Source organism: Notolepis coatsorum (genome assembly GCF_963971535.1).
Source record: "Notolepis coatsorum genome assembly, chromosome: 3".
NCBI lineage: Eukaryota > Metazoa > Chordata > Actinopteri > Aulopiformes > Paralepididae > Notolepis > Notolepis coatsorum.
In genome coordinates, this window is record NC_140167.1 from 140,684,509 (window position 1) to 140,806,404 (window position 121,896).

Consider the following 121,896-nt stretch of genomic DNA (forward strand, 5'->3'; position numbering starts at 1 on the left):
ATAGAAACAGCTGGGAGGTGCGCTGTTTTAAATGAGGGTGGACTGAATGGATATGTTGATAGCGTCATAACGACTAAATGGAAAACAATTCTGTCACGGCGAATGTCTTAGTTGCTTAAACAATGTTGGATGGTGTAATTGATGGGTCATGAGTCATTGTGGAACAAAATTAAAATCGTGCGAATTGATTGATTGATTAATTGCAATTTAAAAAAAATGTTTACCTACTTTCAATATAAGCAGCTGGGAGGTGCGCTGTTTTAAGTGAGCATGGCCTATTGAATTGATTGATTGATTGCTAATTTTATTACTGTCCGCCTGGTTTCCAACTGGTTAAGTTTAGGCCCTCTTTTGAAGTTGGTTAAGGTTAGAGTTTGTCTTTAGAGCAGGGCGATAGACCACCAGCCCTGGTTCCAAACTCTAACCTTAACCAACTTCGAAAGAGGGCCTAAACTTAACCAGTTGGAAACAAGGCGGACAGTAATAAAATTAGCAATCAATCAATTCAATAACCCACGCTCACTTAAAACAGTGCACCTCGCAGCTGCTTCTATAGAAAGTAGGTTTAAAAAAAATAAAAAAAAAAATAGGGCGAAGAAAAGCATCTAAGAATGAAGTTCTATAGAAAGTAGGTTAAAAACTAAAGAAAAGTTGGATGTGTTAGTTTGTTGGATGTCTGGGTGAAAGACAGTTGGATGTGTTAGTTTGTTGGATGTCTTAGTTGAAAGACAGTTGGATGTGTTAGTTTGTTGGATGTCTTAGTTGAAAGACGGTTGGATGTGTTAGTTTGTTGGATGTCTTAGTTGAAAGACAGTTGGATGTGTTAGTTTGTTGGATGTCTTAGTTGAGAGACAGTTGGATGTGTTAGTTTGTTGGATGTCCTACTGAGAACAGTTGGATGCACTTCCGAGCTGCTTCCACATGGAGGCAACTTCTCTTTTTTTCTTTTTTGGGAACTACTTTTTCTGACGGATGGTTTTCAATAAATCTTCAAATAATGTTTATTGTATAGCAATAAGGTTGGATGAATGTGCCAGTTGTATAAAAGCATTACACCACTTGTAGTCGTGGATTGTGAAAATTAGACCATGCCTAGGGGGGTCTAACGACCACCCCTAGTGTAACTGAGGGGTACAATTCCTGTATGGTTAGATATGATACTTACTACCACTACCTCTTGTACTTTAGACTCTGGCCACCCAGTACTAGGTATGAATATGTTGAACACTCCCACCTGATAAACGGATCCAACACAAATGTACCAAATCGAAAGTTTGAGTTTTAATACATAGCAAAAGGTATGTACAACGATCACTTAATTACATTTATGATTTGAAATAGTATGCACTTTTATGGCAAATGAGTATTCGTAGGTAGATCAATATCGAATGTCCAATCTCTGATTGCGCAGGAAGCAAATATACAACCTGGAATATTTAGGGAACAATAGCGATGATACTTGAATGATTATATAGCTGGATACACTAGGGGAAGGTTCCGACTGCTTGTAGGACAGCTGGAGGGGGGGGGGGGTTAGAGAGTCACTGGCTGGATCCCGTCTGGCCGAGGGTATCTTGGGAGAGTCCACAGTTGTGCGACACGGTGCCCAACGATCCTCGATCCACAGATGAATGCAGTTGGACCCTCTGTGGCCGGCGTCCTCCGGTCCACGACGGAGAGACGTGAGGCGACCTCACTGTGCAGAGCGCCGTCTCACCTGTCGTCCTCTCCGGGGGGGGTATTTCCAACACACCGCAGTGTTGGCCTTTATCCATAGAATAATCAAAGTACTCAAAGCATAATCCAAGCCTGGGAAGGCTAGCCGTCGTCGGTAGAATAATCCAATATACAGGTCCACTCGCTCTTTGGCCTGGAGCTCCTCGGGTGAAGCTTCACGTGGGGTCAACCACCCTGGATAAGCGTCCAGCTGATGCCCGAAACGATGGGGGTGCTGATTACTATAGAACTCTTACCGCACGAGGCACTATATATGAATAGACTATTATTAGCTTAATAGAATACGTCCAACTCGACGATATAGTGCCAAATATGACTATTCAAATATTAATATACACGATGTCTCAATGCCGATACTGGGCCGAATTGGCCTTACTGCCCACACGTGGTTCGCGGGGAGGCTTTTGCGTCTGTCACTCTGTTGGAGGGTAAGGAACTGGACTAAAAGAAAGTTCTACTTTAATAGCGCAGTATATATACGCACTATGAATAAATAGTACCATTAGTGGTGCGGTAGACATATTCCTACGCGGAACTAGGACTTGTCCATACATGTTGAGCGGTACGATTGAACTTGGTCTGAGGGGTATGGCGACCTGGCACCAAGGTCTCGTCCAATGGTAGAATGGAGACTATTATGGGATGTTCAGTAGACTAGAAGGGATATTCAATGCATATTGTACAAGGAATATACAAGGGATATCAGGGGATATACAAATACAATTAAATATATATATATAAATAAATATATATATTCGGTTTAATCTGATCCTTCAGAACAGCCGCCCCCTAATTGGTCCCAACCTAATTAGTTAAGCAGAGACAGATTAACCGCACTGTCTACCACTCAAGGGTTCGCTGTAAGGGTCAGTCAACTCACAAAGTCATAGGGTCATGGTCATCATCGATTGTGTCTGGGAGTCGGGGCAGTTCTATGAGCCTCGCCACAGGACGGGTGTAAGTGCGCCCTTGGACGAGTACTTCAGCTGCTCGGACCTTGCCATCGGCACCGGTGATCACTTTGCTTACGCGGCCAGCCGGCCACATAGCTCTGGGTAGTGACTGGTCAATAATCATGACGACTGTTCCTTCCGTCAAATTGTCTCTCTCTTTTACCCACTTCTGGCGGGTCTGTAGAGACGGTAGGTAGTGCAGTAGGAAACTGCTCCAAAACTTGTCGGCTAATACTTGGCTGTACCTCCACATTCGTCGGCCGTTCGCTTCTTCAGGCCGGTACATTGTCTGGGGTAACGCGGGATCTAGCCGCCCCATCAGGAGGGTGTTGGGGGTGACTGGGTCGACATCTGCTACATCACTGGAGACGTAACCGAGGGGCTTTGAGTTCAATACTCCCTCAATCTCCGTGAGGACTGTCATTAGGACTTCTTCCGCCACAGTCTGGGCCCCAAGTACTGCGTACAGGGCTGTCTTTATAGAACGTACTTCTCGTTCCCAAGTTCCACCGAAGTGGGGTGCGTTTGGGGGGTTGAATTGGAAGTCAATCTGGGCTGGAGCGAGGTGGGTCTTAAGTTCTGGGCCCATAGCTTGGAAGCTCTCCCTCAGCTCTCTTTCTCCGCCTTTGAAGTTTGTCCCGTGATCGGACAATAATGTAGACGGTTTTCCTTTCCGTGATGTGAATCTTCGGAAGGCCATAAGGAATGAGTCTGTGCTCATGGTCGGAAGGAGCTCGATATGTATCGCTCTGGTGGTCATGCATTTGAATACAATACCCCACCGCTTCTCGGTGCCTCTTCCTTTCTTTATGTGCAGCGGGCCAAAACAGTCCATGCCTGTTGAGTGGAATGGCTTGTCGCCGAGTCGGAGGCGACATGGAGGTAGGTCAGCCATCCGTGGTATGCTGGGCTGCGCGCGCCACTTTCGGCAGTCTAGACAGGTTCGCTGGAAGCGTCGCACCGCTTCTCTTCCTTGAAGTATCCAGTAACGACGTCTGATCTCCGCGAAGACTCTCTCTGCTCCTGCGTGGTGTACATCCTCGTCGTATTTCTTTATAATCAGCTCTGTGACCTTGTGTCGGCTGTTCAATACGATCGGGTACTTAATGTCATCCGGTAAATTGGGGGCTCTCCGCAGGCGACCACCCACTCTGATGAGGGTATGTGTGTCACTCTCGGGGGCCAGATGAATCAATCTGCTGTCTGATGGGACGGGCTTTCCTCCCTGTAGACAGTCTAGTTCATCGGGGAACGAGTCTCTCTGGGCTCGTTGCAGTAGAAGCAGTTCTGCTTCCTCGTAGTCAGCTGCTGACATATCAGCGGGGGACTGAATCTCTGGGTGGTGCCGCAGGAATGTCCGTTGCTGCGCACTCTCTATGGTAATGCAATCGTCTATGTTGGGGTCTGCGGAGACAACAGTGCTCAATCCACAGAACATAGGTTTCTTATTCTCAGCCTCCTCGTCACTTGCTTCCCTCGGGGTGGGCGTGGGCCAATCTCCTTCCGGGAGCTTGAGGAATGCTGGTCCGTCACTGTAGATGTTACGACGGGTTAAGTCATCTAGGGACATTCCCCGGGTGATGACGTCAGCTGGGTTGTGTTTTGTATCAACATAGCGCCAGTTTGCTTCTCCGGTTAACTCTCCGGTTAACTCTTGAATCTCAGTGACTCTGACTCCCACGAAGACTTTGTATTTGCATGAATCCGATTTGATCCAGGCGAGTACTGTCGTGGAATCTGACCACATGATTGTTCTATGCACCGGAATGGTGAGCTCATGTTGGATGAGCGTGGCTAGATGCGCTCCTGCGAGGGCTGCGCAGAGCTCTAGACGTGGGATAGACTGTTGCTTGCGTGGGGCTATTCTCGAGCGGGCGAGGATGAATGCTGTGTAGATCTCTCCCCCCTCTTCTTGGGCCCGCAAGTAGGCTACTGATCCGTAGGCGACCTCGGAGGCGTCACTGAAGACGTGTATATCCATTTTACATGTCTCTGGCCTCACCGTGGGTGGGAAGTAGCTTCGGCGTATATTAACGCCTGGGAGTGAGTGGAGTTCCATCTCCCACTCTCTCCAGGTGGATGCAAGGTGTGCGGGAATGGGGTCGTCCCAGCCCTGGTCCTTGTCCCACAATGCTCGTACAATCATCTTTGCCCTGGTGGTGTACGGTAGTATACATCCTAACGGGTCATATTGTCGGGCGAGTGTTCTGTACACACTCCGTCTGGTGGTCGGTATTGCCGTCGACCTTCCCTGCTCCGTGGTCAGGGGTTTGTGTCTATAGTGGAGCGAATCTGTTTTGAAGCGCCACACTAGTCCTAGTGTCATCTCTTGGGCTTCTCCTGGGATTGTGGCCATCCAGGTCTCGCTGCTCGCTGCCTTGTCCTCGGAGGAGAGGCTGCGCAGTACGTGCGGATCGCTGCTGGCCCACTGCCTGAGATCAAAGCCGCCTTTGATCAGAGAGGCGCGGAGTTTAAGTAGGAGAGCCTCGGCTTCTTCCTGGGTCGAAACGCTTTGTAGACAGTTATCTACGTAGAAGCTGTTCTTCACACTGTGTCGGACCTCTTCGTCCGCTGCTGGGTCCTCTGCGACATGTCTCTGTAGTGCAAATGTAGCACAGCATGGGCTGCATGTAGTTCCGAAAGGGAGGACTTCCCATTGGTAGATGGCTGGGTGCTCATCTCCTGGCCTCTCTCTCCATAGGAACCGCAACAGGGGCTTGTCCTCCTCTACTAATCTCACCTGCAGGAACATCCCTTTGATATCCCCGCTGATAGCCACCTTGTCCTGGCGGAAGCGGAGTAGTACGCCTAGTAGGGAGGGGCCGAGTGTAGGACCGGGCAATAGCTCTTTATTCAGATTTTGGGATCCGATCTGGTAGCTGCAGTTAAACACGATGCGGTCTTTGCCGTTGTGATGAACCTTGTGGTGGGGCACGTACCACGATTCAGTCGTCTGGTCGGCCTCTTTAATGTCAATCTTTGTGACGTGTCCCGCTGTGATGAGCTTCTCAATCTCAGCGCGGTATACACTTTCTTGGGCGGGGTCCTTGGCTAAGCGCCGCTCTGTGTTTAGTAGGTACCGCTCTGTGGCGTCTTTCTTTGCGTGAAAGGTAGGCATCCCTTCCCGCCGCAGGAGTGGCGTGGCGTATCTCAACACGCCGCTGACTGGGACTCTCTTTGTTCCCGTCTCGAGGAGGTTAATGGCGTAGATGTCGTCTTTAGAGCGAATGTCTTTCTTTTCGTTCTTAAAGGGCATTTGTTCTAAGGTCCATAGCCTCTCTACATGCTGCAGGAGTGCGGTGTCTCCCTCTGTGACTCGGGAGTGGAGACAGCTAGTGGCTGTGGTTCGGTTGAGAGATTTGGCGAGTGGGCCTTGGAGAGTCCATCCTAGGCGGGTCTCGACTGCTGCAGGACAGCCTCTGGGTCCGGTATGAACCCGGTCTATCGGGACAATGAGGTCTGCATGGTCGGAGCCTATCAACAGTGTCGGGGTAGCACCGTCTATGAGTGGGATCGGTAGCTTGCGTAGATGTACATATTTCTCCATCAGCTTGGCTACGGGGTATGTGTACCGCGACAGTCCTATTTCTTGGCTGGTGAAAGCGTCTGTAATCCTGTACCGTCGCTCGGGCTGGCCGCTTGCTGCGATAGAGAATGAGACATTCTCGCCCTTTATCGTTTTCAAATCTCTTCTTATTGTCCGAATTGTCATTTGGTTTTCGCTCCCCCGCAGCCCTAGCTGGGCCGCAGCGGACGCGAGCAGAAGGGTCTTCTCTGACCCGTCATCAAGGACGGCGTAAGTGTCCATGACTTTATTCTGGTAGCTCAATGTCACACGGACTACCTTTAAGAGCACTCTGGCTCCGCTGCTGCTGGCGGGGTCGATGTACATGACGCTTGCTTTGCTGCTTGATGGTGCGGGTGGAGGCCGCCGTCTGTTACTGTCGTGGAGTATGTCCAGATGGGCTCCATCGCACCGACTGCACCTTTTCTTTAAGCGGCATTCGGCTGCCATGTGTGATCGCGCACAGCGAAAACAGCGTCTGTTGGACTTTATCCATTGACTCGCTTCCTCCGCATTCATCTTGGGGAATGAGTCACATTGTGACAGCCAGTGTTCTTTCTCACAGTAGGGGCACACTATCTTCCACTTCTCCTTTCTTGAGGGGGTACTGTGGCTCCTACTGCTTGGCACTGACTCCGATTGGTGCATGACAGTCACCGATCTTCTTCCATCATTTAGTCTCCTGGTTCCTTCTCTGGAGCCAGGGGTGCTCCGTCCGAATGTATCTAGCCGTAAGCTGCTGACTTCTCTCGCCAGGAAGTCGGCTAGATCGAGGAGGTTCGGTTCGGGGCCATTAGGGTCTCGGTGGTCTCTCTGCCGCCTAAAGCGCTCCTGTCGGGCGGGCAGTAGCTTCTCCAAGATCCTCTCTACATTTGAGTTGGCGTATAGTTCATGCCTACCCTTTTCCCTCTGCGCTCCCAGCATCCCTACCAGGGACTGCACTCTGATGGACAGGTTGTCCAGTGCTCGATTGTCTGTTGCTGGGGGTAGGCGGTCGATGTGCCTGATCTCCTGGATCACGTAATCCCATATACGTCCATATCTCTGGTCCAACGCTACCAGCGCTGCGGTGTATGGGGTCGTGGAAGTGGCGTAGGCGAGCGCTATGTTGTGCGCGCGGGGTACCTTTAAATGCTTCAGTAGTATCGCGTATTTATGGCGTTCATCAATGACATCCACCAACATTGTCTCCAGACACATGCGGAGCTCCGTATACTGGGCCCGGTTCTCCTGGGTGAAGTCTGGTACCATAGGTGTGCCAATGTATGACGCGGATTGTTGATACATCGGCGAGCGTTGGGGGAGAGGCCTCCTAGGCGAGTCTCCTCCTGCTCCTTGGCGTGGGCTGGTACCGGCTGTGTACCATGGCCCGCTGGTCCAGGTGCTGTTCCTCGGTGCGGGTCGTGCGTCGTGCTCACCCGTGAATAGCGTCGGGGGTCTGTAGCGCAGCTCCGCGGGGGTATAGCCTGGGCTGTACTGGACCTCCTGGTCCGGTAGAGTACTGTGCTGTCGTCGGGCGTGGTTCTCCTCCTCTTCCTCTTCGTCTTCCGTTAGGTCATCCAGGGCTTGTAGTCTCTGATTTAGCCTCTCCGCAGTGTATGCTGCTCCTTCCCGGTGGCTGGGTCTCGCTTGGACCGGTTGGGGAAGGGGGTCTGCGGGGGGTATAGACCTCGTCTGTGGGTCAAGTTCAGGGTCGCTTACTCGGCTAGGGGATGCCGCCCTGGAGTGATGTCTAGACGAGTTCCTGGAGCCTCTGGTGGAGGGAGGGGGTGTTGTCCTTCTGATCAGCTGTTCTATTAGTTGCGCTTGTGCTCTGTCGCGCTCGGCTTCGCGCTTGGTGAGATCCGATTCTCTCTGGGCACCGGTGGCGGCGCGCTGGGCGTCGGCCCGGTCTCTTGCCATATTCTCTTCCATCTGAATGCGTCTTATTTCCAGGCGTATGTGCTCTTCTTCGCTCCGTTGCTGTATCTGCAATCGATCGCGTTCACCCTGGAGTCTAACGCGTTCAGTAGAGGCTTTCAGGCTGACGAGGAATGCCTGCTGTAGTGTCCTCTCTGCCTCGCTGGGAGAAGACGGTTGTATAGGGGAGCCGTCCCTTGGGGTACTCCGTGCGGAGTCTTGGAGCTCTATCTCCACGGTGCTCTCCTCATCTTCTTCCGTGCCGAGTTCTCTCTCGGTAGTGTTGTCTTCCTCCCGGGACTCGTCGGGGACTACTTCTTCGGTATTGGCGGGGTGTAAAGTCATGTCTGGTTCCCCCTGGTCCCCACCGTGAGCTTGGTCAGTTACATTAGAACCCATAGGGGCCTCTATGGTCGGGGTAGCCTGGTCGTTAGGGTTAGACATAATTTTACTTTCTAGTTTTACCGCGTTTACTGTTGGTAGAAGACTAGGTTGTTGACTGACAGCGTAAGCCTCTAGGTACTGAGGGAGCTGTCGTTTGCGCCGCGGGCGTTGTTGGTTAGGAGGATCGTTTCGTGGAGTGTTCATCATAGGCCATTTTAATATTAATAACACTATATTAATATTACACTGATTACCATCCGGCTCGAAGGACCAATTGTAACTGAGGGGTACAATTCCCTGACTGTATGGTTAGATATGATACTTACTACCACTACCTCTTGTACTTTAGACTCTGGCCACCCAGTACTAGGTATGAATATGTTGAACACTCCCACCTGATAAACGGATCCAACACAAATGTACCAAATCGAAAGTTTGAGTTTTAATACATAGCAAAAGGTATGTACAACGATCACTTAATTACATTTATGATTTGAAATAGTATGCACTTTTATGGCAAATGAGTATTCGTAGGTAGATCAATATCGAATGTCCAATCTCTGATTGCGCAGGAAGCAAATATACAACCTGGAATATTTAGGGAACAATAGCGATGATACTTGAATGATTATATAGCTGGATACACTAGGGGAAGGTTCCGACTGCTTGTAGGACAGCTGGAGGGGGGGGGGGTTAGAGAGTCACTGGCTGGATCCCGTCTGGCCGAGGGTATCTTGGGAGAGTCCACAGTTGTGCGACACGGTGCCCAACGATCCTCGATCCACAGATGAATGCAGTTGGACCCTCTGTGGCCGGCGTCCTCCGGTCCACGACGGAGAGACGTGAGGCGACCTCACTGTGCAGAGCGCCGTCTCACCTGTCGTCCTCTCCGGGGGGGGTATTTCCAACACACCGCAGTGTTGGCCTTTATCCATAGAATAATCAAAGTACTCAAAGCATAATCCAAGCCTGGGAAGGCTAGCCGTCGTCGGTAGAATAATCCAATATACAGGTCCACTCGCTCTTTGGCCTGGAGCTCCTCGGGTGCAGCTTCACGTGGGGTCAACCACCCTGGATAAGCGTCCAGCTGATGCCCGAAACGATGGGGGTGCTGATTACTATAGAACTCTTACCGCACGAGGCACTATATATGAATAGACTATTATTAGCTTAATAGAATACGTCCAACTCGACGATATAGTGCCAAATATGACTATTCAAATATTAATATACACGATGTCTCAATGCCGATACTGGGCCGAATTGGCCTTACTGCCCACACGTGGTTCGCGGGGAGGCTTTTGCGTCTGTCACTCTGTTGGAGGGTAAGGAACTGGACTAAAAGAAAGTTCTACTTTAATAGCGCAGTATATATACGCACTATGAATAAATAGTACCATTAGTGGTGCGGTAGACATATTCCTACGCGGAACTAGGACTTGTCCATACATGTTGAGCGGTACGATTGAACTTGGTCTGAGGGGTATGGCGACCTGGCACCAAGGTCTCGTCCAATGGTAGAATGGAGACTATTATGGGATGTTCAGTAGACTAGAAGGGATATTCAATGCATATTGTACAAGGAATATACAAGGGATATCAGGGGATATACAAATACAATTAAATATATATATATAAATAAATATATATATTCGGTTTAATCTGATCCTTCAGAACACCTAGGCATGGTCTAATTTTCACAACCCACGACTGCACGTGGTGTAACGACCACCCCTAGGCATGGTCTAATTCTCACAACCCACTCCTGCGCGTGATGTAATGCTTTACTATAGCACTCAACACTTTGATGAACATTGTTACTCAGCTGATAGAGTTATACCCTTCCTGCTGTCTTGTTGTACAAAACTTGTAAGTCGCTTTGGATAAAAGCGTCAGCTAAATGACAAAATGTAAATGTAATACTGGACTGATGTGGTCTCTCCTCTTGGTTCTAGTTAGTAGCCTAGCTGCCGAGTTTTGAATGAGTTGGAATCGTTCTGTGTTTTCTTTTGGGAGGCCGGTGAGGAGTGCATTACAGTAGTCAAGTCGGCTTGAGATAAACGCATGGATTAGTTTTTCAGCGTCTTTTTGATTTATAAACAGCCGTACCTTAGCTATGTTTCTAAAGGCCGTTGGCCTTGCTGAGTTTGTTATTTGATCCAAAGAGAATGGACTCTGTTTTACCCAGGTGTAATGATAGTTTGTTATCAGTGAGCCAGGTGCAGATTCTGCCAAGTTCAGAGCTGAGGGTTTTTTCAACCTGTAACTTGTTCTTGTCAGAGACCAGCAGGGCTGAGTCGTCCGCGAACAGGAACAAGTTGCAGTCACAAGCTGATGACATGTCATTTGCATGAATTAGGAACAGTAACAGTCCTAGTATGCTTCCTTGTGGTTCCTTTTGGTTAAAAAAAAGTTTAGGTTAAAAAATGATATACATTTTAAATTAAAAATAATTTATGTTCTGGCAACATATTCTGGCTAAATATGCCTCGTTTTATAAATGTGTATTGATAACATAGTGCTGTAATAAAATGTTCTAATAAATATGCATGATCAAGTTCAACGTGTGCTTTTATTTTGATATTCCTTAATTCCACGTTGATATTATGCAATACATTAAGTGTGGGGTCCCAAAAAAAATTCCTAAATAAAATAGGGTTGCGGTATGAAAAAGTTTGCGAACCCCTGCTGTAGATAAAGCTGCAGAAGTCATCAAGTTATCTGGCGTTATCCAGGTCTCTGTAAGAGCGAGGAGCTGAAGGTTTTTACTATGGGTAGTCATGAAGTCTGCATTCCTGATGGCTGAAGCCAGTTCCATAAGCCTCCACATACGGTGACAGGTATATTTGTGGCTGTAGGCAGGGTTGCTTCCAGACTGGCGTGGACGGCCTGAAGGAGGAGACTGAAGTAGGTATTGGTAGAAAGCACATGGTGAGGGGGATAGGGGTAGTAGCAGGAGGAACGGTGAGGTTCTCAGGTGAAAAGAGGAAAGGCAGAGAATAGGGGGAAAAAAGGAAAGGTTCAGGTAGTCATTAATAGGATAAATAATGGGTGATGTTTTAAGTCTGATCCTTCCTCAGAGAAGTCCCGCAGGAAAACGCCCTGGTCTTTGTTTGTCTTCACCGCTCTCAAAGAGCACCTACGGGTGGCTGCAATTAGAAACTGGCCCCGGTAAATGTCAAAATCCCCCCCACCCATCCACCCAACCCCCTCCAATGTACAGTTTCTTCCCCTTTGGATGTATATTTTTTTATGATATCTTTTTCTTACACAGTACTGTATATTTGTATGTCTTGTATGTCATAAATGTCTTAAATGGAGGACCCTTATGTAAACAAGACTAAATAATCTTTCTGGTCTGCATCCTATTAGCAGTTGTTTGTATTGAGCCATACTGTATTGTACCCATTCTGCAATCTGTTAATAAAGTTTTCAATCAATCAATCAATCAATATTCAGTAGGCTAAACCAGTTAAAACACTTTCTCAGAATGTACTCACTTCTTCACTAGCCAGTAGGATGTAAACTTCTAGATGCTTGGTACAGAATGACAGAAAACACAATTCATGTTCACATTTTCACAGTTGAGTTTATTCAGTGTATGTGTGTGTGTTACAGAAGAGGAAGAGGAACAACAGAACAAGTCTTCATACTGCGGAACATCATTGAGCAAGTAAACGAGTGGCAAGCAACACTCCACCTGAACTTTGTGGATTTTGAAAAGGCTTTCGACTCAGTCCACCATGAAAGCCTATGGCTAATTATGAAGAAATATGGAATACCAGAGAAGATTGTCCAGATAGTGAAAATATTCTATGAAGACTTCCAGTGTGCAGTAGAAGACCCAAGGAGAAATATGCGAGTGGTTTAACATCAACAGCGGTGTCAAACAAGGATGCAACATGTCAGGTTTTTTATTCTTAATGATCATGGATTGGATAATGAGAAGAACAGTTGGACAAGGTGAGAATGGAATCAGATGGAAGTTGACATCAAAACTCGACAATCTGGATTTTGCAGATGATGTAGCATTACTCTCCTCTACCAAACACCAAATCCAGGAAAAAACGACAAGAATGGAGAGAGAAGCCAGACGAGTGGGACTCAAGATTAACACCGGAAAGACAAAAACCATGAGAATTAATGCAAGAAACCATGACAAAATCAACATCAACGACGAAGAGATTGAGGATGTAGACCAATTCACATACTTGGGAGCCACCATCTGTAAAGAGGGAGGGGGTATGAAAGACCTAAAGAACAGACTATCCAAAGCAAGAGGTGCATTCATCAAACTCAAAAAGATCTGGCACTCCAACAGCATCTCAAGAAGAACAAAGCTGAGATTGTACAAAACACTGGTTGTGCCAGTCCTACTGTATGGATGTGAAACATGGAAGATGAACAAGGGAGACAACAAATCAGTCGACGTGTTCCATAACAGATGCCTCAGAAGAATCCTCAAAATCCAGTGGCAAGACCGCATCAGCACCGTAGAGCTACTAGAAAGAGCCGACATGAAGCCGTTGAGCAAGGAAGTGAAGTGGCGAAGATGGAAGATAGGACACATACTGAGGCAAGACCACAACAACGACTGCAACATATCAATGACTTGGGCACCAGAAGGGAAAAGAAGAAAAGGAAGACCAAAGACTACCTGGAGACGCACAGTAGAGAAAGAAAGAAAAGAGGCAGGGTGGAGCTCATGGCCTGAAGCAAGAACAATGGCAGCTGACCGAGAGAAGTGGAAAAGCTCTGTGAAGGCCTTATGTGCCACTAGGCACGAAGTGGATAGGTAACAGGTAACAGGTAACATGTGTGTGTGTATTTCTGCTTCACGAATAGTGAAAACCGTGATTGCAGATGTCAAAAATATTGTCCCTTTTCGTCCTCCATCCTACAGTCATCATTCGTCCACTTCCCTGGGAACTCCTTCAAGTCTGCTCATTGTTTAATTTTGGCAACATTGTCTATAGAGCCAACAGGGTCCAGTTTGTACAACATGAAGTGTCCTTGGACCTGGGCTGCACTGAGCTCGACCGGGGCAACCAGTGCGCTCTCCGCAAAGCGGTCCCCCTCGGAGGCAGGTTCGGCCGGGTAGAACCGCCGGAACATCTGGGTGAGTTGCCAGTGAGTGCAGTGTCCCACGTACTGCTTTAGATCCACGCGACCGGGCCTGATCAGTGCCGGGTCCAGCCTGAGGGAGAAGAGAAAGCGGGGGAGAACAAGACATGCAGTTAATCCCACTGTGTGCTTTCAGGCAAACAAAGTATAACGTATGAAATATATCATGCCAGTTAGGGTACCTTGTGTATATTGCAACTGTGTATAATGTTTACTTTACTTATAGTATATATTCAGATTCTAATTATTTATTCATATTACCATATATAAATTATATATATAGAGAGCATCCTGACTGGTAACATCACCTCCTGGTTTGGGAATAGCACCGGACACGACCGCAGCAGACTGCAGATTGGCTCGATCAGCCGAACGCACAATTGGAGGTGGGCTTCCCACTCTCCAGGACATTTACACCAGGCGTTGCAGGGCCAAGGCTAAGAAAATAGTCAAAAACTCGAGCCACCCAAACAAATGCCTCTTTGCACTGCTGTGGTCAGGCAAGTGCTACCGGAGTCTCATGGCCAGTACAGAGAGACTCAAAAGGAGCTTATATCCCCAGGCCATCAGGATGCTCAATGACTCTGAATCACTAACCACTAGGGGTGTAACGGTACACAAAAACCACGGTACGGTACCTCGGTTTTGAAGTCAAGGTTCGGTACGGGTTTTCGGTACAGTGGGGGAACGTTTGGCTTTCCATGTTCCACTCAGGGGTGATGTAGTGTGCAGTAACTAATTGTACTTGTAGGGCTGTCAACGAATATTCTATATTGAAATTAATAATCGACTTGTAAAAAAAATTATAATAATTATATTAGATTGTGAAAAAAACAGTCCCCGGTGGGCGGTCGTTAGTGGTTAACATACCGTTGTATTCGTTCGGTACACTACACCGCCGTTCGGTACGGTACGGTACACACTGAAGCGGTTCGGTTCGGTACGGATACGTGTACCTTTACACCCCTACTAACCACCCATCTACATTCATTACGCACACACACACCTTTAACATTCACTTAGACACTTTGAAACACTTAACACTACACCATATTTAATCTATTTATTACAAAAAGATTTGCACTACATCCATACCTCATCTTTGCATTTTGCACTTTAAAAGTCTGCATTTTGTACCTAATTTTGTACTTTAGGTTGTGTTTTCATTTGTATATTTTGTATAGTGTACTTTGGACTTTATTCTTTTTTACTTTATGAAGCACATTTTGTAATGTACATGTACTTTATATGTGACAAATAAAAAATAAAACTATTGTAACTATTTATTGTAACATATAATATAACCGATAGGGCATACATATTCTTATATTCAGAGTTAATTATCTCTTTATTTTTATTATAATTTGATTGCCTATATTTATGTCTTTCTACTATTACCCTGCCCATACCTGTACCAGTACCCATTACATGTACACTGTCAGTCTGACTGACACAGCACTTTGTAAATAGATCCAGCTGTCCTTAGTCTACAAGACTGGTCTTTGCCATTGGATGACTGCATGAAGATAATAGATACAGTGCTCAGGTTAAAGCACATATCCAGGCAGCAAGAAGCAGTAAAGATTTCCTGAAGATGTTGCTTCTAAAGACCACATGCTCCCAGGGTCCACCCTCTTTTACCACCCGTTTTCTCTCTGGGTGTTCCTGTCTCAGTGAGAGCTCTTTAACAAGATTTGGTCCAGGTGTCTCTGCCTTCGAGTCACATTATTGGCAGATTATGTAATTCTCTCATGCTGCAAATATGCATGCAATGCCGGTGATCCAGAGTGTGTGTGTGTGTGTGTGTGTGTGTGTGTGTGTGTGTGTGTGTGTGTGTGTGTTTAAAAAGTGAGTTAATTTTTTAGCTGCTACTATGTCAGTCTAGAAGACTCTAAAAGACTAACAGGAGCACTCATTCAAGGGTTCTACGACTATGCTTGCACCTCATGGTACCAAAGCACCTGAAAGGCCCTAAAAACAAGGCTACAAACATCACAAAACAAACTGGTCAGACTACTGCTTGGCCTTACTCCTAAAACCCACCTTACCCCTGCCCATTTTGACAATCTAGGATGGCTTAAAGTAGACGACAGAGTACAGCAACTTGCAATGGGCCTGGTCTACAAGATACACTACACCACTAAGATACCCATGTACCTGTCGAAATACTTCCTAAAGGTCAGTGAAGTCCACGACCACAACACCAGAGGGAGTTCCACAAATCACATTCAACCCAGATTCGGCTCAAATAAGGGACTAAACACGTTTCGCAATTATGCCACAATAATGTGGAATGCCCTACTCACAGCCGTAAAGGAATGTGAATCCCTACCCTCCTTCAAAAATGCTCTCAAAGAGCACCTATTGGTGGCTGCAATTAGAAACTGGCCCCGGTAAATGTAAAAAAAAAAAAAAAAAAAAAGAAAAATTCTGGTCTTCATCCTTTTAGCAGTTGTTAGTATTGAGCTGTACTGTTCCCATTCTGCAATCTGTTAATAAAGTTTTCAATCAAGTCAGTCGGCCCTGAAATGTCAAAACACTTTGTTTGCAGGGCGGTTAGGTGGCCGAGCGGAGATTGCGTTCGTCACCAACCCCGGAGCGCATACAGCTCCGGGGTTGTCACCAGCTTGGCTGGCCGTCTGCACTAATACAATTGGCTGTATTAGAGGGTGGGAGAAGCTGGCGGGTGGGTCCGGGTCGTTGTAAACAGCGACTCCTACAGTTCGGTCGGGGCGCCTGCTAAGCGCGGATAGGACTTGAGGGGGATAGTGTGGTCCTCCCACACGCTACGCCCTCTCGATGAGAATCCGCGCTGCCAGGTGAAAAGAAGCGGTGATTGGCTGGACGTGTGTCGGAGGAAGCACGTGGTAGCCTCCACTCTCCCAGATGATCTGACTGTGGGGGGTAAGTGCGCAGCGACCAGGAAGGGACTGGGAATTGGCATACGACTAACATTGGGATGGGAGAAAATCGGAGGAAAATGGAGGGGGAAAAAGATCAAAAAAAAAAAAAAACAAAAAAAAAAACTTTGTTTGCTATGACATAGTACATGATAAGAGACATGGTAACACAACAAATATCACACCAATCGTCATATGATGACACTGTAATCAAAGGTCAAAATGTACAACATTGACACTAAGGGCTCTATACTGTATCATACTATATTTTTGATTATTTTTTTATAAATTTAAAATGTGTCTACCAATTACGGCATGATAAATATGTGAAATTAGGGGCGCCAGGGTGGCGCACCACGTACAGCGCTGCAGTGCAACACGGCCGTCCCAGGTTCGACTCCCGGAACCGGCGACCTTTGCCGAATGTCTTCCCACTAGGGGTGGAACGGTACGCATTCGAATCGTGTACCGAACAATACACACATGCCCCGAAACGTAGAGGTCATACCGAACGGTACTCATTCGGGGCATGCGTGTATTGTTCAGTTATATAACGTTACGTTAGCTACAAGCTAACTAACTTTAGTATATTGATGAGTTAATACTTTGACAAATGTTGCCTATATTTTTCAGTCAGTTCGGTCTTTGTGTGCCAAACATTATTAAAGGTAAACCTTTTTTTTTTTACCAAATAAATGAGAATCATGTTTAAATCAGCAATGCCTCCCCTCTTGCTGTACCAAAATCTCTCCTAGCTCTAACAGTCACTGTCAAAATAATGTGCCTGATGTCAAATGGCCTCATTCTTTCAGTTTTTGCATGACTACGTCCTTGAGAATAACTGAAAAGTTGGATTATTTTTAGGCTATATATCTTATGTCGATGTATGGTATTTTTGGAGTGTTAAATACAACATTTATAAAAAACCACATATACCGAACCGAAAACCGTAACCTAAAACCGTGATACGAACCGAACCGTCGATTTAGTGAACCGTTCCACCCCTACTTCCCACGTCTATCCCATTCTTCCTCTCTCTCTCTACCGGACTGCCCGGTAGCAAAAAAAATACAATAAAAGATCTACAAAAAAAAAAAAAAAAAAAAAAAAAAAAGTAAAATCAAAAATATTTTGTCTTTACATTTGTCTTGTGTAGCCACATGTGTTGACCGTTCTCACAGCAGATGTTGTGTTTCTACCTCTAACAGAATATTCTGTGGGGCTTTTACTTAACATACTAAATATAGTCAAGAAAACCCATACAGGAAAGGACAGATACAGATACACTGTAACCAATTCGAAAGATTTCAACTGTGTGCTCAGCTCGGCTAGTACTTTATGTGCTGTAAAGTAAACTATAAAATTCCACTGTGGACATTAATGGGTTAACAAGTGTACGTTTTGTGGTGACTTCTCAACCCATTATAGGCAGGATTGACTCATGCCAGGTGTGGCGCTGCTGGCTAGAAAATATTTGAATACTTTAATCAAGGCCACCCAATCATCCCTTCCCCTTAATTGGCTGATATCAATCCCTGTCTCCTGAGCCGTTCATCCATTGTGTAGTGTGATGTGTGCCTGGTGCCAGTGTATGGCAGCCATTGAGCCTGCGTAGCCCAAGGTTGGGTGCTACCAGTGGTGGTGAAGGAGGCAATTTCCACCCTACATTGTGGGGAGCACTTTGAGTGTCTAGAAAAGCGCTATATAAATGTAATGAATTCTTATTATTATTATTAATATTAATATAATTCAAACATGCACGTGGAGTGCGAGTGCGATGTTAAATGCTTCCTCAACCTCCTGCCATCTGGGAGGAGATACTGGAGCCTCAGAGCCAGCTCCACCAGACTGAGCAACAGCTTCATCCATCAGGCTGTCAGGATGCTGAAATCTCTCTCCCCGGCCCCCAGAAAGTCAGTACCAAGCACCTTAGAAATAAATAACCAAACCACTCCCCCCTCTACTCCAAAAAGGTCCAGACTGTTATGCACTAAGCACTTTGTAATAATAATAAAAAATAATACAAATTTAATCTCTGATGCTGCACTAAGCACACCCTGCACTAAGCACTTTTGGACAATTAATTTAGATCTTATGGAATATGCTGCTACATTATATTGCACCTCAGGCTGTTAGTGTTTTTCTCAATTGTTTAAAATTTATATATTTTTTTTGTACACCGGAGGTCTGAGAACCAAATTTCAACCCTCAATATGTCCTGTACATATACAATACATACAGTATTGACAATAAAGCTTGAACTTGGCTTGAAATGTCATGTTAAATGTTGTGAGGTTGGGGCGGCCTATCAAATAGTTATCCAACTGCATACTGTCTCCTATCATATTGAAATGGTGGATAATTATTTTGTCTTAAAAAGATACAGTCAGTGTAATAGGTTTGCGTCACACCACGCTTGACATGTTCCATCCACATGGGGTAATATACAGTACACCTATTGAAATGAATCAATTTCATTAATTCAGTTTAGCATAATATTTAATGTCACCCCCCTTATTGTCAACATAGCCTACAAAAAGACCAAAACCAACAATGCTGCATGCATTTCTTCTATTTACAAGTATGGTCCGTCCAGGCAACACTAGATTACAGCTCATATCCAGAAGTCATAGAACTCCATTGTTGTCCAAAAAACGTGAAAACAAGTCACAGAGCCGTACTTTTTGTACAGCTACATATACACATTGGCTGCAGCTCTTGTTACAGCAAGCTACCCTTCTGATCATTTCCGTGTGTGTTCATTAATATTGAATTGGCGTTTGTGTTCTTTATGTTTATTATATGTCCCTGCCATACCGGTCGATGAAATTAGTAGTCATGAAGACGATCCTGGCCTCAGACGATGCCACTCCGTCCAGAGAATTCAGCAGCCCACTGAAGGTCAGCCTGCCCATTCCCTGGTAGGCCACAGGGCCTGGAAGAACAGAGACACAATAACCATATTCATTTCCACATCTACTCAAATGAAATAGCCAGAGAGATGACCAGAAAGAGTGGTGTCATATTAATCCGTGATTGAAAGTGTCTCACAACAATAATAATAAAAAAAAAAAAAAAAACTTCATATTAAAAACTTGAATGATGATGCGGTGATGTTTGAAACTACGGTAATAACCAACAGCACATTTCCTGGTATGACCTACTCTCTGTGCTGCTCCCCTCTCTGCTGACGAAGGCCGCGTCTATGTCCTCCAGTAGTATGATGCTCTGCTGGGGCGCCACGCTCAGCAGGTGGTTGAGGCGGTCGTCCGAAAGGTTGCGGTCGCTTAGACTCATCAGGCAGATACTATAGCCCAGTTCGCCTGCCAGCGCCGTGCTGGAACACACAAGTCACACAGGTGAACACACACACACAGACACACATTTTAATATCTTTATTTGTGTTCACATTTTAGATAAATATTCCTGCCATCTGCAGCCCTTTCACAACTAGTCTATGGACATTACCTACTCTTCCAAATATAAGCACCAGCTATTTACATTTACCCAACCTGTGTAATAGAATCCTTTAGTAGTTGATACTACTTACTGTAAAACCTTGGTAAGAAATGCCTCATCCAGACTGTAATCAAAAGTAGATCCTACTTCTAAAACGGTGACCTCTCTACTGTCCACATCAACAACAGCCACATCTGGTGTATTAGCTGTATTATCATAATATTCAGTATTGAACAGTTTGAACATAGAATAGTGTTTCTAGAACACTGTTAAATTATACGCACAAACCGGGACTCGGGCACCGAGGTCGGCCGGACCATCCGCACACGAGATGCAGGCGTGGAGGTCGCCCGGGCCGGCCAAGATGCGAACACGGAGGCCACACACACCAACCGGGACCCGAGCACCGAGATCAACTGGACCAGCCAGAACTCGAATAACGAAGTCTCACACACCAAGCAGGACTCGAGCACTGAGGTCATACACACCGACCAAGATTCAATACCACATATGCATATAATTAGATAGTGAATGGAGGCAATGATTCAAGACATACTGCAGACAACACACAGACCACTGTGAAGGATTTGGGGTGCTTTTTCAATGTATGTGATGTATAGATTGGGGGGATATGACCACAGCTAAAACGGTGAGATCGAAATGTGCATGGTTTGCTTTAGAAAACGGTGATAGAAGAGGCAGTAGCCAGCAGAATGTTTAGCAGCCAGCCGAATGTTTACATTCCTTGTAAGAACACTGATAGCGAGTGACTGGCCAGATTGATCAGGATCTAACAGTTGGTGCCGTGACCCGGATTATTGCTTGTTTTGAAGTTGCTTGAAAGGAAGAGACTATGTACAGTGCCGAGGCGTGAAGGGGTAGCCATGGACGCAAGCCAAGCCAGCGCCAAGCAAGGCCAGCGCCATGGACCCAGCAAGCGAGCCGAGCAAGGCCGGAGAGATAAACGGCGCCATGGACCAGAACAACTGACGGTGAAAAGATAAAGTGAGTCTCAACAACTTCACAAGCCAATAAGAAAACGAACAATAGTGTATCCGTAAACGTAATTAGTTTGACACAGAGAATGCCAGCTGTAATAGTGTGTTTGAAAACAGCAGAGCGGCACAGTTTTGTTTTGAAAATCGAAGGTGTTATCTGAAAGGGAACCAAAACAGTCATAGATGACGAAAGAAAGCAAAATAGGGCAGAAGGAGCCATAATGAGAGAGATGAGGAGATGGGGGGGTGCTGAACCAGACTGAAATCCGTTATGGCGGGATTGTTATGACAAGACTGTCGCCTGAGACGGCCCACCTTAAACTGGTCGCTGTGGTCTCAAGACGGACGGAATTTGTTTTGACGGGAGGAAAGTCGGTCGGGAATTTACCTTAAACTGTGTATTATGTCCGATAAGGAAGAGTTTAGTCCGGGAGAAGCGTCCCCTGATAGGAAAGAGAGGAAAAACAGCGGTGTTTTTAGGCCTTGGAAGGAAGGGCAGCGTTTGTTTGTTTGAGAGAGTAGCCATTATGAGCGAGACAAGATGGCCGCAAAAGGGGCCACGAGGAGGATGATACAAGATGGCCGTGAGCCACGAGGAGATAACAGATAAGAACCAGGAAGTGACACGTCAACTAAACCACCATAGAGGAGTAGGTTGCCACCTAGTGGCGGAGAGGGGGTTGTGCTGGGGAGTTTTCATTACCCATAGGGGAATATTTAGATATAGGCCTGTACTACCATCTAGTGGTGGAGTGGGGGAGTGATTCAATAGTGAATCTAATGAGCACAGAGAGTGGATTATTATTATAATAATAATATTAGATAGAGTTTAATTATACAATGGATTAAATAAGAATTGCACAGAAAGATGGTGCAGTTATTTGAATGGGTTAATTATGGAATAAAGAGGGAGTTTGAATTCCAGTGGGGCCTTCTCACACCTAATAGATAGGCAGGGTCTTCAGAAGACACGTCACCAGAAGAACTGGCGCGCGCTGGGGGTCAAACTGGGATGAAGAGTTGCGCGGAGTGGGTATCGGAAGCTGCAAGTGTCACGCCGGAAGACAACAAACAGGGAACCGGCTTGTAAGATAGATAATAGGTGTGGAGAAGGTGGTAGACTAATAGCAAAACAAGGGAAGTCGAATGTACAGACGACTGTCGGTGTTGTGTTTCTGCTTTCAACAGTGGGGGAGACACCGACAGTGGTGGAGACGACCAGGAGACAGACTGGAGGAGGAGGAAGCCGCAGGGGCCAGGCACCGCAGCCTGGTACACAGATCATCCACGACGAGAGAGAGGAGATGGCGGCGGTGGAGGAGCAGATGTGGAGAAGACAGCCAGAGACACTGAGCAGTAGCAGACCAGGGGAGACATTTTTGCCTAGGGGACTGCGCCCTGGAGGGGGGACCAGCTCAGGAAAGGAGCAGTCACTGAAAGGGGCCCTTGCCCTAGGAGACGGGACCGGCCCAAGATGGGAGGTGTACTGTAAGAGGGAAGGGAGCGCTCTGATTTGGACGTGGGGTGTACCTAATAGGGGGGCCGAAGGGTTTAGGTGTGTCGTCTGAAAAGTTGCAATCTGTGTTTTTTTCTCTGTCTCTCTCTCTCTCTCTCTCCTCCATGACCGTTGTTTATCCTTTCTGGTTTGGGTGTGATGCGGGTAATGGAAAACAAAAGGCAAAACAGCAGACGGCGGGGCCCTAATTGTTATGAGTCTATTTTTGTGTATAATTAATTGAAAAACCAAGTAGTCTGTTGATTCTGAAGGTTGATTAAGAATCAAAGGGGGGAATGAAGGATTTGGGGTGCTTTTTCAATGTATGTGATGTATAGATTGGGGGGATATGACCACAGCTAAAACGGTGAGATCGAAATGTGCATGGTTTGCTTTAGAAAACGGTGATAGAAGAATAGGCAGTAGCCAGCAGAATGTTTAGCAGCCAGCCGAATGTTTACATTCCTTGTAAGAACACCGATAGTGAGTGTCTCCCAGAGCGAGGGAGAGCGGTGACATCTTTAATGAAACAGTAGAGAAACGTTTTGAAGTGTGTGTAAAGGTTAAACGCGGTTGTCATGACAGCACGGCACATGACAACCAGAAAGGGGTGGGCTATCGTTGCTACGGCGAGGATCTATAAGTCGAACGGTGTTTCCGGGTGTAAGGCAGACTAGAATCTGACCAAGAGCGAGTAGGACTGAGATCACACAGAAGACACACTCTCCTCTCATCACAGAGAGGAGGGGGGGGGGGGAAGAATGCCACATCATCATTAGCTTCGGCTAACACGAGGAGGGTTCAGGCTAACGACCAGGCCTGACCACTATTGGACATAACAGCAAAAGGACGATAATCTGAACACACCGAAAGATCATTAGACAAACTCTTCAAGGACAATACAATCTGTTAACATCTGAGCTGAGGTTTCTGTTTATCAAATAAAACCACGCTTTTCCTTGTAAGGTATTTCACGTTGTCGAAGTGTCGGATTCTTACGGAGGTGGAGAATTATTATGGTTTGCGGATTGTACTAACGGGGAGAGATAAGGATCTTATCTGCCAGTATAGGAGACGTCAGGACCATTAAAATGACACAACGCAGAGGAATTGGATGGAGAGCCAAACAGACGAAGACGAGGTACTGGCCAGATTGATCAGAATCTAACAACTGGGAATACAGACAAGGTGAACACATTAGTTGGGGAAATGGAGACTTGACTCGGGACATATAATACAAATAATACGTACTAGACTAAACTATAGACACTAACACACAGGACACACAGCTAAGAGGACGAGGAACATGGGGAATCACATTTCCTGATCGGGAGCTCTGGAAATGTACTATCATATGAAAGATAAAAATTCAAATAAAATGTTAGACAATAATAGGGACATTGGAGAACCCCCACAGGGGACATCTCCGTCGTTATAGGAGGGGCCCTCTCCAGGAGAGCCTTACCCCTCCAACCCGCCAACAGGGGTCAAACAGGGTTAAAAGGAATTACCTGGGAAGTACCAATTGTCTTTAGTCTTCTTTTATATTATTTCTTCAGAGTTAAGTTAGAATAGCAGTTGCTTTAAATGTGCACATGGACAAATATGAAGGACAAGAATTCAAAATGTTGGACATGAAGAGAGGCTTGGAGAGCCTCCTTCGGGGGGTATCTTCGTCTCTGGGGGGGGGGGGGGGGCTTCTCCAGTGAGAGGGCTGATCCCCCTCCAAACCGCCAACCGGGGAAAGAGTGCGAACCATATAATCATTTATATCCATGTCATTTTTTCTTATTGTGTTGTTAGTTTTAATCTCATAAATGTATGCGGTGATGTCGGTGACATGGGAGGTACAGTGGGTTCAGTGGGGTCGGGGGGAGGGGCCATCGTTCCGGCGGTTCGACCCGGGGGAGGGGGGGCCTTGCGTGTTGTGGGATTGGTGTGGGGGGGGCGGGGTTTCCTGGGGTCCTCGGCCGTCGTGGCCGGGGGGTCTGGTCTCCGGGCCGGGGGGGCACCGGGCTTGGGGTCGCGGGGGGTTGGGGGGCCATTGAGGCGTGATGCTTAGGCCTTCTGCGGACCTGGGCTTGGGGCTCTCGTGGACCGGGGGCCTGGCGGTCGGGCGGGGGCGGGTGGGGGTTCTGGGTGCTCGGCTCCGTGCATGGTGGACCAGGATATGGGGGTGTTCTATCTCTTGAGAGGAGGGCGGGAGGGAGGGGTTTCTCTCCTCTTACGGGGGTCTGGACGGCTGAACATGGCCATATTCAAGGGACCCATATCTGTATGTTGTTATGTTATGGATAAGTCACTGTAAATGTTGTGTTGTATGTCTATAAATGTTAAATAAAAATGTAAGTTTAAAAAAAATATGTATACGCACACAGACACACACACACACTGAACTAGTGTGGATTTAGTGTAAGTCATTATGTAAAATAATTAGGAATAATCTGGTGTATTTATGTTGGGGACTGGGGATCAAAATAGTGTTCAGTACTTCATACAAAGACAGGCGCATAGTGATGGTTATGTTATGTAACACCTTCATGTAAAATTCCAAACACGAATTTCCCCTTAGGAACAATAAAGGAAATCTTCAATTTACATTTACATTTAGTCATTTAGCTGACGCTTTTATCCAAAGTGACTTACAAGTTCTGTATGACAAGTCATCAGGAAGGGCACAACTCAGCTGAGTAACAATGTTCATCAAAGTGTTGAGTGCTACAGTGTAGGTTAGTATATTAGGACAAGTGCATGACAGTAAGGTTAGTTAGGGACCGGGTTAGATTATAATTTTTTTCAGATCATGGTTAATCTTGGCATTCCTCTCAGACCAAGACTCTGGACAACTGGAACGTAGAGATGATTTAGTGTACATGCTGTACATCCACCAACATGGTGACCCTAAACACTTAACCCCACAAACTCCAGCCGCACCTGCTTCGTGGCTGAATGTGCTAGCAGCACCAGCCTGTAACATGTGCCTGTGTGTGTGTGTGGGGTGGACAGTATAAATGGTACACGGTATAAACGGTATGAATTTGCGCTACGGTATGGATTTTGACTATACCTTGTGACCGGTAGAGCAACTCTAAAGTAGCAATGACGTAACCACAGTGTGGAGGGAGGGGGCTGCTAAGAGTGGAGCTAACGTTAGCTTGCTGAAGCAGAGCTCTACAGTGCGACTATTTCACTCGCATTTGCCCCTAAAGATAGATATGTGCGGAAATGTGCTAAAATCTTAAGTAATGTTAACTGTTGATGTAGCCTCAGAAAGCTAACATTAGCTCCACTCCTAGCAGCCTGTTGATGTAGCCTCAGCAAGCTAACATTGGCTCCACTCCTAGCAGCCATCTCTCTCCCCATCCCTCTCTATATCTCTCTCTCTGCTAACAATCCTGATTCGATTCTTGAACCTATTTAATTCCAAAGGAATATATTGATGGACATTAGCTATAGTATATAGGTCAGCAGCTGTAACAGAATACATTTTTTTAAATGATTATTTATGTTTCAAAAACGACAAAAAAAAGCCAGCGGTGGACCGACATAACAAACGCTGTCACTGTTTACTTGTGTAAGGACATGGTTCCTTTTTCAAACAGTCGATATAAAGGGCTTTAAATACATGGTCAAAACACAATCCAAGATATGCGTTACCTGCCAGCAGACACTTGAGAAAAGGTTTTGCATTTTTCTATTGCAGTTTTGCACAATAAATGTTCTTAAAATACCTCTGTACTATGTGAAATATGTCCTAGTAATACAAGAGTACAGTAATAGCTGCCATACCAGTGTTTTACCCCTTCAGAAGAATGTATATAGACATTTTAAGATAAGTTAATATACAGTGATATATACCGTTACCGTCTATGCTTCAAATTATACCGTGATATAAATCTTAGACCATACCGTCCAGCCCTAACTGTGTGTGTGTGTCAGGGTGTAAGTTGGTTAAATCCATGTTCCATGGCAGTGAAGATCTATATTTCTATCTACCGGTACGTAAGATGGATGAGGAGGATTCAACCGTAATATATTCTGCACACTTACATGAAGCTGCTTTTCCCGCAGCCTGGGGGTCCATAGAGGAGATATCCTCGCCGGTAGGGGATCCCTGTGTTCAGGCAGAACACAACAGCAAACACATTCAATGAGACAACAGACACACAGTAAGCTTCTTGTGCTGTGAAGAGGTTTGTCAAGTACATTTTATTTATAACTTTAAAAAGGAGCCATATGTAATCCACATGTAAACAAAATCATCACCTCAACACTGAAAGCCAGATTTGTTTTCATTCTCAAATAGATTGAGTGAGCTCTTGACTGAAGGATAAGACTGTACACACGTACCAACTAAGCCAGTATCAATGCACTTTCATACCATGTCTGTAAAAGATTTGCTGAACATTTATAAAAGTAAATGATTATAGATGATTTCCTCACTCTTGTGTTTGATACACTGCATGGATCTACGTGTTCTGAAATCTCCTTCATTCAGTTATTGATTTCTCCTGCAGCTTAGCAAAGACTGGGCCGGGTGAGTGTTGAGCTTATTTTTGTCTACAAGCCAAACTCTTCATGAATCTATATGCACACAGGCAACATTGATATGGTCAAATAAATCACAGATTGGGCCTTTAAGCACAAAATACGATTGTTCAAGGCAAACCACAGATAGGCCCTCCATGAATAGATTCCCCAAAAACTAAAGTAACATACTAACAGTGCTTCAAGAGTTGCATTATGCAATCCTTCCCATTATTCCACTTAGGGCCCGGCTACATCAATCCAATATGTCTGTCCATCTATGTCTACAGTATGTCTGTGTTTAAATTGTGTTTCAATGAGGAGTGTCCGTTTGCTATACAGGGATGATGATGCGTTTGTCTGCGCCAGATTTGTATCTGTTTTGATGGGCGGAAAGGTTCTGATGGATACGTCACCGTCCGTTCGCGAAGCTCTTGTTTCTGCAAATGCACAACTACGTTATGCTCTCATTTAAAAACAAACCAAGGGACAGCAATACCTTCCACTTGTTTTCGCTCCGTTTTGTGATGGAATAGTGTGGCCTTAGGGCCTTCTCCCCCACCACCACTACAAATAACCTGTCTGACAGTCAGAGCCCTTAGAAACTCTGAATGGTGGAGCCCTCCACTGTGGTGCGATACCTCTGTCTGTGTACCACTTGGGGTTTCCGATGAACTCCTTCACGTCGTCTACAAGCTTCTCTGTCACGCCCGCCTCCAGGACCACTGAGCTGAGGGGTCTGCGTCGTCGTGGAAACCCAAAGGGCCTCCACTCTGCACCCATGGCGGTGTACATCACTGTCCGGCCCTCCTCCTGCTTAAGGGCCAATTCTCTTGCTGCAACACATCAACGGGACAGGTTGATAACCAATCAACAGCCACATGACACCACACAGGCGAGTCAATATATGGTTTAACCCCAAAAAAATTGATACAAAAGGTTTTTCAATGGATTCTGGTAGTATTGGGCGTGCTAAATAACATACTAAAAGTCGACCAAAATCGACCCCTCCGAAAGCCGTCATTTCCAAGATGGCGTCCCAGATGGCGCCGGGGCGATTAAAATGGCTATATCTCAAATTAACAAAATGGTGCAAAGGATTTCTCAACTGATTCTGGTACCTCTGGGCATGCTCACTAACATACTAAAAATCTAGGAAAATACACCTTCCAGAAAGGCTTCATTTTCAAGATGGCGTCCAAAATTGCGGCTGGCCAAGCTTAAAATTGCTATATATATGTCAATATAAAAATTATATAAATGATTGTCATTTGATTCTGGTACCCCAAGTACCCCTAGACATACTTAGGAACATACTAAAGTTTTAGGGAAATACACCTTCCGAAGAGGCTTAATTTTCAAAATGGTGTCCAAAATGACGACTGGGAGCTTAGAATGCCTGTATCTCAAATGGGAAAACATTTCTAAAGGATTTATTAACTGATTCTGGCACCTCTATACATTAATAACGAGCAAAATATCTAGCTAAATATATCTGCTAGGAATGCATCATTTGCATCATCAAAATGGCTGCCTGTAGCTTATTTTGGCTAAAATTAAAATTGGTTATTATATTCAACCTAGAAAGCTGGCTTTGGTGTTGAACACAAAATAAATGACCCACTTATTGTGGTCTTTAGGCCTAATCATCATCTTCAGGATCCTCTGGGAGAAACTTGTTATGTGGATTGTCACATTCATGAAGTTGACATGGTCCACAGACAGTAACAAGGTAGTCCATATTTTCTGCATGAGCAGCGAAGTGTCTTGCAGGCAGTGGTACAGTTACAATGAATGACCTTCAAGAGACTGTCTGGAGCAGCATTCATTGTTGACATGAGTGGGACAAATCTATTGTCCTGCAGGTTCCAGCCCCAGTCTAGAGCATCTATACCATCATCTGTTCCCATCCAGACCATGACCTGGTAGTATGCTCTACGACAGTGGAATTTGGTAGCAGATTCAGTTGGTGGTAGACGTTCAGGCGTTACCGTTGATGAAGCTGAGACAACCTTCTTGCTGAAAATGTTATATCTCATTTTTGCAAGCGAATCTGTGCACTTTCCACCAAAAAAGACAGCCATTGCTTGGCACCCAAGGTCATCGATCACATCTGTTGTCTGGTTTGGTACAGTGAATGCATTGGCACAAGCCTGAAGGACAGGATCCCCTTTTACAAGTTTTTGGAATGCTGTCTTTTTGCCAACTCCGAAGATCCGGGAAGTTGTGTCACAGCCAGTCACAGCATGGATGAACAGCAACTGAGAACACACATCCTGTCCGAGTACTTCTTTCAAATGGTTTATGGCGTACACTTTAAAACTGCCATCAGCTTTCGACTTGTCTGATCTGAAATAAAGGCCCTTGCTATCTCTCTGTGCAGCATAGTAAAGAAGTAAGACGAGGAGATCAGTATCTTCTCCAATCAGCGTCGTGGTGTGAAGAAGAGATGATCCCACTGCGGCCCTTACTATGTCTACATCAGCATATCCAAGTGAATTGACCACAGTGCAATCCCGTTCTTTCAGTTCATCACTTATCATGTGGATCAGTTTCTGTTTATTCAGATCTCTTGACAGGAACTCCTCCTTCTTACCTGAGAACTCTGTCTCAGCAGTGAAGTTGACAATGGGATGAATATTGTTTCCTCTTCTTTGATGTGTGTTGTCTTTAATGGATGGCCCATCCTCATAGCCATCAAACACAATGGTTGTAGCTGAGCCATAATGTTGGATGGTGAAGTCTGCATATGACTGTGCAATTTTACCATAGCTTTGTCCGTGCTTCCATTGTATTCGGTGAAGGAGTGAACCACCATCAAGAACATAATGCTCCGTTTCTGGTACAGAATCTAGGATTGCATCACTTGCATGATCACAGATCGCGTGCGCTAGTTGTGGTTTATCAGCTTTGCGGAAGACGTTTCCGGCTTCAAAGAGGGCAGGAGGGAAAGGACTGAGTTCGTAACGCATAACCTCCTCCAATGACAGCTCTCCAGTTTGGGAGACAATAAGGAAACGTTGAAAAAGAAGTGCAGAATCAATGATTCGATCAGGAGCAACCTTGATAGACGATTTTTGTCCAAGGGTTATGGCTTTATCCTTTCTACAAAATGAAAATGTGAATGCCGGCTGTCCGATCATTTTGTGCATGATGTTGCGTCCAACAGAGTCATAATCATGCACGTTCACTCCATCCTCAGCGACAACACCTGTAACAACATTCCTTAAAGAAGAGTCTGGAGAGAAAGGTGAACATATAGCAAGTTTTGAAGTGATCTTCTCCAGGTCAGCAGCATCCCTTTTCATCCTTGCCTCTGTTGAATCCTTGTGCTGTTCTGATGTTGTGTATGTCTGGTTTGAGAACTCCTGCATTGCAGTGTTATACTCTGATGTTATGCCCTTTGACATTGTCCAAAGGGATCTCTGATTGTCGGTCATTCCACTTCCATGTGTCATCCCTCCTGTAGTCTTCAATGACCTCATCAATGTTGTTTCGATTACAAGATCTGAGCTGAGGCCTGCCCATGATTGGCTGCTGCGACGGATAACATGAAAACCCTTTTCAAATTGTCTGAAGACATCTGGGTGGTTGATGTGAAGCTGACTCATCTCTTGGACATAAAAGTGTGCCGATTTCAAGTCATTGTAATGCCCAGCCGCAGCGAATATCGGCATGCATTCAGAAACAGCGCGTAGGTGCAAAAGCCAGGAACCTGTGCGATCTGCTGTTATCAGTGACTTCTAACATGTGTTGGTAATTTAGCCACAACTGACTAGTTTTGGATCTAGCACACAGTTCCATCTTCCTTTTGCCCAGCTCTTCATTTATTGTAATGAGGGTCTCTGATGTGAACACTGTTTCCAATGGCATTTCACCCTTAACTATTGAGGTATACATTGCTTCAGACTGTTCAACCATTGCTGCAAATTCATGACTATCATCTACCATTTCTGATATGATCATGCGGTTAAGACATTTGTCAACCAGAAGATGGCCACGGAATGCTCTCTGAACTGATTTGCCTGTCATCATATGGGCTACTGAGTTATCCCCATAGACTACCCCTAGAATGTCCTTAAGTCCTGTACCGTCCATCAGTGTACCAATTGCTCCTAGCAAATTCATAAATGTGTGAAATCCTCCTAGGAGCAGGACAAAGGACTTGAGGTGACTGCACTGTGGTGAATCTAGGATTATCTCTGCTGCTTTCCAATATAGGGGTTGGTCAAATGTAACTACTGGGGCAAGGTGGTGTTTGGATGCCAGACCACAAATGAACTCCAGTGTTGACAGAATGCATGTTTTGTCTCCGGAGTACATGTCTATCATTGGTAAGTATCTCACTGAAGACTGCCCTGGATGTTCATCTCCCTTATGAATAATGTGCATCATCCCCTGCCAACCAGGTGCAGGCTGTTTGAAATTGAACGATAACTCCCAAAGCAGATCAACCATCTTGTTACATTCTGTGAGTCTTGGAAGTTGGGTGTGTGGTGTCTCTGCAAAAGTGTTTGGCAAAGTGATAATCTATTATCACAACTTTTGACCTCTGCACAAGATTCAGTTCATTAATTCTGAACCTCGGAATCCTTTGGTCTGTCTTCTGTCCTGGTGTCAAGGCAGCTATCATGCCCATCCCATGAAATGTCCCTTTCCCATCAATTGTTAGAATATTATGATCTACATTGTCTGCAGCAAATAAGACGGTCGTGTTCAACACATCAATATCCTTACCAAGCATGTTTGGTGCAGTACAATTTGCAGCATTCATTTCAAACCTCTGCAGTTCAGAATAGGAAGAGCAGAATCCCATCTTATTCAGCATATCTACAATGAACCGAGACCGGTTTAAGTGGTGCATTTGCACTGCTAGGCCAATTTGCAAAGGGGCAAGGACAGCTCGTGGTCGGACTGCCTGTATGATTGCGTGGCCAATACTAGCAATTTTCTGCTCTGTCTCTTTACCGACAAACAAAGCTTTTAACACAATGTGGAGTGATTGTGGAATATAATCAAGGGCATTCTGTAGTTTTAGTGTCTCTGTAGTCGGGTACTCATTAACAGGTGGAACATTAGTCATTATGTCACTTTTTATGAGTTTTGCAGCTGTTTCAAGTAAGTGTCTCTTCTCAGACTCTTCATCACTGTTTTGTTTTGTGTTGTTATAGTAGGATCTGAGTATGTCTGATGTTTTCTCTCTTATTGTAACAATACAATCCAAGCCATCTCCTTCTGCAATAAATATGCTATTTGCATATCGTTGCATCAGCAATGTTTTTAGGTATTAATTACTATATGGGATGGAATCGGCCTTAGACAAATACTCTTGCATTTTACACCTAAGTGCAGAAACGGTCAGCTGTCCATTCGTTTCAAAGTAAGCACACATTTTTGAGAAGGCTTGTTCTTGGTCCTCATTCTTTGGCCTTCCAGACTTTCTCCGCTTTGGATTACAATCAGGCTGAAATTCCATGGGAACATCACGGTCACACCGGAAATGTGTGCTACAAGCATTATGATACACACAGTCTGCAGCATGTAGATCACTATTATAGTATTCAATTCTACCTTTGACTTTGAATGACCACTCATCATTTCGTTTATCACAGCTTTGCAATATAGACTTTGCAAAGTTGTCTGTTTTCACGTAACTGTAGTCGGCACGTCCTTCATGAACATTTGTGCCGCAGAAAAGGCAATCAGTTTGGCTATTGAATAGAGCTTCAGACTGCCTAGTACTAGTCCTTTTATTAGTGGTACTTGATTCACCGCTGTTTCCTCTGTAAATGTAAATCAATATCTCGGCTATGTATGTACATTTTGCGTCATTCTGAATGTACTTTCATGCCAGCAGTCACATGAAGTCACCTCTTTTAACACTAGCTTTCAGGGCTGTACGCTGCGATGATCTCATCGCAAATTGCCCCTTTAATTGGCCGTTGCGATTGGTAAATAATATTTGGGGGCGGGCTTGCGAGTAGGGATTTCAAGCCTTGCATTCGCATTTTCACTCCTAAATGATCCAAGGCGTGTGATGACGCTGAGCACTCAGGTATGATCAGCGGGGAAAATCAACTGAGCACTCACTCTGATAGACTGGCTGACTGTCTGATTTAGCTATGAAGAAAAGTAAAGTTAGTAGTATGGATGGGAATCGATGGTTCCTAACTGGGTTTTGGCCATATGCTCCCGAAATTCTCCCGCTGTTTGGCTGCTTCTATGTGCAGTGAAAACTACTCGAAATGATGTCATTGATTTAGTTCAGGGTTAGCCGCGGAGCTAACGCTAGCTAACGTGAGCTAATCAAGCTCACAGAGAGAGATAAACAGCTGACAGCAGGTAGTACAGGTACAAATACAATAAAACAAGGGGTGGGGGCTGTTGTGTAAACCTTGTGTCGCGTCAATCTGGTCCACACGTTACTCGTTCATATCTCAGCCTGTGCTGAGATATGCCCATTCCGCGGTCTGTTAATAAAGTTTTCAATCAGACAGATGTATGGAAAGGCTTTTATTATAACATTCGTTGAGGTAAAATCATTATGCCTCATTTAGTCATCCTGCAGAGCACTGGTCTCCTACTCGTGGGCCGCGGGGAGCTAATGTAAGTAGCTTTGTTGATGTCAGCACACGGGGCATTCAGGAAGTCAAAAACGAATGCGCTTGCCGATTGGTGCTAAGAACAGCAGGGCGGGTGCAAGCGTTGTGACGTAATTGGCAGACTCTACTGTCAATCAAAATTATTCTGTTTTTCCGTCAGAATGAATGAATGAGAACTTTATTAACAGATTGCATAATGGGTACAATACAGTACAGGAGGATGAAGACCAGAGAGACTTTCGGCTTTTTTACATAAGGGTCCTCCATTTTCAATTCATCAAAACATTTAGAGACATACAAATATACAGTAGTTTCATAAAAATGCTAAAATGCTATTTATTTATTTATTGATTGATTGGTTTAAAACTTTATTAACATATTGCAGAATGGGTACAGTACAGCTCAATACATACAATTGTTAAGGGGATGCAGACCAGAGAAAGACTTTTGTCTTGTTTACATCAGGGTCCCCCATTTTCAATTCATCATATTTCATATCTAAATCATATAATATCTCATTGCTAAATATATGCAATATATAATCTAATAATCCAATAATCTAAATCTAATATATAATATAAAAATGCTAAATGCATGGGTATTTTATTTTGTCTTTAATGTTAGCTTGCAAACTCATACTGTCTTGGTAAGCCTCATAATGAATTGTTTGGGGTAAAAAAGAAAAACATTGTGAGATGTGTATCGTGTATCGCCGAAAGGTCAGAAAATATCGTGATATCATATTTAGGCCATATCGCCCAGCCCTAGTTGGTTCATTATAAAAGATACAAACCTGACAACAAAAGCACTTAAATGTTAAATAAAAGGACCACAGTAATGAGGCAGGAGGAACATATTTTTTTGCACTATAATGGTAAAATTGTTATTTAAAAATTTGCCCCTAAAACATATTTTTTGCCCCTAAATTTCTAATTTAGGGGCAAGTGTGCCCCTAGTGAAAAAGCTTAGCGTACAGCCCTGGCTTTATTGATCCAATCAGCACCTTTCTGACGAATCTCAACAAAATCACTTCCATCTTCCAATTTACAAATGGGACAGATCTGGGCACTGAATTCACTCATCACTTTAGAAATCAGATAATGGTCAAAAAGAAGGATTCAACTATGCTAGCTTGAGAGCTGGAGAGTGCAAACACCTCTAACTATAACAACTATAATGGTCAAAAAGAAGGCTTCAACTATGCTAGCTTGAGAGCTGGAGAGTGCAAACACCTTTTTTAGTAAGCTATTTGTATTTGTATAGTCATTTTAAGCTCCTGGGCGCCAGTTTGGACGCCATCTTGAAAATGATGCCTTTCCGGAAGGTGTATTTTCCTAGATTTTTAGTATGTTCACAAGCATGTCTAGAGGTACCAGAATCAAGTGCAAAATCATAGTTATATATTTTTTTCTATTGAGATATATAGCCATTTTAAGCTTGGACTGCCGCCATTTTGGACGCCATCTTGAAAATTAAGCCTTTCTGGAAGGTGTATTTTCCTAGATTTTTAGTATGTTAGTGAACATGCCCAGAGGTACCAGAATCAGTTGAGAAATCCTTTGCACCATATTCTCAATTTGAGATATAGCCATTTTAATATCTCCACCGCCATCTGGGACGCCATCTTGGAAATGGCGGCTTTCGGGGGGGTCGATTTTGGTCGACTTTTGGTATGTTATTTAGCACGTCCAATACTATCGGAATCCATCGAAAAACCTTTTGTATCAATTTTTTTTGGGTTAAGTGCTTTTTTTTCATAGATTGACTCGCCTACAAAGCTAGAATGAGAGAATTCAGCAGTCAAGATAACAAGGCTCTACAAAAACAACTGGCATACACAAATTGCTGGGTGTTACCAAAATAATAAAAACATTAATAAGAGGGGTGGGATTTGGGCAGGATGTATGAGGGGATGCCCCCTAGAAGGGTATATAATCTTAACCCGATGATAGACTTCCAGCCAAAAGAAAAGTAATTTCAGATTGTTGGTGAACTTCCAACAAAACATCCGTTTTGTAATACTGCTGGCCTGTAATGATATTAGCTTTGTCAACTATAATATATTTGGTTGTCAAAGTTGTCAACACAGACTATGAAAACTGATAACACTGAAAGACTAGTAACAAGTTTAGCAACACTGGTCAGTGTATGTAAACACCTGCCGAGATAGTGCTCAGTGCTTTCCTTCTAAAAGAGGAGCAGGGTGGTGGCTGCATCATGTAGCACCTTCTTGTAAGATATTGAAGAAGATCTGTCTGTTTCTCCCCAGGGCAGTGAAGGTGACCGACTCCCATGGCGTTCCTGTGTTAAGGTCTACCATCGCCTTCTCTCTGGTCCTCTCCACTCTGATCCACTTCCTGTAATACCTAAACACACCACAAGATGGTGGTAGTGTTGTTTTAGTATGGTTATGTGTGTTGTTGTAGAAGAGGGATCAGTGGATAACAACTGTACATCATATGTTGGATGAAATTACCAGAAAAGAGGCCAAGTAAGAGAGAAACCCAGAACAGAGTCTGAGTATGAGATTATAGACCTATGTTAAATTGACCATATAGTCCTTTGTGCTTTGCCAACCAAATGCATGGTAAATTGGGTGGTGTGTTATTGCTCTATGTCGAGAACAGTTCATTAAATAAGTAGTTATTCTGCCAACTGGCTACACTGGCTAGTACATTCACAGGTTCACCACCTAGTGTGATTTCTTACCTGCCAATAAATCACAGAAATAAGAATAGGAGATTGAACACAGGTCGACTACCTCCAAGTGTTGTACAGTAAATGACCAAGTAAGGCTTTGTCAGTATTCCAATGTACAGCCCTCACCCAACCCACCCAACCCCACCCCACCCATCCAACCTCCTCCAATGTACAGTTTCTACGCCAAATGTATATACACTCCTTTTCTGGACACTTTTGTATCACAAACAGTACTGTATTTGCAAATATGATATGTCATAAATGTATAGATGTAGCAGTACTGTCTATCTGTATGTCATGTATGTCATATATGTTATGATGAATTGAAAATGGGGGACCCTGATGTAAACAAGACGAAAGTCTTTCTCTGGTCTGCATCCCCTTGAATGAATGATGAATGAATGAATGAATGAATGAATGAAAACTTTATTTAACAGATTGCAGAATGGGTACAATACAGTACGGCTCAATACATACAATTGTTAAGGGGATGCAGACCTGAGAAAGACGTTTGTCTTGTTTCCATCAGGGTCCCCCATTTTCAATTCATATAGACACACATGACATACATGACATACAGATAGTCAGTACTGCTACATCTATACATTTATGACATACCAGATTTGCAAATACAGTACTGTTTGTGATACAGAAGGAGTCAAGAAAAGGGAGTATATACATTTGACGTAGAAACTGTACATTGGAGGTTGGGTGGGGGGGGTTGGGTACATTGGGATATTGACAACCATACTGGGTAATTTACATTGGAGGTGGTTGGGGGGGGGGGGGGGGGGCGGGGGGCATACTGTATAAACAAGTAACACTGTACATTGAGGGGGGGGGGGGAGGAGACACTGTACAAACAAACACAATTGTACATTGAACTATTGACAAAACCATACTAGGTAAATGACTGTACATTGGAGGGGGTTGGAATGATTGGGTTAGGATATTTACAGGGGCCAGTGTTGAATTGCAGTCTCCCGTAGGTGTCCCTTGAGAGAGGTTTTGAAAGTGGGTAGTGATCCACATTCCTTTACAGCTTTGGGTAGGGCGTTCCACATTGATGTGGCATAATTGCGAAACGTGTTTAGTCCCTTATTTGAGCCGAATCTGGGTTTGACATGATTTGTGGAGCTCCCTCTGGTGTTGTGATCGTGGTATTCACTGACCTTTGGGAAGTATTTTGACATGTACATGGGTACCTTGGTCGTGTAGTGTATCTTGTAGACCAGGCCCATTGCAAGTTGTTGTACTCTGTCGTCTACTCTAAGCCATCCTAGGTTGTCGAAGTGGGCAGGGGTGAGGTGGGTTCTAGGAGTAAGGTCAAGCAGTAGTCTGACCAGTTTGTTTTGAGATGTTTGTAATTTTGTTTTTAGCGCCTTTGAGGTGCTTTGGTACCATGAGGTGCAAGCATAGTCGTAGTACCCCTGAATGAGTGCTCCTGCCAGAGTCTTCAGGGTGTTCTTGTTTACCAGAGAGGAGATCCGGTACAAGAATCGAGTTCGTTGGTTGACTTTTTTTATTACATTGGATGCCATTTTGTCACAGGAGAGATTAGCCTCTAGGATGGACCCCAGGTAGGTAATTTCATCTTTCCTTGTGACAATATTGTCACCCACTGTAACTGAGAAGCCGTCGGTCTTGCTGAGTTTGTTATTTGAACCGAAGAGAATGGACTCTGTTTTGCCCATGTGTAATGATAGTTTGTTATCAGCGAGCCATATGCAGATTCTGCCTAGTTCCGAGCTGAGGGTTTTTTCAACCTGTAACTTGTTCTTGTCAGAGACCAGCAGGGCTGAGTCGTCCGCAAACAGGAACAAGTTGCAGTCACAAGCTGACGACATGTCATTTGCATAAATTAGGAACAGTAGCGGTCCTAGTATGCTTCCTTGTGGAACACCACAGCTCACTGTGAGGGGGGGGGATAGGGTACCGTTTACCTCCACCATCTGTTCCCTCCCCTCAAGGTAGGATTGCATCCAGCTCACTGATAGACTATCAAAACCAATTGCTTTTAGCTTGTCAATCAGAATGGAGTGATTGACCGTGTCAAAGGCCTTTTGTAGGTCCAGCATGACCATGCCGCAGTATTTGCCTGCGTCCACCTCTTGTTTGATGTGGTCATTCAAATAGAGAAGGCATGTGTCAGTGGAGTGGGATGTTCTGAAGCCAGATTGGAATTCGTAGATTAGATTTTTTTCCGCTAGGTACTTTTCGACCTGTTCGTAGACTATTTTTTCCATGACTTTCGAGATGGAGGTGAGAATAGAAACAGGGCGGTAGTTGCCTGGGTCTAATTTGCTGCCCTTTTTGTGCAGAGGGGTCACCCTCGCAATTTTGAAGTCCTTGGGGACGTGTCCCTGTTTTATGGAGAGGTTTATTATGTGTGTGATGATTGGTGTGATGGCGGCTGCTGAGTCTCTGAGGAATTTGGAGGGGATGTTGTCATGGCCAGTGGCCTTGTTAGGTTGGAGGGCGCTCAGTTTATTGAGTACCTCATCTGTTGTTACCGTTTCCAGCTTGAAGTCGTCCTTGCGGACCCCTAGGTTTTTGTAGAAAGCTACTATGTGTTCTACCCCATAAAGCCCTGAGTGGGAGGGTAGTTTGTTTACCAGTGTTGTGGCTATGTTTGTGAAGAAAATGTTTAAGTAATTGGCTACATCCAGCTTGTCTGTGATGAGCGTGTTGTCAGTTTTTATGTTTATGTTTGAGAATCTGGTTTTAAGTTTTTTACTGCATCCTAGTTGATTATTGAGTAATTTCCAAAGTTCACGTGGTTTGTTTTTGTTTTCCTCAGTTTTGTCATTGATGAAATTCTTTTTTGCAGTTTTGATCATGGAGTTTACGTCGTTTCTTAGTCTGTTTCTTTCTAGTTTGAGTTCAGTCACGTGGGCTTGGAGTTCACTGCTCGTGCTTTTAGTAAGCTTTGACTGACTTTTACGAAACTCAGAGCATTTTTTGTCTCTGGTTTTCATAGCGGCCAGTATTTCGGAGTGCATCCACGGCTCAGCGCGATTTTTTACCCTGGTGGTTCTTAGGGGGGCCATGTCGTTTAGTATTGCTGAGAATTTGGTTTTGAAACCAAGCCATGTTTCGTCAACCAGTGTACCATTGAGTTCATCTGACCAGTCCAGACTCTCCAGTTCAAGGTTGAAGGCCTCGCTAGAGTAGGTTTTGAGGTCTCTAGATGTGACTGTTTTGTGGCAGCCAGCCTTTTGTTTTAGTTTTTTTCGGGTACAGAATATCATATAATGATCACTTAACCCACATGCTATAACCCCTTTATTTGAGATCTTGGACTTGTCGGAGGTCAGAATGAGGTCAATGGTAGTCTGAGTTGATTCACATACACGTGTGGGTTGGGTGATTAGCTGGCTGAGGCCATGCAGATCACAAAACCTACTGAAGGCCTTGAAGACGGGTGCATCTTTTCGTTGCATATCCGTGTTCCAGTCTCCAATAAGAATTTTGTCTACATCCTCAACTCCAGCTAAACACCCATCCATTGTATCATAAAAGCCACTATGATCTGGCGGCCTGTAGACTGTGCCAACCAGTAGGGATTTCGCCCTTTCGAATAGGATTTCCACCCATACAGTTTCAATTGATTTATGATTCAGGTCATTTCTGTTGATGAATTTGGTGTCCTTGTGTATGTACATACAGACACCACCTCCATGTTTGTTCCTATCATTCCTGATTATTGAGTAGTTCTCAATCTCTATCTCTGGATCTTTTACAGAATCGTCGAGCTTAGTTTCTGAGAAGCACAGTATGTTTAGTATGTTTAACAATTGTATGTATTGAGCTGTACTGTACTGTACCCATTCTGCAATCTGTTAATAAACTTTTCAATCAATCAATCAATTGTAGAACTGACAGATTTACAGACAACATTTAGCAGCATTTGGCTGGTGTTAATTTCAAGTCATGCCTAGTGAACAATCCATTTGCTGTCCTTAGGCACCCTTTCCATGACAATGATCTATTTTTAATGATAAACGTGTTGAGAGATGCAGAACAGTGATAAAACAGAGGATTAATTCTCTCACCAGATTATGTGGTTCCCAGGACTGGGATGGAAGTCGAACTGCGTGTGGATCTTGCCGCTTTCATGTGCCAAATAGGAAGTCTCCACACTGAGGTGCTGAGTGTGGCGTGCATGCTTGGTGATCCAGCTCAGCAGCCAGCGGTAGCTCTTGTCCCTGCTGGGGACCTCCAGTGTGATCATGTAATGCCTACGAAAGAAGATCATCCCCACCTGGGCTCCTTTCCTGGCTATGGCCAACGCCGTCCCTACACCCACCAGTCCAAATCCAGCCCCAAAGTAAGGGTTGTCTTTCAGGCTATCCAGAATATCTGACAGGGGCATGGTGCTTTAAAGTCTGGAGGACTTTGAAGTCCAAGGAATCAGAATCTATTCAGAGGTTCTCCTTTTCAAATGGCACAATTTAGAAGACAAAATTGCATTCTCATTTGCAGGCTTCTATTCTTTTACTGTCAAAAACCATACCTAGTCTGCTGACAAAACAATGTGTCTGTATTTCTAATTTCATATTAGGAAGCGTGCTGCCAAAATGGGTAGCATGCTATGTATTAACAGCTAACCAACGTAATATTACTGTAAAACGTGTCTTCGCATCCTGCTTCTTAACCTCCATCCACGGAGGCTTGTCCCATTGTATATATACTCCCAAACTGCTATGAAATTGCAGACAATTTTGCTTTCAGAAATCGAGGCAAACTAAACTACATGACAGTCATGTCTGGCGACCTTTGGCTACTCCACTTTCTATGACTCCACTTATTAGCCACTTCCTGTGTTTGGTCAATAAGGATCCGACCCTTCCGTGTGCCTATGAAACTTTGGTTCCTAGTCCTTGGGGAAGCATCTTTTTGTCAACATACGGTAACGTATTTTTCCCCGTAAGGTTGTTGATTTTAGTAAGCTGTATAGCAAACTAACTAATTACTTATCTTGGTAATACGAATGTAATTGGCAGTGACGGTGTTGCGCATAACCTTAGCTTTTAGCTATGTTAGCAAATAATGCATGCATTATGAGTAACGTTAGCTCGCTACAAACCTTTTTTGGCGAGCGAAGCAATAATAAGTGGCTTGTAATTAACGTTGACAAAAAATAAGTTCAATCTATACAACGCCAATAGCTAGGCCTATTAACAAACTGAAACATTATAAAGTTATTATTTATTCATAAATTAGTTTAAAACGTGCATGTGGACTGGATCTGATGTCCTGTTTTTCGGAAGTTCGTGCATCAGTAGGGCGGAATTGTGTGTATCTCACAAGCAACAATGTAACAAATGTGTAACGCATCATCATTTTATAACTACCTGTAATGCCGTATGAAATCTTTTACACCAGCTCTGAGCTCATATTATGCTTAATATCTTCTCAGCATATTCAGTGGTGACATAATGGAACCCAACCTCTGTGAGAATTGTGGAGAAAGCTTCAGGGATAGTGGCATGTTTGCCCCTCACCTTTGTGCAACGAGCTTAGCAGCATCTTTGGACTCCAATAAAGGACAACTGGAGAACTACGAGTGCCCTTTGTGCAGTGAGATCTTTTCCATGCCAGGTGCACTGAAACGACACTTTCGGACCCATCATGGGGAACATGAACTTAAAGGCCCATTTCCCTGCACTGTGCCGGCGTGCCAGTTCAGTAGCACAGTTTGTCAGGAATACCTGGCACACCAGACATCTAAACATGGTGTCACTCTGGTTCCCTGTGCCTTCCATTCCTGCAAATTGGTGTTCTGCACGCAAGACGAGATGAGGAGTCACTGGCGCAACCATATGCCCTTCCACTGCCGTCACTGTCACTTTGTTACTCCTCATGCAAAACAACTCAGTGACCACTATTTGGAGCACACCCGTCTTCCTCGAGGTAAGATGACTGGGCTCAAAACTCCCATATTTTTTTCCAGATATTTGGAAAGGAGATGGGGTTTATTTGACACAAACTCACACGCATGCTCACACAACTATTATCTTACCCTGTCGTTGATTTAAGAATAGGGGATTTAAGAATGTAAAAACTTAACATGTTTCTGCTCCGGTGAAGAGGTGCTGACCACAACAAGGGGCCTAGATGCAGGCAGCCAACCTGTGATCTCTGGTAGACCAAGAAGAAAACGGAAACTCAACCCAGCCTATGCTTCATCATTATCACAAGGAGACGAGGAAGAAGAGCCAGAGGACCAAGGGCCTTATACAAAAAGAGCAACGAAGGAAGTGGAACAAGAAAGGCCCTCCCAAGTTACCGAAGGCACTGACACACAACCCTCCAAAGGTATCTGTGTGGTTATTAAAACTACAAGGGCGGTCAGGTGGCGTAGCGGAGATTGCGTTCGTCACCAAACGCCGGAGACGCTGGATTCGCTTGTTTGAATCCAGCTCACAGCTCCGGCGTTGTCACCAGCTTGGCTGGCCGTTCACACTAATACAATTGGCAGTATTAGAGGGTGGGAAAGCTGGTGGGGTGGGTCCGGGTCGTTGTAAACAGCGACTCCTACAGTTCGGTCGGGGCGCCTGCTCAGCGCGGATAGGATCCAAGGGGGGTAGTGTGATCCTTCCACACGTTACACCCTCTCAGTGAGAGTCCGCGCTGCCAGGTGAAAAGAAGCGGTTCATTGGCTAGACGTGTGTCGGAGGAAGCACGTGATAGCCTCCACTCTCCCAGACCGACTGTGGGGGGTAAGTGCGCAGCGACCAGGAAGGGGATTGGGAATTGGCATAACGACTAACATTGGGATGGGAGAAAATCGGAGGAAAAAGGAGGGGGGAAAAACTACAAAACCGCTCATAATGCCCTATAATCAGACTAAATAACAATTATAGGACAACCATAAATGGTGGCCATATTCAAACTCATTTACTCTCAATAACTGTCAAACTAAATTAATGTGTGCAAAACTGTTTAGAGTTTTGCACACAGGTCACAAAACGAAAATGTCTAATTATATTTTTTTATTTCTCCATGTGGTAAATACACAGGTCACAACATGTTTACAGGAAAGTTTTGGAGTTGTATTTGGAGTGTATTTCGTGACTGTTGGGAACTAGGCTACACTGGCACACCTACTTCCAGTGAATGGCGCTAAGCTAGGCTAACGGTGCGGCTGTTCCCTAAGCCTAATGCATGTACAGAGAAGAAAAGGTTATGTATCTGCTTGTCTAACTCCAGGGTAGATGGCAAATAAGCTAATTTCCCAAAGAGTTGGCGTGTTCCTTTAAGCGTTGCCAATTTTCTTGTTCTTATCCTACAGACTATCTGGCAGAGGGAACAGAGCACATCTACCGCACACACACCTGCCCAGAGTGCCGTCGCTGCTTCAAGATGCGTTCCCACCTGCAGGAGCACCTTCACCTGCATTTTCCAGACCCTAATCTCCAGTGCGTCAACTGTAAGCGTCACTTCACCAGCAAGAGCAAGCTACGCATACACATGCTCCGCGAGGCGGGTGAAAAAGTCCACCGTTGCCATCTATGCAAGTATTCAGCGGTGGAGCGGAACTCACTGCACCGCCACCTTGCTACCGTGCACAGCATTGAAGCGGGGGGTGACACCAGCTCCCAGGTCTACCCTTGTCCGACCTGTGGACAGAAATTTGGCCAGAGTAGGTCCCTCAAGGCCCACATGAAGACTCACAATGTCCCACAGGATCGCGAGTCAGTCCACTGCTTCCAAGAAGGCTGCTCCTACCAGAGTTCCTCCCGCCCGGCGCTACTCGGACACATCGCCAAAGCCCACAATGTCAAGGCGGTGAAATGTCGCTATCACGCCTGTAACGCCGTCTTCAGAAGCGGCGAGGACATGGAGGATCATCGTAAGACGCACCTGGCCTACCACTGCACACAGTGTGACTTTTCCTGCTCCAACAAGACCGTCTTCCTGCAGCACCAGCGGCAAGGCCACTCCGGGGACCAGGAGCTTCGCTGTGACTTCTGCTCCTTCGTCACATTTAACCCAGTTGAATTTGAGCAACATGTCGGACATTTGCACGCCAGTGAGAAGATCCATAGTTGTCCGCAGTGCAGCTACGTGACCTCACACAAACGTGGCTTGAGACGACACATGTTAATGCACAGTGGTGAGAATAGAGTATTTCCTTTTTATCATTGGTTGAGGGCTGGGTTGTAAAGTGAGGTAATCCGCTATATAACAGGATTACAATATTCTTAAAAAATTCACTAATCATACAGATGCTTTTGAAAAAGTATGTTACTTATCCGATTACTAAATGATCATCAGGCCAAACCTTTTACAATTTTCAAATGAGCATATCTCCTGACCCGTTTGCCATACACTCACGAAAAGTATATCCATAGATGTGGCTATAACCCCCCCCCCCCCCCCCCCCCATAAATCTAAAGTGATTTATAGTACCATAGGCACATACCTATTTAGTACGAGTCCCACAGAGAGTCACCTAACCCTAACCCCTAACATCTCTTGTTTTGTTTGTGTGTTTTCTTAAAAGGTGAGAAACCCCACAAGTGCAGCCTGTGTGACTTCCGGTGCAGAGATGAGTCCTACCTCTCCAAACACATGCTCACTCACTCAGACCACAAGAACTTCATGTGCTCTGAGTGTGGCTACATCACTAAATGGAAGCATTACCTGAATGTACACATGCGGAAACATGCTGGGGACCTCAGGTACGTGTTCTTTAATGGCCAGAATTATCCAACCATAAACAAATAGGTAGCCCCCACCGTCAGAAATAACAAATAGGAATGCAGACATGTTTTCATTCTCTAGTTGATAACTAACTGGAGACAAGAGGTGAATATGAGCTTTAAGTGTATTGTTGTATTTTGTGGCTGTAAAATATTGGTAGAATTTGGTAATGTTTGTAAAACAGCTATATTTTTTATTTACTATTGGTTAAGACGGTTCCAAAAAGCTTATTTTCCATCCATGAATCAAATTATTGTAATCAATATATCCCATTTCTATGGGGGGAAATGGATTGGGGCTTTAAGAACCATTTTGATTGTGTATTTATACAGATCTATCCAATTATAATAATAATAACAATAAATTAGATTTGGAGAGAGAAGCACCTTTCTCAGACTCAAGGACACTTTACATGAAAAGAGAAGCTATATATAAGATATGAATATATACAATAGTAAAATAAAACGAATACAATTTTTAAAAGGAAGCAAGGTGCAGTCCATTTGCAAGAAACTGCACCAAAATAAACAAAAACAACAGGATCAGTAGCTTAACACTTTGGCGACCACAGTCTTGCGGCGATTTATGCCTCAGAGGACAGAGGTTTGTTTACAAACCGATGTACTTTCTAAGAGCTATATATATAATTTATCGTATTGCTATCTGTCCATTCTCATTGTCACTTGAGTGCATAAACCGTGCCTTCATAATGGCTTAAAGAAAATAAAAATCCATCAGTTGGTTGTCATTTTATAGTGTCGTGAATATAAGGTTTATCGCGCTTTTCGTCTCGTCTTTTTTCCAGGAAGCTAGATAATAGGCTAAATGTTGGCGCCGTTATATCAAACACCATTTCTGCTGTATATATACAAATGAAATAAAACAAACTGCGTAGCATCCGGACTATTACAGAGCATCTATGGATGAAATGGGGGCGGCGGGGAACGCCGATTAGTATTATTGATTAGCAATACAGTGTGCGTTCAGGTAGCCAATGTCAGTGATCGTTCACGTTAGGTTTTAAAACAATGTCCAATCCAGCTGTAATTTGGGGGAATAGTATCCTACCGTCAGGCCATGTGATCGCCGGCAGCATTTCTTCATTAGTCATCGGATTCTGGTAGATCGATATGTCCATTGGCTAATCATAAATCCCATTATTCCAGGCTGAAATATGCATTCGGTAACGGGATCAAAGATGGAGGGTCTTCGTTTGGAAGCGAGGCTCATATGATCCGCCCACAGACAGTGAAAAGATTTTTTTTTCAATCCCCTCAATGATACTGCAGTGGAGCGATGGCGCCCCTAAGCGGATCTGGCCGGTATTGCATGTTTCGAAAATCAAATATGTGGGTAGGTCATGCATCTCGATCGCGGACGTTAATAGCGTTATAAATATGGAATAAAACAATAACAACTCGCCACGAGTTAACTCGTGGCTCTGGTCCACAACGCATGGAATCGAATCACGAGTTAACTCGTGGACGGTCCACATAGTGTTAAAAAGAGTCAGGGGGGGGAAGGGAGTGGGCTATTTGGGAGCAGCGCCGTGTTGCGAGAAGGCAAGTGTGAAGAGGTTATGCCATAGCCTACATTCATTTGAGCGGAAGAAAGAGTAATCATTGTATGCACAAGCATAGTCCTGTCATGCTGCTACAATTATGAATGAATGAATGATTTTATTTTATTTATTATAATTTATAATTATAGGTTGTATGTAATTTAGTATACATGTGATAGAGAAATAATTGGTTTGAGTGTTTCCAATGTGATAAAACTCCCTGTTTCATCCTCCAGGTATCAGTGTGACCAGTGCCCCTACCGGTGTCACCGCACAGACCAGCTCAACAGCCACAAACTCCGACATCAGGCCAAAACACTTATATGCGAGGTCTGCGGTTATGTCTGCAAGCGCAAGTACGAGCTTCGCAAACACATGTTGGTCAAGCATTCCGGAGTGGGTCAACAGCCGACGGTCCATCGGTGTGAATACTGTACATATACTACCTTCTACCGCCAGGCCCTACAGAACCACGAGAACTGCAAACACACCAAACTGAAGGAGTTCCACTGTGCTCTCTGTTTCTACTCTTCCTTCAGTAGCATCAGCCTCTTTCTGCACAAGAGGAAGGTTCACGGGTACGTGCCCGGGGATAAAGCGTGGTTAGAGAACTATGCCGCGAAAGAGAGGGAAAAGAACTCCATTGACTTTATGCAAGATTTCTATAAGAATCCCTCGACGACTCATGAGCAGCCCAGCGAAGGGGCTCCGCCACCTCCGTCTGGTGAGAAGCAAATGGAGCTATCGGATTCCCGCGGCTCCGTAGACCCCAACGCCAACCGGGAAACCGTACCGGCACCTGGTTCAGAAACCTTGGCTATGGCAAATGATTTTGATATTGATCCTCAAGATGTAGTCGACCAGACAATTTCAGTTAGTGCTCCGTCTGTAAACAGTCCCGAGGAGGAGTACTGCACTCTGGTTTTGACCACACTATCAAACGCAGAGTACAACGAGACGACTCCTATGCAGAATGAGCCAGACAACAGGACCCCTTCTCTAGATTGTGATGGGTCTGTTACACCACAAGGGAAGACTGATATCACTGCATCTATAAGTGAAACGGAGGACAATGGACCCATGGAAGATGGCGACTATGACCAAAGTGATCCAGAGGAAAACCGCGTTGCTTTGAACTCTTTGTGTCAGCCAGCTGAGCCTGCGGAGAATGAGCCTCAAACAGCTGAGGTGGCAGAAGCCTGTGACTCTATTCCATCTGATCAGAATCGGCGTTTAGAGTCTGAGGTCCGTCTGAAGGCCATGAAGAAACACGACAAGGACCAGGCAGAGGCTATGGTTTTGGAAGGACGGGTACAAATGCTTGTAGTACAGGGCCAAGCTGTTTACCGCTGTGACAAGTGCTCGTATGTGACTCGCAAGGAGACCGCTCTGAATCACCACTGCCAAACACTGTGCCATGGTAGGTTGAAGGGACACAAGTGCCCGGCCTGTGGAGCGCAGTTCAAGCAGAGGCGAAGCCTCGATGCCCACCTCTCCAAGAAGTGCCCGGCCCATCTGCAAAAGACCAGGACGTTTGTAGGTTCATCATCTGCATGTCTGACTGCAGAAAATGACTCTGCACTCACTGTGCAGGGTCAGGACAGATCCAACCAACTTAATAAAATAACAACTACAGATGGACCTGAGCTACCGTCTTTTGATAATGTGCTTACCGGAATTTCAGAAGACAAGCAGTCGGATGAAAGAGAAGAGGCATGCACCTCAGATTTAACAACTTACAAAGGCCGCATTGAGAAAACCACTATCGTGAGTGCATCAAAAAGCCAACAAAAGGATGTTGCTCAGATAAAGAAGCATTTGAAGGTTCACTTCGTGAAAAAACGAAGGTTATCCATGAACAAAGACAGAAGAGAGGAGAAGATACATATCAAATCCAAGTTTACATGCAAGCTCTGCAATTTTTCAACAAACAGGCTTACAACTAGTAAACGCCATAACTCAAACTGCAGAAAAAAGGTGACTCAAAACCATTTAGAGCTAGATGAGGACAGCAATGAGATTCTTTCAGGAGGAGAGGAGTGGGTGGAGGAGGACAATGGAAGTACCAGTAAAGGTCATAAGTTTTCTTGTGCCAGCTGCCCATTCAACTGCAATCAGAGGAGGGCGCTGGACAACCATGAGAAGGCAGGCTGTATGAGGCCAGGCGAAATCCAGTGCCAACTATGTTCATTTGTGGCCAAGTCTCAGTTCTCTTTGACCAATCACTTTTCATTTGTCCACGAGAAAAACAAGTCTGGTGTCGCCAAACCTAGATGTTTGCACTGTGAGCACTGTACATTCACTTGCAAGCAAGAACGGTGTATGATGCAGCATATTGCATTCAAGCACAAGGGCACAAGACCCCACTGTTGCCGCTACTGCCCTTTCAGCACCATGCGGCGCTATCGCTTAGAACAGCATGAGTCTCTCCACACTGGTGTTGGTCGTCACAACTGCGATAAGTGTACGAAGACCTTTGGGACTATTAACAAACTGCATCAACACAAGACACGGGTCCACGACAAACGGCCTTCCCACTTCTGCTCACTCTGTGACTTCAGCGGCTACACACTTGATGACATAAAGCGCCACAACCTCAGATGCCACACAGGGGAGTTAGAGCACCCTTGCACACATTGTGAGGCTCGCTTCAGTTCAGACATGGCACTGAGGAATCACTGTAAACGTTTGCACCAGCTTGAGGACTGTTTCTCCTGCACACAGTGTGACTACACTCGTGGCAGCGAGACCGCGCTTAAGGCCCACCAACAGAGCAAGCACCCTCTGCTGAAATGCACCACCTGCCAGGAGTCATTCGATACCAAGGAGATCCTCGAGCTGCACCGGAGGACCCACTTCTCCCAGAGGTGCAGTCTGTGCCCCTTTGCTACCAAACTGAAGCACGTGCTCGCTCAACACCTCCTGGATGACCATGAGGGGGGATCCGCAGAGGACAAGCCGCTGAAGTGCAGCAGCTGTGGGTTTGCCTGCCGCCATCAGCTTGTGCTGGAGCAGCACCTCCGCTCTCACGGGGGCAAGCGCCTCTATAAGTGCACGGACTGCCAGTACTTGACCCGGAATAAGCAGAAGATCACGTGGCACATTCGCATACACACTGGGGAGAAACCGTACAGCTGTGAGCAATGCAGTTACACTTGCACCGATCCCGAGAGGTTGAAGGTGAGAAATACAATTTTCAGCCTTTAGGTGGTAGGGTGGCCTGGTAAACTGGAGGGTCAAAGGTTTGATCCCCTTTGACAGACAATATGAGCAGCAATCCGTAACATTGTAAAAATGTATATATTGTTTGAATATTGTATGTATTGTTTGAATTCCACATAGTTGTTCTTCATTACAGGTGGACACTGATACATAAGATATATAATGACAGACTTTCAGAAGGAGAGTGTTCTGCTGCCTACTTACATTTACATTGTGTTTAATGTGGTAATTGGAGTGCCGTAATTCCCCAAAATGTAAGATTAAGGTTAGAAAACCGACAGCGTCTTGTAGAGGCGTTCAGATATTTCCACAATGTAGGCACAGTATTTTCACTAGTTAACGAGTGAGTGACTGACAGGTAGGAAGAGGGAGTCTGTGATGAGCATCTTTTAGTTCAGCATTACCTCACATTAGCAATGCTAGTAAAATGGTGATGAGTGAGATACAGGAGGCTGACCTCTAAAGAAAGCAGAGCGTTATTAGTTATTAAAGCCAATGTCCCTTAATTTGTCTTTAGTATCACATGCGGGTTCATCAAGAGGAGAGGAAGTACCTGTGTCCAGAGTGTGGATACAAATGCAAGTGGATGACCCAGCTGAAGTACCACATGACCAAACATACAGGTACCAATAATAATTACTGTTTGGTCCGATGACATTTCATAATGTTCTCAACGTAGAAATTATTCTAATAACACTACAACATGACAATATGTGCAGTATTCCATCTGTAATGTTTTCAGTTTTTTTTTAATGGAAAGATCTCACCTATTTGTTTAGTTTTGCACAGTGTACAGCTCTGTAAGGATATGTTACCCTTTGCCCTTCTTATCCAGGGGAGAAGCCGTTTGCCTGCAAGGAGTGCGACTACCGCACCAACCGGGCGGACGCCCTCCGAGTCCACGGGGACACGCAGCACCGTGACACACGGCCGTACATCTGCGAGAAGTGCGGCAAAGGCTTCAAGACTAGGTTTCTGCTGAAGACCCACCAGCGGCAGCACACAGACGACCGGCCTTACGTGTGCGGCCTGTGCCAAAAGGCCTTCCGCTGGCCAGCGAGCCTGCGGCACCACTACCTCTCTCACACCAAGCAGAACCCCTACCACTGTCGCCACTGCCCCTACAAAGCCATACAGAAGTTCCAGGTTGTCAAGCATTTGCGGAGACACCACCCGGAGGTGCCGGTGGAGCAGGGGGTGGTGAAGGACTCTCGAAGCATCAGTGTGACTCTGAAGGAGGCCCTGTCGGGGACACTGGGTGAGAGGGCGACGGAGGTGGAGGAGCGGGAGCAGGAGCAGGAGGGAGCACAAGGAAAGGGAGTAGCAAGGGAGGTAGGAGATAGAGGAGGCGGTGCAGAGGACAGTAGAGAGTAGGGCTGTCCCCGACTAAGGATTTGGATAGTCGACTATGATTGGCCGAAATTAGCCGATAGTCGACTATTAGTCGGCTATGAAAAAAAAAATAGAGATTTTTTTTTTTTTTTTTTTATTATTATTGCAAAACAAAATTATTAAAAGTCAGTACTCAACACACAATGCATAATGAAACTAACAATTAAGATGGCTAAAATGACATGCAAGCACAGAAACAGAAAGCAAAAAAAATATATAATAATACTTTACAGTATACAGTGTATATCCAACGAAATTACCAATTATACCAATGTCTTATACAGGATATACCCCTAATACCTGTTATCTAAAACCCTACACACATATGCTCCAGCTCGAACCCCCCCCTCCCGGACCCCTCTTTGGATAGTACCTCCATTATCCCTCGCTCCTAACCAGACACTACCATTATAAGCTAGCTTTTATTCTCTCCACCACCTCTAACCACATTGACATTTTGGATTCATTGAGACCCAGAATTCTTGCTGTAGATATTTCTTGATAAATCACATCGAGATATGTAAGAAACCAAACTTTCCGGCACATTTTTTCCGGTTTAAACCAGCGTGATGCGATCAGCTTTTTAGCTACTGTGATACCCGAAAAAAAATTTGAAGAAAGAGAAATATTTTTTTAATAAAAAAAAATTATAATAATCATTCCATTTGGGCTGTGGGGGGTGCTTATTGTCTGAAGGAGGCGACGGAAGGCTTCTTGTCCTCAAAAGCATGCAATTGGTCCACTGATGGATACATCTTGATATTTGTCTAGTCTAGTGTGTTCATTAGATGGGTGAAATCCTCTTTCAGTGCCTCTGTGCCTGTTTTCTTAGGCAGTTAGCCTCTGGTATGCGTGCCATTAGTGTTAGCCACGCTTCTATGCCTCTTTTCTTTTGGAAAGAATGATAAAAAAAATTATTATAATATATATATATTTTTTTGTATTCGACTAAGAGGTTGGCAGTCGACTACGGCTCCTTTCGATCGATTAGTCGACTATTCGACTAATAGGTGTCAGCCCTAATGGAGTTAGAGAAAGAACAAGGAATAGAGGCCTCAACAGAGGAGGGATGATTCAGGCTGAGACCCATGTGCTTGAGACTTGAGAATTTAACACGGTCACATTTTTAACAACTACCAGAATGAAGATATCCTTAGGAACATGAAAGGATGTTAAAAAAGGGTCTGTGTGGTACAAGAGCTTTTAGTTCTATTCAGATCTTTTCTCTCAATCTCTCATAAAACATTTTACAATGTTTTACGACGGATCCTCTTTCACAAATGTAATGTAAATAGAACTAAAAGCTCTTGTACCACGGATTCCTTTCTTGTATGTTCTGTACTCCATTTGAAGTATGTTTTGAGACTCAAGTGAATTCAGAGAAATCTTCATTCTCTACACAGCGACCACAGACATCACTGGTGAAAGTGAGTGGCCGTATGGACTTATATTGGGTGCAGTGTCTTAAAGAGGCCAGTTTTATTGAAACAGGAGGGAAAAAGATATTGTTTGCATCTGAACAGTGGGGAACCTGGGAAAATAACTTAAAACAAACCCTGTGCATCTGAAATGTGTGAGAATTTTTTTTAGGGGTGGGGGAGTACAGAAAAGTGACTCAAAATGTAATGAATATACAATGAAAATGAACTCTGCTCAATGATGTTGCACCATTATAAGCTAAATCTGCTTTATTGTATCTATTTACAAGGCTCTATGTACATAAAACATTTACAGTATACACAGAATGTTTCATAAAATACACATATTTAACCTTACTGTGCAGTTAACAGTACAACATGATACAGACCTGTGTGTACAGTACAGTACAGTGGTTTAAAATACTTATGTTTGGCAAATCCTTGTAGTCTGTAAAGCGTAAACCTACTTGGACCAAATCCTGTAAGCCATGTAACAATATGAGTTGATCAGTTCACTGTCACTGAGCAAAAGCCAGTTCTCAGGTATAGTCAGTTACAAATGTACATTTAAAGGCCGACACCAGGCACCAAGCATGCCGCTAGCCAGTGTTGGGGAGTAGCTTCACTACATGTACTTAAACTAGTAATTTAACTACATTTTGCAGTAGCTTGCTGGTAGTTCCAACTCATTTTAAATTTGCAAAGTTATTGTAGTTATTAATTACTTTTGTTTCTATTTGGAAGTGTCATTAACTACAAACTATTTATTTGTCTATCAAATAAAGGAACAAGAACTTTGAGAGATTGCTCGTGTCATAAATAAGAGATTGTGCTCTTACAACGAAGGTCTTTAGAGCATTGTTCTGATCAAGTTGGTAAATGGTCTAAAAACTACTTAATTTTTTAAGTAACTTTAGTTAACAAAACTATTTCTCCTGACGGTAGCTTTGCTGTCGTTCAACTCCTTCCAGTGTTAAGTAATTGGTAGCAAACTTTTTTTTTTTTTTTTTTTATCTACTTTTTCCTCCCATTTAAATTTTTTCTCCCATCCCAATTTCGTATCGTCCAATTCTACCCTCCCCTGTCTCGAACGCTAGCCATGCCTCCCACAAGCCGGCTGCAATGTGGACTAAGCCTTACATCACGTGTCCCCTCCGGTACTCGAGGAAGCAGCCGTCGCATCTTTTCACCTGCACAGCGCGATCTCTCAGCGTCAGGGGTCTGCGTTTGGAGGGCACGCCGCCCCCGTCGCTTCCTGATTCTGCTGCGCAGGCGCACCAACCGACCTGTAGGAGTCGCTGTCCACAACGTCCGATCCCCACCCCCTAATACTGCCAATTGTATTAGTATGAACGACCAGCCAAGCTGATAGCAATGCGGAGAGCTGGGCTCGAACCCAGCGTCTCCTGCATTGGTGGTGAGCGCCTTGCCCACTGCACCACCTAGCCGCCCGCAAAAAACTGCTTTCAAAGTAGCTTCCCCAACACTGTTGCTAGCCTGCTTGTTCTTTTCTTCAAATACATTGAATAGTCATATTTGACAGATTTGATCCATGAGCAATTGCAAGCACAAGCGAATATCTTACTCTAATCTCAAGGCATAATACAGTTTGAATTGAATGGTCAGAAGAATAAAGCTATCCTAAGACTTTGTAGTCCAGACAGAACTGTATCTTCAATTCCTGTCTAGTTCATAGAGTGACCTTCAGAGCATTCAGCATTCATGCATTGGCATTTCATTACTGTAGGGGTCCCCACATTGACATTGGAAATGTACATTTAAAATACAAACTGTATAACAAAGTGCTACAACAATGACTACAGTAGGCAACATGGAAACAATCGGATTGTCCCTTTGAACCAGATAAAATGGTCTAAATGTTTACATGAATATGTGTTCATGTAGGTAGTTGTTTAATGTCTCCAGCATGTAATCATCTAATGGGTGTCTTTTCTGCATTTTCTTTCATGCAGTTATGTCTGTTCTTTCATGCTAATTGGTAGTCTACAAGTATTTCAAATGAAAACAAGGCGGTTCTGCCACCTGTGGGGCTCAACCAGTCCTATATGGGTTTGGGTTACCATGCTGAATGTAAACATGGTTTTTACATTGTTCAAGAGGATGAAAGACATGCTGCTCTTGTGAGCTGGTTAGGGAGAACTATAGCTTGGCTGCCACAGAGTAGTCTGTGCAGTTCAAACGGTGGTGGCTAGTTTCTCCATTTAAAAATTGTTGTCATACATTCAATTATATTGATGAGATGTATTTATAAGGACTCCATTGTATAGCAGGAGAACACAACCCCAAGTGTAGGAAAGGCTGCGTCAGCAAGATCCTCTCTGTCTTCATATTCCACTTCATGTGAGCTCTGAGATGCTGATGTTGACAAATAGGGAGGAGGGAGGGATCGCCATTCCATCTTTAGACAGGAGATGGATGTGGCGATATCCTTGGAGAATTGAAGGAAAAAAACATTTGCATTAAACTGTGGAGGCACACAGTCCATTTCCTACAGGAGGTGTCTTGCGTCTGATCTATCAGTATACTGCAGATGTTGATGATCGGGTTCTCGTCCACATCAGACTGCGCGCAGATGGAGGAAAAAAGGAACGTAAGCCCAGGGCCCTGTTCCTCGTACCTGGCTAACTGAGTTAGCCGGATAATTTTCAGGATAACGTGACATAAGCCAGATCTTTCGGTTCCCCGACGCGCGATTGTCTAAATCACTATGGCAACAGATAAGAAAGTTTGAACCTGGTCCAGCGGAGGGTTTAGTTATATTTCATATGGCTTTACGCTCTGCTCTATTGGAACTATCCCTTTAATCATATGCTATCATGAAAACTTTCAACCACATGCATGCACCTACACCTGCCTGGCCACGCCCACATCCGCTCACATATAAGTGGGGCTATGGCCATACTACCAGCTCCTTCCCTACTTTCACCACCTGGAACTGGAAGTATGTGCAGGGCACCTCTTCAGATCAGTGCTGAAGTAGTTAGTTATAGGAGCTGTGTTGGCATTGTCTTTTGTCTTTCCCTCTCACTAATTTACAGGAGAAAGAAAGAATAATGTCGTCACCACCGGAGAGTCTAGAGGATTATTCTGACCTCCACCGGCACTTCACATTCAGGCTTCCTCGGGGCGTAGTGGGGCTTTCCTGCTCCATGTTTGTGGCAGGCAGGTGAGCCTCAGCGGCGCCCGGAGGGGAGTGCCCGTCGGTGAGCAGTTCCCCCGCCAGCGTTGCTCTCCGGCTGTGCAGCTGGATACTATTGCCGCGGGAGGCAGTCGGCTGGTCCGACGGTCTCTCTGGTGGGTGGTGTCTTGCGGCGCGGGCTCTCTGCCTCTCGCTCACGTCAATTGGCGGTGAGCGGCGGGGGCGGACGGTCTAAACGGATGTGTCAGTTGTGCGGGGTCGGCTGCTCAGGCATATGGTCCCGCAGAACAGCCGGCTCCAGGCGAGGATTCCTCCGTTACCTCTCCATTGCGTCCGATACAGCTACAGTAGCTAGCCGTTAGCCTGTAGCTAGCCGTTAGCTTGTAGCTAGCCGTTAGCCTGTAGCGTCCGATGGACAATTAGGATTGCATGGAGGGGGCAGGGAGTTCTTGTTTGACGCCCCACGAAGACAGAGCTCTCTCCCCTCGGGCAGAGTGTGCTTTGTTTTCCTGGGAGCCCCGTACTCCGAGTCTGGGTTCAAGTCCCACCTCCGAGACGGGACGCCCTACTGCCATCCGCACTGGACGTTGGCTCCCGCCTATCAGAAAGAGAAGGTGAGCCTCCCACGCGAGGGATGCGAGCGAAACGGAGGAAAGTATGCAAGGGAGTTGCGTGTTTTTTGTCCTCGAGCTTAGGGCGGCAGCGGCCTGTACAAACGGGGCTCCGCTGCCGACGCCACTGTATCTCTGGCAACGCCGTCCTGTGAGGGAGGCGAGCGTTGTCTGCCCTTTCTTTGGGCTAGGCAGTTGGCTATCTGGATTGACCAGGCCTGCACTCCACCTTATGCAGCTTCAGTAGCTAGCCGTTAGCGTGTAGCTAGCCGTTAGCCTGTAGCTAGCCATTAGCTTGTAGCTAGCCGTTAGCCTGTAGCTAGCAGTTAGCCTGTAGCTAACCATTAGCGATAGCCGTGGGGAGATAGCGGGCCCTGGACACTCTGATTCGGCGTCATCTCTGGCATGTCGTCAGCCTGCACCATGGCCGGCCGCAGGATATGGGCGAAACGCCGGAGCAGGACTCCAGCCCTCGCCACTACTGGCCCCGCCAGCAAGAGGCCTCGTCAACGGGGAGACCACCATTGTTGCTGCCAGTCGTCCTGAGACCCGGGGGTACAGGTAGGACACATTACTCCTTCTGCCCCCCCCCCCCCCCAAAAATGTTTTTAGGTTAATAACATAAAGGGTCCCTCCTAAAGGGGGACTGTTTTTGTTTAACAAAACGTGTGTTTAATTCACTGTATTTTGGGGGATACGGCATGTGCAATATAGACTTACAGCTAAAAATGCTAGGGTCGCGTTCTTGCTTGGGAGTTTGTGCAAATTTCTCTGAAATTTGCTTTGGTTGCTGTTCTGTATAACTTGCAAGGCTTGTATTACTAGCACTTAGCCAAGGGCTTATGTCCTTTCTCTCTACCTAAGCCAGTGTTATTTGAGTCCGCAACTGGTGTGCTATTGTTAGCGTACAGAGTTGTACATATGTGGCATGTAAACCAAGGACTTTTTGAGTCCCTCTCTTCAGTCTGGTATTTTTTCTTTGCTTAAGGGTAAAGATAAAAAAAATAGCGGGTGGCAAGTTTTTCACACGTAAGCCAGAGCCGTGGATAAAACCAGTTTTTTACACAAACGAGGTTATCGGCTGTGGTTGGCGTGCAGAATGTAAAGCTATTATACTACAGGTGTATGTGCTTTCATTTAGCGCACTATACAACTGGTGTCATGGCTCTGCCTTTTTTATTGCGTCGTATCAGGGGTGAGGTGGTTGAGGGGGGTGGACAAATAACCCCCCCCCCCCCCCGGATATAGATATATCCTTTATGAAACTTATTGGCCGAGAGGTTGTGCCTTTCTACCTATCAGTCTCCCTGACGAAGGTGTTCTCTCTCTTGTCACAGGGAGGGGGGGGGGTGGATTTCCCTGTCTCCCAGACCAAATTAGGATAGTGGGACACAGGATTTCCCCGGCCATTGAAGACATCACAGGCGTGTTTTCTTATTGGCCAAGAGACATGTCCGTGAGTAACAGGGCCTGTGCTACAGACCGCTGTCATTGTAAAGGATAGATGATGCGATGCAGTCGAGACTGTTGGGCCTTCTGCTCTGCTCTCTAACAGTAGTGTATATTGGGCCATTTTGTCTACTTAGTCCAATCTGTTACATGAACCTTTTTCAATTGTTTCACTCACGTTGAGGTCTCTCTGGGAAAACCGCTGTCTTCCCCTCTTACATAAAGAGCAGAATTGATGCGGTTTTTATTCCCAGGCTTGTCGTATAAGAGCCTGTGTCTGTGTCTCTAGTACCGGCTTCCTGCTGCTCATCCCAGACAGCGGGGAGAAACATTGTGGGGCTCTTTCTTGTTAGAAATTCGCTGTCACTGTTCTCGGGTTCTTTACGAGCATACACGCCGTTTCATAAATCAGCGTTTGGTCTTACGAGACCGATCAGCGCTGGCCCAGGGTGTTTTTCAATGATTGAATCCGCCTTTTGGGACCGGCGCTCCTTGGTTGCCCAACATCATAAAAACTGCGTTTTTTTATGCGTCGGCTGGGAAGGAGATTTTTATCTCTACCGAGCGCCAGTGCACTAGGTTAGACTCGAGGACTTGCATACATTTCCGGGGGAGATGACGGAGTAGATCAAACATTGGCAGGGGGGGCGGCTAGGTGGTGTAGTGGGCAAGGCGCTCACCATCAACGCTGGAGACGCTGGGTTTGAATCCAGCTCTCGGTGTTGCTATCAGCTTGGCTGGTCGTTCATACTAACACAATTGGCAGTGTTAGGGGTGGGAAAGCTGATGGGTGGGTCCTGGGCATTGTGGACAGCGACCCCTACAGTTCGGTCGGGGGGCCTGCACAGCGAGGGTAGGATCTGGAGGGAGGTAGTGTGACCTTCCACACGTTACACTCTCCCGGTGAGAATCTGCGCTGCTAGGCTGGCTGCCGGCTGGCTGCACATGCGTCGGAGGAAAGCATGTGACAGTCTCCGGCCTCCCGGACCAACAGTAGGGGGGAGTGCGCAACAACCAGGAAGGGGGTTGGGAATTGGCATAACGACTAACAGTGGGATGGGAGAAAAATCGAAAAAAGGAGGGGGGAAAAAGATAATTAAAAAAAACATTGGCAGGGGGGTTTCACGCCTGTTAGGTGGGCCACCGGGAGCGGTACGTTCGTGTACTGACCGTCTTGGTGGCGCCCCTGTGATGTTTTGGATCTACACGCGTACCTACCCCCCTCTTAGGACTGGGGGCGGCGGCGGCGTGATAAGGGCACAGGACTTGTCCTGGTCGCGCCGGACCGGATCAGTTTAACCCGTTGTCCGCCGGGGCGCAGACAAGTTCTGGTACCCCGAAGGACCCTGAGCTTTTCCGGGGGGAAAATGCCAGGGCGGGCCGGACGTCACAGGGGTTGATGTCATGAATGTGTGTGTCATATAGATGCCACTACGAGTTGCATTGGTCCATACTATGTTGTACCTTCTTGCACAATGTTAGGTGGGTTGGTCCTTCTCCATTCATTTCACCCCTCCCTCCCTGCTAAACCGGGGGGGGGGGGGGCTGTCGGGGAGGCTGCTTCTGTCAACTCCTCTATGCCTCCCTGTGTAGGTCCCGGTCCTCCAGGTCCAGGTCGGGCCTTGCCCTCGTTTACCTGTTGGCCTGGGTTAACCCTTTTTAAACCTGAAACGCCTTGAACTGCATTGTATAGCCTGTGTATACGCACAGTTGTGTTTTCCGGGGGTTTCTTAATGGGTTAAGGGAGCAACCATTTTCTGTTAATAAACATAGGGGGTGGTTGTCTCCCCGGTGTGTTGGTAGCAGAGTCGACTCTCCAGTTGAGTCTGACCCCGGCTACCCGAGAGTATGCCCCCGCATGTGCGCCAGCTCCGGTGCGCCAGCTGGCCCCACGACATTGTGGGGGGGAAGCCTCCTTGGAGCGCTTTGGAGCGGCGTGCCAGGTGGAGAAGGGCCTTCACCTATTGTAGGCCCTGTCCGATACGCTGGCGATGTGGGGGGTGGTGTCACCAGTGACCGTCTGGTGGGGTCTCGATGCCGCGGCCTCGTTGACCTCGCCAGGCCCCTTTTTCGGGGGGTCCTGGCCCCCGGGATGTGGCCTGGGGCTGGGGCCTCCTCTGCGCCCCGCTGCTACGGCCTTGCCACAATGTTGGGGGCTGTGACGTGGGTTTTTTGCTTCACGTCCGTTCCCTGGTGGCATGCGGGATGCGCGACCGAGTAGTCGCGGGCCCTTCTAAACAAAGGTAAGTCCCACGGTCTGCTCACCTTGTGCGTTTGAGGTACTGTTCCCTCTTCGCACAGTCGGGTCCGGTCTCCCTCCCGTCCCTCACTAGGGGGGGCCGGACTGGGTGGACCTTCCCCGGATTCTGATGGTTGTAGGGGACCTCAGCGGGTACATCTGTCGGGCTCTCCGCTCTGCTCCGCTCTTGTGTTCCAATAGAGCAGAGCGTAAAGCCATATGAAATATAACGAAGGTTATCCTATAACCCTAGTTATATGAATATGGCGAGCGCTCTGCTCTGACTCACTGAGGACCCCATGTGTCTTCCATTTCAGCCAGGCAGGTGTAGGTGCATGCATGTGGTTGAAAGTTTTCATGATAGCATATGATTAAAGGGACAGTTCCAATAGAGCAGAGCGCTCGCCATATTCATATAACTAGGGTTATAGGATAACCTTTGTTCAGTTAGCTGGATAACCTGGCCACGCCCTCGCAAAAAGAAATGCCAGCTCTCTTCCTCACAGTCTAGATCCCATTATACCATTCTGAATTATGTTTTTGTGCTTAGTTTTTTTAGAGGGGGCTTTTGAAATGTAAAATAATAGACTTAAAATGCTGATAATAAATCATATTCAGCCTATGGATTTACTTTGTCCTAAATAATGAACATCATATATACGGTGCTCGCGAGTCGCGACACACACAATGTGGTTATTTTAATAATGGATCATTGCAAATGTGAATCCCGCTGGGATGTTTTCAATGAATGAAACCTATCGGGTGTTTGGCTCTGATTCGTTTCATATTCTCCGCTGTGGATGTATTTGCGGAGCGCCCGGATTGTGTTTCATTCAAGCATAAATTGAAGTGTCTTTATGCGTGGATTGTGGATGTGAATTACGACGAATCTGAATATGTGGATTGTTGAATTGTATCACTGTCACTCACACGTTATTGTGATATTGTAACTGGGATTAAAATGTCTGAGGAGATGCGCTGTTTGACGGATTTGATGACGTGGACGTGACTTGAGAAAATGAATGAGCAATTGCAAGCCTTTGACGTTTTGATGAATGATTAAACCAAAGGTTAATCAATTGAATGCATGTAAGGATGATGTCCGAAACAGATTAAAACCTGATTAATAATGAAACTGTATAGCCTCCAAGCCTCTCTGACACGTTATTTCGGGGGTCGCGCCTTGACAACTTTGGGAACCATGTATGTATATAGTACATGATACCTAAGCACATACAATACAGATAAGTATCTATTAATTAGATATCAATTAGATACTCTTTGGGCTTGTTTTTATCTACTTATTCTGAAAGAGTTGAACTAATTATTTTCGCTAGCAAGATCTCATTCAATTATTCATTCCATTAATACTGCCAGCAGGCACATTTAAAGAAATATAATCTGATTGATTGGGGTAATGAGGGACTTGAAATTTGCCTATAGATTATGCATTTAACTTGTCGGCGAGGCTATTGAGCCGTACTGTATACCCATTCTGCAATCTGTTAATAAAGTTTTCAATCAATCAATCAATCAATGCTGTTAGAAAATCAGTATTTCTGCGATCGACACCTGCTGTCTTTTCAGGTGAGGCGGCCGCACGCAATTATCCTGAGTATCAAGTCTGGTTCGAATTAATGAGACTGAATCAGCGTTCGAGGAACAGGGAAAGCCTGGATTCAAACATCGGGTTAATTGAATCTGGCTAATGGGACTTTTGATCGACTTAGTTGAACCAGGTACGGGGAATAGGGCCCTGGTCAACGGGGCAGACTACAATAATATTTTCATTTGTTAGCCATGCTAGCAATCCAAACAATCAATCCAGGCTAAAGCTAGATATGTAAAAGGTGAAAGACTCACAGATTTGGCTAAATGACATCCAGCCGTTTTCGTTTTAAATAACGAGTGCCATCGTTTCTCCATATCGTGCAGGTAGGGGGCAACTTAGTCACATGATTCAGCACGTATGTTTATAAACAAGAAAGCCGTCTATACACCACATGTTCATTATCTCAACTTTCATTACCTTTCTGGATGCGTGTAAATGGAAGAGTGAATTGTCCAATGAAGTCATTCCTGGACGCCTTGTCGTAGTCTTCCACCACAAAGCGAACCAGGGCCAGCTCGGGGATGTGGATGACGAAATTCAGAGTCTCATTCCACACAGGGTTAAAACCTACAGGTATAGGGCAATAGAGAGCGTATTTAAGCATTACATCACGCGCAGGAGTGGTTTGTGAACAATAAACCATGCCTAGGGGTGGTCGTAAGTGGTGTAATGCTTTTATACAACTGCCACATTCATCCAACCTTATTGCTATACAATAAACACACATTAATCGAAGATTTATTGAAAAAACCATCCGCTACAAAAAGTAGTTCCCACAACAACAAAAAAGACAAGTTGCCTCCATGTGGAAGCAGCTCGGAAGTGCATCCAACCAACTAACACATCCAACTGTGTGTTATTGGAATGATTGAGAGAAGTTGCCTCTATGTGGAAGCAGCTCGGAAGTGCATCCAACCAACTAACACATCCAACTGTGTGTTATTGGAATGATTGAGAGAAGTTGCCTCCATGTGGAAGCAGCTCGGAAGTGCATCCCACGGATCCAACAAACTAACACATCCAACTGTGTGATATTGGAATGATTGATTGAACATTTTATTACCAGGTGCAGAATGGGTACAATACAGTACGGCTCAATACACACAATTGTTAAGGGGATGCAGACCTACTTTCTATATAACTTCATTCTTAGATGCTTCTATAGAAAGTAGGTAAAACAAATTAAAAGGTTTTCTTTGCCCTATAGGAAAAAAAAGGTTTTCACCCTATTTTTTTATTTATTTTTTTAAACCTACTTTAGAGGGCCTAAACTTAACCAGTTGGAAACCAGGCATACAGTAATAAAATTAGCAATCAATCAATTCAATGGGCCATGCTCACTTAAAACATCGCAACACCCAGCTCTCTCTCAGTCTGACTCTCCTCCGCCGTTGCAGACAGGAGTGTGTGTGTGTATGTGAGTGTGTACGTGTGTGTGTGTGTGTGTGGGGGTGTGCCAGACAGTGTGAGAGTGAGCTCTGCAGTCAGGGGGAAGGAAGAAGACATTTATAATCAATCAAATAATCAATCAATCAAGCCGTGATTTTTCTTTTGTTCTACAATGACTCATGACCCATCAATTACATCATCCAACATTGTTTAAAGGACTAAGACATTCACCATGACAGAATCGCTTTATATTTAGTCGTTATGACGCTATCAACATATCCATTTGTTAAAGATTATTGTCCGCCATCTTGTTTTCTCCGAAGTGATGTGAGTGATGTGATTCGGTTGTGGGCGGGTCCTGGGACCAGGAGCGTGGATTGTGCCCTATACATACGTGTAAATGGACTGTTTCAGCCAATCAGAATCGAGAAATTTGCATGCCGTTGTATAATGATCACTAACAATCATCCATAATTATGTGTATGTAATATGTGACATTCACACAGACAGTTCGGGTTCTGTGCTACACAAGAATGGATCTGTCCATTAGCAACCTATGTCAAGTGTCCACAGTAGGCTCTGAATATAGAGATAGGTTAATTAGTAATTATGTTAATGAAACTGCTAACTGTCCCCGACCGCCAAGAACCTTGGTGTTGTCCTTGACAACCAGTTGAACTTCTCTGCTCACATCGCAGCGACAACCAGAACCTGCCGATTCCTCCTGAGCAACGTCAGAAGGATCCGCCCCTTCCTGACAAAAGAAGCCACCCAACTCCTCGTCCAATCAACAGTCATCTCCCGCCTCGACTACTGCAACGCACTGCTAGCTGGCCTCCCGGCCGCCTATTGCTTAATAACAGCGGAGCAGTGCTGCCTTTGCTTCCGCGTTTTCCCTGATTGGTTGCGACACGCCCCGCGGCAGGCGCGGCAACCGCAGAGCGGAGCGGCAGAGCTTGCGGAATTATGTAACCGCCCTAATCCGCCATGATTTTCATTCTGCGCTTCAGCTCACCTGGCAGAGCAGCGGTCCTGCGGTCCGTTGTTGACGAGTTCGAATCCCATCAAAAAAAAATTTTAACATGATTTTTTTTTTTAACATGTATTCTTTCGCCGGTTAAGGTTAGGCATGGTTAAGGTTAAGGTTAAGGTTAGGCATTGTTTCGTTGTTGGTTAAGGTTAGAACGGTTAAGTTTAGGTGCTGTTAAGGAGCTGGTTAAGGTTAGAGTTTGTCTTAGAGACAGCCTATTTCCGCACTGCCGCTCCCTTGTTGCCGCGGTCACATGGTCAAATTGTCACATTCTTGCACTGCTCCGCTGTTAAAAAGCAACACGCCTCCCGGCCACTGCCACCAAGCCTCTTCAACTCACTTCAACTCAGAACGCAGCGGCCCGCCTGATCTCAAACCTACCGAAGTCGGCCCATGTCACCCCACTTCTTAGGGACCTGCACTGGCTCCCCATTGCTGCACGTATCCGCTTCAAGGCCCTCGACCTAGCATACCGTGCGGCGAAGGGAACCGCTCCCGCCTACCTCCGGTCAATGGTCTCTAACTACACACCCTCGAGACCCCTACGCTCTGCATCTTCTGGCCGCCTTACACCTACTCCTATCCAAGCTCCGGGAGGGTCATCAAAGAGAAGCCGCCTATTCTCAGTCCTTGCCCCACAATGGTGGAATGAACTACCCACCCCAGTTAGGACAGCCGAATCCCGTCCAATCTTTCACCGTCGACTAAAGACGCACTTCTTCAACCATTATCTGAAATAAAATAAAAAATAAAAAAAATAAAAGATTATAACCCTAACTAGCCTTACTGTCATGCACTTGTCCTAATAGACTAACCTACACTGTAACATGCAACACTTTGATGAATATTGTTACTCAGCTGATAGAGTTGTATCCTTCCTGATGACCTGTCGTACAGAACTTGTAAGTCGCTTTGGATAAAAGCGTCAGCTAAATAACTAAATTTAAATGTAAATGTAATCAGTGTGCAGTTGCTATAAGTAGAAATCAAGGCAACAGCAAACATGAGAACGCTTTCCCAAGTGTCAACAAGGTTGATAAATACAGAGAAAGATATTAGTATGACTATGGTTACATTTGAAAGACAAATACACCATTAACATCCAGACAGATGAATTAAGCTCATTGGCAAACTCAAATAGTGGTACCACTGACAGTTGACTGAGACAAGTTACCTAGTATAGCCACTGAATCTGCAGCCACACCACTCACCATTGTTTTGAATGTGACTGGTCTCTTCCTTGGCCTGGTCCTGTGACACTCCATAGACCTCCACTCTAACCAGAGGGTCCACTATAGAGCCCTCTTTCTGGTTCACTTTAGGAAGTTGCTGTCCACTGATCACCTGATAGATTAGATTCGATTAGATTAAAATGTATTGTCATACAGCACATTACTAGAATAGATACTAATTAATACAGGTAATTAAATTGGATATAAAATATATAAATGAGTACTACTGAGTAATAGTGCTAATGATGTATGTAGAGTGTTGTAGTATTAATGTGTACAGTGATATAGGTATAAAGACACTACATGGCCAGCAGCGTAACTAGTAAGAGTAGGTAAGGGATATGTACAGATATAGATATAGTATATACAGATGTGTAAAAATTATTATACACAGGTACTGTATGCACAGACAGATGTGGATATATATGGAAAGAATATATATATATATACTGTATAGATATGTACAGTATATACAGCATTATTGCACATGTTATCATATGAGTGATATGGGTTATATTTGATTTCATTACGGATCCCCATTAGCTGGTGCCATGGCAACCAGCTAGTCTTCCTAGTCTTATATACAGGTGTATAAGTAGGTATATTCAGACAGATATGGATATAGACACACACACACTTGGTTTAGGTGTCCAAACCATTGAAATAACCTTAAATAAATAGAACTAGACTGTGATTACTAGGGGTATGAACTAGGGGTATAGAATGTGTTAATCTAGTTAATTTATAAACAATGCTGTGAACCAATATGTCGGTTTATATGTTTTGTATTCGTTCAATTATTGCTGAGTGAATCAGTCCTGTCACATTTATATAGATTACCTAATAAGTTACGCATTTAAATGTAAGCCAAAGAAAATGTAGATTGTGTTAAATGTTTGCCTTGAAGGGATTGCTCTGATTTTTGGAACCTTTATTTCTCACTTAACCCTTTCACTGCCACACGACAGAAGGTTAACCCTTTACTATCACACAACCGATGGTCGCCGTGTGTTAGTGAAAGGGTTAACCGGCTGTTGTATGAATGAATGAAAACTTTATTTAACAGATTGCAGAATGGGTACAATACAGTATGGCTCAATACACACAATTGTTAAGGGGATGCAGACCAGAGAAAGACGTTTGTCTTGTTTACATCAGGGTCCCCCATTTTCAATTCATATTGACATTTATGACATACTCAACATACATGACATTTATGGCATAGGGACATACAGGTATTTAGTACTGTTACATTTGTGACATATACGATATTCAAATATACAGTACTGTTACCCATAGATCCTGACAGCGTATATACATATGATGGGGAAGGGACTGTACATTAGGAGGGGGTGGGTGAGTGGGAGAGAAATATACATACGGTGGGGAGGAGACTACATTTGGAGGGGGTGGGTGGGTGGGAGAGAAATATACTTACGGCGGGGAGAGAATATATACATGCGGTGGGGAGGAGACTGTCTATTAGGAGGGGGTGGGGGGTTTGGACATTTACGGTGGCCAGTTTCGTAGCAGTGAAAGGGTTAACCTTCTATGAATTGTCGCAGTGAAAGGGTTAACCATTTGGTAGTGCGGCAGTGAAAGGGTTAAGAATGATGTTGTTGATTCGTAGAGTTCTCAGCGCACACTGTTCCTCATACTAGCTCTGGATAGTTAGCCACAAACCAATGCAAAGTCAATGGGGTCAAGCTCCTGTCTATACAAGCTGACAAGGCTCAAATGTACTCCACAGTGCACACAAAGTAGATTTCAGTGAGCTTCAGTCGGCATGTACAGACAGGAGCTCCAGCCCATTGACTTTGCATTGGTTTGTGGCTATAACTATCCGGAGCTAGACAGAGGAACAACATGGTTTGTGCTGAGAAAGGACTCTACAACAACATCTATCAACAACATCTGAAATATGCCTTTAATAACTTGGATCAAATCAATCTGTTGTTTAATTGAATCATTCAACCCCTATAGTACCTATGGAGAAGTACATATTATTACAAACTGTATGATTGTGTACAGGTATGCATTCATGTGGGCTGCAGAGTGTTTCGTTTTGAACCTCAATGGATAAGCGGAGTGGCTTATATCCCTGGTGCTCCTCTGGTTTCTCTGGGTCAAAGGGTGTTTCGCTGTCCCTCATGAAGGCAGGTTTGAGGACGTAGCCACAGCGGCCATTCTGACAGAATAGCCCGTCATTCAGATCCATCTCCAGACCTGCTGTCTGGAAGTTCAGAGCCACTGGAGCAGGAGGAAATTAGTCAATTAAGTTCGACCTGACTCCCACTGTCATGCCTCCCACCCACAAAGCCAGCAGGGGGACCTCACATTCTCCAACATAATTAACATGTGACTCCCCTCCATATATCAGTCCACTTCTTTCTTTCCTTTCTACTACTGTAACTCTTATGCTAAACCCCAAACCACCCACTGTCTCATTCAGACGCAACCTATGCTCCCTGTCCCCCTCCACCCTCTCCTCTGACATCCTGTCAGCTCTACCTTTGAGTGAGACATTCTCTGCTCTCCCTTCAGATACAGTAACCTCCACCCTCCTTTCAGCCCTCTCAACCTTCTTTGACAAGCTCTGTCCCCTCACCAAGAAGCCTGCCACTCCAGCCGCTCCACACCCAGACCATGGCTGACGGATGCAGTTAGAGAAGAAAGACAGAGTTTGAGAGCGGCAGAGAGGAAGTGCAAAAAGATCACTGCTTGTCAGCATTCTCCAAAAACATTACTACTGTCAAAGCCTCTTTCTTTAACCATAAGATTGAGGCCTCGACTAAGAACCTCCACAAACTGCATGCCACCATGTCCTCACTTCAAGACTGATCACTCCACAGACAGCCCTCATAGCAGTCACAGAGGTTCTTCACTTAGCAAGAGGAGCAAAGGGCCTCTCCTCTGTTCTGATTCTCCTGGACCTGTCGGCAGTCTTCGTCAACTATCAGATCCTCCTCATATCCCTTGCAGGAATGGGAGTTGGAGGTTCTGTGCTGGCATGGCTATCATCTCGACGACCGCTCCTACCAAATATCTTGTAAAGGCACCCTGTCGACCGCCCACCCATTACAGACAGGGGTCCCCCAGGGCTTGGTCTTCAGACCCCTCCCCTTCTCTCTCTACACCAAGTTTCTGGGTAACATTATCACTTCTCATGCCTTCTCATACCATTGCTATGCCGATGACACCTAACTTCCTCTCCTTTTCTCCCTCAGTTACCCAAGTCTGGCCTGCCTGTCCAACATTTCCGGCCTGGATGACAACCAACCACCTCAAACTAAACCTGAGCAAAATGGAGCCACTTCACTTGCCGGCTGAATCCTCCCCACTGACTATCCTTTCATTGACAGTGGAGAACGTAGCTATTGCTCCATCCCCGACTAACAAGAATCTAGGTGTGGTCCTTGATGACCATGTGAACTTCTCTGCTCACATCACCTCAACAACCAGAACCCGATGGGGGTGGCTGTATGTTACTGCATACTTCACTGTTAGTCTGCAACACTACTATCACCGACATCTAAGAAGGGAGATCCCCCCTTGAATGGCCCTTCTAAGGTTTCTCTCCTCCACACTGCCTGTGGAGCATTTTTCCCTATTGTTAGGTTTTAGTGAGTTTTTCCTTACCTTCGCGTGGGGTATGTCTGGGAGTGCTTGCATTCTTTCATTTATTTGCATTTATTTTAAATTTGTTGGACCTTATGGTGTTCTTGTTCTGTTCTTGACTTATTGTTATGTTTTCTTCTTGACTTGTTTAAAGAAGACTTGTACGGCCCATGGGGACATTAACGTGTGTTGTCGGGCCTTATAAATAAATTTGATTTGATTTGATTTGATTCACCAAAAAAAAATCACAAAAAAACTAAAACTATAATTTCTGACCCCTCTCACCCTGCTCCCTATGTCTTCCAGCTGATGCCCTCTGGGAGGCGCTATAGGTCACAACAGTCTCTTCCCCACTGAAATAAGGACTGTGTGACAATCCGCCTGCCTCTGGCCCCCTGAACTGTCCGATAGCCCCATCTAGTGGACAACTGGCCCCACTGCTGCTCTTACAGCTGTGCCTAGTTCAAGTTCAAGTTCAAGTTCTTTAATAGTTGTCATACAGAAGTACAGAATACTTTCATACAAAATGCTTCTTACTGTTACGCTCCAGAGACTGTGCTAGACAAGATAGTATCAAATAACATAATAACATAATATAGCATGAATTTAGAAGAAGAAAATGAGGTCACAGTGTTCGGTATAGACATATGTACAATGTTCTGAGTTACCATATAATATACAATACACAATACTATGCAGTGTACTAATGTACAGTACTATCTAGTGCAAAGCAGAAATGGGATGAGGTACAATTTTAGGTACAATTTACAGTAAGGTGTACGAGTTGTAGTGCAATCCTTCATCCATAAATATAAAGTGTGGGGAGTGGGTGCTACAGTGTGTTTGTTTAAAGTGGTTGTGTGCTATAAAGTGTGTGGAGTGGGTGCTACAGTGTGTTTGTTTAAAGTGAGTGTGTGCGTGTGGATGTGTGTGCTATGTGCGTTTGGTGGTTGTTGTTGTGTAGTGTTCATTCATTGTTCGTTTAGCAGCCTGATGGCCTGGGGATAGAAGCTACTTCTGAGTCTTTCTGTGCTCGCCTTGAGACTCCTGTATCGCTTGCCTGACCGCAGCAGTTCGAAGAGGCAGTTGTTTGGGTGACTGGAGTCTTTAATGATTCTCTTAGCCTTGCCCTTGCAACGCTTGTAGTAAATGTTCTGGAGGGTGGGGAGCCCCCCTCCAATTGTGCGTTCGGCTGAACGTGTCACTCTTTGTAGTCTGCTTTGGTCTTTTGCAGTGCTATTCCCAAACCAGGAGGTGATGTTGCCGGTCAAGATGCTCTCTATTGTACATGAGTAGAAGTTCTTAAGGATCTTCTGGCTGACTTGGAACTTCCTTAGGCGCCTGAGGAAGTAGAGGCGTTGTCGTGCCTTCTTCACCACACTGTTAATGTGTGTGGTCCATGTCAAGTCCTCGGATATGTAGGCTCCGAGGTACTTGAAGCTGTTGACTCTCTCAACCGGTGCCCCGTCGATGCTGAGGGGGCTGTAGTCCTTGACCCCCGACCTCCTGAAGTCCACAATCATCTCCTTTGTTTTGCTGACGTTCAGGGAGAGGCTGTTTTCCTGGCACCATCCCGCCAGGACCTTGACCTCTTCCAGGTAGGCCCTCTCGTCGTTGGCAGAGATCAGGCCCACCACCACTGTGTCGTCAGCAAATTTGACGATTGTATTGCTACTCCGCTGAGCCACACAGTCGTGTGTGTACAGGGAGTAGAGGAGGGGACTCAGAACACAGCCCTGGGGGGCCCCTATGTTGAGGGTGATGGATGAGGAGGTGCAGTTGCCTGCTCTCACCACCTGGGGTCTGCCAGTCAGGAAGTCCAAGACCCACTGGCAGAGGTCATAGCCCAAGCCCAGGTCCCTGAGCTTGGCTATGAGTATGGAGGGGACTATGGTATTGAATGCCGAGCTGTAGTCGATGAATAGCATTCTCACATAGTTCCCCTGCCTCTTGTCCAGGTGTGATGCTGCTGTGTGCAGCACATGGGATATGGCGTCCTCCGTGGACCTGTTGGGGCGGTATGCAAATTGCAGGGGGTCCATGTTGATGGGGAGGGAGGAGCAGATGTAGCCCTTTACTAGCTTCTCAAAGCACTTCATGGCTATGGAGGTGAGAGCTACAGGGCGGTAGTCGTTGAGGCAAGCAGGCTTGGATTTTTTGGGTACAGGGATAATAGTGGACTTCTTCAGGCAGGTGGGGATGACAGCCTGTTCTAAGGACAGGTTAAATATGTCAGTGAATACTGGGGCCAGTTGGTCGGCACAGACTTTTAGGACGCGGCCGGGGATGCCGTCCGGACCTGCTGCCTTCCTGATATTCACTTTTTTAAAGGTCCGCCTCACCTCATGCTCTGTTACCCTGAACACTGCGCCTCCATCAGCAGCCGACCCCCCCCCCCCCATTGCCGAGGTTTGTGAGCTGGTGTTGTTATTACCAGCATCAAACCTCGCATAGAAGGTATTGAGGTCGTTTGCTAAGGAGATGTCACTGTTCAGTTTGAGGGAGGCGCCTTTGTAGTCTGTCATCGTTTTGAGCCCCTGCCACATAGCTCTAGAGTCAGCTTGTTCAAACTGGAGTTCAATTTTATCCCTGTAGCGCCGTTTGGCCTCTGACACTGTCCTCCTTACGTTGTGTCGCGCCACCTTGTGGTCATTCATGTTGCCTGCCACTAGGCCGTCATTGTATGCTTTGGTGCGCTCTCTCAGAGCTTCACGGACGTTCTGCATTCTGCGTTCTGCATTCTGTGTTAATAATAATAATAATAATAATAATAATAATAATAATAATAATAATAATAATAATAATAATAATAATAATAATGATAATGATAATAATAATGATAATAATAATAATAATAATGATAATAATAATAATAATAATAATAATAATAATAATAATAATAATAATAATAATAATAATAATAATAATAATAATAATAATAATAATAATAATAATGCAGGACCTGTTCAGAGGTCTTTAATTGGCATGCAATTATCCTCAATGTTTAGCGGTTAGGAGAACATGCAAACTCCACACAGAGGGGCCTGGGAGATACCCCACCTGGGTACCTGGCATCATGGAAACCTGGTCCCCAAGCGGGAATCGAACCCTGGACCTTCTTGCTGTGAGGCGACAGTGTTAACCACTACACCACCGTGCCGCCAACGTTGATCTCTGTTATCCCTCTTGTACCTTGTATTCCTATGTTCCTGTTCCCTGTGGTGTTCCTCTGTCTAGCCTAGCGTTATGTCTCCAGTGTGTCTGTGTGTATTGTTATTCAGTCCTGTCGTGTATTGTGTCACTGTAGTCTCTGTGTTGCGTCCTATATAGGTGTCGCCAATTATAATCAAGTGTCTGTGTATTTAGGTGTGCTTCTCCCTGTCTTCCGTGTTGCGTCATTACCCTGTTTCCTGTCATCCTGCCGTGTTACTCTGTTGCTCGTGAAAGCTCCCTGTATCCCTCTCGTGTGCTATTCCTGCCGTTCGCGGAATTGTCCTTTGTTCATTCATTCATAGTAAGTGTATTCTAGTGTTCATTGTTTTGTTGCTCTCCTTGTTTCGTGTCTCAGTTAATTTCTCGTCAGGTTTTGTTTGTAGTCAGTCTGTGCCCTTTCTCCGTGCCAGCTCGGCTGCGCCTTTTACGTTTTGTGCTTCTTGTAACGTATATTTGTTGCTGCCTCAAGTAAAGCCTTATTGTTCCTCACCCCGTCGACTCTTGCCTCGTCTCTCTACTCGCTCTCTGTCCTGCGTTTGGGTCCAACACTCACTCCCACACACTCCACCCCACATTGTAACACTCTGAACACTTATCTCTGATGGACTTGCACTTTTAAGCACTGGTGAATACCGTCTTGTGATTATTGTCTTGTGACAGTCTGTGAATAGTGCCTGTGTATGTCTGATGTTTCTGCTGAGCTGAAGTTGCCCGCCATGCTGTACCAAAAGCTAATTCCACCATCCTCTGTCGTGTGGTTGTCATTAAAGCAACTTGAACTTGATACTGTTGTATATATTAGCACAGAGAACTGGTGCACACCAGCACTCCCTAGCACAGGAGTGACTGTGGGAAAGACATTTGTGAGGAGGATGTTTTGGGGAGGACAGCTGAGGATGGCGTTCTCCTCACCTATCTGGCAGCCCACGTTCCAGAGGTCCTGGGGGTTGTAGTTGGAGGAGTCTGTCCTGAGGCCACTGGGGTAGATCCGGCTCAGCTGCCTTGAGTTGACACGCAGAAAGTCTGTCCCTGTGACACGGAAGATATTTCTATAGAGAGCTCTTATTCTTGATGCAAGATATTATATGGTTGTTCTGTGTCTACAGCCTGGACTTCAGCCTGTCTTCGCCTTAACCAGTCTCTTTCATTGAGAGGAAGTGAAAGAGTCCGATGGTTTTCTTTCATGTAGCCAATAGAAGACGATTGAAGAAGATGATTAAAGTAACCTTTATAGATTAGATTGTCCTCCGCCGAGTGAGTTGACAGGTTGAGTGACTGAGATTCAGAGTGCACTTAATGGGTCAAAAAGTACTACTATACCACCTTGCTAGATCAACACCCTGCAGCATATACAGTAGCTGTATGAAAGGCTGGGATGCCTAACAAGGCAAATAAAAAAAAACTGGGTTAGAGTTTCAATTAAATTAATTCAGGAAGTACATTTTCTTCCAAATTCTCTTAGAGTAAAGACAAAAGGGAATGTAAATTTGATTAAAATGTCCTGCAGTCGGACATTTATTCTTTCTATATGGGGGGGGGGGGGGGGGCAGCATCCTGTGAGTTAAGCTGATTGCTAAAACAATACTGTACACATGAAAAAAGATCATTGGACCTCTCAAGTGCAATGCCCCTTTGTTTCTATTTTACCTGCATCCTTAGCCAGCTTCCTGGCCTTGGACTCAGAAAAGGAGGACATCTCATAGCATTTGGAGTGCAGACGAGCATTCTCAAAGCCATGGAAGTGTACGCTCTTGCAGTACACTACCAAGTCAGACAGCTCCCTGGCCAGATGAGACTTGGATTTCTGAAAAGAAACAGAAACAAACGTGACCACAAACACTGATATAATAAGTGACGGAGATTAACACGTCTACAAACACTGATATAATAAGTGACAGAGACTGTGTGTGTGCGTGTGTGTGCGCGTGCGTGTGTGCGTGTGTGTGTGTGTGTGTGTGTGTGTGTGTGTGTGTGTGAGTGAGAGAGAGTGAGAGAGATAAAGGGGAGGTCTTTGAATAGCCAAATCAGTGTATGTGAGACGATGGTGTCCTGCCAGAACTCGCATTGCCCATTTATTGTTCAGGCGGCAATCATATCTTACCAACGCTTAGAGGAAGCAGATGTCCTTGTTGTCAGTTTCCTTAACTCTTCCCCGCCTGTTTGTCTTCCTTGTATCTCTCATCTGTTTCCTGTCTATCTCTGTTATATCCCCCCCCCCCCCCAGTGTTTCCTGTCTCGTCTTCATTATCTCCTGTCTGGAAAATTATTTGTGTGCTGAAATCTCTCCCAGGGTTTCTACACAGCAGTAGGCACCTCTACATGGATAAGGAGGCACTGAGGGTTCAGAACCATTTTACTTTGAGTTGTCACATAAAGGGGGGGAGAGGATTTCAGCTTGGATTTATTTTAAACAAGATTATGTTTTTTTGTTGGCAAACTCATCTGTTTTTGCCTTGTCATGTCCCATACTAGAAGACGTGTAAAATGGTAACTGGTGCATTTATATAGCGCTTTTACAATATTTGTTCCTCCCATTTTCCCCATTCGCTCACACACTGATGGCGGAGGCAACCATGCAGGGTGCCAACCTGCTCATCGGGAGCAGTTAGGGATTGGGTGTCTTGCTCAAGGACACATCGACACGCTGCCTGGGAGGAGCAGGAATTGAACCGGGAACCTCCGGAATGGTAACTGGTGCATTTATATAGCGCTTTTACAATATTTGTTCCTCCCATTTTCCCCATTCGCTCACACACTGATGGCGGAGGCAACCATGCAGGGTGCCAACCTGCTCATCGGGAGCAGTTAGGGATTGGGTGTCTTGCTCAAGGACACATCGACACGCTGCCTGGGAGGAGCAGGAATTGAACCGGGAACCTCCGGATTACCAGACCACAACTCTACCTCCCGAGCCAATCCTCCCCCCCTGGCCTAAACAAATCAGGACACCAGTCTGTTAACATGTGTATTGCATGTGTATTGAATGGTAAACAAGTGTAAACCAGTGAGGAAATAAATCCACTAGTAGGCACTGTCCCCATTCCTGACGTCTCTAATTGCAAGGTGTGCTGCGTAATTGCGCGACATAAACAAGGAAGTAGAGAACCAATTATTGTGGGGAGAAGCTACAATCCCAGCGTCAAGGGAAGCTGGTTTTAAATGGATTGTGCAGACATGTGCTGTAGCGTTACCACTTAGAATTAATGAGGCACAGACCCAGGTCGTGTTCTTTGGAGATCTGAGGTGTGACTTTACTTATTCATTGATGTTGTTTAAAGGGGAACTATTTTACTATTTCTTTCACTATTTGGGCACTTTTACACAATTCCTGTAATTTTTGATTTTTTTTAATTCATTGTTTTGTATTTCTAATCAAGTCCTCAAAAACAGCATTTTTCTACCTCAAGATCTTAAGCCGTTTTGAGCCTGGGCTCCAACCACAGTGGTAACTGTGTGGAGTGTGTGTGAGTCTCAGCAGAGTCTCATGCAGCTGAGTCTCTCTGACATCACAAATCAGCACATTTTCAGATGACTCAGTTCAGTGAGGGTGAATATTGTGAGAGGAGAATTGGAAGAATGCGCCAATATGAGAATTAGAGACATAGATCATATTAATATAAGTCCACATAGCTAGGAAACAATGCTAAACACTGAAAAAGGCCATTTATAAGATAGTTCCCCTTTAACGTTAATATCGCCTAATCTATGTTTTAAATTATGGCTATGTGTCTATTCTGCCCGTCGCATTATCAATGACCCATTTCCAGTCAACATTGTCAAAGAGGATTGTTTTTTTATCGGTTCATTTCCGTTTTATAGCATTTTGAAAAGCCCTCGTTTTCAAGAAGAAAAAAAAGAATCCCTGATAAACGCTGATGTACTGAATCGTTTTCAAATAAACGCCAGATTATCGATAGTATATGTGGACGTATGCACGCTGGTGCCGCAAGCTGTAAATCGATTCTCTTATTTCCTTCCTCTAAGCGTTGGTAAGATATGATTGCCGCCTGAACAATAAATGGGCAATGCGAGTTCTGGCAGGACACCATCGTCTCACATACACTGATTTGGCTTCCTTTCAAGCTTTACAGTAGTATACGTTTGTATAGTTTCAGTGATTAACCACATGGTTGTTTTATATCAGTATCAAGTGCTGATGTGTTGGCCGTCCACTCACTGTGAGGTGTGCCCAGTCTGCACATTAAGACAGAAGTGAGTACTCTTTTTTTTTAAACTTTATTTTTTAGCGTTTATCGCTTTTCTGGTCAAGCATGACCGACAAACAGGTTGAAATGGGATGTAGAGCAGGGGAAGACATTCTGAGAAATGACGGCGGGTCCGGGAATCAAACTCGTGTCCCCCAGATCCGTGACGAGCACGGTTTTCCCTGACGCAGAAATAGCGCCGAGATATGCGGTGAGCTACGGGAGCTCCCCAAGTGAGTACTCTTTTAACTGTAATTAAGTGATCACAGAATGTCACAAGTATTTCACTCTACCTTCTCGTTGAGGTCCAGACACTCGGCTGGCAGGTGTTCAGCAGAGGGACTGTCCAGCTCGTCCTCATCGCTAACCTCGTCTGGAAGGGTTTCGTCAAGACACTCTTCCAAGCCACCGATCTTCTTGGCTTTCAGCAAAATCTTCCCCTTCAGCTCCTAGAGTGAGCGCCCGTGAACACAAGACACACTAAGCACACTAAGCATAGCATGGCATAGCAATAGTAATGTTGCTACTTGTCCAAGGTGTACAAGTGACACAACAGTCACTATCTCAGGCATAAAACATTCCTGTAAAAGACGTCAAATAAATGGTGCATTTTATATAGCGCTTTACAATTTTTGTTTGTCATATTCACTCTGGAAATGATCGTTTCCAAGTCATAACCAAGAGAACAAATAGGCATACAGGGCAAAACAAATCTCAGAGTGCAAAATGATTGTACCAATACAATAATTATCATACATCTAGCCCTCCATGACACTGTTCACACCACCCCTTGTGGCCCCCAGGCCCACCCTTCACACCACTTCAATTTAAGTCAGTCTCACTCTGTTACCATAAAAACTGAAATGCTTTAGTCTATTGTATCTGGAGCATCACTTTCCCTTAGAATTACTATTACAAATTACTAGGCTTACATACAATCTCTCAGAAATGTATGAAGAAGAAATGAACGGTTCAATACATTGATGACTCATGTCATGACATTTTTCACATTTTCTGCCATGATGTCAGCAATGCATCCCTTTTATAATTGAACACAGCAGTGTGCTGGTGTTTCCCCGACAGATACCCCATTGATTTCCTTCCCTCCTAGGTTTTTCAGATCACGGGGAAATCGATGCTCATGTGAATTGAAGCTGCAGTAGGCAACTGAGTGAGTTTACATGCCCAGCAGAAATGGAGCAAGCTCTGCATCCCTTCTCAAGCCCATGCATGTGCAACAAAGGTTTTCCACAGACTCCCAGAGGCACCAGCAGTGTGCATGGGTTTGAAAAGGGATGCAGAGCTATTTCTGCTGGGCACTCACTCTTGCTAATTTCTCCAAAGTTGCCTAATGCAGCTTTAATTCACACAAGCATTGATTTCCCCCTAAGTGCTCTGTCTGGGAAAGCGTATGAAAATCATTATTGGTGGATGAGTTTTTTTTTAAACGCCTTTTCAATTATTAATGATGCACGAGATGCGTGGAGCGGGTTTTACGTGAAGGTATTTCCTGTACGCAGGTTAATCATTCACTCAACCCAACCTCCTCCAATGTACAGTTTCTACGTCAAATGTATATACTCCCTTTTCTTGACTCCTTCTGTATCACAAACAGTACTGTATTTGCAAATCTGGTATGTCATAAATGTATAGATGTAGCAGTACTGACTATCTGTATGTCATGTATGTCATATATGTCTATATGAATTGAAAATGGGGGACCCTGATGGAAACAAGACAAACGTCTTTCTCAGGTCTGCATCCCCTTAACAATTGTATGTATTGAGCCGTACTGTATTGTACCCATTCTGCAATCTGTTAAATAAAGTTTTCATTCATTCATTCATTCACTCAAGGGAGGAATCCGTTCACTGAAACCTATGATGATGACATCAACTTTCTTTGCAACACAGTGGACGTAGTAGATGTCCACTTTAAAACGCTTAGTCCTTCCAATTGATTGTTAATCAATCCTGCTCTTGGCACATTCAAAAGGTTTTCACCCCTGAGGAATTGGCTCCTGTGCCCCATCAGCATTTGGTGGCTGTCGTATTCGATTTAAAGAGAATAATCTTCAGGACGAGGAGATTGCATTAAGAGGTTTATTCAAAGGTAAGCATGAGGTAAGCATGAGTGTAACTCCATCCACGGCTGGCAGCCAACTGACTGTCAGGACCCCTTGTCAGGTATACATAATAGGAAGGTGCGCCTGGCGCGCCTGTCATAAAATGATATATTCAAAGCATGAATATTACATCCTCCTTCTTTTAAAGAAAGCTTTATAAGCTATTGAAATAAAGAAAGGTTGTGCAATACTCTGTAAGAGTTTCTTTGTAAACAATAACATGTGCGTTACCTGTGTCAGGACCAGGCAATGTAAACAGGTAGGAATAATATGTTAAACATAAAAAGATTCTTGTATCAAAGGTATTACAGTTCGTATTGTGTGCCCTCTTATTCTGGAAAGTCTGCTTTAATATTTGAATACTTCCGCTGTGAATAAGGTATGTATTCAAGGCTTATTTGGTCGTGTGTCTCACCACACCATATGCAGCTCTTATTTGTAGAATTAACTTGCTAACAAAATGGGACTATATCGACAGGTAAGCAAAGTAAGTAAGTCATAGATTCAACACATATAGTAAGTCATCATTTCAGTATACATTAATATTTTGTTACATTTCACCACCCCTTTTTTTTCAATGGGGTAAGCGGTGTTATAGTAGGGCAGCGATCCGCCTGCACCCTGTACATTTATAGGTCTAAAACGTCCCGAGGCTTCACTGCTCGGCCGGATCTGGTGTAGTATGAAGCTGAGTTCGCTTCTGAGTCCTCTGACAGTTCAGGGTCGTTGGTCTCCGGCGGTTGATCGACGCTCTCTGGACTTGGCATACCGTCGCTGTCCTGGAAGTGTTCCTCTTTTGTGTCCCTCAGGTGCCTGCGGTTGCGGCGGTATTCGCGTCCATCTTGGGTGCGAACGTGGTATGACCGCGCAGTGTCGGCTGGTTGTATGACTACTGCTGGCCTCCAGCGTCCATATTCTTGGAGCCTGACAGATTCACCACAATGTAGTGGGGGCAGTGGTCTAGCTGACCTGTCATAGTATTTCTTCTGGTGCTGTTGTCTCTGCACTCGCTTGTCATGTCCATCTTTGGGGCTTACTACCCCTGGCCGCAGCTGTTGGTTGGTGCTCGGGAGGGTTGAGCGTAGCCTGCGGCTCATCAACAGCTGTGCCGGCGATTTGAAATTGTCTACTGGGGTGTTACGATACTCCAGGAGGCTTAGGTACGGGTCTCTTCCGTCTGCCTTAGCCTTGTCCATGAGTGATTTTGCCGTCTTCACAGTTCTCTCCGCTAGTCCGTTGCTCTGCGGATAATGTGGGCTTGACGTGACGTGTGTAAACTCCCACGACTTGGCGAATGCCTCGAACTCTTTAGACTTGTATTGTGGTCCATTGTCTGAGATAATGGTCTCTGGGACGCCATGCCTGGCACAGGCTGCCTTTAGCTTGTGGACAACAGCTGCCGATGTGGTGCTGTGAAGTCGGTCTAGTTCGAAGAATCTGCTGTAATAGTCGACGGTCACAACATAGTCCTGGTTGTTCCAGTTGAAGAGATCTGTCCCTACAACCTGCCAAGGGCGGTCTGGGATACGATGAGGCATCATAGGCTCCTTGGTGTTTGATGGGCGGCGCTCTTGGCATATTGAGCACTTTTCCACAACTTGCTCTATATGTCTACCCATTCCAGGCCAGAACATGATGTCTCGTGCTCTCAGTTTGCATTTTTCCATTCCCATGTGGCCTGCATGGATCTTGATCAGCATCTCTCCTCTGAGGCTGGTAGGGATGACTATTTTCTCCCCTTTGAAAATGATTCCATTCGTCTTGGATAGTTCATCTCGGTGATTCCAGTATTCAGTGATGTTCTGGGGGCATTGTTTTCTTTCCTCAGGCCATCCCTCCAGGATAGCCTGGCTGAGCAGCTTTAGCTGTGTGTCATTGTCTGTTGTTTCTCTGATCTCCTGTAGCCTGTCGTCGTGCACAGGTAAGCTGTTGTACACCATGTGTACCTGAAGGTCCATCCCTTCACTGAGACCGTCGTCGTGAGAGGTGAGTGACTTCCTGGACAGCGTGTCAACAACTGGGATGTCTTTCCCAGGGCGGTGCACGATCGTGAAGTTGTACTTGTGTAGTTGTAGTATCATCCTCTGTAACCGCGGTGGGGCTGCGGCGATCGGCTTCTTCATGATCGACTCCAGGGGCTTATGGTCAGATTGCACCACAACATGGCGACCGTAGGCATATTGGTGGAAGCGTTTGAATCCATAAAGGACTGCGTACATCTTGGGCGGCTAGGTGGTGTAGTGGGCAAGGCACTCGCCACCAGTGTGGAGACGCTAGGATTCGCGTGTTCGAATCCAGCTCTCCACATTGTTTTCAGTTTAGCTGGTCGTCCGCAGTAATACACATTGGCCGTATTACGGGGAGGGAAAACTGAAGGGTGGGGATCGAACGTTGTGAACAAGCGACTCCTACAAGTCGGTTGGTGCGCCTGCGCAGTAGAATCAGGAAGTGTCGGGGGCAGCGTGAGCCTCCCACGCGTTACTCCTCGACACTGAGAGATCGAGTTGCGCAGGTGAAAAGATGCGACTGCTGTTACCTCAAGTACCGGAGGGGACTTGTGCTATGTATGACTTAGTCCACATTGCAGCCGGCTTGTGGGAGGCAAGAAACAGCGTTCGTGACAGGGGAGGGTTGAATTGGATGATATGAAATTGGGATGGGAGAAAAATATAGAAAAAATGGGAGAAAAAGTGGATAAAAAAAAAAAAAGGACTGCGTACATCTCCTTTTCGATTTGTGCGTAGTTGACCTCGCTGTCCGTGAGTGATCTGGATGCGTAGCTAATGGGCCTTCCTTCCTGCATCAGCACAGCACCCAGACCATACTTTGATGCGTCCACTTGCAAGCTGAGCTCCTTATCTGGGTCAAAGTAAATGAGGACTGGCCCCGGTTCACTGGTAAGTATGTCTTTCATCTTTTGGAATGCAGCGTCGTGCTGCGCGTCCCACAGGAACTCATTCGATTGTTTAAGCAGCTGTCTCATGGGTGCGTTGATCTCGGAGAGGCTCGGGGCGAATTTCGCCAGATAGTTGACCATACCTAGCACGGTCTCCAGTTCTGCACGGCTCTTTGGCGCCTCCATCTCCTTGATGGCAGTTATCTTGCCTGTGTCAGGCTTCATGCCGTCAGCTGAAAGGACGTGCCCGAAGTAGCTCACTTCGGTGGCTCCAATGGTGCACTTGTCTGCGTTGAGCCGAACGCCTCTCTCCCGTGATCTCTCCAACATTGCATGTAGATGTCGCGGGTGGGGGTATAGGGGTATCTGTATGGGGGGTGTATATGCCTGCGGGAGCCAAAGAGGAGGACGTGTCCCGGGATGGTCTGGAAGAGGACCTAAAGGCATACCTGGCTGATGGAAAAGGCAAGTGAATATCAGCTGATAATGATATGTTCAAAAAAACCTGAGCTGACTTCACTGTGTTCTTGCTGAGTAATGTAAGTTAGTACTCAATCCATTGTATATTTTGATAATTGTTTGTTGTTAATCAATCAGGCTCTGTGCAACCCCATTGGGTTTGACTTGAGCAGCCTGTGGTAATTAGTCCAATCAGTCAGAGGCAAAGCTTGTTTAAATACATTTGCCTGTGCACACATTTCTCTAAAACCTGAGCTGACTTCACTGTGTTCTTGCTGAGTAATGTAAGTTAGTACTCAATCCATTGTATATTTTGATAATTGTTTGTTGTTAATCAATCAGGCTCTGTGCAACCCCATTGGGTTTGACTTGAGCAGCCTGTGGTAATTAGTCCAATCAGTCAGAGGCAAAGCTTGTTTAAATACATTTGCCTGTGCACACATTTCTCTAAAACCTGAGCTGACTTCACTGTGTTCTTGCTGAGTAATGTAAGTTAGTACTCAATCCATTGTATATTTTGATAATTGTTTGTTGTTAATCAATCAGGCTCTGTGCAACCCCATTGGGTTTGACTTGAGCAGCCTGTGGTAATTAGTCCAATCAGTCAGAGGCAAAGCTTGTTTAAATACATTTGCCTGTGCACACATTTCTCTAAAACCTGAGCTGACTTCACTGTGTTCTTGCTGAGTAATGTAAGTTAGTACTCAATCCATTGTATATTTTGATAATTGTTTGTTGTTAATCAATCAGGCTCTGTGCAACCCCATTGGGTTTGACTTGAGCAGCCTGTGGTAATTAGTCCAATCAGTCAGAGGCAAAGCTTGTTTAAATACATTTGCCTGTGCACACATTTCTCTAAAACCTGAGCTGACTTCACTGTGTTCTTGCTGAGTAATGTAAGTTAGTACTCAATCCATTGTATATTTTGATAATTGTTTGTTGTTAATCAATCAGGCTCTGTGCAACCCCATTGGGTTTGACTTGAGCAGCCTGTGGTAATTAGTCCAATCAGTCAGAGGCAAAGCTTGTTTAAATACATTTGCCTGTGCACACATTTCTCTAAAACCTGAGCTGACTTCACTGTGTTCTTGCTGAGTAATGTAAGTTAGTACTCAATCCATTGTATATTTTGATAATTGTTTGTTGTTAATCAATCAGGCTCTGTGCAACCCCATTGGGTTTGACTTGAGCAGCCTGTGGTAATTAGTCCAATCAGTCAGAGACTAGCCCCCTACAGGTGTGGGACAATATTCAATAGGGATTTAAGTGTAGTCTATCCAAGCGCCAGCAGAGCGCCGGCGACCGACTAAGACAGACAAAGACTTGGAGTTTTCCTGCTGGAGTTATCCGAGGAGGCAACCGAGTGCACTAGAGTATCTACTGCCCCTCACCTGCCCTCCTCTAGCAGGCCACTCCTTTGTACCTGCATTTTCTGGTCTTGCCTTGTTAGCTTGTCAACTTACTCGACCCACTGGTTTTAGCTCATTAGCTAAACCTTCAATCGGCTTCATACACATAGCCTTTAGCAGCTGATCCATAGTACTTCGTATCTTTATTTGTTCCTGCTCTACCTGGTGTAAGCATGGCTATGTGTTCTGTCTGTCCTGTCTGTCCCACTCTCCTAGAAAGGTTAACTCTGTTAGAGAGTCGTGTCCTTGAACTTGAGTCAGGAAAACAGTCAGCTTTAGACGTCTTGGACACTACAGGCTTTTCTGAGGAGCCTCTAGCGGGGTCTTCTCGTCTGGAGAGTCCCAGACATAGTGCTCAGGACAAGGCCTTTGCGCCCACTACGAAGCGGCAGTGTAACCGCTCGGCCTTGGCCTCAACAGCACCTGCTCCGCAACATGATTTTACACGTGTTGCGGGTTCCGGTCCCAGTACGCAGCCGGTTCCACTGCAACCCCGTCGTTCCGTCCTTGTGATTGGCGACTCCATCACCCGGCATATTTTGCTAGACAAGCCAGCCGAGATCAAATGTTATGGGGGAGCCAGAGCTACCGACATTGAAGCCAACCTGAGATTTCTGGCGAATAGCATAGTCAAGGCAAAAGGTAACCCACGTATCACACCCACTGAAGATAAATTCGACCATATTGTTATACACGTCGGAAATAATGACTGTAGGATGAAAGTCTCTGAGGTCACAAAGATCAACATAGTTAGGCTTTCTGACCTCGCCAGAAAGATGAGTCGGCATCGAGTAATCTTCTCTGGCCCCCTGCCTGTAAACCGGCATGATGATGAGTTCGTGAGTAGGACAGCTTCTCTACACCGATGGCTGGAAAAATACTGTAAAGAACAGGGCTTAGGGTTCGTGGATAATTGGTCCTCTTTCTGGGGGCGCCCTGGCTTGCTGAGAAAGGACGGCGTGCATCCTAACATGCAAGGCGCCTCTCTCTTATCTCGCAATATAGACAAGACTATAGCTTCGGGCTGACAGCCACCCCACAAGCATGCCAGGGTGCAGGCTCTTAGCGAGCCTGCTAGTCATGCTAAACTGATGGACCCTGCCAATCCTTATACCTTTCTTGCTCGGTCCCTCCTCCACCAGGCTCCCCACTCCTCTCTTTCTATCTCTACCCCTAAACCTGTATACCCAATCAAAACTAGAATATCCCGTTACGCTCCGCTTTACCCAGCTCGTCCTTGTGCGATAAACCATGCCAACTTAATTGCGATTAAACCTACCCGCATGGCTGAAAACCGCGCTGCTAAGTATACAGAGAGTGTGAAGGTTGGCCTTATCAACATCCGCTCTCTGCCAACCAAAGCTCTTTTGGTAAATGAACTGATAACAGACCATAGTCTCGACCTATTTGGCCTCACTGAGACATGGCTTAAACCTAATGATTTTCTGCCCTTAAACGAGGCCTCACCCCCTAATTTTAGTAGCTCCCACATCGCACGCACCTCCAAGAAAGGAGGCGGAGTTGCTCTAATTTATGACTCTAAGCACAACTTTACATCCGACGCAAACTGTAAGTTTTCCTCGTTTGAGGTGCTCCTGTTGCATCCCTCTCCACCCAACAGAAAGTGTGGCGGTCTGATTCCTACCTCCACTGCATCCTTTGTAATGGCTGTCCTATACCGCCCCCCAGGCCCTTACACCCTCTTCCTAGATGAATTTTCAACTTTCATCTCTGAGCTTGTTATGCGCTCAGATAACATTTTAATTGTTGGTGATTTTAACATTCATTCCAATAAAACTCTAGATCCCCTAAATAAGGCTTTTACCGACATCATTGACTCTGTCGGTCTCATTCAAATCGTTGACCAACCCACTCACAGTGGTGGGAACACCCTTGACCTAGTCCTAGCCCGCGGTCTCACTGTGTCAAATTTGACCGTCTCCCCCTATGTTCCTGCTCTCTCAGACCACTACCTCATCAAATTTCAAATTGATCTGACGGTTTCTCGCCCAGACAGTGTAGAATCCTACATGAGCCGTCGTATTAACGCCTCAACTGTCCCAATTCTAGTTAACTGCCTACCAGACACCCTCTCTCCCTTCCTCTCTTACTCTGGCCCCCTTGATCTCTTTACAGACAAACTTAATGCCGCCCTTCGTAGCACCCTCGACATTGTTGCTCCCCTTAAACCTAAAATTAAACGTGCTCCGCAAAAACTAACTCCCTGGTTTACGGAGGAAACGCGCTCCTTTAAAAAGGCTTGTCGCAAACTTGAACATAAATGGCGTTCGACCAAACTCGAAGTATTCCGCCTCGCCTGGAATGATAGTTTACGTAACTACAAAAAGGCACTCTCACTTGCCAAAACCTCTTATTTTTCCAGGCTCATAAATGAAAACAAAAACAACTCAAAGTTTCTGTTTGACACAGTTGCAAAACTTACGCAGAAACAACCAAGTGCCCTAAACCATGCGTTCTCGGCTAACGAATTCATGACATTTTTTACCAAGAAAATTGACCTCATTAGAGATGAAATTGTTGCTTTACTCAACAATCAGAGTCCCTCCCAACCTTTGACGGGCATTCCCCCTGACTTTGATTCCAGTCATACGCTATGCTGCCTTGAAAACGTCTCACTTAGTGCCCTCTCTAAACTGGTTGGCGCGGCTAAACCTTCAACCTGTCTGTTTGACCCTCTCCCAGCAACTCTCATCAAAAAACTCTTCCCAACTCTAGGCCCTGCCCTACTCAATATCTTCAACACCTCTTTGTCTACTGGCGTGGTGCCCCTGGCCTTTAAATCAGCCGTCATTAAACCATTACTTAAAAAACCGAACCTCGACCCTCTAATCTTGAAAAATTACAGACCTATCTCCAATCTCCCATTCCTATCCAAAGTATTAGAACGGATCGTCGCAACGCAACTTACTGACCATTTATCAAACAATAATCTTAATGAATCATTTCAATCTGGCTTTAGAGCCTTACACTCCACCGAAACGGCGGTTACCAAAGTCACAAATGACTTACTGCTCTCTCTTGACTCAAACCTCACCTCTGTGCTCTTATTGCTTGATCTCAGTGCAGCCTTTGACACTATCGATCACTCGATTCTTCTAGGTCGGCTTGAGAACCATGTTGGCATTCGGGGTCTCGCACTAGCTTGGTTTAAATCCTATTTAACTGATAGAACACACTGCGTGGTCTATAATGATTTAACATCTGAGACCCTCCCAGTGCAATGTGGTGTCCCACAAGGCTCTGTCCTGGGCCCTTTGCTATTTTCGATTTACATGCTACCCCTCGGCGATATCATACGCAAATTTGGCATAAACTTTCATTTTTACGCTGATGACACCCAATTATATATACCTATTAAGCCAAATGATTCCTCCCAACTACAAAACCTTGAGGCCTGCTTGCTTGCCGTCAAAAAATGGATGTCGCAAAACTTTCTACTCCTTAATGCAGATAAAACTGAGATGTTAATTGTTGGCCCCCCAAACCACAGAGGCCTGTTTCAGGACATCTCCCTCAACTTTGATACCTGTCATGTATCCCAGAGCTCCACCATAAAAAACCTCGGAGTCATTTTTGATTCCTCCCTCTCATTTAATGCACATATAAAAAATGTCACCAAAATTGCATTCTTCCATCTTCGTAATATCGCAAAAATACGCCCCATTTTAACTCTGGCTGATGCTGAAACCCTGATTCATGCTTTTGTCTCATCACGTCTGGACTACTGTAATGCACTTTTTTCAGGCTTACCTAATTCAAGCATCAAAAATCTTCAACTCGTGCAAAATGCGGCTGCACGGATACTAACTAGAACTAGAAAATTTGATCACATCACACCAGTTCTGTCCGCCCTACATTGGCTTCCTATCCAAGCCCGCTCTGACTTTAAAGTGCTACTCCTCACCTACAAAATTTTAAATGGGCTTGCACCGCTCTATCTATCTGATCTCATCTCCCGATACTCGCCCGCTCGTGCTCTGCGCTCACAAAATGCGGGGCTTCTATCGACCCCTAGGGTTAAAAAGAAATCCGCCGGCCACAGAGCCTTTGTCTACCGCGCTCCCTACCTGTGGAACAAATTACCTGCCGTCATCAGGGGCGCCTGCTCTGTCGAAGCTTTTAAATCCCTGCTTAAGACTCATCTTTTCTCTCTCTCCTTCAACCTACCTTGATCTCACCTGGTCGGGGACTGACCTTTAGATTAATCTGTGTAGTTTAGTTATGGTACAGGGTACTACATGGTACCACTGGGTAGTTTACTATAGGGTAGTTTAGTTAGGGTACAGGGTACTACATGGTACCACAGAGTACTACTTGGTACTGCATGGCATTACAGGGTACTACATGGCTTACATAGCTCTACATGGCACCACAGGGTACTACATGGCACTACAGGGTACTACAGGATACTACGGGGTACTACATGGCACTATGGGGTACTATAGGGTACTACATGGCACTACGGGGTACTACATGGCACTACAGGGTACTACATGTCTGCTCCTTTGCAGCACCACAAACATGGGAACTCTCTAACTCTTCCCCCCCCCCCCTCTCCCCCCCCCCCCCCCCCCTCCCTCCCCCTTCTCTCTGAGTACCCGTCTCCTGGCGCTGACCAAGGTGATGGATGCCTCGGGGTCTTGGCCAAGCTTGTAGTGACTGCTCTACATGCACCTCCGAGGCATTGGATCAGTTATTCACCGCCGTCTGTCCGTGGTCCTGTCAACTGATTAACAGACTGTTAACAGATTAACAGTCAACGCGGTTTCATTGCTGGGTTAAGTACTTCTATTCTATTCACATAATACGCTTACTTCATATATCTACTCCATTCACATATATGCCTACCACTTGTATCTATTGCTATGTCCGCCTACTACAATCTCATGAGCTGTCTAACGCCTGTCCCGTCTCCCTGTCTTCCTATGACTTGCTGTCCTGGAGTGTTGACCGGAGTGTTGGACGTCCCGTGACGAAGGCCGTGAGATTGCGACCCCCTCTGCGTGCCCCCCTGTCTTCGGAGGTCTCGTAGTGGTGACCGGAGTGCCGGATGTCCCGCGATGATGTCGGGGAGTTCGCGACCCTCTCTGCGCCACCCCCCCTTCCCCCTGTCTCCGGCTGTCCCTGAGCAACGACCGGAGTGTTGAATGTCCCGTGACTAAGACGGGGAGGACGTGACCCTCTTGCGCCGCCCCTGTGCCTCAAATAGATCCGCTATCAACTCTATCTTTAATCTTTCAAAATGTTCAGTTGCTATCGCTATTAGCTCTATCTTTAATTTTTCAAAATGTACAGTTGCTATTGCATGCACTCATCTGTGTCTCACCACACACATGAGTGCATGCTTACCAACTGTCCGTCTGCAACACTACTATCACCGACATCTAAGAAGGGAGATCCCCCCTTGAACGGCCCTTCTAAGGTTTCTCTCCTCCACATTGCCTGTGGAGCTTTTTTTCCCTATTGTTAGGTTTTAGTGAGTTTTTCCTTACCTTCGCGTGGGGTATGTCTGGGAGTGCTTGCATTCTTTCATTTATTTGCATTCATCTAAAAATGTTTGGACCCTATGGTGTTCTTGTTCTGTTCTTGACTTATTGTTATGTTGTCTTCTTGACTTGTTTAAAGAAGACCTGTACGGCCCATGGGGACATTAACGTGTGTTGTCGGGCCCTATAAATAAATTTGATTTGATTTGATTTATGTGAAGTACCGTCGCTGTACTGCACCATGCTGTCCCTGTTGTTTTGTTTAGACGGAGTGGAGTCCAGGAGGTCCTGACGGGAGCGGAGAGAGCCATCTTGGGAGGATGGTGATTTTGTGCAGACGACAGCTACAGCAGGCGAGTGCAGGACCACCAGGGGGGGGTAGCGTATGTAAACATTATACAGGCTACACATCTGTGCCCTCTTCTTCTTACGCAGCTGGGGAGCGTCGTTGGAGGGAGCGCGAGGTGATTGGCTGGCTGGCATGACGGGGGCGGTGCCCAGAAGTGCTGGCGCTACTGAAAGGAGAATCAATGACGGACAATGGCAGAACGAAAACGGGAGTCGAGAGGACGGTAGCAGAGGACGCAGGGCTGCGAGGACACACAGCTCTTTTTGTGTTTTTACCTTTCCTCCAGTGGAACCAGTTCATAGCGGCGACTGCAGTGTTTCCTCCAGAGTGGAAACGAGTGGAGCTTCAGACCGGAGGGACATTATCGCCACACCGGGCGCCGTGAGTAAAGAACGCAAGACAGTAGAATACGTGCCTAAACAAACGAACTATTTTCCCGAGTGGTAAATGAAGACATAGACGAACGGTGACTGCATTTGAATTAGGAATATTATTAGTGGCGTGAAGCTGAAGATTATCGGAACGGCATACAGTAAAGCCAGTAATACTGTCGAAGACTGGAACCTAGTATTGTGGATTCTCCATCCTCTGTGAACTACCTTTTCTCTCTTTTCTAAATCATATGGAGGATATCTAATCCATTGTGCATTGTGACGAACCCGTGAACAGGGGGAACCTTGCTCTTACTGACTGTGCCTTTCATTACAGGCGGAAGGACATTATTGCACGCCTGGTGCTTGGAGGGCCTAAAACACCCCAGTACAGACCGGACAGTTTTTAGCCCGAAGCCGAGAGGGGCTACGGGAGCGGAAGGAGGTGGCGTCCTTCCGGCCCTCAGCTTCGGGCCCCGGTTATCATTAACCTTTTTTTTGTATTGTTTGTAACTCAGCGCTTCCACTGCCCCAGACCTAGGTTAGGATATGGGAGGAGTATTCTAGGCCTGGTCACAACCCCTAGCGGTGAACAACACCCACTATCCTATCCAAACCCCCTTAATTTACCGTGTGAACACTTAGTGTGTATTTATCTACCTATATTCTCCCTAAATCATTTGCTGTGGCTCCCAGAGGGATAGTGTGATATCGATGCTTATTTCAGGATGTTTGCAGTGAACCGTGTGGTATAGTGTGATTCTAAGTTGACGTTTGATAGTCATAGACCCGTGTGCAGGGCAGACTCTTTTTCCTTCACGTGTGTAGTGTCTCAGGGGCGGGGATAGGTGACGTGGGTGGGAGTAACAGTCTGGGGGTGGGTTTACGGGGCATGGGGCACTTCCTCCTTTTAAACTACCTTAGGCTTAAGAGGCGTGGGTCTTTTAAATAGGCTAACCGACCAGTTATTTATATCAAAATATAACCTTGTATTAAACTATCTATTTTTATGCAATAAAAGCTTTCTTACTGTTTCTCTGCGCATTCTCCCGTGTCTGTTTGTGGTCCTGGGGAAATTCATGGTGGTAGGTCGGCTGGCCCCTTTGGGAAGAGTATCCGTGCATGTGCACACCTTAGCCTTAGACCTGGATGCTTCCCGTGGGGGTCAGGTGACATATTTTGGCGTAGTCGGTAGGATTTCCCCATAGTCCACAGCAAACATGGTCGATGAGAATGTTAGAGAAGCGGGGATGCGAGCAGTCATGATGCCCTGGTACTTGGGGTCGCATTGGGTCCCTAAGTTTAGTGGAGAACCGGGGACCACTAAATATAGTCAATGGCTAACCCAGGTCGAGGCCTTTTTGCGAGCACAGACATTGCCCTCCCCACAGGGAATAGATTTCCTGTTTAGCTCCCTTGATGGCCCTGCACATAGAGAAGCCATGCTCCTCTCAGCCACTATTAAAGCTTCCCCTAAGGAAGTAATCAGGGCGTTAACCCTAAAGTACGGAGACCATAGGTCTTCTGATACCCTTCAAGAAGGGCGTTGGTTTGGGGCGTATACCGCTACCAGCGCTATTTTCCTGTTCTTGTGTAAAATCTTAGCTATAGTTATCCGACCATCTGCATCAGACCATACTCCCTTCAATTCAATGTTCAACTTCCGTCTAACAACTATGGCTACTCCCCGAGTTCTCGTTCCAAAGGATGAGTGACTAATGTTATGATATGTGTTGTCCGCTAACAAATCTATGTCTTTCTCTAAAATGTGCGTTTCGCTTAGCAGAGCCACGTCCACCTGTTCTTTTCTCATCAGTGTGAGCACGCTTTTGCGTTTGTGTTGTTTATTTATTCCACCAGTGTTCCAGATCATTATATTCAAACTAGCCATAATCTATACATGTTGTTGTGTAGTTGTTGGTAATGCTTCTGGAGTGCGAAGCTACAATAGATGTACATCCAATTATTGAGGTCCCGTTGAGAGCAGAGCTTAAAACATATATATATACAAATAAAAATCCCCTATTCCCCCCTCCCACGAGAGTCGTACATGACTGTGTTCCATGAACACAACCTTCGTGTATAACTCCCTCCCTTAAACCACCGGATATCCCAGAATGATCCAATTATCCTTAACATTCCTATGTATACCATAGGATCTAACATTCTAAATTCTACCATAAGTAGAATGTCAACTGTGGCTTGGCCACTTTCCCGTTAAATAAAAATTAAAATAAGATAAAAATAAAAATAAAGACCAAAAATAAGCTTCAATTATCATGCCATAATCACTTACATTTTATATGAACTTGTGTAATTTATAATAACCCAGGAATAATATGGAGGTATTGAACTGAAAAGAGAACCTCAATAAATCAGAGAAAAGAGAAGAAAAAAAACAAGAAAAAAGGAAGAGAACATTAACTTAGATCTTAAAAGAGCTTTGCTATGCTTAAACATCTAAAGTATAAATTGGAGAAGTAGTGGAAATATTTCCAATTAATAAAAAGCAGTTTTTAAATACGTATATGCAGCATTTCCCCTGGCCAGGGGTGGGCAATGATCCGTTGTGAAGAATGTTATTCCAGCGGGCCGCTGCTGTGATGGTTCTGTGGTTCTGCAGCTAGATGCTGTTGGTTATTCCCCCGAAGGGCTTCTGGTAGTATGTCTGGCCACGTATTGCTGTTATTCCAGAATGTTCCCTATATCAAATAATGTTTTAGATGTTCTAGATTATTCCAATATGTCGTTTTTACAGTGTTAGAATGTTCCAGTATGTTCTGGAATGTTGTTAGAATCCCATACTCTTAAAATAAGGATCACTTCAACGCCATGTTCATCTTCTCTATATCGTTCCAATTTTGAATCCAATATGTCCGCAATAATAGAAGCCCAACGGGGAAAACATTCAATAACTCTGAGCTCGTAGGTCTCTCTGTCCCAAATCATCGGTTCATTAAAGTTTATACTATATGGTGTCCATGCCTAACAGAGATTAAAAGGCCATTTATACACTATCCTGCGTTTTGTGCTGCCATGTATTTGGCTGCATCTTCAGGCGAGTTGAGGAAAACCCTTGCTCCTTGTTTATCGACGATGCGAAGTATTGCAGGGTATATTAATAGGGGTCTGTATTTCTCCAGATAGAATTTAGACATCACCGTCTTGAACTTGGTTCGTAGGACCACCACGTCCCGACAATAATCTTCAAAACAGTGTATTGATATATCCTTGTATTTCAGATTGCCTTTCATCCTGCGAGTTTCACGAATAATCATTTCTTTTATTCTGACTTGGCGCAGGATAACCAATATCACTCTGGGTCTAACGTTATTGTCACTGGATCGGGTCCCCTAGCACTGCTCCACCTCGGGTACTTTAGGAAGGATCGCTGGTCCCAGGATTTTCTGTAATTCTGTCGCAAACTCTTCAGGGTGTATGCAGCTCATCGACTCATCCAGACCGACTATACGAATATTCAGCTTGCGACTTTGATATTCCATCTCGAATATTTTGGCTTTCTGTTCTTCATTGATTCGCTTAAGCTCAACCGTTATATCGTTGAGCTCCGTATTGAGTTCTTTGTAGTTTCCCTTCATCTCAGCCGTTAGATTAACGTTGATATCATCTACGTCTTTGTAGATCCGAACGAAATTTTGTTGGTGGTCTTCCAGGCCTGTTTCCAGTGCCACGGTGCGCTTAATATGTGCTTCGGCGTCCACTCTTAGCGCTTCTATTTAGCATTCGATAGATTCTTTGATAGCATCTACTTTTTCGGTTATTGACTTCTCCATTTTTTTCATTTCATTTTTCATTTCCCGGATGATATATTCCGTGTTTTTCCGAAACGAAGAAAAAAAATAACGGGTGAGCAGCTGTGTCACATGCGACTTACTCCATTCTATAGCTGACCGGAAGTCCACAGTTCTTACGTGTGTCTGTGTCGCTCTCTCTGTTCGCTCTCTCTGTCCACTCTGTTCTGGGGCGGTACCTCTGTGCGCTATTCTTCTGTTCATGTCTGTGCACCTCGTGTACGAGCTGCTCCTGCGTGCTGCTCGTGGCGCCAGTAAAGCTCTTTATCTGTGATTGTGCTAGCTCGTGGGCTCTAGCTATATCTATCGCTTTGTCTAACGACAAGTCTGATCCAACGTTTAATAGTTTCTCTCTTACTTTTGCTGAGTGTATGCCAAACACTATACGTTCTCTAACCATCTCATCATTGTTCACATATGCACAGTCCTTCACGAGTAGTTTCAATGCAGTGACAAATTGTTCAAATGACTCGCTAGGTTGCTGGGTTTTTTCATGGAATTTGTACCTAGCGAAAATCGTATTCCTCCTTGGAAGTACGTATGCTTCGAAATTGTCATAGTAGCTCTTCAATACCTTTGCTTCATCTGCACTGAGAGTCCATGTGTTGTGAATGTCTCTCCCTTTTTCTCCGCTCCACAGTAGCAGGTAGCTACATTTCTCGTCCTCTCCTTTCTTCTTGAGTGGGCCCGAAAACATTAGCTCCGCGTGCTGTCTGAACTTCTTCCATTCTCCCGGTAAGTCCAGAGAATCCCAATTCATCCGTGGCGACGGGACTCCGTTGATATCCATGTTCATCCCACTTCAGACACCATGTCGTATTCGATTTAAAGAGAATAATCTTCAGGACGAGGAGATTGCATTAAGAGGTTTATTCAAAGGTAAGCATGAGGTAAGCATGAGTGTAACTCCATCCACGGCTGGCAGCCAACTGACTGTCAGGACCCCTTGTCAGGTATACATAATAGGAAGGTGCGCCTGGCGCGCCTGTCGTAAAATGATATATTCAAAGCATGAATATTACAGTGGCGACTGCAAGTCGGCAGGGAATGGAGCCATTTCTCCCAACTCATGTCTAGCCAAAGTCAAAATAAATAATAGAATTGCTTGAAAAGGTTTGCATGCATCCTATTGACTTAAGCTACACCTGCGTTGCTAACAGCAGCTGTGAAAACCTGCTGCTCGTCCTGAGGATAAATACTGCTTCTGCATCATGTTTAACATACTCCTGCAATCCAGGCTGATTATAACTGGCATGAGATCATTCAGTCAATTCTAATTCATTAAACAATCCTCAATTCTTCTTTTACTGGTCGGATTTAGCTTTTCAACTAAAATACTAGAAACCCTTAAAAGTCCCAAAGTGTGTAAGCAGGTGTATAACCTGTGGAGAAGGTAATTGCTGGGGAACTTGTCCATCTAGAGGCCCCCTCAGCAGCCGGTCACCCAGGATCTGGTCAAGATGTTGGGCCATGACCCTCTGTTGCTCCACGCCACAGTGGTTCTCCAAGGACAGGATTACAGGGAAGTCTGATGCCTGCAAAATAGGAAGGAGGCCAGGGTCACTCGTTGGGGTGAAACTCATCATAATTTTCACGTAAGAAGCTCTGGCTAGTTGCAAAGTCAATGGGGTCAAGCCTACTCCACAGTACACACAAAGTGATTTCAATGAGCTTCTGTCAGCTTGTACAGACAGGAGCTTGGCCCCATTGACTTTGCATTAGTTTGTCGCTAACAATCCTGAGAAAGGACTCTACTGATCAACATCCTCGTTGGTAAGTAGGAAATAGGGCCAGGGTTCCAAAAATCAAAGCTACCCCTTTAACCCTAAAGCGATATTTAAGATATTTGATTGTTTGGATTGTAGACTCGCTACAATCACCATAGGTCTATGGAGTCTAAACAGTCCTCACCATTACAGAATAGAATAGAATCTTTATTGTCATTGTTGGTACAACGATATTGAGTTTAGAGCATCACCACTGACATACAAACATACTGAATATAGCATAATAATAATATCAATAATAACAATGTCCCAAGTGCAATAGTGCTAGTGCAATAAATAGTACAGTGACAGTCCAGTTGAGTTAATGGATGGCGCTCTCCCTAACACAGAGGTTTGGTATTTCCCATTTCTATTATGATTATATTGTTTTGTTCAAACTATTGTATTCATTAACTCATTCAGCGCCAAAAACAATATATCTTGTTTTTGAGCGCCAAAAACGAGATATCTTGTTTTTAGTTCCTTTTTCCTTTTTTCTATTTTCTCATACTAAACACTTGCGCAGACCTTGTGAGTGTGGATTGGACCTGCAATGACGATTGAATCCCGCCAGGTGGCAGTATCGCCAGCTTAGTGTGGGCCGCCCCACAGCACCCAAAGCACTAGGACTCTAGTAGGGAGCGAGCAGCAGTGAGCAGGACAGCCAACTAACGTTCGACAATGGCGATCGCCTAGAGCAAACTATTGGATATTATGAAGAAGACAAAATGGATTATATGGATGATGATTATGGACGATAAGGTGCGTTTCCACCAGACTATGTTGGACTCAGCACTTCTGGTAAATCATAAAAATACTATAGTCAAACCGGCCGATGAGGAAACCTATTCGGCTCTGTCTATAGTCAGACTATAGACGAAGAAGACAACAGATGAGGGCCACCTAACGTTATATGTATTGATCCTGTTCTGATTCAAGACACTTGGACTCGGAGAGAGAGTGGAGTACCTTCTGACAAAGGTAACATCTATTTTACGTCTATTTTACCGAACCCCATCCTAAAACATGATTTTGTAATGATCACAGTGTCGGGAAAACGACCCCCCCCCCCCCCCCCCCCCCCGATGCCTTTGTGAAGAAACATAAGGTTGTGTACCTTCTGACAAAGATAACATCTATTTTACCGAACCCCATCATAAAACATGCGTTTGTAATGATCGCAGTATCGGAAAACGACCCCCCCCCCCCCCTCCCCGGCTTTGTGAAGAAACTTGGTCGTGTTTACTTTTGACCTGGCAATAATATAGGTTTCAGGCGAGCAGCTGCGAGATTTACGCATACGCCGCACAAAACACACTATATCTCACGATCTAGAAAACCAGCCTGTATTATTGTGAAACAAGGCGATGTTTAACGTGGTATAGAGCACAAACGAAGGTATGTAGAAATGAACTGTTTTGTCCCTGTTGGACTATAAATAGTGCCTGTCAAATGAGCCATACTATTGTCTCCATAGCTATAATATAGAATATTCCGCAAACATCGTGAAAATGGTCAATAACGCTAGCACCAGGGAGTAAAAATGGAAAAACAGTGGCAGTCAATGAGTTAATTGTTAAAATGTATTGAATAATACAACTAAAGAAAATTCCTTCCCCCTTTTATTGTTTTTAAGTTAACTTGGTTCTCATAATTTCAGAGATTTGTTTAGAACCAAAATATTTTAAGTAATGTTTATTTTATTTAGTTAACTGTGAAAACGGTGCAATACCAAGGGGGGGCTCTTTTGTCTAGAGGTCACTGTTTGATGGTAATACATACCTTTGAGGCAGATTGTTATGTATTGTTGCCCACCTTGAAGGCATATTCCCCAACTGTGGCGACAACGTCTCTGAAGAGGATCTTGGAGGTCAGGGTGTGGCCGTGATACACCACCGGCTCCCCATCACTGCCATCCCAGCAGTCCACCTCAACACAGCGACAGCCTCGCTTCAGGGCTCTGCACACACACACGCGCACGCACGCACACACACAGTGTTCCTGAAAAAAATGGAACTCAGCAGGAATCAGTGATCACACTTCCTTCCAGCCAAGACTCTGTCAACCTTTTCCCCTTTGATATCTGCTTCTATTGTGTGGCTTTAGTGAAGTCTTGTCATATGAGCCATAGTGTGTCCAGCAGTGTTGATGTCGATTCATATTTAATTCAGTCGAGACAAAGTGTAAATGGGAATTGTATTGATGGTTATAATTTTTTTTAAATGGACTTACCTGACACTCAGACTGAATCATCATCACTTGTATCATATTTCACGTCATACCTCAGGTGTTATTGTGATATAACAGTATATAAGTAGCATAGTAACTGATGCTGATTGGCCTGGTTGAAGGTCCAACCAGAGAAGGCACCAATCAGGGCAGAAGGACCATACCCTGAATCAGAAAATTATTTAAATGTAGGCGGGACTAGCGGCAAGGGATTCAGGGGTGGAAATCAGTCAAGGATGGAACAATATTCATATGCCAAAGATTTTTCAGTATTTCAGTTTGCTTCCTCTCCACACCATCCCTACCTCCCTCCTCAGAAATATAGAAATATTTTTTATAAAAAAAATTTAAACTTAAAACTTTCTTTGCCATTATTCATCTTTAGCTACTTTTAGTTTTCTTGCAGTGTTGGTGATGAAAAAATTCTAGCTCTTTATACTGTTGCACGTGTTGCAACCTGCTTCGGACAAGGTCTGCTAACTACCCTGTATTTTAGAAAAAGAGAAGAACAGAAAATCGTACTGAATTTAATGTAAATATGAGCTCGACCCTGGTGTCTTACTGTATGTAGGCCTCCTGGCTGCTCTGTCCTCTGAGCTGGTCGTCCATCAGGTAGGTGTTGTGTGACGAGGAGATGAAGTAGTGGCTGAGGGGCTGTCTCATGTCCTGGTGGAGGTCCCTACAGCCCGGCTCTAAGACGGAGCCCTCTGGGGAACACAGGTACACCTGGAAGCCGTCTAAAGACATGGCACCTTGCTTCTTGGCTGCCAGAGACGACAGAACAGAGACGAGACGAGCGGTGCTGAGAAACTGACCTATCTTAAATCCCGCCCTCTTGTCTTGATCCTCCAATCACAACTGTCTGTGTGATTGTATTTATTTTTTATTGAATTTTAGATGTTGAATCTAATCAGAATAATGACCATGAAGTATCATTTGAACCATCTCAAACAATGCCATTCGATGATGTCATTTGAGTTGAGTTCTAAAAGAGGCATTTTCCACAAATCAAAAACTCAAAACTCACAAAATAAAACTACTGAAAGAAATCTTGGCAAAATAGAAAAATATTTACTTTTGCAGAAATATTTTGGCTTAAAAAGGCAAAAGCTGTCATTACCAGTGTCGGATGGTTCATAGCGGTGGATGAGCTCCTGCACATGCTGCTGGACGCTGCTCTCTCCCTCCTGCTGCTCCTGTCTTAGGAAGCTCTCCAGCTCATCTGGGTTCAACTTGTCTCCATCTTCAGAATAGTCCTGGAACACCTTCCAGACCTCATCTCTCTGGGTCAGCATCTTATAGAAGTGGACAAACTCCTCGTTCTCCAAAGAGCCTGACTCTGACTTGTCAGCCATCTAAGGCAAATAAATACATAAAAGAATAGATACACAGATAAGTCAAATAAGGTGGTAGGTAGGCAGACGGACAGGCAGACATGAATATAGATGGATAGAAACTATTTCCACATACAAAGTTGTTTTTGTTTAGTGAGGATGTAAGTCAACAGCATATGAATTGGATCTTGTTATCAGCATACAGTAGCTTACTGCGGCTTTGCATTATACTTTTCCTGACGCCACTGTTAAAAACTTACCGTGAAGAGATGAAACATGTGCTCCTCATTCATGTCCACGTTCATCATCTTCAGCAGTTTGCGCACCTCTTTGAAGTTCATCCGTCCATCCTTGTTTTTGTCCGCCTTCTGGAACCAGTCCCACACCCACCTGCAGCTGGTTAAGGGAAAACCAGTCTATTGAAGAATAAAATATTTAACATCCTATAGGAGCCATCAGTTACACATTTTTTTTCTACTTTGTGTTGTATATTTTATATTGTATATATGTATATTGAACACTTTTGTTTACACTTGTTTACGTACTTTTGACTTTCTATTTTAAACGTATCTATTTTTTTTTATCTAGCACACTCTCAGGAGCAGAACAGAAAAAAGCATTTCATATAAAAGTATTCTGTATTTTTGTATGACAACTAATAAAGAAACTTGAAACTTGAGTTTGCTGACAGATGTCCCATGAGGAAGACTTGCATTAATTATGATAAGATAAGATAAGATATTCCTTTATTGGGCGGCTACGTGGCGCAGTGGGCAAGGCGCTCGCAACGAATGCTGGAGACTGGGCTCGAACAGGATGCCTCCTGTTCGAGCCTTGCTCTCCACATTGCTTTCAGTTTAGCTGGTCGTCCACAGTAATACACATTGGCCGTATTACGGGGAGGGAAACTGAAGGGTGGGGATCGGGCGTTGTGGACAGCGACTCCTACAGGTCGGTTGGTGCGCCTGCGCAGTAGAATCAATAAGCGACGGGGGCGGGGCCCCTCCAAAGCCCACACCCCCGACGCTGAAAGATCGAGCCGCGCAGGTGAAAAGATGCGACGGCTGTTACCTCGAGTATCGGAGGGGACTCGTGCTATGTATGACTTAGTCCACATTGCAGCCGGCTTGTGGGAGGCAAGGAACAACGTTCGAAGACAGGGGAGGGTTGAATTGGACTATATGAAAATTGGGATGGGAGAAAAATAGAAAATGGGAGAAAAAGTGGATACAAAAAAATATATATTCCTTTATTGATCCCCTTGTGTAAATTCGGTGTCATAATCATAGGTTGTCATCACTTGAACAAGAAATTTTTTCACACTGGGCTACGCTACACCCATAATACATATGAACTACGGTGTGGAGAAGTAACTGTGTTTCTTTCTCTATTTGTTTAACCAACTAAATTGGTTCGTATTTGCTATTAAAGAAAAAAATATATATTTGGTGTGGAATTTAGAAATTCTTGAATTTTAGCTTTATAATAATTGCCACTGCCACTATATTAAAGCATCAATATAATTTACAATGACGAGGGCTGTCTTAAATACTTCGAAGCTTCGAAGCTTCGTTCGATGGCACGAGCTTCGAACATTAAAAAAAAATCGAAGTAAAAAAAAAAAAAAAAAATGTTGCCTCCAAAATCTTGCGCTTCCATTCCAATGAAACTAAAGTAAGTGGCGCCTCGACTCCACCTCTCTACAACAAGCACGTGGAGATTATCTGCAGCAGACATGTCGACGAAGAAGTCATCAGACGTGTGGTTACACTTTAAAATATGCAAAGACAATGCCCAAAAAGCCGAGTGACAGATATGCCAGAAGAAAATGGCATATCACAACTCTACAACAACTTTGTCAAATCACCTAAAAAACGTAAGTATCGTTGTACACGACGGCGACACCACACAAAACATTAATAAGGCTATGCCTATGCTGCTATGACTAATGTGTTACCAAGTTGGGTAATTTAATTGTAATCATCTGCTTGTGTAGGTGCATTGTCTGATATAATTATAAATTATAAATTATAAATTAAATATAATATAATTGTTTGCTTGATACACGAAGGTTGCAACATAATTATGTAATGTCATGTCGTTGGCTGTGAGAGAAGCCCCACTGCACCCAGGCAGCGCAAGGGGCTACTTAATTAATGAATCCAATCCACTTTATTTATAGAGCACATTTAAAAACAACAAAGTTTACCAAAATGCTGTACAAGTCCCACAACATAAGGAAAAAAAAGAAAAGAAAATTATAATAATTCTTTTTTTGAAGCTTCGAATTAAAATCGAAGCTCGGCCCGAAGCTTCGATTGCCAAAAAAAGCTTCGAAGGTCAGCCAAGACCTGACAGTAATAATGAAGTATGACTTCAGATTATTTGTTTTACAAAGTTGTATTTAACAAACAAAAGCCTAGATACTCAGCATGGCCTTAAACATTGTATTGGCAATTCCAAACTGACCATTTTATAAGTTCCTCAATAGTAGTTCCTCATCTTCCCCCAAAAAGTGTATCTTCTTGTGTAAGGACTCTACCGATTAACACCATCATTGGTAAGTAGGAAACAGGGCTAAGGTTCCAAAGAATTTGACCTATTCCTTTAATGTCAGTCTTTACCAAAATATTAAACTAGGGTGCCACCCGTACAGGAAAACCAGGCGTGGATAAACAGGATGTGGACGTGAGGGAAGAACAATTCTCACTGTAGGACTTGGCAGCGGTGTGTGATGGACACAATGGACTGACTGCCATGGCAGGTCCACAGAAACCACTCTTGTCAGAAATATGAATCATGAATAAAATCTAATCATGACAGAATTTGAGAAATATTGATAGAAAACACATTATTCATGTTTTGGCGAATACGATATTCAGATTTGCAATCATCCCTAATACAAACTCTTGTATTCTGTCCCAGCATTTAATGTTACACATGCATGCTGTTGAGTTATTTTATTAAGCTGTATTTAATGCTTGATGTAATAAGTGACCTCTGGTAGCATTGCTTAGCAGACAAATTCAAACACATTAACATTCTGTTTAGCCATGCCATGGATCTTCTCTTAAGTGCTTGTGGCAAACTAGAGAGGCTAAGCCACACCCACATTTGCCTCTATAGAACTAACCTTCTAATGATGTTTGTCTTGTCATTATGACAGCTATGAACCCCTTGGGACCAAGTCTCATAAAAACATTAAAAACTGAGTCCTGTTAAGACAATCTGTGCATGTACATAGTCACGTGTGTGTGTGTGTGTGTGTGTTTTATAAGTTACATAGTGTAACCTCCCACCCACACACACACCAAATCTAGATTTACCATATATTTCAAGATTTATCCTAGAATTGTGCGCTACCAGGGATGTAGTGGAGAGGGAGTGCAGGGTAACCCCCCCCCCCCCCCCCCCCCCCCACAGTAGGTAACAAATAATAACAAATAATCTGTCCTAATCCTAATAATCTGAATAGATTTTATGTGTGAGATCATGATGTCCACTATTATTGCACTATATATCAACCAAACTAGAAGGATACTGGTCCAGCCTCTCCTGATCATCCATGTTTTCAGCCTTGTGAATCAGCTTGCGCATGCCTCTGACCCAGGCCTGGGCCTCTTCCGCAGATTCTGCCACCAAATCCAGGTTGCCTTGGCGACCGTGGAACACCAGGGTGAAGCAGCGGTTGGCAGGGAACTCCTCTGCGATGCTGAGCAGGACCTCCGACTGGTGGCCCTCGCGCACCACCTCCACCTCGCTTACCGAGACTGGGGAGGAAAAGGTGGTAGTAGTGGTGGTGATGATCGTGGTGGTAGTAGTAGTGGTGGTGGTAGTAGTGGTAGTGGTGGTGGTGGTGGTGGTGGTGATGGTGATGGTAGTAGTGGTGATGGTGGTGGTAGCAGTAGTGGTGGTGATGGTGGTGGTGATGGTAGTGGTGGTGGTGGTAGTAGTAGTGGTGGTAGTGGTGGTGGTGGTGGTGGTAGTAGTAGTGGTGGTAGTGGTGGTGATGGTAGTGGTGGTGGTGGTAGTAGTAGTGGTGGTAGGAGTAGTAGTAGTGGCAATGGTGATGGTAGTGGTGGTGGTGGTAGTAGTAGTAGTAGTAGTAGTAGTAGTAGTAGTAGTAGTAGTAGTAGTAGTAGTAGTAGTAGTAGTAGTAGTAGTAGTAGTAGTAGTAGTAGTAGTAGTAGTAGTAGTAGTAGTAGTAGTAGTAGTAGTGGTGGGTGGGGCAGGGGGTATTTTGTTAGGATTCACTTCTAAGTATAGAATAATTTAAACCTGGATAAGAGAAAAGGGCAAGATAACAAGCTCAAATCCACAATAGCTGCAACCTTTTTGCGATAGGCCACTCCCATTACCACGCCCATTTTTGCCAATTGACATGGATTGGACACACAAACATGCCTTCATACACTTGCCCTCCCTGCCAAATTACAGCCTCCTATGGTGAAAGCTGTGGCCGCTAGAGGGTGGGACATTTTTGTGGACCGACCGACCAACAGCTAAAATCATGAATTTCTTAAGCAAGGGAACTTTGAGCACTGTTTCTCATTTGTGTCACACATTTTTCTGCTCTAGAAATTAAACTGGAGATTTTTTTTTTACATAGTTCTAATGCGTAAAATGTAAAAAGAAATATCTGTGAAAAAACGATCATGCATCTTTTACTATCATGCACTTTGCTAACTAAGGAATCTAAATCTTCCCGTCCAATCTTTCGCCGTCGACTAAAGACACACTTCTTCAACCAATATCTGAAATGAGAAAATAAAAATGTATGTAAAAAAAATAACCCTAAACTAACCTTACTGTCATAATATACTAACCTACACTGTAGCAGCACTCAACACTTTGATGAGCATCGTTATTCAGCTGATTTGAGTTGTGCCCTTCCTGATGACTTGTCTCACAGAACTTGTAAGTCGCTTTGGATAAAAGTGTCAGCTAAATGACTAAGTGTAAATGTAAATCTACCGTGCCTATATATTACTACCTATTATGCTAATATGTATACTCCTATGAACTCAAGACTGTAGCACCCAAGTTCAACACTGTTTGACAAACAATGTTACTTACCCTTAGCTGCCAGAGTATACCCTTCCTGCTGATTTGTACATAACTTGTAAGTTGCTTTGGATAAAAGCGTCAGCTAAATGACTCATTGTAAATGGTTTGCAGCAGTTGTTGATATTTCATCATCTTGATTAGAAAGGCTTCCTCTGTAGTCGAAAGTACAACCAACCTCTAGAATGAGCGCGCGCACACATGCACGCACACACACACACACACACACACACACACACACACACACACACACACACACACACACACACACAGCTGTACTCACAGGTGGAGTGGCCTATCCCTGCCCACCTGGACTTGTACCAGATGGTGAACCCATCGTCGAGGAGGCGGTAATGGCGTTGCTTCTTCCACGAGCGTGACTTTACCTTCCTGAGGGTCGACCCTGCCAGCATCACTTTGAGGTCTTTGTCGCCCTGGAGATCTAGAAAGAGTAGATGAGAAAGAGAAGAAAGAGTAGAAGCTGTCAAGCTGAGGGTCAAAGGTCACATGAGAACACTGCTCTGTCACAACACACGCCAAATTCCATGGAAAGGAAGGACTACTGATTGCGTAACCACTGTAAAAAAAAATCTGTAGTCTTACTGTGTGTTTGTGAGAAACTGTACAAGACAAGTTACTATTTTTTGGTAATTAGATTACTGGTAATTAGATTATTCCATCACCATGCCCATGGGCTCCACATTTCAATGTGCCTATTTTCAGTTTGTCAGCTGAATTGAATTTACTCACGTGAACTTTTTGGAGAATCCATCGTTGTCCTTGATCAATGGGCATTTGTCTGTTAAAAAGAAACAGAGTGGTTGTGATCACACAATTGCAGCTCAGTTTCTCATCTTCTATTTAACTATAAAGAAAGGAATATTGTTGTGTTGTATTGTAATTAATCTGTGTATATCTTTAATCTTTAATCTACATCTATTTTAATTTTAAAAACCGGGCTGTCATTATTGTTAGTATTATGTCGGTAATAGCCCTGTGATTTATAGTGGATTTCTACTGTAAATGTTTGTATGTCATGTCAAAAATAAAAATAAAAAAACATTTGTTCACAAAAAGAAAGGAATATATGTCTGTATGCCAGTGGCGGCTGGCCACTAGGGGCGCTCGGGCGCCGCCCCCCCCCCCCCTGGTTAACCCTGGATAAAAGAGAAGAATAAGAAATATAAATAACCGTTTTCCTGAACAGGAAGTGACTCACTGTCTGATAGAGAATACGTTCCGTTACCGTAGCCGCATTTCTCCTCGCCGCATTTCTCTCGGGCTAGACGCAATAGCGCTTTGAGTGCGCGTGCACGCCATGCACTGTTTCATTGCTGTATCCGTCGCAGCCAATCAGTGCGTAACGCGCTGTGCGTTGAAATATGATGTATTATGATGGAACACGGGCGCGTTTTGAAGCGGTCTAAGCAAGAGGCGTCTATAATTTCCGTAGCCGCATTTCTCAGAGACGCTCTCTGATTGGCCGACGCGGCGACGACATTACTTTTCCGTAGCCGCATTTCTCGGTTTTGCTTAAAAGTGGACGGTAGAACGCCAGGTAGTTTGCAGGATGTTCGATGCTGTGTGGTGTTGTGATGCAGTCTCGAGTCTGGACAGTGGGCAGTGGATATACATCGACAACAGTCTGGGGGACAGTCAGTGGACATACACTTTATCAAGCCCTCCGGCTGGACCACGTTTCAATTAAACAAAGTGAGTTAATTCTCTCTCTCTCTCTCTCTCTCTTAGCCACTCAGCTAACGTTAGCCGCTGTTAGCCACTCAGCTAATGCTAAACTAACTAACTAACGCTCTCTCTCTCTCTCTCTCTCTCTCTCTCTCTCTCTCTCTCTCTCTCTCTCTCTGGAGTGGAGTTTCGTTTGGATTGAAAATAAGTGGCTTATGGCTTGTTCAATATCGTCTATGTTTGAATGAATGAATGAATGAAAACTTTATTAACAGATTGCAGAATGGGTACAATACAGTACGGCTCAATACACACAATTGTTAAGGGGATGCAGACCAGAGAAAGACGTTTGTCTTGTTTACATCAGGGTCCCCCATTTTCGATTCATATCGATAGTTTAATAGCTAGCCTTGGCTCGTTTAACAATATGCAAAATATGTGTACAGCCCTGTACTCATACTGAAGTTATTCTTGGTATATACTACTACACATACTAGGTCTGATTGTGTAACGAATCGATTCCACATCGCGCTGTGTGTGAGAGAGAGAAAGAGAGAGGAGAGATAGAGGGGGATACTAATTAATTCCGCCCCCCCCCCCCCGTGAAGAATTCACGAGCCGCCACTGCTGTATGCGTGTCTGTCCTTTGCATATCATGGACTAGCTGTCTAATATCATCTCATCTCAGAACCAAGATATCTCATCTAATCGCATCCCAGAGCCAGGTTATCTCATCTAATTTCATCTCAAAACCAGGCTGTATCATCTAATTTCATCTCAGAACCAGGCTGTTTAATCTAATCTCATCCCAGAACCAGGCTGTCTCATCTAATCTGTCTCAGAACCAGGCTGTCTCCTCTAATTTAATCTCAGAACCAGGCTGTTTAATCTAATTTCATCCCAGAACCAGGCTGTCTCATCTAATCTCATCCCAGTACCAGGCTGTCTCATCTAATCTCATCCCAGAACCAGGTTATCTCATCTAATTTCATCTCAGAACCAGGCTGTCTCATCTAATTTCATCTCAGAACCAGGCTGTTTAATCTAATCTCATCCCAGAACCAGGCTGTCTCATCTAATCTCATCCCAGTACCAGGCTGTCTCATCTAATCTCATCCCAGAACCAGGCTGTCTCATCTAATCTCATCTCAGAACCAGGCTGTCTCATCTAATCTCATCCCAGAACCAGGCTGTCTCATCTAATCTCATCCCAGAACCAGGCTGTCTCATCTGATCTCATCTCAGAACCAGGCTGTCTCATCTAATCTCATCCCAGTACCAGGCTGTCTCATCTAATCTCATCCCAGTACCAGGCTGTCTCATCTAATCTCATCCCAGTACCAGGCTGTCTCATCTAATCTCATCTCAGAACCAGGCTGTCTCATCTAATCTGTCTCAGAACCAGGCTGTCGCCTCTAATCTCATCTCAGAACCAGGCTGTCTCATCTAATCTGTCTCAGAACCAGGCTGCCGCCTCTAATCTCATCTCAGAACCAGGCTGTCTCATCTAATCTCATCTCAGAACCAGGCTGTCTCATCTAATCTCATCTCAGAACCAGGCTGTCTCATCTAAACTAATCACATGTAATCTCATCTCATCTCAGTACCAGCCTACAATAGAGAATGTCCCTAACTGACTGACTCACACTGAAACACACGTGTGAGTGTTTTGGCTGGATCCATCTTAACTAGGCTTGCCTGGTCCTGTTTTTTTGTAAATACATCACAGGGAACATTATCAAATTGAACAGATAACTGTAATGTTATCAGGGGTTCTTATTCTTGTCGTGTCCACAAGACAGTAAATTACAAGGCTTGGCTAGATGTGGTTCAACCACAGCTGAACACATTGCTGTCCCTTCTCATTGAACTCTGCCAAGTCCGATGCTGTGCAGGGCTGTTCTAGCAGGGGGCATATCAGGAGGTGCTGCATGGTCTGTGTTTCAGTGCCACAATCACACACAACGTCCCCATCATTTATGTATTCCCAATTGGCGAGAGTGGCTTTTGAATGGCCAACACCAGATCTTATTCTGTTTAGGCATTTCCACACTGCATAGTTGGTGTCTGCTCCAGGGGGCAGTGCCTCGCTCGCCTTTAGCTCCATTGTTGCTGGTGGGAGGTTGTCAAGTCTTTCTTCCCACATCACATCAGGGGTTAACAACTGATATCTTTAGAAAACATGGATCAAACACACAGAGGAAGGTATCTTCAGGCCTGTGTCCCAGTGTTCCTGTCTGACCACTGTCCTTTCCTTACATTGTCCTTAAAACAACAGAAAACACACACACACAGACACGCCCACACACACACATACACACAAACACACACACACTCTGAGACTCTTGTGGATCCAATGAGCCCAATTGTCTTCATGTGTGATGATGTTAGTCCCCATAGTAGCCATTGCATTGTAGTGAGACAATTCGTTTTTTAACACTTGACCTCACTGTATACAATTACCTATTGTGACTTCTAGGATTATCACAGCCTCATGAAACTTTAAAACCACAAATTAGAGACCTAGCATTTAGAGGATGTCTGGCTCCCCTAGGTATATCGACAATAAGGGGGGATTTCTGAGCAAAAGCACAGAAGTGCTCACCATCCAATCACCGCAAAATGCAATTCTTACACAAATCTCCAAATGTCAAAAGTTTTTTATACCAAATTACAGCATGGGTTTTTCTGTGGCGTTCCTCGAGGTCTTGGTGTCTTAATGTAGTATTTTGGGGGGACTTCTGACCATTTTTATAAATTCTTGAGGAGTATTTTTTTTCTTTTTTTTTTTACATTTTTGCACCAAATATGTTTAACAAATCAACCCAATAATTGCTGCAACAATTTATGAGACATAGTTGAGAATGGGAATGGCCATCATACATTTCCATCATAATGCTCTAAGCCTTTATACAATCCACAACATTTGAATAGGTGTCCTAACCAAGACACTGTGTTTATTACAGATTTATGACTAGAAGAACTTGACACGCTAAGCTGCATCTCTGAAATGAATCTTTCAGATGATGGATGCCACCTCTATGTTGCATCTACTGTTAACCTGCTATCTCCCTCTAAAGATCCCCTGCTCCCCCCCCCCCCCCTGAAAAAAAGACAAACATGGGTCTATGGTGGGTCTCTAAGGGTTAAAGAGTTAAAGAAATGGTATTTTTTAAATTAATTCTAGGTAAGCTAATTTCTTCCTCAGCGTGGAAATGTTGCCATTTGGAATGAAAACCCAAGACGCTGCTGAGACTAGAAGACAAAGGAATACATTCATGATAATTTTACAACTTGTTAAATATAGCCAGTGCTGTGAAAAGAGGACATGAAAGCAGTCACTCATTTCCATGAGCTTTTCCACTCCATAAACCCCAGTTGATAGTGAAGTTGTATAAGCTCACATGGTCAGATCACATACTGTATGGTTTTTTCAGACCGTTTCATACGGTGTGTTGTGTTATTTTGAGGGGCCATGTTTTGGACAGACACTAGTCTCCAGGGAGGTGAGTCACACAGGGCCGCCTGTCCAGGGACTTTACTGACCACACACACACACACACACACACACACACACACACACACACACACACACACACACACACACACACACACACACACACACACACACACACACACACACACACACACACACACACACACACACACACACACACACACACACCACACACACCACACACACACACACACACACACACACACACACACACACACACACACACACACACACACCACACACACACGCACACACACACATACACACACACACACACGTGACTCATGGGAAAATCTGTGTCATTGAACTACGAATACAAAATATACTGAATAAGCATGTCAAGCCTTGCATGGTTGGAGTCTATTAAAACTCTAAATGTATTCGCCCCAAGGCCAATGGAATGTTTCATTTTCCTCATTTGCCTTAGACTTCCTTACTGCACAGTTACATGAGGCATTCTACAAGCAGATGAAACGGGCAGAGCCTGCCAGTCCCATGAACCCATATAGGGGGGAGGGGGGTTTACACAGTAAATTAGAACCAGAGACTGAAATATGAGACAGAAACAAAACGGCAACCATGGACTAAGCCTACAGTATATTACAATGCCATCAGCAAAAAAGACGGAGAGAGAGTGACTGACTGAGGTAGAGGTACACACTGTGACAGGAAGGGGGGAAATGGACTAAAAGTAAAAGCTGGACATTCCTTTAAAAGGAGAAAGAATGGTACTCACCCAGAAGAGAAAGATTCCCCTTGCCTTCTTCCTCTGTGCTCGGCTGGGGGTAAGACGTGGTACAGACTTCCAGGGTGTGCTCTGAGAGAGAAATAGTTCTCCCAGGGGAGGGTCTCAGATATTAGGAGATAGCACCCTGGATGGCTGGCCTAAAAGATAAAGGTCCAGAGAAGGGGTGTTTGCGGATATCTGTCCGGGACCCTGTGCATTGATCTTCAGATACAGGGTCTGCCCCTGGGACCGTTATCCCAACCAGCACTGGGGCCAAAAGAGACCGGGTGTCTGAAGGAAAGTCTGGCTCAGACGCGCTCCCTCCTCATCCAGTCTCCTCTCTGGCTGCCTGGTTCTTGGGAAACCCGATCCCCTCGACAACGTTGCTGCATGCTGGTACAGTACACTCCTCCTCCACCCTCCCTCTCTCTCCGCTCCTCCACCCTGCCCGGCTTTACTTCCTCCCTTTCCTGCCACTCCCTCACTTCCCCATCCCCTCCCTGCATCTGGCAAGGATCATTCTCTTACGCAGCCTCCCTCGCTCTGCCTGCCTTTAATCATTATTATGCATTTCTCTCTCTCTCTCTCAGACATCAGCTGATATCCATCCAGCTGATAGCTGCCTCTCCATTGCTCTGAAGGCAGTGACTCAGACGGTCTCCCCTTGTGCTTGTATCAGCACTGTTTACAGATAACAGTGTGGGAAAGGGCTGCCATAGTAAAGAAACTAAGGATGCACCAGCAATATAGGCAGACAATAGATATCGGCTTTAACAAGCACAATAGGTTTGTATCAGTTGGCTGATTGGAGAATTCATATTTTTGTGATTCTGTTACAGGGTGTTGCTTTAATAAATAAAATAAAAAGTGGGAAGTGAATGGCAGAATAATACTAATGAGGGATGTTGTATATTTTATTTCTACTTCAAAATTACCTGGTTGTGTCCTTGATAATCAACGTACAACGAGTAGCGTTGTAACCCCCACCCACACTCTGATTATCTTAGATATATGTGGGCACATCTGAAAAGCTTTATTTCTTATTCTAGCTTTATTTCTTTTCTTCTGTGTGGCGCAGTCCCATTCTTGTGAGGGCGATATCTCAGGAATGCCTTGAGGGAATTTTTTAGAATTTTGGCACAAATGTCCACTTAGAATCAAGGATTAACTGCAAAGATTTAGGTGGTCAAAGGTCAAAGGTCAAGGTCAGTGTGACCTCACGTCCGTCCCATTGTCTCGCGAATGCGATATCTCAGGGATGCCTTGAGGGAATTTCTTCAAATTTGGCACAAACGTCCACTTGGACTCAAGGATGAACTGAACTGAAAAGATTTTGGTGGTGAGAGAAAACGGGTGTTCTGGGGGTGTTTTTCAATGTAGGTGATAGATAGAATAGATTGGGGGGAGATGGGGGAGATGACTACAGCTAAAAGGGGCCGGGTCAGAGTGGTCGAAATGAGCAGGAGGTGGTTCAGAGCGAGCAGGAGTCACTGAATAGCAGCACACTGCCAGCGAGAGAATGTTTTGAATTCCGATCCAGAACACATTGATAAGAGCGAGTGTGGGCCCAGAGAGCAGGGCGGAGAGAGGTTCATCTTAATGAAACAGTAATGAAACGTTTTGAAATGTGTGAAAGGTTATTAGCAGTTGTCATGACAGCGTCGCATGACAACCAGGAGAGGGGCGGGGGCCGTCGTTGCTATGACGAAGATCTATAAGTCGAACAGTGTTTTCCGGGTGTAAGGCAGACCAAGAGCGACTAGGACTGAGATCACACAGAAGACACTCTCTCCTCTCATCACGGAGAGGGGGGGGGGAGGAAGGATGCCACATCATTATTAGTTTCGGCTACCACGAGGATGGTCTTGGCTAACGACCAGGCCTGACCACCATTGGACTGAATAGCAGAAGGACGATAGCAAGGACGATACAATTTGATAACATCTGATTATGAGGTTCTGTTTATATCAATAAACAATGCTTCTCCTTGTAAGGTATTACGCTGTGTCAAAGTGTCGAATTCTTACGAACGTGGAGAATTATTATGGTTTGCGGATCGCACTAACGGGGAGAGATAAGGATTGTATCAGCCAGTATATGAGACGTCAGGACCATTAAAAGTACAGAACGCAGAGGAATGGATGGAGAGAGGATAACACAAGAAGACGTGATACCGGCCAGATTGATCAGAATCTAACAGTTGGTTGCCGATGACAGCCGGATTTGCAAGAGATAAGAACAACGGAAAAATACTTTTCAATGCGGTGACAAGTGAACAACAGCCATCATGGACTTGAGCCAAGCCGGCAAGCGAGGCCAGCCAACCATGGGAGAGAGTCGATTCGAGCGGTCATGAGGCGAACCAGCGCTGTAGGAGAAACAGCGTTCAGGAGAAAGATGTGAGTTCACTGTGCACACACGGTTGTTTTGATCTTTTAAGCCAAATAAAAACGAGCAGATAGTGCATCCGTAAATAAGTAGCGACAGAGAAGCCAGCTGTAATAATATGAGCAGAGAGCCATGGTGTTTTGAAAATCGAGGGTTTTTATCTACAGGGAATGAAAAACAAACTGGGCCGGGGCAGAAGGAGTGTAAATGAGAGAGATGAGGAGAGGGGGGAATGCTGAACCAGACTGAAAATGTTTTATGGCGGGATTGTTATGACAAGACTGTCGCCTGAGACGGCCCACCTTAAACTGGTCGCTGTGGTCTCAAGACGGCCGGAATTTGTCGTGGCGGGAGGAAAGTCGATCGGGTGTTTACCTTAAAGTGTGTATTATGTCCGATAAGCAAGAGTTTAGTCTGGGAGAAGAATCCCCTGATATGGATAGGAAAGAGAGAAAAACAGCAGTGTTTTTAGGCCTTGGAAGGAAGGGCAGCGGCTGTTTGTTTGAGAGAGTAGCCATTATGAGCGAGACAAGATAGCCGCAAGGAGCCACGAGGAGGATGAGATAAGATGAGAGGAAATGTCAACAAATTTGCACCAAGACAAGATGGCCGCATAGCCACGAGGAGGCTAACGGATTAGAGTCAGAGAGTGACGTCAGCTAGAATACTCTAGACGGAGTTTTGCCACCATCTAGGGGGGACAGTGGGATAATGCAGGCACATTTTTGAAGATAGGTCTGTACTACCATCTAGTGGTGGAGTGGGGGAGTGATTCATCTGGGAATCTAATTAATCTACTGGGAGAGGGTGGATCTATTATAATAATAATATTGATATACAGGTTAATTAAATAGAGTTTAATTATACAATGGGTTAAATAAGAATTGCACAGAGAGATGAGGTGCAGTTAATTAAATAGGTTTAATTATGAAATAAGAGGGAGTTTGATCTCCAGTGGGGCCTTCTCACACCTGATAGATAGGCAGGGTCTTCAGAAGACACGTCACCAGAAAGAACTGGCGCGCACTGGGGGCCACCCGTGGGACGAAGAGATAGAGTTGCGCGGAGTGGGTATCGGTTAGCTGCTGGTGTCACGACGGAAGACGACAAACAGGGAACCGCCCTGTGGGATAGATAATAGGTGTGGAGAAGGTCGTAGACTAATAGAAAATACAAGGGTCGAGGGTACAGAAAACTGCTGGTGTTGTGTTTCTGCTTTCAGGGTCTGGAGATGACCGACCGCAGTGGAGACGACCAGGAGACAGACTGGAGGAGGAGGAAGCAGCAGGGGCCAGGCACCGCAGCCTGGTACACAGATCATCCACGACGAGAGAGAGGAGATGGCGGCGGTGGGAGAGCAGATGTGGAGAGGACAGCCAGAGACACTGAGCAGTAGCAGACCAGGGGAGACATTTTTGCCTAGGGGACCGCGCCCTGGAATGGGGACCAGCTCAGGAAAGGAGCCGTCGCTGAAAGGGGCCCTTGCCCTAGAAGACGGGACCGGCCCAAGATGGGGGGTGTACTGTAAGAGGGAAGGGAGCGCTCTGATTTGACGTGGGGTGTACCTAAGTAGGGGGGCCAAAGGGTTTAGGTGTGTTGTCTGGAAAGTTGCAAAACTGTGTCTTTCTCTGTTTCTCTCTCTCTCTCTCTCCTCCCTGACCGTTGTTTATCCTTTCTGGTTTAGGTGTGATGCGTGTAATGGAAAACAATAAGGCAAAACAGCAGACGGAGGGGCCCTAATTGTTATGAGTCTATTTTTGGGTATAATTAATTGAAAAACCAAGTAGTCTGTTGAAGGTTGATTAAGAATCAAAGGGGGGAATGAGAGAAAACGGGTGTTCTGGGGGTGTTTTTCAATGTAGGTGATGTATAGATTGGGGGGAGATGACCACAGCTAAAAGGGGCCGGGTCAGAGAGGTCGAAATGAGCAGGAGGTGGTTCAGAGCGAGCAGGAGTCACTGAATAGCAGCACACTGCCAGCGAGAGAATGTTTTGAATTCCGATCCAGAACACATTGATAAGAGCGAGTGTGGGCCAAGAGAGCAGGGCGGAGAGAGGTTCATCTTAATGAAACAGTAATGAAACGTTTTGAAATGTGTGAAAGGTTATTAGCAGTTGTCATGACAGCGTCGCATGACAACCAGGAGAGGGGCGGGGGCCGTCGTTGCTATGACGAAGATCTATAAGTCGAACAGTGTTTTCCGGGTGTAAGGCAGACCAAGAGCGACTAGGACTGAGATAACACAGAAGACACTCTCTCCTCTCATCACGGAGAGGGGGGGGGGGGAAGAAGGATGCCACATCATTATTAGCTTCGGCTACCACGAGGATGGTCTTGGCTAACGACCAGGCCTGACCACCATTGGACTGAATAGCAGAAGGACGATAGCAAGGACGATACAATTTGATAACATCTGATTATGAGGTTCTGTTTATATCAATAAACAACGCTTCTCCTTGTAAGGTATTACGCTGTGTCAAAGTGTCGAATTCTTACGAAGGTGGAGAATTATTATGGTTTGCGGATCGCACTAACGGGGAGAGATAAGGATTGTATCAGCCAGTATATGAGATGTCAGGACCATTAAAAGTACACAATGCAGAGGAATGGATGGAGAGAGGATAACACAAGAAGACGTGATACCGGCCAGATTGATCAGAATCTAACAGTGGTCAAGGTTACTATGACCTCACATCCGTCATATTCTCTTGTGAATGCAATATCTCAGTAACGCCTTGAGGAAATGTCTTCAAATTTGGCACTAACGTCTTTCATTGGTCTAGCTTAAGCCCTGCCCCCTTTCATATCTCATGACCCGTTTGTCATACAGACTTGTGGGTGGTGCCGTTTGACTCAGAGATCCGCTTTTATTGGTTTTATTGGTTATGTTTGCGCCACCTCCTACTCTTAAGCCCGGAGTGGAGGCATACAACCACAAGGTGTTATTTCTATTTTTATGCTATTGCTATTTCTAAGAAAGGGCCCTAACTGCTTTTGGATACATTTTCTTGCAACAATCTGTATCAGTATCAGCCATATGGGTGGGGAAAATATCAGATAATGGTATCGGCTTAAGAAGAAAAAAAATATATATATATATATATATATATATATATATATATATATATATATATATATATATATATATATATATATACTGTATACACACACACATTATACAGTATATTGATCCTCAAAAGAAACAAGAAAGGGGATCATGAAACAAGAGAACAAAAGAAGAGGCTAACTGCAACAACATAGTTAATTATTTCTATGCCTCCTATAGATTATGTTGCGTTATATCACTGCCGTACTGCCCGTTGCGAGTTTCACTTCCCCCTTCAAGGTGAAACTCTGTTGCTCTGGACAGAATCTACAGACGGACTGGGAGAATATTTAAGCATATGGAGGACTTGGGTTGCGTGATCCCAATTGTGTTAAGTGCAGTGAAACTGACGACTTATTTGGCTATCTACCATCCACACACTGTAGAGCAGACCTGAGTGACATACTGACTGTTCCCTGGTGGTTGCTCTCATGGTAGAGATGGATTCCATTTACTTTCAGTTTAATCAACTCAGACTGGAGTTGCTTGAAAATAAAACAAAAACACTGGTAGGAGGTTATCCTTGTAAATGTCTGCCAAAAGGCATATACTGTATGTTATGTTAAATGCTGAATATCAGTGCACTTTTGCCTTAGCCAAGCAGATAAGAGAACAATCGTTCACATGTGGCAACAAGCATCACATTGTCATGAAGGTTATATTTCATTTATGGCTTTGCGCTCTGCTCTATTGGAACTGTCCCTTTAATCATATGCTATCATGAACACTTTCAACCACGTGTACGCACCCACCTGCCTGACCACGCCCACATCCGCTCACATATAAGCGGGGTCATCATGGCCATACTACCAGCTCCTTCCCTACTTTCACCACCGTGAAGTCCGTGTATAGCAGCGCTTTAAGTTTAGTGTTAAAAGTAGTTGTTGGTAAAGGAGCTGCGTTTGTTGTGCTTTTGTTTTCTCTCTCTCGCAAATTTTCGGGAAAAGAAAAGGATAATGTCTTCACCACCGGAGAGCTTAGACGATTATCGTTCTGACCTCCACCAGCGCTTCACAGTCGCGGCTTCCTCCGTGCGTCGTGGGGCGTTCCTGGCTCCACGGTTGTGGCAGACAGGTGCGCCTCAGCGGCGTCCAGAGGAGAGTGCGCGTCGCCGAGGGACCGTCAAGCTCCCATCTCCTGTGAGGTGGCCGAGTTCCGGTTCTGGTCCCCCCCCCCCACCGGAGGGCAGTCAGCCGTAAGGCTGGCAGTCCCTCTGGTGGCTGGGGATTTGCGACGCAGGCTCTTCGCCTCTGCTCGTTCTCGTCATACGGCGATGAGCAGCGGGGGCGGACAGCTTAGTGGCTGTGTTGAGCTGGCCCCGAGTGGGGATTCCCTAGCCTACTCTCCATCGCGTCCGATGGAAACTGAGGATTACATGGAGGGGGCGGGGGCATTCCTGTTCGAAGCTCCGGTGGAGACAGAGCACTCTCCCCCTCGGGGTGTGGCAGAGGGTGCTGTGTCTTCCTGGAGAGCCTCGTACTCCGGGACTGGGTTAAAGTCTCCACCCCCGAGACGAGATGCCCTGCTATCAGCCGCACCGGATGCTGGCTCCCACCTATCCTATGGAGACATTGAGTGTAGCCTCCCGAACGCGAGGGATGCGAGCGAAGTGGAAGAAGGTGTGCAAAGGGAGTTGCGCGCCTTGTTCCCCGAGCTCATGACAGCAGCCGCCTGTGCTAACGGTGTGCCGCTGCCGACGCCACTGCCGGCACCTGTTCCTGACGGCATGATAGGTCATCTCTGGCAACGCCGTCCTGTGAGAGAGGCGGGCGTTGTCTGCCCATTCTTGGAGGCTTACGTGGCGCGGGGACAGGTAATTCCCCGCATCGTCTGCCTTACCTCCACGTACGTGCCTTTCACGCGGGTGGTGGGTTTGGTCCAGGGGTTAAAGGAAGGGGTGCCTTGACTTGATAGCCTGATGGCATCCATCCTTTGCCCCGAGATGGTGTGGGAGCCGTTAAAAAAACCACTTCCCCAGGGGAAGTCGGCTAAGCACTGCCAGTTGGCTATGTGGAGTGACCAGATCTTCATCGCCTCGACCCAGAGCCTGGCTGCGACCTCCAACATCGCGCAGCTGGCGCGCTTCATGTCGGGGCTGATGACGGGCGGGGTGGTACTGGACAACCACCAGAAGTACCTCCACGCCCAGGTGATGGGAGACATCCTGCATCTGTCGCAGCTACAGGCAATAGCTGCGGGGAAGCAACGCGCCCTGGCCACTCTGATCCAGCGCCACCTGTGGCTGGAGCAGGCGGCGGTGACGGATCAATGGAGGATCCCCCTCTTCATGGCCCCCCTCTCCGACGCAGGGCTCTTCGGCTCAGCGATGCAGGAGATGACATCAGCCTGCAGGGACATGGAGGAGCAGCGGTCCGTCCTCCAACCCCACTTCCCACGGCCCGACACCACCGCGACCGGAGGCGTGAAGCGGAGGCAACGCCGGAGCAGGACTTCGGCCGTCGCCACCGCTGGCCCTGTCAGCAAGAAGCCCAAGAGTGGAGGAGAGGTCGCCACCACCGCTGCCGCCAGTCATCCTGCGCCCAGGGGGAACGGTAGGGAATGACGTGGCCAGACGGCTCCCCAGCACCATCCCTCCGGGCCAGCTGCCCATGGGGGAAAATGGCACCCTGTGCGCGGCGGGCGATGCAAGTGACTTTTTACCACTGCTACCCCCCCCCCAAATATGATTTTGTTTATTAAATAAAGGGTCCCTCCTAAAGAGGGACTATTTTTTGTTGACAAAATGTGTGTTGATTCACTGTATTTTGGGGGATACAACATGTGCAATTTTAAACCCACAGCTAAGAATGCTGGGGTTGCGTTCTTGCTTGGAGAGTTTGTGCAGTTTTATCTGAAAATTTGCATTGGTCGCTATTGTGTATAACTTAGCAAGGCCTGTAGTTCTAGCACCAAGGGCTTATGTCCTTCTCTCTACTTAAGACAGCGTTCTTTCTTACGTGAGTAAAGGTGAACTTGGGGTTTTATTGTATGATGAGAGTTGTGTGTGTTTCATAATAAGTAAGTAATACGTTTAGGTAAACGTAGCATTGAGTCCACAACTGGTATGGGTGTTAGCTTACAAAGTTGTACATATGTAGCATATGAACCAAGGACCTTTTGAGTCCTTCTCTTTAGTCTAATATTTTGTCTTTGCTTAAATGTAATAATAAAAATAGCGAGTGGCAAGTTTTTCGCACATAAGCCAGAGCCGTGAAATAAAACCTGTTTTTTACACAAACGAGGTTATCGGCTGTGGCTAGCGTACAGGAACAGGATGTAAAGCTATTACCCTCCTGTACCCATTGCTGCACGAATCCGCTTCAAGGCCCACAACCTAGCATACCGTGCGGCAAAGGGAACCGATCTCGCCTACCTCCGGTCAATGGTCTCTAAACACCCTCAAGACCCCTACGCTCTGCATCTTCTGGCCGCCTCAGACCTACTCCTATCCAAGCTCCAGGAGGGTCATCAAAGATAAGTTGCCTATTCTCAGTCCTTGCCCCAGTTAGGACAGCCAAAACCCGTCCAATCTTTCGCCGTCGACTAAAGACGCACTTCAACCATTATCTGAATTAAAAAGAAAAAGGAAAAAAATATCTAACCCTAACTAACCTACACTGTAGCACTCAACACTTTGATGAACATTGTTACTCAGCTGATAGAGTTGTGCCCTTCCTGATGACTTGTCGTACAGAACTTGTAAGTCGCTTTGCATAAAAGTGTCAGCTAAATGACTAAATGTAAATGTAGCAGGTATATGTGCTTTCATGTAGCGCGCTATGCGGCTGGTGTCACGGCTCTTGTTACGATGGTGCCGCTTTGCTGGCATGATGTGGTGGAACTCAGTTTGCAGTGTATAGAACGGAGAGATAAACAGGATACAGGAGACGGCGTAGTGGTGAATAATAAGGCTTTTACTTAGAACAGAAAACAACAAACACGACTGACAACAACGGTAACAATTAAACAATGAACCAGCAAGTGTCTGCTGGCCCACAACACCTAATATACAAACACTAATTAGAGACAGAGGGTAATTACAAGCAGGACACAGGTGTGGTAGACAGAAACAACAGAACACAGAGCACACTGGGAAAAACAATAACAATTGAACAAACAGACCAACAAGACTAAAACATATTTACAAAACACAGACAGGGGAACACAAGTCTAACAAAGTGGAGACAACAACGACAACACAGACAATAAACATAATAAACATAAATGGCAGTAAATAATATTAATCAGGTGAGTGAGCTGATGCCAGATCTGCCAGATCTGGATCAGCCCACCGGTTGGCAATGTTGTAGTATGAAGGGGTGTATGGAAGGGGAGTTGAGACGGTCCGACACCTGGACCAGTCGAACCGGGAGAAGGGTTGCCGTCCGGTCCCGCAGGACCGGGGGAAGTGTTACAGGCTCTGCCTTTTTTATTGCATCGTATCTGGGGTGAGGTGTTGAGAGGGGTGGACAAATACCCCCCCCCCGGATATAGTTATATCCTTTACGAAACTGATTGGCCGAGAGGTTGTGCCTTTCTACCTATCAGTCTCCCTGACGAGCTGAGAGAGAAAGCTCGGAACAGGGAGGGGGAGGGGGGGATTTCCCTGTTTTCCCACACCCTATTAGGATAGTGGGACACGGGATTTCCCTGGCCATGGAAGACGTCACAGGCGCATTTTTTTATGTGCTACAGACCGCTGTCATTGTAAAAGCTAGGTCAAGACTATTTGGTCTTCTGCTCTGCTCTCTATCAGTAGTGTTTATTGGACCGTTTTGTCACTTAGTCCAATTATTACATGAACCTTTTCCAATTGTTTTTACTCACGTTGAGGTCTCTCTGGGAAGACCGCTGTCTTCCCCTCTTACATAAAGAGTCAATCAAATCAAATCAAATCAAATGTATTTGTAAGGCCCGACAACACACGTTAATGTCCCCATGGGCCGTACACGTCTTCTTTAAACAAGTCAAGAAGAAACATAACAATAAGTCAAGAACAGAACAAGAACACCATAAGGTCCAACAAATTTAAAATAAATGCAAATAAATGAAAGAATGCAAGCACTCCCAGACATACCCCACGCGAAGGTAAGGAAAAACTCACTAAAACCTAACAATAGGAAAAAATGCTCCACAGGCAGTGTGGAGGCATTTTCGACTAACTTTGATGTGGGATAAAAAAATATTTTCCCATAAGCAGTTTATGAAACTTCCATGGTTGTACTTAGTACTTCGTAGACTACCTGTACAAATTATATGAAATATTTTTACTGTGTACTTTTTAAGTAATTTGAGTTTCAAAGTCCCCAGAATCAGCATTTTCGACTAACTTTGATGTGGGATAAAAAAAAAAATTCCCATAAGCAGTTTATGAAACCTTAGAAGGGCCATTCAAGGGGGGATCTCCCTTCTTAGATGTCGGTGATAGTAGTGTTGCAGACTAACAGTTGGTAAGCATGCACTCAAGTGTGTAGTGAAACACAGATGAGTGCATGCAATAGCAACTGAACATTTTGAAAGATTAAAGATAGAGCTGATAGCGATAGCAACTGAACATTTTGAAAGATTAAAGATAGAGCTGATAGCGAATCGATTTGAGGCACAGGGGCGGCGCAAAGAGGGTCGGGTCCTCCCCGTCTTAATCACGGGACATTCAACACTCCGTTCATTGCTCCGAGACAGCCGGAGACAGGGAGATAGGGGGCGGCGCAGAGAGGGTCGCAACCTCCCCGACATCATCGCGGGACGTCCAGCACTCCGGTCACCACTCCAGGACAGCAACTCACAGGAAGACAGGGAGTAGAATTGACACGGTTGTTATTCCCAGGCTCGTCGTGTGAGGACCCGTGTCTGTGTCTTTTGTAGACCGGCTCCCTGCTGCTCGTCCCAGACAGCAAGGGGAAACTTTGTGGGGTTCTTTCTTGTTAGAAATTCGCCGTCACTGTTCTCGGGTTCTTTGCGAGCATACACGCTGTTTTATGAAATCAGCGTGTGGTCTTACGAGACCGATCAGCGCTGGCCCAGGGTGTTTTTTCAATGATTGAATACGCTTTGTGGGGCCGGCGTGCCTTGGTTGCCCAACATCATAAAAACAGCGTTTTTTATGTGGTCGGCTGGGAAGGAGATTTTTGTCTCTACCGAGCACCTGTGCACTAGGTTAGACTCGAGGGCTCGCGTACATCTCCGGGGGGAGATGACGGAGTAGATCATAACATTGGCAGGGGGGTCTCACGCCCGTTAGGTGGGCCACCGGGAGCAGTGCGTTCGCGTACTGACCGTCTTGGTGGGGCCCTCTGTGATGTTTTGGATCGACACGCGTACTTACCCCCCTCTTAGGACTGGGGGCGGCGGCGTGACAAGGGCACGTGACGGGACTTGTCCTGGTCGCGCCGGAACGGATCAGTTTAGCCCGTTGTTCGCCGGGGCGCAGACAAGTTCTGGTACCCCGAAGGACCCTGATCTTTTCCGGGGGGAAAATGCCAGGGCGGGGCAGACGACACAGGCAGGCATGCAGTCGTGCACAAACGCGGTTAAATGCCGTTTAGGTATAGGTCACTGAGGCAGAAGTGCGCGCGGATGTGCACGCGCGCACACAAAAATGCGTCGCACCGGCCGGCACTTATCACCTAGACTTTGCATAATAATAGGATACCGATAGGTGATAGCATAACAACGGACTCCTCTCCTCCACTACCGCCTCTCCACCAGCGTCAATGTTTGTACTTAATACTTCTCAAGACTACT

At 45.2% G+C, this 121,896-nt stretch overlaps 3 protein-coding genes across 4 annotated transcripts; 1 reads left to right on the forward strand and 2 right to left on the reverse strand.

Annotated features, from left to right (window-relative positions):
• Positions 1 to 12,120: 12,120 nt before the first annotated feature.
• Positions 12,121 to 41,134, reverse strand: bcs1l (BC1 (ubiquinol-cytochrome c reductase) synthesis-like). The gene is made up of 7 exons (XM_084310769.1): positions 40,399 to 41,134; positions 35,870 to 36,009; positions 27,683 to 27,877; positions 26,565 to 26,628; positions 19,727 to 19,899; positions 19,380 to 19,497; positions 12,121 to 13,735 (listed from the first exon to the last, which is right to left on the reverse strand). The coding sequence occupies exons 1-7, from the start codon at positions 40,716 to 40,718 to the stop codon at positions 13,483 to 13,485; spliced, it is 1,263 nt and encodes a 420-aa protein (XP_084166895.1). The 5' UTR covers positions 40,719 to 41,134; the 3' UTR covers positions 12,121 to 13,482.
• Positions 41,135 to 42,062: 928 nt separating this feature from the next.
• znf142 (zinc finger protein 142) lies at positions 42,063 to 54,093 on the forward strand. Its single transcript, XM_084310767.1, has 7 exons — positions 42,063 to 42,259; positions 42,437 to 42,664; positions 43,641 to 44,465; positions 44,856 to 45,033; positions 46,853 to 49,796; positions 50,356 to 50,461; positions 50,674 to 54,093. Exons 1-7 carry the CDS (start codon positions 42,145 to 42,147, stop codon positions 51,210 to 51,212), a joined length of 4,935 nt encoding a protein of 1,644 aa, XP_084166893.1. The 5' UTR covers positions 42,063 to 42,144; the 3' UTR covers positions 51,213 to 54,093.
• On the reverse strand, positions 52,693 to 110,003 carry plcd4b (phospholipase C, delta 4b). 2 transcript variants are annotated; one of them, XM_084310768.1, is made up of 16 exons: positions 109,667 to 110,003; positions 104,478 to 104,526; positions 104,011 to 104,169; positions 102,205 to 102,433; positions 98,924 to 99,053; positions 98,450 to 98,684; positions 97,892 to 98,093; positions 96,916 to 97,060; positions 94,717 to 94,869; positions 76,700 to 76,855; positions 73,849 to 74,005; positions 73,114 to 73,230; positions 67,442 to 67,620; positions 65,350 to 65,482; positions 62,137 to 62,286; positions 52,693 to 55,097 (listed from the first exon to the last, which is right to left on the reverse strand). In XM_084310768.1, exons 2-16 carry the CDS (start codon positions 104,497 to 104,499, stop codon positions 55,006 to 55,008), a joined length of 2,259 nt encoding a protein of 752 aa, XP_084166894.1. In that variant the 5' UTR covers positions 104,500 to 104,526; positions 109,667 to 110,003; the 3' UTR covers positions 52,693 to 55,005. The 2 variants fall into 2 exon arrangements, 1 of the variants encoding a protein (XP_084166894.1); XR_014619511.1 differs by lacking the exon at positions 52,693 to 55,097 and adding an exon at positions 64,800 to 64,869 and having other exon boundaries at positions 62,182 to 62,286.
• Between the last annotated feature and the right edge of the window lie 11,893 nt (positions 110,004 to 121,896).

Bases quoted from the DNA above. Each gene is read 5' to 3' on its own strand.
- bcs1l (XM_084310769.1), bottom strand. From the start codon at position 40,718: ATGCCCCTGTCAGATATTCTGGATAGCCTGAAAGACAACCCTTACTTT. The intron at 19,900-26,564 runs GTAAGTGTGCAG...TGTGTGTTCCAG, and splicing joins TGCGGGAAAAGCAGCTTCAT to CACGGCGCTGGCAGGCGAAC. The intron at 19,498-19,726 runs GTAGGTCATACC...CTGTTCTTCCAG, and splicing joins AGAGGGGAGCAGCACAGAGA to GCCCTGTGGCCTACCAGGGA.
- znf142 (XM_084310767.1), top strand. From the start codon at position 42,145: ATGAGGAGTCACTGGCGCAACCATATGCCCTTCCACTGCCGTCACTGT. The intron at 42,665-43,640 runs GTATCTGTGTGG...CTTATCCTACAG, and splicing joins TGACACACAACCCTCCAAAG to ACTATCTGGCAGAGGGAACA. The intron at 49,797-50,355 runs GTGAGAAATACA...ATTTGTCTTTAG, and splicing joins CCGATCCCGAGAGGTTGAAG to TATCACATGCGGGTTCATCA.
- plcd4b (XM_084310768.1), bottom strand. From the start codon at position 104,499: ATGGATTCTCCAAAAAGTTCAC. The intron at 98,094-98,449 runs GTAATGACAGCT...CGTCTCTGGCAG, and splicing joins CTATGAACCATCCGACACTG to CCAAGAAGCAAGGTGCCATG. The intron at 97,061-97,891 runs GTAAGACACCAG...GTGTGTGTGCAG, and splicing joins AGCCAGGAGGCCTACATACA to AGCCCTGAAGCGAGGCTGTC.